The sequence below is a fragment of the Dermacentor andersoni genome, chromosome 7 (genome assembly GCF_023375885.2).
Source record: "Dermacentor andersoni chromosome 7, qqDerAnde1_hic_scaffold, whole genome shotgun sequence".
NCBI classification, from domain to species: Eukaryota; Metazoa; Arthropoda; class Arachnida; order Ixodida; family Ixodidae; genus Dermacentor; species Dermacentor andersoni.
This window is the reverse complement of record NC_092820.1, coordinates 167,125,150-167,269,328: the sequence shown is the minus strand read 5'-3', so window position 1 is coordinate 167,269,328 and position 144,179 is coordinate 167,125,150. Positions and strand designations below refer to the sequence as shown.

The 144,179-nt window shown below is 44.2% G+C and overlaps 1 protein-coding gene and 1 long non-coding RNA gene across 2 annotated transcripts; both read right to left on the bottom strand.

Annotated features, from left to right (window-relative positions):
• Positions 1 to 35,728: 35,728 nt before the first annotated feature.
• LOC126533295 (uncharacterized) lies at positions 35,729 to 124,365 on the bottom strand. Its single transcript, XM_072289552.1, has 32 exons — positions 124,326 to 124,365; positions 123,507 to 123,554; positions 122,222 to 122,275; positions 119,049 to 119,108; positions 118,464 to 118,520; positions 117,907 to 117,942; positions 116,700 to 116,762; positions 115,995 to 116,048; positions 113,137 to 113,196; positions 112,514 to 112,570; positions 111,594 to 111,638; positions 110,062 to 110,097; positions 108,590 to 108,652; positions 89,353 to 89,406; positions 83,707 to 83,769; positions 81,560 to 81,595; positions 80,018 to 80,065; positions 79,094 to 79,156; positions 77,262 to 77,324; positions 75,776 to 75,811; positions 74,205 to 74,252; positions 73,278 to 73,340; positions 59,703 to 59,765; positions 57,702 to 57,737; positions 56,149 to 56,202; positions 55,081 to 55,143; positions 51,516 to 51,578; positions 49,511 to 49,546; positions 47,955 to 48,008; positions 43,817 to 43,870; positions 41,333 to 41,395; positions 35,729 to 36,015 (listed from the first exon to the last, which is right to left on the bottom strand). Exons 1-32 carry the CDS (start codon positions 124,363 to 124,365, stop codon positions 35,771 to 35,773), a joined length of 1,878 nt encoding a protein of 625 aa, XP_072145653.1. The 3' UTR covers positions 35,729 to 35,770.
• A 343-nt stretch (positions 124,366 to 124,708) lies between these two features.
• On the bottom strand, positions 124,709 to 133,113 carry LOC140219365 (uncharacterized). Its single transcript, XR_011895576.1, has 3 exons — positions 133,057 to 133,113; positions 125,518 to 125,580; positions 124,709 to 124,776 (listed from the first exon to the last, which is right to left on the bottom strand). It is a non-coding gene; the product is annotated as an uncharacterized lncRNA (long non-coding RNA).
• Positions 133,114 to 144,179: the final 11,066 nt, after the last annotated feature.

Genomic DNA, 144,179 nt, shown 5'->3' with positions numbered 1-144,179 from the left:
AACGGCATTCCCCACCACATAACAGACATCACCGCCTTGTCTGCGTTCATGGATGAACTAACAAGTGTTGTTGGTATTATTATTATTATTATTATGGTTATTATTCAAAACACCCCTATGGCCCTATAAGAGTGTATTACATGAGGGGGGGGGGGTGATTAGTAAATTAACATGGGAACTAGAATAAACGAGAAGAAAGGGGGTTAACCGAGGGGCCTGTTTTTTTATTAGCCATATCGTAAGAAGCCAACAAACACTGACACGAAGGACAACATAGGGGAAATTACTTGTGCTGATTAAATGAAATAACGAAACGATAAATTACCGGAAATAAAAGTGTATAAAAAAATAATTTGCCCAAGGTGGGAAACGATCCCAGAAGCATTGCACGCAAAACGCGAAGGTTGTGGGATCGTTCCCCACCTACGGCAAGTTGTTTTTTCATCCACTTTAATTTTCATTAATTTATCGTTTCTTTATTTCATTTATTAAGCACAAGTAATTTACCCTATGCTGTCCTTGGTGTCCGTGTTTGATGGCTTCTTATGAGAGTTACACAATAATAGTATTATTGAAATACGAACAAAATACATAATTACAAACAGCGCGGGGTTACCAGCGGGGGGAAGGGGGTTAGGAAGAAAAAGTAGTAAACGCAAAACCATAACATATTCTGGACCCAATTACATACAATAATTATGACGCTAGTACCAATGCGGAAAATAATTTCGTGGACAACCTTCTGTAACATTTCTTTGTATACCCACCCCTTATGTAATACCCCGCAAGGGATCTCTAGGGTAATAAAATGAAATTAAATGAAACATAGTGGATTCATCTCAACAGCGAGTCATCTGATTGGAGCAATGGTAGAAGCTGATATGAGTTAGTAATTCATAACATAAAATGAGCGCACCAGAAAAAAGAAAGAAAAGAACAAGGACACGCGAAAGAAAAAGAAACATGGTATGCACTTCACACAGTGTTTATTCGTGACGTACATGTAAATTACATATACTTATACAGTCGTGTCAAAAATAAAAGAAAGGAAACAATCTAGCAATCGCTAATATTTCAGGAAAGGTCGATCTCCAAACAGAACACAATTAGTATGTGCAAAACTGTATAAGATGCAGCATGTCTAGCGTTATGATAGCGAGCAGAAGAGTACTAGCTAGCTGTTCCTAGTACTGTTGGTCTCGAAAAGAACGTTCAGGAGAACGCCATACTGCATGGCATGGCTCAAGGTTAACTGGAAGTTAATTGTCGCGAACGCGGCTCCATGCCTCCATCTGACCGTTGCGATGCGCTGGCTAAGCACAGAGTGTAGCTAGCCCGTAAAGTTATAGACGACAACCATATCTGAAAGCTACCTAGATTGTGCGTTAATGATCCGTCTATTGCGTTACCGTCAAGTTGGATGGCATACCTGAACCGGTTTTGGCCATATTCACTTTTGGGTGCATTTTACAAACAACCATCAAAAGGACGTAAGTTCGCTTGAAGGCCGAGGCTTGTAGTGAATAACAGTGAACGAAATCGGAGTAGTGTCGATGTAGCGAACGCTTAGAACAGGTGATTAAGCGACATGCCTTGTTCAACCGCTGTTATTCATATTGGAGTAACGAGCATGTGATATTTTCTGCTACTTAGACGATATGGTTGGTTTATTTTTGTTGCCTTTCTATTGCAGAAGCCTGCATATAGGTGATAACTTATCACCAACCAACGTTGTTGGAAGTCTGCATCCTGTTGTCCCCTTTTTTCGTGTCTTTGTCGTCCGCATTTGGCTCATTTTATGGAACTGAAGGAAATAAAAAGTCAATGCGATCCAACTGAATTTCTATAACATTGAACAGCTGTTTTGTATGTCTACTCGTGGCGACGTAGAGCTCCTATCTCCTGGCAACCTTAAATCAGCTGGACTCGAGACCACGTTCTGTATCAAAGGTACCCGGACTGCGGCGACGTCCATCTCTGGTTTGAAGAGCTATTCGCGCAATAGTTCATTCTTAAAGTGCACCGGTCTGATTCACAATTTACAGTCCTCCTGTTCATCTTCCCCCGTGAACGCAAAGTTCAAGCTTTCCCTCTTTCTTCTAGTTTTATACCGCTTTTCCCATACACCCTGTGACGGCTAAAAAACCTGACGCTGGTCTCGTGGACCGGTGCCTGTCTTCACTCACCTTGGTTTCTTTTTCTTTCTTTAATAACTTTTGTGGTTAGCAGTTTCAAGGAAGAAAAGATGACATTTGCTATGCATGGTGGATTAGCCGCTCGTGTATGGACATGAAGGCCTAATGCATTTGAGTGACAAGTTTTTTTGCTGGATTTGTGATACGTGGGATGCCTGGGACGCGGTCCTGTCGTATGTAACCTTCGCGTACAACACGGCGGTGCGAGAAACAACACAAATCACGCCGTACAAGTTGTTGCCGGCAGGAACCCGACGACGTCGCTCGACGCCGTGCTGCCGCACGTCACCGACGAAGAGAATGCTGACGTCGCTACCTATCTCCAGCGCACCGAAGAAGCCCGACAGCTCGCCCGCCTACGGATCAAGAACCAGCAGCGTACCGACAGCCGACACTACAATCTCTGACGACGCTACGTCTTGTACCAGCCAGGCGACCGTGTTTGGGTATAGACCCCGGTACGCCGACGAGGTCTGAGTGAGAAACTATTGCGACGCTATTTCGGACCCTAAAAGGCCATCCGACGTGTTGGCGCCCTCGACTATGAGGTCCTGCCAGACTGCATTTCGCATTGACAGCGGCGCCGCGCACGATCTGAAGTCGTCCATGTGGTGCGTCTTAAGCCCTTTCACGCACGCTGACGAACTTCCCTATTTTGTTGTTTCTTTACTACGGGTGACTTTGTTTATTACTTTCGTTTGTTCGCAGCATCGTTTCAATGCTTTTTAAGAGGGGAGTATTGACACGTGTATTTGTTTATATTTATCGGCGACCACATTTCACCGCCTAGCAATTGTTATCGCGCGGCGCGGGACGCGCCTGCATGTGTCGGATCGAGGTTTCAGGAATGTTATCGATGGTTCCATCCGATGTCTCTCACCGAACCTCGTGTAATCTGATTTCATGTATGCGCGACGCGAATAGTGTGAAACATTGTGGAAGACACGCGGGTCTGATTGATTACTCTAGAACATTCGACGACTTATGTATAAAAGCCGACGGGCTTGACCCGCTGATCAGATTTTCGACGATCGCCGTTTGTGTTCGCCGCTTTCCTTGAACGTTGAGTGTAGCCTGTTTTTTTCTGGGCACCGGTTCGCTCAGTAAAGTTAGTTTCGCCATTCACAGTTTTGTTGCTGTGTCCTCAACCGTCACTAGCACGTGACAAGATATACCATATTTACTCGTGGAAGTGTCGCATTTTTTTTCGGAATTTTTACCAGGTTTGGGCATTAAAAAAAGAGTCCGTATGGCTACTCACTGAAACCTCGAATATCGCGCAGAGTGCTGTGTAAATAAATGAAACCACTGGGGCACGACTATGAGCACATTTAGTGGCCGACCATTTGGTCGGACACGGACCTGTGTCATCTTTTGGCGGCTTGCGGGAATTACCGGGTACGTATGTGCGAGACCCTTAGCAAAACTTTTTTTTTTGCAAACTTTCGCACTCCCATGTAAGCCTGCGGCTTTTACAAGAGGGCAGACCTCACACGAGTAAATATGGTAGTCCACCCTATAGATGGCGGGAGCTTAGTGCACAGAAAGTAAGCACCTACTGAAACCCAGAGATCGACGCTGTGAAGAAAACACACACACTTTGCGGAGATGGTGATGTCATACAGCCTTTTATTCAGAATAAGGGATGAGGAGATCCCTGCCAGCCTACTCTGCTCGTCAGCTGCAGTAGCCTCTGCTAACACATTCGCCACGTTGATTCCGGCAGAAATATGCTCTGCACCAACACTGGGTTTTCACGGTCTTAAGGCACTTCGTAGGTTTCCCACTCCAGCCATGTTTTTTAAAGAGCCTGCAATTGCACTCGCCACAGTTCGTTGAGGCGCTCCAGTACCCCTCGCGGCGGGAAGAGCTGCACTTGTAGCTGCCTAAAGAAATGAGTGAAGTGTAAGTGGTCGGTTAGCAAAAATACGTCGGTTGACACCAACGCAAGGACACCGGTTTTAGCAATGGATATGACGCCATCTTCGCCCAGGCCATGACATTCATGTTGCAGAAAAGAACACCGATGTAGAAAAGAAAGCTTTCGCAACACATTGGCCTTCCTAAAGCTTGTGTTTGCGTATATAAATTTTGCTTTAGCTTTAGTGGAGAAGTATAGTGTTCTTCATCAGAGGAATACCACGGTCAACATGCATGTAGCCATATCCAGGAATGATTCAAGCTATTCAATTTTCTTTAAATAAATGCCCCTACGCTGCTGAGTTCTCCGACCCTGGCTTCACCCTAGATATGTTGCAATGGTGTTTTAACATAAATGTCTTTTTTGTAAGAGATAGATAGAGAGGACACGAGGAATAACTCTTTATAACGCCAGATTATGCAAACTGTCTCATTCAATTTCCACGTGTATTTAAAGAAAGTGTCCGGTGCCACGTTCTCTTAACGTGCCGGTATGCTACCATAAAAAGCGGAAGAAAGATATACGGTGACCTGTGTTTGTGAACAACTTATTTGGTTGCATCCATTTACACACGGTTACCTTCGGCGCTCTATTTTATTCCTTTCTTATCAGCCACGTTTCACTTCAAGCCGATCCCCCTGATAACGTAGACAGATAACTAAAGGATGTACAAAAAAGCAGGGAGGTTAACCAGAGGTAATCCAGCTTGGCTACCTTGCACAAAGGGGCGAGGTAATGGGATAAAAAGCGAAATGATAAGAGCAGAAAGAAAGCCCTTAGGGAGAACACCATGTCTGGGGCCTTTGGATAAACGCGAAAATAGCATTGGAATAAAATTGTTTCATTATCCCCGCCCTGTGTATAAAGGAACACATGTGTAATACACCAGCTTCTGTATCCTCCCGTCCTCACTCGATTCTCCAAAATTCCCTGAACACGGAGAGACGCAAGCAGTGTTACCAACTTCCGATAATATTCTGAAAATAACCGACACTGCCAATGGGGTTATTTCATTATTGGCGAAATGGTCAGTGTACAATTCACTAAAAATTAACGAAAATAAAACAAAGGCAACGATTTTTCACCCGAAACACAAGTACATATCAAATCCACCGCCTATAGTGTTAAATGGCAGTAATATTGAGCATGTTGATGAATTTACTTCTCTTGGTGTAGTTTATACTAACACTACTACTATGACATAAGACGCTCACATAAACAAAAATTGCATTACTCTTCCCAGATTTATAGGAATTTTTTTCACACCACAGGCGTAGTTTACCCGTCAAGAGTAAGCTAAACTTATACTGCGCTTTCTTTTACTCATACCTAATTTCCTGCTTTCTAGTCTGGGGTAACACCACTATTTCGAATGTTCAAAAATCATTTGTTTTTCAGAAAGAAATGCTCCGGATAATTGCTGATACCTCAATGATGTCCCCACACTTCCCCTACGCCTAAAATATAATATTGTTGGTGTAAATAAATTGTTTGAACACAGGTTTGCCTGTCTTTATAAAAAATGAGAGCAAAAATAATCAATCAATCAATCAATCAATCAATCAATCAATCAATCAATCAATCAATCAATCAATCAATCAATCAATCAATCAATCAATCAATCAATCAATCAATCAATCTTTATTTCCGACATAAATACAATGTTGTAGGTATGTCCACGAGGCGTGGCAAAATGAAACACGTATGTTTCCTGATCCATTCCTTAATCGCATAGTAAAACTCACCCCGCATATTAAGCTATATGAACCTAGAAAACGACATACATATACATTATCTGGATGTAGAACTAACTAGGGTTTCACAATGCTGATCTACACATTGCATAAATGTTTAAAGATTGAACTGAATGATAATTTATGCTATACGTTATTTTCTGCTATTCGAGACTCATTCACGACTTAGCTCTTGGTGACCTTATATTCTAGAGCATTTTACTTTTTTTATCATCATAGTTTTACAGTGTTTCGCGTTAGTCCAAATATTTTTCGTACTATGTATTTAATATGCGAGTATTCACTAGATGGTAAAATTGCATTTGAAGTTCCGTATATCATTGTATAAAGATCTACGCAACTCTTGTACTCACAATGTCCGAGGTACTTCATTGCATATACATATTATACTTTAATATTGCTGAACTTCATATTTTTTTCTCCTGTCGCAGCTATCAATATTGCTAAATGGGTTTGAGAGCCTTGTTAAGTGGTCGTATAGACTGATTTTTCTCTCTTACCCCCAGTTTGTACGGCTGCACACTGTGCTGCAAACGGAAATAAAGCTTTCATTGATTCATTGATTGAAACTTTCTTTCGAGGATGTCGCTAAACTGAAAGCGAGAGAGAATGACCAGTAAATTTTTGCAAATGCTTATTGATATTCACTACAATTGTCGCGGACACTCTGAACCTATTTATAAAGAATGTGTGCATTTTGGAACACTATAATGCAGGCCGACATAGCTTAACGTATCTACTTAGATTTTGCGTTCCCATCTGGTGTCCACTTCGTGAATTTGCCAGCAGGGTGCAGCGAGATTGTTTTACTTTACTAACCTGCTTACAAAACCATAGGGTTAATTGTATGTGAAGTTACGCGTGAAGTTATTACAAGTCCAACTTCGAAAGAACACGGGTAACATTCTTCTACTCGCACGAGAACACACATTGTGCAAATGTTCTTATATGCCACGCCTGTGAAATAAGAACCAAGTTCTCCTACAAGCGCTTTGCATGCTTTTACGAGGGTGGTGGCAATTAAGTGTCTTTCGTGCAAGCCAGATGCTGCCTTGCCGCCCCTGGATCTGTCTAAAAACTCCGTGTAGAACTAATTTGTCCCAAAGGCAGCGAGATACGGCAGCGGTGAGCGTTCGAATTCACCTGAGCCCCACGAGAAGGAGCGCAGCATCTCCCACGCATACGTACTCCCCTGAGCAAAAGCATACATGCGGACCAGGGAATTCAAGACAAAGCCTATTTTCACCTTCACCCATGAATGCAACTTGCAGTTGAAGACTGCAGACCAAACTTAGCATTGCGAACTTTCCACTGTACTTGTCAATTTCACTGTGTGTCGGTGAATTACTAATAAATCCAGCTTTTTTTTCCGCGAGGCTGTTGTCCGATTTCTTTTGCTCACTAATGTTCAAATTTCTTTCATTGGGTCTGCCTTGAATCATCTGCTCTCAATCTCACAATAAAATGGGATTAGGTAATTTCAATTCTTCATGCGCCTGGGTCTTGTGAAACATATTTAAGAAAACATTCATTTAAGTGAGCACAACGTGAGGTCTGTTCACCTCGCCGCAATTAACCGCAGTGTAGTGCCCCCGTGAGCGGAGAACACCGTTGCTTCATCGCGGTCACCGAGCTCATCCGCTGCGAAGCCCCTACGTTCTATCTTATCGATAATAAAGTGTGTTCTAAAGCAGAATAAAAGCAACGCATTTTAAAGCAACCTTCTGAAGTTGGAAATTGCTGAAGTGTCGCCAATTTTTCTGTCGTGTTGCTAAGAAACGTCGTCGTCGTCGTTCATCATCATCATCATCATCATCATCATCATCATCATCATCATCATCATCATCATCATCATCATCATCATCATCATCATCTTTCATGTCCACTGCAGGACGAAGGCCTCTTTCTGCGATCTCCAATTACCCGTGTCCTGCGCCAGCCGATTCCAAGCAGCGCCCGCAAATTTCCTGATTTTATCGCACCGCCTATTCTTCTGCCGTCCTCTACTGTGCTTCCATTCTCTTGGTACCCATTCTGTCACCGTAATGGTCCAACGGTTATCTAACCTGCGCATTACATAATCTGCCCAACACCATTTTTTCTCCTAATGTCAATTAGAATATCGTCTATACTCGTTTGCTGTCTGATACAAATCACTCTCTTTCTGTCTCTTAAAGTTACACCTAGCATTCTTCGTTCCATCGCTCTTCGTGCAGTCCTTAACTTTCTCTCAAGCTTCTTTGTCACTATCCAAGTCTCTGCCCATATGTCAGCACCGGTAAAATGCACTGATTGTATACCTACCTTTTCAATGATAATGGTAAGCTTCCATTCAGGAGCTCATGATGTCTGGCGTATGCGATCCAACTAAGTTTTATTCTGTGAATTTCCTTATCATGGTCAGGGTTCCCTGTGATTAGTTGACTTAGGTAAACGTACTCTTTCACTTGGCCGGTTATCATTATCTTTGTTCGTCTGCATGTTAATCTTCAGCCCCACTCTTAAACTCTCTCTGTTAAGGTCCTCAATCATTTGTTGTAATTTGTCTGCAGTGTTGCTGAATAGAACAATGTCAGCGGCAAACCGAAGGTTGCTGAGGTATTCGCCGTCGATCCTTACATCTAAAGCTTTCCAGTTTAATAGCTTGAATATTTCTTCCTCGCTCTAGCGGCAGCGGAGGGATATCGGTCTAAACGGTCTCTAACAATCCTTACAGACTCGCAAACAGCGTGCCGCAACTATCTACGCGGCAGAATAGGGCACGGAGCGCTCCGCATACTCCGCTCCGGAGACCACATAACACAACGACAAACAAAAGAAGAACCAATTAGGCCTACGATAGTATGGACGCCGGGACACACGGGAGTGGCAGGGAACCAAGAGGCGGACAGGATAGCTCGAGGGTACACTTATTACCGAGCATCCAACGTAGGCGACCTCGAGGAGACCGAACTTGTACCCCAAGACTATTCGGCGATACTAAATTACTACAAGGGCTGCAGAAAGCGGTATCCACCACCGCACAACTCCCTTAGCAGAGAGGACTCTGTCGCGTGGAGGCAGCTACAAACGGGCTCGTACCCGAACCTAAACGTACTCAGCAAAATTTATCCCGCACAATACAATGACAAATGCCCCTGGTGCCACGAAACACCCACGCTGTATCACAAACGTGGGCATGCCAGAAGATAGACGTGGTACCCGTTATACCAAACCCGAGTGCGGAGCAATGGGAGGGAGTGCTCTCCAGCGATCGCCAGGTCGACCAAGAAGGTCTGATTCGGCGAGCACAACTGGCAGCAGCATCCAGCGGAGCCCTGGACTAAGGGCAACCGACCGTTGTGCTAGAAGATGGACGATTCCATCTGAAGACCGCAGAAGACCAGCGAATCTAGAGCTGATAAAGTTTTTCACTCACTCACTCACTCACTCACTCACTCCAAGCACGCATTGAATTGCATTGGCGAGATTGTGTCTCCTGGTCTGACTCATTTCTTTATAGATATCTTCCTACTTTTCTTGTGTAGAATTAAGGTGGCTGTGGAATCTCTGTAGATATTTTCTACGGTATTTATGTAAGCGGTCTGTGCTCGTTGATGACGCAATACTACTATGACTGCTGGTAGCTCTACTGAATCAAATGCTTTTTCATAATTTATGAAAGCCATATAGAGGGGCTTATTGTACTTTACGGATTTCTCGATAACCTGATCAATGACATGGATGTGATCCACTGTAGAGAATCCCTTCCTGAGGCCCGCCTTTTCCGTTTGTTGACTGAAGTCCAGTGTTGCACTTATTCTAATGGAGATTATTTTGGTAAGTGTTTTATATAATACTGGGAGTAAGCTCATAGGCCTATAATTTTTCAGTTCTTTAACGTCTCCTTTTTTGTGGATTAGTATAATGTTTGCAATCTTCCAGTCTACTGGGACCCTTGCAGTCGATAGACCTTTCGTATAGAGAGCCGCCAGTTTTTCAAGCATTATGTCTCCTCCATCTTTGATTAAATCGACTGGTATTTCATGTTCTCATGCCGCATTTCCTCGTTTCATGTCTTGCAAGGCCCTTCTGACCTCATCTCTAGTTATAGGAGTTGTTTCTCAGTGCTGTTCATTACTGTTTCGAATGGAGTTCTCCTGAGTCTTCTGGGTACTGTGCGGGTCAGTATAGAATTCTTCCGCTGCTTTCATTATACCTTCGGTATTGATGATAATATTACCCTGCTTATCTTTCAGTGCATACATCTTGGTTTGTTCTATGCCAACTCTCCTTCTCAGTGATTGCAGGCTACGTTCATTTCTTGCGGCTTCTTCAGTGTTTCTCACGTTATAATTTCGAATATCACTTATTTTCGCCTTGTTGATTAGTTTTCACATTTCCGCGAATTCTATCTTATCTCTTGAGTTGGACAGTTTCATTCTTTGTCGTTTCTTTATTAGGTCCTTTGTTACTTGGGAGAGCTTGCCTACTGGTTGCCTTGGTGCCTCACCTCCCACTTCAAATGCTGCCCTTGAAGCCAGCCTTGTTAGGGTTTCATTCATTTCCTCTATGTCATCATCATCATCTCTCTGTTCTAAGGCTGCATATTGGTTTGCAAGTACCTGCCTAAATTTGTCTGCTTTTACCGTTACGGCCTCTAAGCTGATCTGTTTCTTTTTGAGCAATTTTACTCTTTCTCTGTTCAAATCGAGGTGAATCCTAGCCCTCACTAAACTATGATCACTGCATTTTACCTTACATAACACTTCTACATCCTGCACTATGCTGAGATCGGCAGAAAGTATGAAATCAATTTCATTTCTTGTTTCACTTTTAGGGCTTTTCCAGGTCCACTTTCTGTTCCTTATTTATTATTAGCTTATTCCTTTTTGCGAATTCTACCAGCACCTCTCCTCTAGCATTTCTAGTATTGGCGCCGTAGTTGCCAATTGCCTGTTCACCCGCCTGCTTTCCCCCCACTTTTGCATTAAAGTCACCCATTACTACTGTATATCGAGTGTGCACCTTTCTCATCGCTAATTCAACGTCTTCATAGAACTGATCTACGTCCTCATCGTCGTGACTGGACGTTGGAGCGTAGTCTTGTACTACCCTTTTAGTGTAGACCTCTTATTAAGTTCGATTACCACTACTGCTACTCTCTCCTCACTAATTCTGTAGAATTCGTCGCCATTGCCCGCTATGTCCTTACTGATTCGGAATCGTACTCCGTGTTGCTTCTTATCAGGGAGACCTCTATAGCAGAGGACATGGCCATTATTAGTAATGTATAAGCCTCGCCAGTTCTTCTAATCTCACTAAGGCTGATAATATCCCAAACAACACGTGATAGTTCCCCAGAGAGTCCTGCTAAGTTAGCCTTAGTCGACAGAGTTCTGCAATTAAAGGTTGACAGGTTCAGTTTTCATTGGCTGCCTGTCAGGACCCAGAGGTTCTTAGTACCCTCTGCTGCGTTACAGGTCTGACCGCCGCCTTTGTCAAGTGCTCTGTAGCTGCTGGGGACTGAGGGCCGTGAGTTAATTGCAGATATCATGAGGGAGGTTCTGGCCTAGTACTGCTCCAGGGAGGCCAATTCCTGTTCTGGTGAGGGAGTGTCTTTGTTCAAGCTTAATGGGCGATCCTGATTTGGTTGTACCTGGATTTGTATAGCCCCACTCGCTCTCGGCTTCTTTCACCGGTGTCAGGCGCCACTGCAGACGTAGCGCACTGGAGGATACACCATCGTAAAAAAAAAGGGGGAAGGGGAAATTAGAGCATCCGACTACCGCTACTGAGCATTCGACATAGCTCAGTAAGATAGTGCCGCAGGAAGCCAGTCTACATTGCCACCGAAAAGTACGGCCCATAGGGGCCTACATGGCTAAGAAGTCCGCCGATTTATCCGCCCTTTGCGGGTGCCGATTCTCCGTGGTCCTAGCTTCTTGTTTCCCGAATCTCACGCACGCACGCTGCCTTGAACGCGCCTATGTACACCATATATTTTCGCTGAATTTGAACATCACACAACACTTGTGTGTAAAAACAAAGGGAAAACTTTTCAGCGTTTACCGAGATGCCTCGAGCCGCGCATCATCCGCTAGCCGCATTTGCTTGTCTCGTTGAGTCCGAAATCTAGCGCTCCCGGGTATCCAGGATGGTGAGTATGGCTGCCGTGTCAATACCGCTCTGAGCCTAGCAATACGTAAGCGACCTTGACGGCTCTCAATAGCCACAGGTTGCTAAACAGCAATACTTGTCGCTAGCAAGAAAATAAGAGTAGCTAAATCCAGCGATAACAATTGCTGAAGGGGCTACATTGGGCGCAAGTGGTCAAATGGCAACAAATTAGAACGTCAAATGAATGTGCATAGAGGAGGCACGTTTGTGAAAACACCGACAGGCTCACTGCCGCCGTTGGCAGAGACTTGGTAAGGGAAAAAGCACGCAAAAAATGAAACACGTGTGGGAAGGCCACGTTGAACTTGGCGCACTAGGTGCCTTTGACGCCATGGAAGTTGAGAGCACCTCCTTTTGTCTAGTCAATCGTTTATCAATAAAGCCTAATTGCCTTACACAATTTATGAACTATTAGTCAATTGAACAAGATTCGGAAACCAAGTCCCGCGTGCTAAAACCACCCACATGCGCAAAATAATTCAACATTCGTGACGACATTCGTGACCCGCGTAATAACAAAGGCATTGACTTCATTTTTAAAAGCTTCTAAAATGATAGCAGGGCATTTAAGGCATTATTTCAGCTAACACTTTACAATCTTCTAACAAGCAAGATCAAGGTCTTGTTTTCACGCGTGAGCCCCTCTACCAGGCTTCACAGACCTGCAGTTCATAGATTTCAATATTTTTTTAGTTAATCTGATGGTCTGGCTGCTGATTGTAAGCCGCCTGCATTGGAGAAATTGTTGCCATATCATTTGCGCGCATTCCAATGTGGTCTGCACATATAGCCTGCCACAACAGGCAGCCTATATGTGCAGAGAACGTGTAATAAGTTGTAACATTCGGCACAGTAGCACGTAACTGCTACACGGAAGCCTCGCTTCACGTAAATTGAAAGATGTGTACCGAATCTGCATAATTTTTTGATACGATCACTGGAATCTATGTTTGCTGCCCTCTGTGCTCGCGGGTAGCATTTTCGTTTTGCATAACGTTTATATTATCATTGCGAACAATTTAGTATTTTACACGAGAGCTCTCACTACAAGTTGTGAATAGTTATGAACAGTATCTTTTCTTATGTTACACACAGAAAAGATAACTTGAAAACTGACAGTCTAGAAAATAGGCATCATTCATTCACCAAGTCAGCACCGAAGTTGTCTCGCAACAAATGCGGAGCACTGATAGACCCGACAACAATATAAAGTGTTTTCTGGCCAACCTTACAAACTATCCTTTGGAAGGCGCGTACCAATCTGTTTAGTACTTTCATGAAACTAAACAACATTCTTAAATTTTTTTCTTGCAAGCCTTCACTATTTCAGCAAAAAGCATTCTGCTGATTACTTCACTAAATGATGCAGTGTATTGCAGTGCATCAGTTGGCACACCGCTAGCCCTTTTTCACGTTCAGGCAACAATATTTTGCACACAAAAGGGAAGGTTGCTGTTTGGAACTTGCAAAATTAGATCTTACTGACTGCTGTGGCTTGCAATGCATACAACGACAATAGAATATCAGACATCCTGTCTACATTGAATTGCTTCCGAAATCGAGATATGCTTCGCCATGAGAAAGACTTGTGAGACGTCGTCACTGCAAAGGTAGTACGAGTACATACCTACCAATCGGCGAATACACTCTGCGACAAATACCCTCGTTAATCTGGCTCGTGTGTAGCGTTTGCCCATATTTGAGTCGGAACGCCACTGTGAAGATCAATTAGAAAAACCTGTCCGGCTAAAAGACATGTCTAATGCTTAATGGCTAAACGCCACTCTTCTCGTGCTGCTCACTGAAATATTAGCTCAGCTTGTTCAGGAACAGTGCAAATGTGATCAACCCACCGCCCTTCTTCTAAATAGTGACTGTGCAATGAATGCATCCTTGCTCTCAAGCTTTAACTGTCGCTTGTCAGCACGCACGATACCTCATCAAGCAGCAGGAGTATGTGTCATTTTGGCCGTTTTTCGTGGTTTATAGATTTCACCTGTTTTCTGCAAGGAAACTGGTGCTCACCTACTTTATTTATTTATTTATCCTCAGCTCGTTTGGGGCATTACAGAGGTGGAGGGTACAAGGTTGAAAAAGAAGAGAATCTAAAGTAGCGGATGAAGTCAAGGAAAAACAAAGAAAACCACAGCACACAAATGCGGAAAGCACACAGTGTAGGGCTTTAAAAAACATTGAAAGTACAAAGATAACCTAACGTGGTCAAGCTATACAGTAGACACACAAGATAGCGGAAATCAGCCTCCCTTTTGGCGTACAAAAATTGTTTCTTACTATCTGAGCACAGAATAAAAATATGTCTGACATGTAATGACCCAATAAGAGACTATTTCTCTTGATATTGTTCGAAGTTGTGGGTAAAGCCAGCCCGCACCGATCTCTTCTGTATAATGACGGTTGCTAAACTTACCTGGAGCTGCTTGACCACTCGGGATTTCTTTGCTGGGGATTGTGTTGGGACCTGAGGCAGACGGTAAAGAATAACATTGATACAGTACGGGTAGTCAGCCACCAAAATTTTGAAAGATTAATTGTGTCAGCCCCATGAGTAAATAATTTATAATAAAAGTTAGCAGATTTCCTTCACCTCCAGCTGCAGTAACTTCAAGAACAGAATTTGTATGCCCTAAAAGCCTTTACGAATAGCGTTCGTTTGTGCAATGAATAACACCCTTACCTTTCAGTCTATAAAAAATTATTTGTGCATGACAACGTGCTCGAACTGCACCCACAATGAGAGAGGCGGTAGTTCTGACCATCTGGGCCACTGTTATCATGCATGGGAACTGGAGAGCGATATAGCTACTATATTTTATTTCAATAATTTTTTGGCGTCAGTCGCTGCTAGAATCCTGTTTACATGCACAACCTCCCCACCTCCCACAAAAAAAGAACCCCCCCCCCCCTCATTTTCCTTTAACAAGCATTTCATCTTACACCTGAGGCGGTTAGACATGGGATGAACCAAGCACCTTTTCACTCATAGGTGTTTTGAAATGGTTAGAGGGTAGTAAATTATTATTTGTTGTTATGAAAGCTGGACTTCGAAACTGACAACATATGTATTTATATCTGTCGGACGTTGCCCAGCGAAATAACGTGCCACTGAAGCGAATGTATAGATTGACAAATTGTCGCTATTTAAATCGCTTTATACAGTAGACACACAAGATAACGGAAATCAGCATCCGTATCCGTTTTTAGCGTATAAAAAGGGTTTTTGACTATCTGAGCACAGAATAAAGATGCGTCTGGCATGTAATGACCCAATAAGAGACTACTTCTCTTGATATTGTTCCAAGTTATGAATAAAGCCAGCCCGCACCGATCTCTTCTGTATAATGACGGTTGTTACGCTTACCGGGAACTGTATGACCACTCGGGATTCCTTTGCTGGGGATTGTGTTGGGACCTGAGGCAGACGGTAAAGAATAACATTGATACCGTACGGGTGTTCAGCCACCAGAATTTTGAAAGAATAATTGTGTCAGCCCCATAAGTAAATTTATAATAAATGTTAGCAGATTTCCTTCACCTCCCGCTGCAGTAACTTCAAGAACAGAATTTGTATGATCTAAAAGCCTTTACGAATAGCGTTCGTTTGTGCATTGAATAACACCCTTACCTTCCAGTCTATTAAAAATTATTTGTGCATGACAACGTGCTCAAATTGCACCCACGATGAGAAAGGCGGTAGTTCTGGCCATCTGGGGCACTGTTATCATGCATGGGAACTGGAGAGCGACATAGCTACTATACTTTATTTCAATAATTTTTTGGTGTCAGTCGCTGCTAGAATCCTGTTTACATGCACAACCTCCCCCCCCCTCCCACAAAAAAGACCCCCCCCCTCATTTTCCTTTAACAAGCATTTCATCTTACACCTGAGGCTGTTAGACATGGGATAAACCAAGCACTTTTTCCCACATAGGTGTTTTGAAATGTTTAGAGGGTAGTAAATTATTATTTGTTGTTGTGAAAGCTTGACTTCGAAACTGACCACATATGTATATATATCTGTAGGCGCTGTCCAGCGAAATAACATGCCACTGAAGCGAATGTATAGATTGACAAACTGTCGCTATTTAAATCGCTTTATACAGTAGACACACAAGATATCGGAAATCAGCATCCGTTTTTGGCGTATAAAAAGGGTTTCTGACTATCTGAGCACAGAATAAAGATGTGGCTGGCATGTAATGACCCAATAAGAGACTACTTCTCTTGATATTGTTCTTGGTTGTGAATAAAGCCAGCCGGCATCCATCTCTTTTGTATAATGACGGTTGCTAAGCTTACCGGGAACTGTATGGCCACTCGGGTATCCTTTGCTGGGGATTCTGTTGAAACCTGATGCAGACGGTAAAGAATGAGATTGATACAGTACGGGTGCTCAGCCACCAGAATTTTGAAAGAATAATTGTGCCAGCCCCATGAGTCAGTAACTTGTAATAAAATTTAGCAGATTTCCTTCACCTCAAACGGCAGTAACTTCAAGAACAGAATTTGTATGCTCTAAAAGCCTTTACGAATAGCGTTCGTTTGTGCCATGAATAACACTCTTACCTTTCAGTCGATTAAAAATTAATTGTGCATGACAACGTGCTCGAACTGCACCCATAATGAGAGAGGCGGTAGTTTTGACCATCTGGGGCACTGGAGAGCGTCATAGCTGCTATATTTTATTTCAATATTTTTTTGGCGTCTGTCGCTGCTAGAATCCTGTTTACATGCAGAACCACCCCCCTCTCCCAAAGCAGAAAAAAACAACAACAAAAACCCCTCATTTTCCTTTAACAAGCATTTCATCTTGCCCCTGAGGCTGTGAGACATGGGATCGAACCAAGCCCCTTTTCACTCATAGGTGTTTTGAAATGTTTAGAAGGTAGTAAATAATTATTTGTTGTTGTTAAAGCTGGACATGTAAACTGCCAACATATGATTCTATATCTGTTGGACGTTGCGCAGTGAAATAATCTGCCAATGAAGCGAATGTATGGATTGACAAATCGGCGCCCTTTAAATCGCTTTATACAGTAGACACACAAGATAGCGGAAATCAGCATCCGTTTTGGCGTATAAAAAGGTCTTCTGACAATCTGAGCACCGAATAAAATTATGTTTGGCGTATAATGACCCAATAAGAGACTACTCCTGTTGATATTGTTTCAAGTTCTGGGCAAGGCCAGCCCTCAACCCTCTCTTTTTTACAAAGACGGTTGTTACACTTACCGGAATACCTATCGCCACTCGGGTATTCGCTGGGTATGCTGTTGTAACCTGAGCTGGACACTATAAAAGAGAAAAAAGAAACGGATCAAATACGAATAATCAACCACCCTAATTTTGAAAGAATAAATGTGTCGGCTGCATGAGTCAGCAGTTTATATTAAACATTCGCAGACTTCCTCGCCTAACTGTTAAACGATTAGAGAGCGCACTCTGTGCTGCAGCGTATGTTTCACCTATTCAGCGTTTGCTTGGTATGGAAGATATTTTTAGGCATCTGTTCTTTGGAGGTTTATCTGGTTTATTACCTGCGCGAGTGCATGTCACTATGCGGCGAGGCTTTGTGTTGACGCTCATGTATAGCAAGCTTTTTCTGCGCATATTTTAGCCGACCTTCCACCGCCCCTAAACCATGCCCTTAAAGGAAGCTATCCGTGCTATTTTCCTTCTTTTGGGCTTGTCTGATTTTAGCAGTGTGAACTAATACTACCCGGAAGTTTCCACCGATGAGTCGCATGTGCTGCTCAGTTTGATCTGAAAGGTCCTGCTTGAAATTACCAAGATAAAGCTATACGGATAACACACGTTGATGTGGAAATATTTAGAGTGACAGTTGGAAAAAGAGGTATTACTCGTCGGCCAAACCTTAACGAGGTTCGACTCGAAACCAAGTAAACGCATTGCTTGAAGTGAGTGCACTGCGCTTTTTATGCCATTTGCAGTGGGTCAAGCTTCTTTATCTTTGCTGCATAAAAGCGGAAGCTGTTAACTCTTCAGTTAGCTTAAAATTGAGTAGCCACACTCTGTGAAGCCCGATGGCCAGCCAAGCTGTAGCACGTCACACAGGGTTAGACAAAGGTACATTTATTAAATTTCATCGTTTGGAAATGGTAGTGACGATAGCTTTGGGATTACTGTGCTTTACACTGATTGGTTCGGTTACAACCTTAGACAGATTCTTGGCCAAAGTTAAATGTATACACGACCGAGGCTAAGTAGTTGAGTGACTTGGATTGGTGTCGCACTTCAAACCAAACTTTTCTAGCCCAAATTGAGTTAACCATTATTTGTCTACTTTTGAAATGTCCGCGTTGAAGTCTCCAATGATGATGACCGAGGTAGTGTCATCACGGTTACCCCCGCAACATGCGTGGTCATATTCTCAATGTCACACTTGCGTATGCCTGGAGTTATATACACAGTGGACATCACAGTTCAGTCTTTAATTTGCACGGCACAGACACATACACAGTCGGTGTCATTGCCCACGTCCCAATCAAGGGAGTTTGGTTGTACATGCATGTTGTCCTTTTCGTAAATGGCAATGCCTCTTGCTCGTGATTCCATGTGCTGCGCACAAACGATTCCTGTATACCAATCGACTTGAAACAATGTATCTTGATTTACTTATTTATTTCCTTTATTATTATTATTATTATTATTATTATTATTATTATTATTATTATTATTATTATTATTATTAATATTATTGGCTGAGTGCTTGATACCTGCTTCACCGTCGCCGCGGATCGACCGGATATGGCAGTATCTCCAGCACCAGCCCACGCTCACCTTTGTTATTTTTGACGCACAAACAGGAAACATACGTGGAACCCTAGCCATATACCGCTTCGCTGTAAATGTTGAGCAGCTGACAGTAACTCAGTATTGGTTTGTGCAACGCTTCTCAAGCAATATTATAGAGTCTGTTGGCCCTTCTTTCTCCAGAAATCTTAATTTGTAGTCTAGTGTTTCAGGGTACCAATGTATTTACTCTATGGTGCGCAAAGGACGACAGTGTTCAGAGGGTGGAGGCCCAGCCATTGAAGTAGACCAGCTATTCGGCTTCCGCTTGAATTACTGGATAATCCTTCCTGTTGTTGCAAGGAAATACTACGCATTACCATGAACACCTGGGTTGTCAAACAGCGTTCCTCAGACGGCTCATTCGCGGCAGGGCTTTCTTACCAAATAGAGCAAGCGCTGGAGCAGTCAGCCTATTATCTTTTGTAGCGTTAGGAGTTTAGGACAGGCATGTAGACACTGCGAAATATGACTAAAGAAATGTCAACATAGGGTCGCTAATGTGCACAATAAACACCGCGGTAAGACAAAAGATAACAATCTAGTGTTTGGGCCCCAGCGAGGCCATTTCTCGCAAATCCGTTTGTAGGCGTGACTTTTTTTCTCGCAACAGACGCCGGCATACGGGGTTAACGAACTTGATCAACATGACGTATGTCAATCAAGCTGTTCTCAAGAGTGGAAAGCTACTTTCAAATCTGCACGATGTCTCTTACGACTGGGTTTACAGGTCGTGAAAGGTGAAGGCTTGTTTTTTCCCATGTTTCTTCGATTATTGAAGCTTAGTATTCCACGTGAATAAAAAAAAATTGAGGTACAGTTTCGCGTTGTGCACATAATTATTAACGCAAATATTCATTATAACGCCAATCTCCAAACGCCTTTTCAAGAACACGGTAACTTATGTAAGTGCTGTCGTTAAAACAAGAAATGTCTGTGTAGTTTGCGTACTTCTGTCTGCGTCGAAACATATGTGCTCGATTTTTTTCTGTTATTTTTAGTAAAGGCGTTACTGAATGTGGCCATTTGCATTCCCACTTGGTTTCCGAAGAAAAATTACTGGCTGCTACATGTTGAGGCACATCGGTCCTTTCTAAATTGTGTATTTATCATGCGTAAAACCACAGGTGTGGTCAGATACTCCCTCCTGCCTTGTGTAGGGCAGTATTCGCAGTATTGATGCTGCAGGTCTGCCTGCTTACTGAATACTGGGTGATACTTAAAAAATCTCTGATGCATTTGAAGCACTGGCAGAGATAGGTTGGCCGAAAAGAAGCTTGTTTCCGAAATTAACTCAAAATAGTGCGACATCCATCCACCAATATATGATTATTTATATCCCAGACTGATGATGGGTTTATAAGTTATCGCATGGAAATTCAGCTTTTAGAAACACCAGGAATTTAGTATACAAACCCCTAAAAGGACTTTGGCATTATATTCTCTCGCATATAGATAATACTTGAAAGCTGCTTTGTTCTAAATGAGGTGCTCTAATTTCCGAACAGAAAATGGTTCACCAATTTTAATTTCTAGCATGCGCTTTTTGTGTTCATAAGCGTCTGGTGCGTATGTATTATTGCAGCAAATGCCTTGATAGCCTACCTAACGCATAAAAGACGGAGATCATTTGGGCGATAGCCTTAAAACAAATGCGCTGGGTGTTAGGGAGAGGCATGGTAGTCCGAGTTCCCCCTTTCACAAGCCACGTGATTTTTGGCCAGTCCGTAACTGTAGGTACGTGCTGAGTATCTGAGTTTGCCATAATCCTTTTTATCACTTGGTTCACAGGTGTGGGCTGCGAAGAAAGGGGTCGACTGCCGCCATTGTTATCATTGGGTCAAAGTTTCTTTTGCATTTTGCGTAGGTAGAGGTGATGAACGGTGCTTATACACACAAAATTTCCTGATAGCAGTACGTTCCAGGACCGCGTGTAGTCGCGACGACCTTGTCGTTGCCATGCCAACCGCTAATGGGAGGATTGGCCGGCGTTGGGGCATTCGCCATTGGCAGTCACTGAGGGAACGCTCTTGCGTAAAAGCGTTGCCTCATAGGCAGTAATTCAGTCACGCGCCATACGTGATAGCTAAAGGCGTGGTAATGACGGTCACGCTGACTGCCAATAGAGAATGCACTTATATGAAAGAAAGCTTTTGCACTGAGCCTGCAGTCAAGACGGTATTTCTTGAGAACATTTTGTATGGTGAGCATGGGGAAGTACCAGTAGTAAATGTGATATCAGAGAACTCAGCTGACCAATGCTACAGTTGGTCGACAATAGGTCGTGCCCGCGTGCCAAAAGTTGCGCGGGAGAAGTTTTGGGAATTTCAGATTCAAGGGAAGCCTGTGTAGATAGACAGTTTCGTGCCTCCCGAACCACACTAATTAGTGTCAAAGCAGTCATGACACCGAACTAAATCGAAGTTCCGCAGCAAAGAGCTTTAAGCTATGACCTATAGACAGAGCCGTTTGTCTCTAGCAAAATTATGCCTTTAGGTATGGATAAATTAGTGAAATTCGATAGCCATTACATAAAATATACTCACCTACTCTTCCGTGGCCAAGCTCCAGAAAAACCAGCAGGGCTATGGCGATGGTCCGCATTTTAACTAAATATAGCGGATTATGGAAATTGTCGCAGCACATTGCCCATATATATCCATAGGCAGCTGTGGCGACCGCATAATGCGAGAAATAGGCTAAGAAAAAATTTTGCCGGGCACTCAATAACACGAGTATCGTTCAGTATTCATAGAGTACATTGTATATATTAAAATTCAACTGAGAGAATTCGTGCGCGACAATATTACAAGGCACGGAGCGTCGGGACAATTGTGCTACGGTGTTATATGCGGATACAACGCATTTGTGTTTGCGTCTGTAAGCTGATTTTCGCTTTTGATACCATGAATTCACTCTAACTCTCCCAACTGCAAGCCTCGATTTTCTGAAAATTAAGGGATAGTGGCAGACAACTTAAGGAGTGTTATTTATACTAGTTGTTTTTCTTCACGTTCCTCTCATCGAATAAAGCATATCAGTCGTTTTGCTGCTTCATAATGGGGCACAATTCAGCACGTGCTCTCTCCCTGGGCTTTGAAATATGCGGATACACAGCTAGTGTGGCAGGACAGGATTGAAGGCCTCAATACGAAGGCATCAATGGTGTAATTTCTTTAAAGGTGACTGTAACTCAGTTATTGTGATTACGGTTGAGCAGAGACGCCAGGGGCCAAATATTTAGTAACTTTTAGGTTTTTAGCGCACAAAAAGGGACGAGAGACAGAGGTACGACGCGGACACACCTCCCATACGGCCTCTCCCATACTTCTCCAACTACCCCGGTCATGTACTAATTGTGGCCATGTTGTCCCTGCAAACGTCTTAATGTCATCCGTCCACCTAACTTTCTGCCGCGCCCTGCTACGCTTCCCTTCCCTTGGAATCCATTCCGTAACCCTTATTGGCCATCGGTTATCTTCCCTCCTCATTACATGTTCTGCCCATGCCCATTTATTTTTCTTGGTTTTAACTAAGATGTCATTAACTCGCGTTCGTTCCCTAACCCAATCTGTTCTTTTCTTATGCCTTAACGTTGCACCCATCATTCTTCTTTCCATAGCTCGTTCGTTCACACACACGCTCACGCTCAACACACACTCAACACACGCTCTTTCAAATATTTAGAGTGCAGCACTTAGGTGCCCGTTCCTGCGGCGAGCGTCTGCGTTTTTCCCCGTAACCGAGGGAACGAACACAGCGAATGATGAAAGCGAACGTGGAGGGCAGCGGCAGATGAAAGAAAGCGCTAGCGAAGAGAGCGTGAAGAGGAAAGCGGAGGATGAGGGTATGATGGAAGAGTGAGGAAAAAAAATTGTGCCGCCCAAGACGGGCTCTACGGCGACGATGGCTACGAGATGGCACCAGAGTAGGCCACGTCGTCTGTATTGAAACAAAGCGCTGCATGAGCGGAGGTATGTCTGCGGCGGCTACTGTGAATCGCGCCCGCGCGTCACCTACGCACGCCGGCTCTCGCGATATCCCGATTGGCGAGCCGGTCGCGCCACACATCGCTCGATTCGCAACGTGCCGCACGAGAAAGCTTCTCCGTGCCAGCTATATATCGCGAAATGAAAACGCGTAAACAGCTTGACTCAAATTTCGCATTAGGGAATATCATAATCGTCGGTGAAATGTTATTAATTAAATTTTTGAATAGTGAATTGCTGAGCACATCTAGAATGTTATTCAGCAATGCGAGCAAGTTTTACTTTAGCGGCATTTCAATTTCTTGTCGGTAAACTCAATTTAATAACGGTGACGCCAAAATTTTATTTCACGTCATTTTGATTGTTTCGATGAAAATTAAGGGTGTAAGAAGGGAACTAAACAGGTTTTGAGTTCGGGCAAAGTGATATCGTCGCGGCACAACGAGGTTCTTATACAGGGTGTCCCAGCTAACTTTAGCCAGAGTTTAAAGATATGTGAATGCCACGTATAATTTATTAATTATTATGTATATTATATGATATTATTATTATAGTATATATTATATATTATATGATAATATATATAGTATACAGTAATATTGTTTGTCGTCGCTTCGAGATACTCAGATTATTTTTTGCATTCCGCTTAATTGCATAATTACTCCTAATGAATTAATCAGCTTCTCAAATATCATAATTAGATGTAAAGTGTCAATAAGAAAATTGTAGAGCGACGCCATAAACTCCCAATACAGCTTTCTGTTCCTCAATTCGTAAGTGATCTTCCGAGCGTGAAAGAAGTCCGCGAATGCAGGCAAAATTGCCGCGCGACTGGCCGCTCGAGGCACTTTGCATGCATTCGCGTGCTTCTTTCACACTCGGAAGATCACTTTTATGTAGCACAAATTGAGGAACAGATAGCTGTATCGGTAGTTTATCGTGTTGCTCTACAATTTTTCTGATTTGCACTTTTAAGCTAATTATAATTATATTTAAGAAGTTGAATAATTAATAAAGACTATTTATCTGATTAGGCGGAATGAAAAAGAAATAATTTGAGTATCCACAAGTGACGGCAAAAATCCTTACCTTTGTTCTGTCCACCCACGTGGCATTTCCATATGTTTAAACGCTCGCTAATGTTAGCTGGGACACCCTGTATAATGCAACGTGATTTACGATGATCTTTCAGTCAATGTTACAAAACTTGTTGCTGAGCTAATCGGTTCATGACTTAAGAATAAAAGGTTACGGCGGTAAGCAGATGAATACGAAGTGAAACACAAACGATATATACGGGCGTATATGTCGTGTATCCCGTACATCCATGTATTCCCCGTACGTGTCGTCATTTCAACCTCGTCTACTTAGCGCCGCAACCATTGTTTTTACTTCGATCAATGGTCTGGAAGTTGCTTTCACTGTCCGTCTGGTATCCTGTAAAATTGACCCTGCTTCATCTTGGCCAGAGTAATATTGCAATTTTCACTGTTCGTCTGGTATCCTGTAAAATTGACCCTGCTTCATCTTGGCAAGAGTAATATTGCAATGTCTCAAAAAAAAAATAAGAAGAAAAAAACATCCTTGGATTGGGAGGTCAGGGCCGTGTGCCCGGACCGCGACTGATCTTTCCACGTCCAGCGCCACTCATGACTCATGGTGCCATGCTCACGAGATAACAGATGGCCGGGCTCATGCACAACTGTTGGAAAGTGTTTATTCGTCGGCCACCATATATGTGATGCGGGGAGGGGGGAGAGGGACTACTTCGAAGAAGTGCTGCTGTTTTGTGTGGACAAAAGCTGTACCAAACTGTCAGGACAGACTTCCTGCCCAGGCATAAAACCTATTGAAATGCCGGTAGCAACGACCGCTGTAAAATTCATGTTCCGCACAACTTCGATGCAGTACTTTGGTGTAGCATTGTTCCTAACAGCAGCTGCATGGCCTCACTTCTCATAACAAAATGATAGCAAAAAATATTTGCGAGTGCAGAGCCCTAGACATGGTTTTTATTTTTGCTGTAGTCAACACGTGGCATAGCATGAACAATTACGAGCTGGATAGTCTATTTATGCGCTATCGACACTGCAAGCATATCTTGTCGCAGTGTTTATGTGGCTCGCCATGGGAAAATTGACAAGCTAGGCATAATTACAACAGAAATGGTTACTGCCGCCGAAAATGCAATCAATGTGTTGCTGCTGCGCGCGGAAAAGTCAGAGAGACCCTGCCATGTCTGGCACCGGGCGCCAACTGCTCCGTTCTCTTCCTCATCCTCACCACTTTGCCAACCCGTCTTGTCGGTGCCTTCAGGCACACGCGACTCTCGCGACGCCCTTGTCAGTCTTCAACAGCTTCAACAGATTCAGTCTTCAACAAATTCAACAGTCTTCAACAGTCTTCAACAGTCTTCAACAGATTCCAAAGCTGTTAGCGCGCTTTCAATATCATTCACATTAGATGATTTTGTTCCTACACGAAGTTTGCCGTCCAAAGCACTTTTACTATCTGGATTTACTTATTTACGTGGCTTTTTGACACTTCACTATCAGCCTTCGTGGGTCTTCTCGTTTCGTCGTGATTAAATTGCCTGTTCTGCTTTTTTGCTCATTTCTGAAAATCGGCGCCCGGGAAACTGTAGCCTGCCTTGAAATGTACTATTGTTAAAGGTAACGCTGGCCTCCGTGCTGCTGTGTCCCTCTTTTCGCTGCCCGTAGCTATGTGTTAATGGTAGCTATACCAATTGGAGTGCGTGAAGATGCGTTAACCTGGCATGTTACCGAGAGAGCTGACGATGTAGCCATCGCAGCGCAAGTAGCAAAATGGGTGTCATTTGCTTCGAGAGGCTCAGGAGTCTACATACTGCCTTTACAAGCAAAAACAGTTATTGTTGGCAGAACCATTGTTTTTCGGGTCGCTGCAATGGTTACAGAACACCGCAAAGAAATTCAAGAAGAAGAAGCTGCCTCATCTATATGCGGTGAATTTTGAGGATTATTTTTCACCACAAACCCACGCTTGAACATGGGCCTAAAGGTAATGAAGCTTCTGAAGATTATTAAAAGGCTGATGTAACAGCCTACTGCAACTTGCCGCGATCCTCAGCGTTGACGGAATGTTCTCCACAAACGGCAGTGTTGATTATTTCCGCTGGCACTTGTGATCACTGTTGTCATGAAAGGTAGTATGAGTACATCAAATCTCTTATGGCACTGCCCTTAATAGGCATATTATGTAGACAGTGTAAGTGCTCAAGAGCTCTATTTCGCGAGCAGCAGTGTCGATACTGTATCAAATGGCCATAAAGTGAACGAACGTAGTGAAAATGTTGGTAATGTGGCCTAACCTATGATTGGTGGGACCACCTCTCACTGTATTCACGCAAGCTTACAGACAAGCTGCATGTTTCAAGATAGGTGTAGTGTAAACACAATGAACAGACGAAGACAATTTTTGGTACGTAACTTGGCCACTGTATCAAGGTTGCCTGTCGAGAAAATTCATGCGAGTAGAGGATACTAACATTTCTTTTACCCGTACGGATACCCTACCGCAGCGTTGTGGAATTCCTCATGCTGTGCGCTACATTATATATTTTTGACTAAAGCCAATGTCATCTAGAGCTCATAAACTGTGCTTTGTGCGCGATTCACGTCAAAGTAAAAATGGCATGATTTTTCAATGCAATGTGAATAATTTATTGTATACTATTGCAGAAGGTACACCTGAAAGTTGCCTAACTGAAGGAATACAAAGTGCGTATAAACACACATATCGAAATTGAAGATTGGAGACAGAATAAGTGACGTAATGGTCGTTTTTATTGCTCCTGAGCCAAACAACTTGCGCTCGATGTGTGACAGAAGCGTTGTGTCAGGCATAGAGAGTGGACTTGTCGCACCAGGAGGACTTTCAACAAAATAAGGCCAGAAGGCTTGCGGAGGCATCTTTTACATAATTCTCTCTCTTTACATAATATAAACGCTATCCTTTTAGGGATGTATTTGCATGCACATACCACAGAAAACAACGTAATTTAGCCCTGCTTACCAAGCCTCCTCGTTTTGTTACTCCTATTAATATCATAAAGATATTTCTAGCGACAATTGATTGAAAAAAAACGTGACAGAAAAGGAACTAGAGATCAATGATTATTACTATTTGGGAGAATCTGAGAAGCGGTAATCTCCCATGACTTGCTTGAAATTCAAAGGTGTAGCATTGTAGAGAGAAAGCGGCAAATGGTTTCAGGCACAGATATTTAACCCTGCGTTTGCCGCAATTTCTGGGCTCAAAAACGCAACTAACAGCGCAAGTTCTGTTATCGATAAGGGTTCCACATCTCAAAGGATTGGACATCATCCCCTAAGTGCTAACTTTTGCGTAAGGAAGTGGAACTTGCAATGATCTGAGTCATTTTTGGCGACAGCACCTGTTTTGCGGATATGGAACACAATTTTCATGCTCACGAGCGGTGGCAAAAAGAAGTGCCTTGCTCTTTGCGCTGCATTTATCAGTAGGCATAGCTATGACAAACGCTGTCGCATGAATTCTAAGGTTCTAAGAAGGCTTGTTGAGCGAGGTCCGCCTTTTGTATCGCCAAGCTTACGTTGCTGCTATCCTGGAATAATTTAACGCAGACGGTGAAGAAAATTTAAATAATGCTGAAGCATTGTGGCCTGGCGAGATAAAACGCTTTGTTTCGTGCATCTGCAACGAAGGAGTTAAGAAAACAATGGGTCTATCGATATTGCCAATCTGGTATGCCTTGGCTCAAGATCGAAGTATGCCGGGGGAAAATATTTTGAATATTATTTAGTATGCAACAGGAGACGTGCGTAAATGGTGCCTACAGTGGTCACGCTGAAACAAGTCTTTTGACCAAGTTAAAACCTGACCGCGGTGTTTCAAGCTAGGAGCAAGCGCTTTTTGTATGCATTCTACACAGTCTTACTATTTAGCTCACAGTTTCAGGAGGACTGTATTCACACTACGCGCCTATACGACAAGCGTTCAGCGAGCAGAGCGAGACCAATGCAGCTTTGCGCAGCATACGTGGCCCTCATTATTCTGTCTTTTACGAGATAAACCTCGCTCAGTGGGAAAAATGTAGCCGAAGTTTAAGTGTATACTTAAAAAAAAATATGTGGGAAGTGAGAAATTGCTTTTCTTTATTTAGGTAGTTGGCACGCAAGATAGCAACAAAAAAGTTTTTACTTGCTTGAAATATCCAGCTCGAACCCTTTTCTAATTCGCCCCCCCCCCCCCCCCCCCCCCCCCTTAGTTACGGATGGCCCGTTGTCGGGTTAGCTTGTGCCTATCAAAGCGGAAGGCTCAGCATGTAACTCATACCTCCGGGATTTCTGTTAGTATCAAGCACCCTTTTCGACCAAGGGGAGTGCTAAGCGAGGCTTGCGAGCAGGCTAGCTTGCGCTGGACGTCAGCTATTTTCTGTGCCTTTCCTCTCATTGTCTCTCCCCGTCGCCGCGGCGTCGTGGCTTTGACCTTGCGCTGCTAAGTCCGTGATGAATCCCGAGTGAAGCGGCCGCATTTCGACGGGGGAGAAATGCGAAAAACGCACATGTACCGTGAAGTTGGCGCACGTTAAAGAACCCCAGACGGTATGAATTGATTTGGAGTCCTCCACTACGGCGTGCCTCATGATTGTATCGTGGTTTTCGCGCGTAAGAACATCAGAATTTAATTAAACACCTTGTCCCCGCCTTACTTCAACGCTTGAAATCTGGTCCCTCTCATCCGTGATAGGTTGTTCTAATTTGTGTTCGCAGCGTGAGCTGTTCAGAAGTCATCCGCGCTTTGGCACAGCTATCATCTCTGCTAGTGCTTGTCATGCCTCGAGTCACATCTTTGTCACAACGTCAGCGCTTATAAACGCATATACGCTCGTTCGCGTCCTGAGTGCTCCTAGTTTGAATATCTCATGTCGGTGTTGGCGAAATTCAATGTTCCTCACGGGCAGTATAGAAAGCGAATTGAAGCTGTTCGAACTTTTACCACCCGGCTAGCTGTTTATCATCATTTTATCTGATCATCATATCTCATCAATTTGTCAGCATTTTATCTTCTCCTTGCTGTACGCTGAAGGACGGCGGCGGGACACTGTCTCATTAAAAAAAATCCAAGTACGGTGTTTCGTATACACTCGCTTTATGGACAGTAATTTTAGACAGTAAAAGCCTCATTATCAATTTGAAAGTTTACAATTAGCGATCGAACTAGGAGGCTGCAGGCGATATTGAAAGAATCATTGCGACGAGAAATAGAGATGAAAGACAGGAATGTCTTTGTTGGTCAAGTATTCCTTGGTAGGGCGGGTTCTACGAGGGACTTGTACGCTGTTTCGAGAAGTGCGTGATAAGCTTGGCAGACAGGTAACTGGCTTCGCTTTGAGACAACCACGCTTTTTTTTTTTGCAGAATTTCGGGGCGTGGTTAATTCCAGCCTTCGACCTACGTTTAGTAAATTGTTGGTGAGCGCTGCCCACTTCCGCTAACAAGATTTTGAGTTGGCAGTTGATGAATAGCTCAACGCCTTCACCAAACATTGGCAGATACTACTTGGGACGTGCACCTATAACAGTGTCGAAAAAAGCGAGAAGACCTGAAGATGTTAATGATGGCAGAAAGGGCACTAGAATGAACTGAGAAACTGGAGCATTTGCTGCGCGCACGCGTAAAGATGCGCATCGAGTCGAATCCTACAAACTTTGCATTGCAGTTCCGTTATATTCCACCAGGTGGCCCGACAAATAGCAGTTGCATATAGCACTTGCATGCTGCATGTAGCTGGACCTTGTTAATCCAAGCAGGCTAGATGACTATTTATCACCGCCCCGTTTCAAAGGGGATGCCAATAAACTATAATTAGCATCATCAACAACGACATACCCTGGCACTGGTCAAGCGATGTGACATGTGCACATCGCTGTCTGGATACCTTTGTTTACTTTTCGGCATACGTTATGGCTCCACCTCTAAAGGTATGAAATGCTGCTGAAGAAGCAAATCGTAGAGCTACGAGGGTGGCTGTAACCAGGCAACGTCGGGCGCAAGCCGCAGCTCGCCATCAACTCCACGCGGACAGTCTAGTTCTGGGGAAAACTACGCCGCGAAGAACCTATAGAACGTGCTGCCGAGAATGAGACTCCTATGCAGCCGCTCCTCCAGCTTTCGCTGTGCACGCGCCGCGTAGGCCAGTGACATTGGTGTAAAGAGCACAACTACAGCACTGAATAGCAAACTCTAATTATAGAGCACACCGCATTTCACCTTCAACTCAGGTACTGACCGAAATATTCAGCAAAAATAAGAAAAAATTAGAAAATGGTTGTGTCTACGGGACCGCGAAATCCCCCGACAAAGAAACCCCGCGGGTGGGTCACTCGCAAAATTATAATTTTGGAGAAAACCAAATTTTTTACATCGAATTTGTACGCGGTTAGCCGATTTGTCTGTCCATCCGTCCGTCTGTCGCCTGTATGCCGAAAAGTTCTCCGGCTCAACCCCCCCTCCCCCCCCCCCCCCAAAGAAAAGAAGAAGAGAAAGAGAAGCGGGCAATTGGCTGCGCTAATAGCGACGTCGCTGCTCTCCGTCGCAGCCGAGCGCGCACAGCAGTTTCTGTCCGGCTCCGACATGGGTAGCCCCGCGTGATACGTACTCCTGAGGAGCAGGCAGCTTTCAATCAGCAACACCGCGAGCAGAACCGGGAATGAGCATGTTTACACCGCGCATTTCCTTGGGTACCCACCCATTGATCCGGCAGCCTACCAAGCCGTCGTTTAATGAACCGTGGGGATTAACCCAGTGATAAATACCAGGGCCGCACATTTTGGCTTGGCTGGTTAACCATCTGTATAGAGTGCTTTGGCGGTTATTATTTGAATGAACATAACAACCGCATGAAGTGCACTGAGTTTTGCGAAATTAGAAACGTAGAACGCAGAACGATAGATATATGCGACGGGCGATCTTTAAAGCATAGGCCGTATAACGTAAAACTATTCCAATATGTTTTTATTACAATCTCCTGACGGGAAATGTGCTTAACCGCCGACGCAAGCATCGGGCGGTCACCCACAGGGTTGTCTGAACAAACCAATCAAATGCTCCCGTCGTTGATAGGAGGTAACATTTGTTTGCTTGAAAAACGAATAACATTGCCTGCACTGACCGGCTTGTCTTATCTAATTGACTCACAAGAGGCGAGGAGCATGCTCAAGTGCAGAAGGATTCGATGGGGCCGAGCCACTGCACTGAATATCGATAACCGCATGAAGAGGGTGGTGCCAGCGTCGGCGATTGGTCCGCTTTCTCTAACTTAACTTGCGGTGGCTCGTCGACAATCGCGGCGGCATGCAACGGAAGCTTAAGAATGACGCTAAAACGGATCCTCAGCAAAGAAGACTTGGCAGAACGACGTCGTAAACGTGTCGAAAGTTCTAGAAAACGTTACACGGCCACGCAAAAAGCTTTATTACACGCAAATAAACCCTTGGTCTCCGGCAGGGACGAGTAGCCAGTGCCGGAGCGATCGGCGGCAGCCATCTTTTATTCCTTTCGGAACGGAGCAGCCTGCGGCTATTCAGAGGAAAATTCATTTTTGTTCGGCATATTAATGCATCTTCAACGCGTACACGTCACTTTGACGCGGTAAGTTTTTGCGGTTTTGTGACGTCGCGTGAGAGGTAGGTGAAGTGGGTGCAGCCTGAAAACTTTTGACCAATAGCCGAGGGCTAATGGCGAAAAGGCGTCAAATTAGAAATAACTATTTTTGTTTCGTTCGGTCAAATTATGCATAATCAGTGTGTACACGTCATATCAGATGGGTGGCTATCACGGTTTTCGTGACGCCGCGTGACAAACAGGTGAAGTGGGGGTGGTCCAAAAAAGTTTTTGAACGATCGCGGTGGGCTGATTGCAGTATTGGAATTGAAAAGTTTTGAATAGTTTTACGTTATAGCACCCCATATCTATGCTAAATAGCTCGCACAAACACACTTTGCATGTTCGTCCAGAAAATGCGCGTTGAGCTGCAACTTCATCGGGGGGGGGGGGGGGGGGGGGCGTGAGGCCACTAGACAACGTTTTCCAGGCTATGCACTTTATCATTTTGAGATACAAGAGGCGTAGCATAAACTGATTAGGCGGGAAATGTGCCGACAAAAATCTTGGGTATTTTTACATGCTATTCAAAGTGCTTTCTATATATGTCCTTCTCAGATTCATTTACACAGGCGAGAATCCATTCACGGACGTACTAACCAGTGTAACATTGAAACGTAAGCACTAAATATTTGAAATTCCGCAGAAAGGCCAGAGAAAGACAGAGGAACACTCGATCGATGAACTGCAAGCAATTTATAGTCTCGGTTCTGAAGGGGTACTGTATTCACTCGTGCAAGTCTCGCACATTTTTTCGGAATTTTTACCTGGTGCGGCCTTTACGCGAGTTGGGCTTATGGCTACTCACTGAAGCCTCGAATAGCGCACAGACTGCCGTGGAAATAAATGCAACCACTTTTGCACGATGATGAACACATTTACAGTACACGGACCTGTGTCATCGTTTAGCGGCTTGCGGAAATTAACGTGCACGTGAATTTGAGCGTGACACTTAGTGCAACTTTTCTTTCAACACTTTCGCACTCCCAAGTAAGCGTGCGGTTTTTACAAGAGGGCAGACCTTACACCAGAAAATGTGGTAGTTCACCCTGTGGATGCCGGGAGCTTAGTGCACAGAAAGTAAGCACCTACTGAAACCCAGAGATCGACGCTGTGAAAAAAAAACACACACACACTTTGTGGAGATGATAATGCCATACAGCCTTTTATTCTGAATAAGGGATGAGGGGATCCCTGCCAGCCTACTCTGCTCGTGAGTTGCAGTGCTTTCTGAGAACACATTCGCCACGTTCATTGCGGCAGAAAAGCGCTCTGCACCAACACTTGTACTCCAAGTTCGCAACACAGCCCAGAGGTTTGCCCCTCCAGTTGTTTTGTTTAACGAGCGAGCAGTTGCACTCGCCGCAGTTGCTTGAGTGGCCCCAGTAAACCTCGCGGAGGGAGTTGCACTTTCGGCTACCTGAAAAAAAAGAATAAGTAAAGCGTACACTCTTTATTAGCAGAAATACGTAGGTTGACAGCCACGCACGATTACCGGTTTTAGCAGTGGAGATTATGCCACTTTCGCGCTGGCCACGCATCTATGTTGCATAAAAGAACACCGATGTAGAAAAGAACGTTTGCACAACAAGTTAGCCATCCTATAGTTTGGGTTTGCATATATAACCCGTGTTTCAGCTTTCGATAATAAGTATATTGTTCATCATCACAAGAACACCATCGACAGCATGCATGTAGCCATATTCAGGAATGATTCAAGCTATTCAACATTTTTAAATAAATGCTGTTACGCTGCTGAGCTCTTTGACCCTGACTTCCTATTAGATATGTGGCATTTGTGTGTTCAAATAAATGTCTTTTTGTGCAAGAGAGAGGCAGAGAGGACGAGAAGAAGATTCTTTAATGGCAGATTTTGCAAACTCTCTCATTCAATTTCTGCGTGCATCTAAAAAAGACTCTGGTGCCACCTTTTCTTAACGTGCCGGCATACTCCTCATTAAAGGCAGAAGAAAGAAATACAGTGACGCGCATTTGTGAAGCACGTATTTAAATTCATTTATGTGCATAACATGCCCATCGGCGCTCTAATCTACTCATTTGTTATCATAAACGTATACCTTCAAGCCGATTCCACTGATAACGTAGACCGATAGCTCAATCATGTATAGAAATGTAGGGAGGCTAACCAGAAGTAATCTTGCTTGGCTACCTTGTACAGAGGGGCGTGGTAATGGGATAAAAATTGAAATAATAGGAGCACAATGCAAGTAAGCACATAGGAAGAACACCGAGTTAGGGCCCACTGAATAAACGCAAAAATAGCATTGGAATAAAGTTGTTTCATTATCCGTGCCCTGTGTATAATACTGTGTCTTTAAAGGAACACATCTGCAATACACCAGCTTCCGTGTCTTGATGTCCTCACTTGATTCCCTAAATTTCACCGAAGAAGGACAGGCGCAAGGAATGTTATCAACTTTTTTCGAGAGTGTAGATGGACTGAGAGGGAGAAAGCCGTCGCTAAACTTTTGCAATATATTTCTTCATAGTCACTAAAATTGTCGCTTACACTGTGCGCCAAATTCATTTTGGAACACTGTAATACTGGCTAACATGCATTAACTTATCTACCTAAACTTCTCATTTTCATCTGGTGTTCGTGCAGTGATTTTGTCAGCGGGGTGCAGCCAGATTGCTTTTATTTTAGTAACCTACTGACAAAACAAGGGTTAATTGTACCTGAAGTTACGCATGTACCTACATAATGTCACATTATAACTCCAAAAAGATTCAATAGAATACGGGTAACCTTCTTTTACAAGCACGAAAACGCAGATTGTGCGAAAGTTCTCGCTTTCGGCGCCTGTGAAACAAGACGCAGATTCTTCTACACGCACGTGGTCATGCGTTTAACAGGGCGATGACAATTAAGTGTCTTTCGTGCAAGCCAAATGCTGCCTTGCCACCCCTGGGTCCGTCTAAAAGCTCCGTAGAGAACTAATTTGTGCCAAAGGCCGCAAGAGAAGGTAGCGGTGCGTTTGGATTCGCGTGAGCTCCAAGAGAAGAAGCCCAGCGACTCCCATGCATCCGCACTCCCCCGAGCAAAAGTATACATGTGGACCAGGGAATCCACGATAAAGCTTATTTTCATCTTCACCCACGAATGTAACTTCCAATTGAGGATTGCATACCAAACTTTTGCATTGCGAACTTACAGTACTGACATCCATTGTACTGACATACCATTGTCGTCATTCCGTCGCCGGCAGGCCACATTCGTCGATCCATCGACGCAATTGCTTGCTCGTCATTATATCATAATCATTGTGGCGTCCTTCAATCGTGATTATGCCACCATTTTTATGTAATCGTCGTGATTACATCGTCATCGCGCAGACGCTAGCATGCATCTTTTGTCGAAGCGTGTTGGTCGTGCTATCGTCATCATTCCAGCTTGTTCATCCGGTTGTCATATCGCGGCCTTCGCGCGATCGTCGTCAAGCTGTCGTCGTCGTCGAGAGGTTGTTGTCATTGTGCGATTGTCATAATTTAAGAATCGCCATTTCGTTGACGTCATGGCGTTGACGTTATAGGCCTTTGTCATTCGATCGATATCACTCCTTCTTCATCATTCCATCGTGACTGCATGGGCGTCATGCAGTCGTCGTCATGCCTCGGTGCTCTTGGGTGACGTTGGAAAGGAAGTGCCCTAGCTAAGCGGGACGATATCATAGTATTTGGCATGTATCTGAAGCAACGAAAGTCTCAGAATTACTACTGCACGGGTTAAAAAGAAAACGTGATTTCCGGAATACGGACTGTCGCAGCATTGCTCGATTGCTATTCGCATTACCGTTGGCAGTCATCATGAGATGACTTCTGCTGTAATTTCTCTCTCTCTGTACAAGCTGATGCCGGTCGTTGAAGGTTGCTTTACAAAACGTAGATATCTAATGAAGCGTGATAATCAGGGCGTGGTGTGGCAGTGCCGCCTGAAGAATAAATCAGGGAAGCAGCGTGTGTCGATGGAAATAAGGAGAATACGAAGGGCGCGCGGCATCATGCCATTGTGTTGACAGACAACTCCATTGCAGAACTGATGTCGGTCATTGCTATTGTGCAGTAGCTTCTGCAGAAGCATCGAGCTAAAAAAAAAACAAAACTAAAACGTTAGTTTACTGATGCTCGAGCACTGAGAAAAATCGTGAAATAACTGGTGCGAAAAATTCGCGCATTTTGTGGTGCACAGGCTGCTCAGCTGGCCTTTATTGACAGATTACTGACGAGGAATCTGATGCCCAGACGCCGCCTTGCACTCATTTCTGCGAACACATCTGCCGCTGTCATCTCGGCAGAAAAGCATCCTGCACCAGCACCGGGGTTGCTTCTCTTGAAGGCAGCTTGCGGGTATCCCACCGAAGCGTCCGGTTGCTAAGTAGATGCGACAGCTGCACTCGCCACAGTTGCGCGAGTTATTCCGGAATACCTCGTTCTTGCCGCACCTCTGGTAGACGCCAGATCCTAAAGAAATGCGAAGTGGATGTTATGCACAACGTGCGTTACAAAAAAAAAAAAAAGTCATTAGGCACGTTCATTGGGCAGACACCAGTGGGCTGTAGCAGAAGCCGCGAAATAAGCAAGAACGTTCTTTGAATATCTGTAAGGTAAGAGAACATTTAACGAAAAGGATACTTCTCACACACCTGGAGGCCACACGAAGCTATTAATGAAAGCCAAACAAATTTCTCTGATAGAATGCTTCATGCACTGTAGAATAAAAAGAGCAACGAACGAAGCTTTGTAAATTTCAGAGCTATAACATTTTGCTTGTGCAGTATGGATGACAGCTTTCCCTGTCAAGAAGCTGTTGAGCACCGCAAGAGCTGTTGAGGTGAAGGATAATTTTGGGAGTAGAGGAGGAACAGAGGGTAGTTTGACGACAAACTGCCGGTAGGTAAATGCGGCACCAGTGATGCTACTTTTGTCCCTCGCTCCCGATAGGTAAAAAAAAAAAGAATGAGAGCGCGCGAATGATAGTTGTCATCAAGATTAAACAGGCAGGAAAAAGATTTGTTCTTGCAACAATTCATAAAAATATTGTTCACCTTGCTCCTGGACGCTATCCAGGGGCTACCCTCGCAAGAACAACGTCACATGCAACGTAAATAACAAGGTAGTTCCATTCCACAAATCAGGTAACCGTAATTCTCCCTTAAATTGTCGTCCCATATCCTTAACTAGTGTCTGTCGCAAAATCATGGAACACGTCATGTACCTAAGAAATTTACTAGACAGTAATAACATTTCCCGTCGTCGCAACACGGCTTTGGTAAAGGTCTGTCGTGTGACACTCAATTAGCTACATTTCTTCATGACCTACACTCAAATCTGTAAACTAACACTCCAATCGATATCGTTTTTCTTGATTTTGCAAAAAGCGTTTGATAAGGTAGCTCATCAACGCTTATTAAAATATCTCACCTGAACTTCAACTCTAGCGTTCTAACATGGATAAAATAATTTCTTAGAAATCACTCACAGTCTGTCAGTATTACCAATATTACCTGAGAATTTCTTCCCGTCTCATCAGGCATTCCTCGAGGTTCTTTTGGTTCCTTCCTGTTGCTAATGCACACGAAGAATCTACCATTGCATGTTTACACTCAGATTCGTATGTTTGCTGAAGATTGCGTTATCTATCGAACTATCACCCAGTCGAGCCGCCCAGAGCGGCTTCTAGCCCTGAAGGCCATCCAGATTTTCTGCATAAATAAAGATTAATTGATTGACTGAGTAATGACCACACTTCCCTGCAGAATGACTGAACAACATTACAAGTAGAACTCTTGCTTGGGCTAGTTGGTTCATGTTTGAAGTAGGTAAAGGCAAGGCGCAGAAGACCAGGACTTAGGAAGAAGAACACAAACGACAAGGCGCCCGTCTTGTCGTTTGTGTTCTTCTTCCTAAGTCCTGGTCTTCTGCGCCTTGCCTTTACCTACTTCAACATTACAGACCGGTGTGATCACTGGTTAATAATCTGAAACACTAATATGTAAATTTTTGTCAATTTTCCGCAGCCGTAATTAGTATCACTTTCTCTACACAGTAAATGACATCTCCATTGACACTCTGTACTCAGTTAAGTACTTAGGCATTATGATCGCGCATGACCTAAACTGGTGTTCTCATGTTACTGACGTCACATTATCCGCTAACAAAACCTAGGCATTTCTGAAACGGAACCACCGCAATGCTCCTCAACGGGTAAATTTCCAGCATATGAAACATTGTTTAGGCCGAAACTCGAATACGCATCACGGGTATAATGTCCTCGCCAGATTTACCTCAGCAACGCATTAGAATCTATACAGAATCACGTCGTAGGATACATTAATTCGTCATACTCATGCGACATCAGCGTTTCGCCATGAAAAGTAGATTCTGGTTTGAACACGTTAGTGTACCGTCGCCGTACCACGAGCTTGTCATTGTTCCTTAAGTTCTACACCAATTAGCTTCGCCACGCATCTCGCATTCTACCACCTTCGCGCAATTTTCTGCGCATAAGCCATCCACTAAATGTCGCTCGCCCTTGTGCACGCATTGCCGCCTGCTCGTCATCATTTTTTAATCGCACAGCTAAGGAATGGAACGGCCTTCCCCAACCACATGACAGCCATCACCACCTTCTCTGCGTTCATGCATGAAGGAGCAACTGTTATTATTATTATTATTATTATTACTCAGAATACCCCTAAAGATCCTCAAGGAGTGTATTAGATGGGGGGAGTGATTAGTAAAATAACATGGGAACCAGAATAGTTACAGAATAATAGTATTACTGAAATACGAACAAGAAGCCTAATTACAAACAGCGCGGGGTTAACGGCGAGAGAAGGGGGTTAGGAAAAAAAGTGATAAGAGCAAGACCATAACATATTCTGGAGCGGAATACATACAACACTTATGACGCTACTACTAATGCGGAAAATAACGTCGTGGACAACCTTCTGTGACATTTCTTTGTATACCCACCCCTTAGGTAATACCCCGCAAGAGGTCTTTAAGGTGATAAAATGAAATGAAGTGAAACATGTTGAATTCATCGCAACAGTGAGTCATCTGATTGGAGCAATGGTAGAAGCTGATATGAGTTAGTAATTCATAACATAAAATGAGCGCACCAGAAAAAAGAAAGAAAAGAACAAAGGACACGCGAAAGAAAAAGAAACATGGTGTGCACTTCACACAGTGTTTATTAGTGACGTACATGTAAATTACATATACTTATACAGTCGTGTCAAAAATAAAAGAAAGGAAACAATCTAGCAATCGCTAATATTTCAGGAAAGGTCGATCTCCAAACAGAACACAATTAGTATGTGCAAAAATGTCCAAGATGCAGCATGTCTAGCGTTATGATAGCGTGCTGAAGAGTACTAGCTAGGTGTTCCTAGTACTGTTGGTCTCGAAAAGAACGTTCAGGAGAACGCCATACTAGCGTGCATGGCTCAAGGTCAACTGGAAATCCATTGTCGCGAACGCGGCTCCGTGCCTCTATCTGACCGTTGCGATGTGTTGGCTAAGCATAGAGTGTAGCTAGCCCGTAAAGTTATAGGCGTCAACCATATCTGAAAGCTACCTAGATTGTGCGTTAATGATCCGTCTATTGCATTACCGTCAAGTTGGATGGCATACCTGAACCGGTTTTGGCCATATTCACTTTTGGGTGCATTTTACAAACAACCATCAAAAGGACGTAAGTTCACTTGAAGGCCGAGGCTTGGTAGTGAATAACAGTGAACAAGCCCGGAGTAGTGTCGATGTAGCGAACGGTTAGAACAGATGATTAAGACCGAGTGCCGTTGTCGAAGCGTTGGCTACAGCCACGTGCCTTGTTCGACCGCTGTTATTTATATGGAAGTAGCGAGCACGTGCGGTTTTCTGCTACTTAGACATTATAGCTGGTTTGTTTTTCTTCCCTCTCTATTGCACAAGCCTGTATATACGTGATAACTTATCGCCAACAAACATTGCTGGAAGTCTGCATCGTGTTGTCCCCCTTTTTCGTGTCTTTGTCTTCCGCATTTGGCTCGTTTTATGGAACTGAAGGAAATAAAAAGTCAATACGATCCAACTGAATTTCTACAACAACATTGAACAACTGTTCTGTATGTCTACTCGTTACGCCGCAGAGCACCCAGTTCTCTCTGCGGGCAACCTTAAATCAGCCGAACTCGAGACCACGTTCTGTACCAAAGGTACCCGGACTGCGGCGACGTTCATTCCTGGTTTAAGGAGCTATTCGCGGAATAGTTCACTTTTGAAGTGCACTGGTCTGATTCACAGTTTACAGCCCTTCTGTTCATCTTCCCCCGTGAACGCAAAGTTCAAGCTCTCCCTCTTGCTTCTAGTTTTATACCCCTTTTCGTATACACCCTGTGTAAGTTGGAAAACCTGACGCTGGTCTCGTGGACCTGCCTGTCTTTACTCGCCTTGGTTTCTCTTTCTTTTTTTAACAACTGTTGTGGTTAGCGGTTCCAAAGAAGAAAAGATGACATTTGCTATGCATGGATGATTAGGCGGTCATATACGGGCATGAAGGCCTAGTGCATTTGAATGACAAGTTTTCGGTTGGGTTTGTGATACGTTACAAGCGTTAAATCAAAGTGAAGACGCACGGACATCAAGCGCTGCAACAACCCTAGGTTTTGTGGTGTCGGTGTTTCCTTTATTCGTCCAATTTGGTTTTGCGCTGGTAACTTGTTTCAAGAATACTGATGCATGCCAAGCAGTGAAAATGAATTCACTTCACTGTTAACGATATAGCTCGCAGCCTACATAGCTGAACCTCGTACGTGCAAGCATACGTTTGACGGAGTGATTGAGTGAAACTACTTTATTCTACCTTTGAGAGAACAAAAATATAACCTGCCTCGCTTATCGATGAAAAGAGCACCCGTATGGGTGCATAAGTACGACCAAGTGAAGAGAAAAGAGAAAAAAAAAAAAAACCTTGTGTGTTGCAGTTTGAAACGAGAGAGCCCAGTGATGAAAAACGAGTGGTCTTGAGAACTGGAATTTGCCTCATCACTAAAAGTTGGCCGGTCATTTGGAACTCCACGTATGTCGACATTTCAGCGGTGCTTTGAACAAAGTTCCCTAAAAATTCTAACGCGACTGCATCCTTTCTGCGTTTGTTCACCCAAACATTGGAGGTTGACCATACGAGTCTATAGAACACCTCTTCTTGCTTCAGTAACCGATAATACGACCGACGCTTTCTATATCACCCGCGTTAGATCACCTACGGACTCAAGTACACTCCCGTTGATAAAGTCGGCCGCATGCGCCATAAACTCAGAAAGCGACACATACATGGCTGAAGTTCTGTGGTCTCTTGTGCATCGTGGGATGAACAACTCCTCAGTGTTGTGTGTCATTTTCTTTTTCTTTCATACCTTTAGTCAACTTCCTCTTGCATAGCATAGGAGTCTGTATGTGCGTCTGACTGCCCTCTGTACATTTCTTTCCGTCTTTTTCCTTCTTCCACTCTTGCAAATAAACACATTTCAGTGCTTTCGTATCCTCTGAGAATCAGCAAAAATTCGCATAAAAAAAAAGAGACCTCCTGTGCCTGCTAGAAGTACAACACTGAGCCGAAAAATATTGTACACTGCCAACATGTCACGGGATATCCGCTAAATGACTGCATAGTGCCCAGGGTGCGCATTCCAAAGTAACCTACACTTAGGGGCGATTTGTAGTCAGGTCATCGTGGAAGCCAACAGTTATTGCGGTGATGTTCGCTTTTGAAAGAAATGGCTGTGGTACGCACCCAAACTTCCATAAATGCCCGGTCGTGTGATGCTCCAGCCAGCCCCGTTAACACCTCCGAGACCTAGAAAATAACAATGAGCAAATAATAATAAAAAACTACAGGACTTACAAGAAATCTTTTGTCGTTTGCGTTTAGATGAGCGAAAGCAAATTTTTATCTTTAAAGACGTGTGGGTAGACTGATGGGTAAAAAAATTTAGCAATGTAAGGACATGGACTCCATTATAGCTTTTATTCCTTTAAATCAGTGACAGCAAGTCGGCGTTTTGAGTTCCCATTTGTTTAGCGACGCCTACGTGACCGATGTTTTGGATGTCAACCAAAGAATTGTCGTGGTCACGTCGCGGTCGTCGTCGAGCCACCGCCGTCATATACCACCGTCGTCGTGATTGGCGTCGACATCGTTCCCCTACAGTTATCATTACGCCGCCCGCCGTCATCACTGCTGTAAAATAGTCTTAGTCATCCTAGTGCTTGAATTCCACACTTTAGCTGTCTGCCTTGTGTTACGCGCCTTAACAAGCGACAGTGACCCGCTTCTGATAGCTCATAGCTGCTGTTCGCAGCAGAAAGGTGTTATAGCGGTTTATTCGAACGCTCCCTTGAGCGTATTATTCGTGCGATAAGTTTTGCCGAGACGGGCAGTTCGCAGAGCCTCGAAGCCCAGCGTCTACAGTGTCGAACGGGCAGAACGAATGCTTTAAATAGCGCGAGGTAAGCGAGCACATCAAGCCTCCGCTTCCGTCGTGTCTCTTTCCAAAGCCCTGATCTCACGCTCTTTAGCGCCCAAACCTTTGTTCAGCTGACTTAATGCGTACTAGTAGGCGCTTAACAGGGAAGAGTCCTTAGGTTTCGGATCTGCTTGAACGTGAGACAGAGAAATCGAGAGGCGCGAGCTTCCCAAGGCACACATTCGGGAAGGTGGCAGTGACTGTCTGGCGCGCGTCACTACAAGCTCGTTGAGTCTTTTGCTTTGGCGTTTGTTCGAAACAAGTGAATTGTGCAGCCGGGCCTTTATTTTCCACCATTTTGTTGGCGCGATGCGTGTGAGCGCTGATATGTTTTCTTGTCTTGCAGGAGCCAGAGTTAGATCGTCCGTGGTAGCCGGGATAAAGTTTTGTTTTTAATCGCCATATGTTGAGTACGGAGCATGAGATGAAGTGGCCTGACGACGACGTAAAGACGACGGTGCAACACAGGAGACGCACAGAAAAAGCCAAGCCGCTTTAAAGCTTTTAAACGCTCGCGCAGTAAAATAAACGCAGAGAAAAAGCGAGATCAGCCAAATCTTGCGAGCCAAAAATAAAAAAAAAGCAATAAAAAAATTTTTTTTACGTAATGCACACTGATCCTTCTACACTACGCTATGTGCTTGGCTGGGCGTATCTAGATAGAATGACGGATATATCATGACCTCTCGACACCGAGACTTCCTCGTGGCTAGAGAGGTGAACGTAGCACGCTTTGGGATTGGCGCTGCGTGTGCAATGAATGAATGAATGAATGAATGAATGAATGAATGAATGAATGAATAAATAAATAAATAAATAAATCTTTGTTTTCCGCCATAATGGGCAGAATGCTAGAGGAGGAAAAAAAAAACACAGCTTGGCAAGCTACTGAGCCCCGTACAGTTCTACAGGGGTCTAATGTTTAAGGCAGTAACTGCACGCGCACTGGATGCAATAAAGGTAATAAGGGAATTCGCATAACAATAGCAATTATAGAATAGACAACTTGTATTCGACAAAAGAAAAAAAGTACAGACAAGGAAACACAACGTGAAAAAAAGAGAAAAATAAAGCATAACGTTCTAATTAACATGACATTAACAAAGCTTAAACATAAGGTATTCAAAGTATATAACACAGTAGTAAGTGTGCAGAGCAACAAAGTAAGCCTACACGTTTGCATTGGCGAAGGAGGAGTAAAATATTGCCAAATAAAAGTCATTGTGGGAAATAGCAGCGTATTTCAGCATCACTACTCTATCACTGTGGTAGCTTGACACTTGCAAGCGCGCGACTACATTGTGCATGAGCGATCAAACTATGCGAGAGGAGAGTGGGTAGCGTTGAAGTTTCCGAAGAGAGAGAAGGAAATACAATTCGTTTATAGAGGAGTGCCCGGAGGGGAAGTGCGCCTACAGGGTTCATTGATTCTCCTTGTCAAGCAACTAGGCGTGCGGAACGCAAAAAGAAAATAGAAAAGCAGAAAAAAGAAGCACATAAACAGCAACCTTTTTTCGCAGAGATTTCATGATTGATAATGTTTAAGTTCACATGGCCGTCCCCTAGGCGGGACCTTTCGCCCGTCCCACAAACTCGCAGGACCTTTCAATAAAATTCTTGGACTTATCGACTGACATTTCGACAGCAGCTTTCATGTGCACTGCTGATACAAACGCAGAAATGTTTTATGAATGAGCCTCCTAACGAACGAGTATTCTCCAAATGCGTAAATAGGCAGAATATGCATTCACCTGTGCCACCTCCGATGACTGCGCCGCCAGGTACGATTACGCTACCAGCAGATCCTGAAACAGAGAAAGCAAACCTTTGTGGTTGATCAAATGATTCGGTTGGAGAAGTGCACACATGTAGCAATAAAAAAAAGCTAGGCAATGCCATCAAAGTGAAACAGATTGGTCCGCGGGCGCTAAAGGTGAGCGACAGGTTCGTGTTGGCGTGGTGGTCGGCTGTCGTAGCAGTTGCTATCGTGCTCATTGCAATGGTCATGCCACATGTAGTGCGAGCATTGAAACTGCCTGTGACGTTCCTCGATGTACTCGACAAGCAAGGCGGGCTGACGTGACGGTTTCGACGAAAGAGAAGCAAAGAGACTGTTTCCGCTTCATGCTGGAAGCTGCGGGGGTGAGAGAGGAAGGAGCGCGGAGGAGAAATGTAGGTTGGCGGTGCTGAACCTGGTCCGCGAAACGTGTGTGAAGGGCTTTACTAATGCCATTAGCCTTTATTGCACTCCCTGTTTTTCTTGCGTTTCATTCCATGATCAAAGGCTGACAATCAAACGCGCGAGACGGGCCCGTTTATTAAAACTCACAAGTACTGTTCGCAAAAACCAGTGATAGTGTTTTATCCGCGCGATGCCGTGCGCGTATTGTGCATGCGCCAATTTTTGCAGCGAAGCTGTGTATACAGGGTGTTTCACGTATTTTGTGCCAATGATTAAGGAAAAAAACATTAGCCGCAGCTGAATAAAGCAACGGCATATGGTTTGCCGTCATGGGACAATCCTTAGAGTACGTTTTTATATTCCACTTGATTGGTTGATTAACTAAGATGAATTGTGCAAAATGTCTAACATTTTGCCAAGTGCCAAGTGCCTTTCGTTGCGTTCTAGCGGGAGTTCAGAAACGGCCGATCCAATTTTTTTTTGTGGCAACGTACATCCTGCGTGGGGAGATTTTTTTTCGGCGTTTAAAGAAAGCCCGCGAGATATGCAATAAAGCCATGTGACTGCGCTCATGCACAGAGTCCTGGGTATGATCGTAGAGACTAAAGACGTCAATACCTCTACGGTTCAGAAGCTCATCACGAAGACCAACAACGCTATCGGGCTCATCCGAAGAATTGCAAGTACACACAGGGGCCTCAAGGAACATAACCTCATCAAACTCGTACACACGTTCGTCACCTGTCGCATACGTTGCATACGTATGCAACGTATGCAACGTCGCATACGTTGCGGCAATGATCAATTGAACACGATCCGAAAGAGACAGACTTAATGCCCTAATCACAAAGGTCACCAAGCAAGTCCTCAGCATACCGATCAGCACCAGCAACGAGAAGCTGGGGCTCCTGGGCATGCACAACACCCTGGAAGAAATTGCCGAAGCCCAGCAGCGCGCCCAGCTTGCTAGGATTTCGACGACGCCTCTGGGCCGCACGATCCTAGGGAAGCTAGGCTTTGCTCAAGGAAACATAGTAAAAGACTTTGTGGACCTCCCACGTGACATTCGTGCCAAGATCATGGTCCGACCTATACCCACAAACGTACACCCCGAATACAACAAGGGCAGACGACAAGCGAGAGCCTCCTTAAGCAAGCCTTGGCGAACCGCGAACGCTCATCTTTTGTGGACGTGGCTGCATACGCGAGAAACAAAGCTTTCGCAGTGGCGGTTGTGGTCGGGCGCGGATCTACAAGACATGCAGCCACGTTAGTTGCAAGGAAGCCTGAACAGGCGGAACAGGTTGCGATCACTGTTGCGCTCACCGACGACAATCTTTCCCATATCTACATCGACTCCATAGCCGCTATCAGAGCTTTCCAAAAGGGCACGGTCTGCGCACAGGCTCTCAGAATTTTTACAAAGAAAGAGATTAAGAAACACGTCATATAATGGTTCCCAGAACACTTAGGACCAAAGATCGGCGACGTCCCCAACCTTAACGAGGCGGCGCACGAGGCAGCGCGCGCGCTTACAGACCGCGAGGCTTCGCCCGACCACTGGGAGAACAAGGATGCCCCCACTACATACAATGAAATCACTAAACACTACTACCTACAACGTAGACAGTATAGCACGCCACACCGCACGCTCAAGCGGTTACACTCAGAATGTTACAAACAGACACATACCCCACGCAAAACAGACTACACCATTACATGCCTGAGCTTTGCGACAAGTCTTATTGCACGAATTGAAATACATCCCTTAACGTCTATCATTTACTCTGGCCATGCTCGCAAGCTCGCATAAACTGCGAACAGGACAAGCACAAGCTTGAAAAAGCAATCCGGAGCGAAGAACTCGCTCCCCAACTCTTGGCCGTCTAGCAGGTCTACGACGTCACCAGGAAACTCAACCTTCCGGTTGCGTCGTAGGAGACGCCCACTCCATGAGAGCCCAAAGCTCTCGTGGCCTGCAGGACCTCAAATAAAGTTGATTTCCTTCCTTCCTTGTAGCGCTCTCGATCGCGGTTCATGCGAAAGAACCATGCGCACGGACCGTGGCGAAGTCAGCGGCCACGGCTGTAAGCATCGCGGTTTCATAGTGCGTCAGCATCTTTCGCGGTGGCACACGGAAAGGAAGCGCCGTCGTCCCTGGTAAGCGATGCGCTCGACGCACGGTTGAGAGCGCTGCAATTCTATAGCGCAAGAGCGCAGTCACGTGGTTTTATTGTATATTTGGCGGGCTTTCATTAAACGGCAAAAAAGAAAAAAAAAAAATCACCACGCAGCATGTACGTTAGCACACAAAAAAAAAAATTGGATTGGTTGTTCCTGAAACCTCTCTACAACACAACGAAACGCACTTCACCCTAAAGTGAGTATTACAAATTTTGCATAATTCGTCTTAGTTAATTAACTAACGAAGCGGTATATAAAAAGTACTCTAAGGAGTGCCCCATGATGGCAAACCATACGCAGTTGGTTTCGTTCAACTGCGGCTAACCACTTTTTAAAATCCTTGGCACAAGTTCGTGAAACGCCCTGCATAGCTACCCTCCGGTGGTGGTCGATGTTCGGCTGCCTACGCGTCCCGTCAACACAAAAAAATTTTCGTCTCCAGTAACTGGTGAATGCTCCGTAGCTCTCTATATAATGTAAGCATCTTGGAAAAAATTATACTGAAATTGGCCGCTATGAAGACTCTACCGTTACGCCGAGTTTCATTTACTCGTCATAATTAGTTAGTTCACAATGAAGTTGCAAACGTTGCAGAATTTCCATCTGGTGTGAATACATGGCCATCTACGGAGGGAGTATGGTTACAGAAAACGGCTGTTGCAAAAGAAAACAAAAAACTTACAGAGAGGGAAACAGATAAACAACGTCAACAAAAGAGAAAAGTAATGCAGTACATTTTCTAATTAACATGAGATTAAGAAAGCCTAAACATAAAGTATTCGAAGTATACAATAATACAGTAGTAAGTGTGCAGAGCAACAAAGTAAGCCTACACTTTTGCGTTGGCGAAGAAGCAGTAAAATATTGCAAAATAAAAGTCAATATGTGAAATGGCTGCGTATTTCAGCATCACTACTCTATCAGTGTGGTAGCTTGGCGCTTGCAAGCGCGCAACTACATTCTGCATGAGCGATCAAACTATGCGAGAGGAGAGTGGGAAGCGTTGAAGTTTCCGAAGAGAGAGAAGGAAAAACAATACGTTTATAGAGCAGTGCCCAGAGGGGAAGTGTGCATACAGGGTTCAGTTATTCTCCCTGTCAAGAATCTAGATGTGCGGCATGGAACAAGGAAAAAGAAATAGAAAAAAAAAAGAAGCACACAAACAGCAGCATTTTTTTCGCAGCGCTTTCATGATCGATAAAGTTTCAGTTCACGTGGTCATCGCCTAGGCGGGGCCTTTCGCGCGTCCCACAAACTCACAGGCCCTTTCAATAAAGTTCTTTGACTGTTAAAGGTCCCCAGGTGGTCGAAATTTGCGGAGTCCTCCAATACGGCGTGCCTCATCACCAGAAAGTGGTTTTGGCACGTAAAATCCCATAATATAATAACGTTCTTTGACTGATTGACATTTCAACAGCAGCTTTCACGTGCATTGCTAATACAAACGCAAAAATGTTTTGTGAATGAGCCTCCTAACAAACGAGTATTCTATAATTGCGTAAATAGGTAGAATATGCATTCACCGGTGCCACCTCCGATGGCTACACCGCCAGGTCCAACTACTCCACCAGCAGGTCCTGAAAAAGAGAAAGGAAACCTTTGTGGTTGATAAAATGATTCGGTTGAAGAAGTAGACGCATTCAACAATAAAAGAAGCGAGACAATGCCATCAAAGTGAAACAGACCGGTCCGCGAGCACTAAAGGTGTGACACAGGTTCATCTTGGCATGGCGATTGGCTATCGTAGCAGTTGCGATCTTGCTCATTGTAATGGTCGTGCCACATGTAGTGGGAGCATTAAAACTGCCTGTGGCGTTCCTCGATGTATTCGACAAGTATGGCGGACATACGTGAAGGTTTTGACGAAAGACACGCACAGAGACTGTTTAAATAGAAATGTAATGAGGTTCATTGAAAGAGCTTCCGAATCAGGAGCTCAAACGAGAAGCTAAAGGAGCCTACAGTCGAGTATGAACAAGGTGCACTTTTATAGAAATCTATCCAGTGCAACGTATGGAAACAGAAAAAAAAAAAGAACGGACTAGCTTACCGCTACCAACCTCTACGTTTTGATCACGTTTAATCTGACCGGTGCACGCATATTGCAATCTGATCTCAATTACATTTCTCGTCGGTTTGACACTTGGCTAATGAAATTGAATAATATAACAAATGTAAGTCAATGAGAATAACATGGTCGGCTATCAATTCTAATTCCATTTATCGTATAATTATTGATTCACATTTGCCATCGGTGACTTTGTACAAATACCTAGGCGTTCACATAACTAATGATTTTTCTCAGAATTCCGAAATCGAGCACATTATTGCCACGCCAATCTCAAGCTTGTACTCCTTCACCCCAGCTTTCCCCAAGCCGCAGCATCCAGGAGACTGCTTACATCTCTGATGACGTTCCAGGAACCACATTTCGCATGACGTTCCTTGAATCGCTTCCGAATAATTATACACGCTTCACTGTTCTAGTTATGCGCGTCAATGCAGCGTTTCAGAAATGAAAAAAAAGAAACTTTAGATATTCCTGACCTGTCTTAACGATGCCCACTATGTGAATTTCACAAAATTTATTGCTTCAATGAAAACTTGAAAACAATATCTTTTCTCCGTCCCTAATTACGTATCATCCTGCGCTGGCCATCATATCAAAGTTGGCCTGCCCAATGGCCATACTAGAGGTTATTACGAATACCTTGTCGCAATAAAGACCGGCATTGACTGGAATCTCTCGCCTACCTCAATCGTCAACCTGACCGTCGCATCTGAACTCTTTAAGTCTGCAATTGAATAACTTTTTGATATGAAGTGTATCTGCTCCATGCTTGTCTACTGATTTTCGCACTCCCACTTTCCCCTAGAACGTCTCCCGGCCTTGAGAACACATGAATGAATAAATAAATCTCGTTTACATACCATCCAGTTTCGTTGTTTCACTAGTTCCATTGCGCATTTTACAAATAGTGCTTATGGCTACGGTCAACGGAAGTCCATTTTTTTAATCTAATCGCTCTTGTATAGTAGCTATATAGATTATCACTTGAGAATGGAAATTTAGACTCACCTACACCACCGGCTCCTAAGCCACCCCCTGCAGTTCCTAAAAGAGGAAATAGAAAAAAACTTTTAAAATAAAAAAAAAACTCCGTCAAGAAATATACACAAGCATTGGGACAAGAAATACTGTCCCTCTATACTAACGAGAAAAAGGAAGGGAACCGAGAGGCGCAATTTTTGTTGGTTATGACTGTGTGAAGCCATCAGATGATGAAGACAAAGAAGGGAAAGACATTGCACGCATAGGTAAAATGCCCAGGAATGAAGGCATGGGAAGAGACGCCACCTTTAAAACAATTTGTTGTCGAATGCATGCGCAATGCGGAGGTTGTGGGTTTACCCTCCACTCTATTTCTCTTCCTACTTAATTTCCCTTTATTTTATCCTATCTACACTTCAACTAAAGTTACAAATAATTTCTCCTGTGCTTTCCTTGGCTTCATTATCTGTTGGCTAAATATGTCAAAGCGGGTGCATGTTTATTGACCGAGTAGTGAAATCGGCTTGTGCGTAGACGCTAAACGTGCAAAGTGTGTCCGTGCTAACGTTGTGATGGGCTGTCATGACAGTTACAGTTGTGGTCATTACTGTGGTCCTGCTAAACGTATTCCGGGCAAGGCCATTGGCTACAGCAGGTACACTGGCAGAACGATGACTATATAAAAAGAATCTTGAAAATGAGAGATTTGTATTGAAAAAGGGATGTGTGTTTCACGATTCGAAAGCAAAATTTGCAAATTTGCAGGTGTTAGCTTGTGTCACCTGGCACAACTGAACTAGTAACTTAGCGCAATAAAAACCTCCGACATACGGAAGGTGGACAAAGGCAAGCATGCGTTTGTCCACCGTTCTTGTGTCTATGGTTTTTATTGCGCTAGGTTACTAGTTCAGTTATGGAAAATCAACGGGCTCAACAATCAACTATCTAGTTCGCCTGGCACAAGACCGGGATAATTGCAGATGGCTGGGAGAAGAGACGTTCGTCCCGCAGTTGACATAAATAGGCTCTCGATGTTGTATCATCAGCCTATTTGCTTACATTCACGAAGCTTACACCCATCCTAATGTTTCACTGGAATAGGGAAAGTAAGGCTGCATTATAATTATAGCGTAACAAGATCTTCCTGCATTTACTTGACATATCTCCCACAACATTCCGCCCACTATCTTTGAAGATCAACTCCGGGGCCATGCGGGGCCAACCTAACGCCGCCGAAGATCACAGCTCACTCGAACATTAGCTTGCATCGACACTACACCAACGGTTTGAATAAAGTGCGGTTATAATGTTAACGCAACCGCGTCCTTCCTGTGACTCTTCACCCGCACGCTAGAGGCTATCGATGCGTTGACTACTTGAGGCTATAGGACATTTCTTCTGAATCGGTGATCGCTGAGGTGACCAGTGCCTTTTACTCTTGACAACTTTAGATCGCCCGGACACAAGAACACTCTCGGTGATGAATTTGGCCAGATACATTCCAAGCATAGAAGGTGGCACGTAGATGGCTGAAGTTCTTGAAGTCATGAGATCTCCGTGACCGACTGTAGTCTTTTGTGCATATGGGGGTGAGCGCCCTCTCAGTGTTTTGTGTACGTGTCTTTTCCTTTCATCCCTTTATTATCTTGCTCTTGCGTTGCGTAGGAGACAAAATGTACGCCTCGTGGAGCTCTCTGTCTCTCCTTCCGTTTTGATTCTTTCAATCTTTGTAATAAACTGATTTCGATGCTGTAGTATCCTCGAAAAATAATTCGACATTTACATAAATAAAAGAAAGAATAAAATAAAATAAACATACGTCCACTACGTTCTGGGAGTTCTACAACACTGAGCTGAGCGAGATTGTGCATCACAAATACGTCTCAAAAAGTAAGCTAAATAACCGTATGTTGCTCTAGCATGCATATTGCAGTAAAGAACACTTCAGGAACAGTTTGCAGCCAAGTCGTCGTTACAGCCATCAGTCATGGAGGTGGTGTTCGCTGTTGAAAGGGACGGAAACTGTACTCACCCCAAGTCCCATTCATTCCCGGTCGTATGATGTACCAATTTCCCACTTGACCAGCTCCGAGCGCTGAAAAAGAATTACAGAGTCGATTTGTTGTCTGGTGTTTACGCATAGAAAAAAAGTTCTTAGGTTGTAAGACGTGCCGGTACACTGAATAGGCAAAGTACAATATTGGAAAATCAAATGACAGGCTCTCTTACATATATTATTTTTCTAGCTCAGTGATTGCGCACAGCAGTTTTGAGTCCACAACTCGATCTTCATATTCTAGTCGTCGTAACTAGTCGTCCTATTCTTCCACAGCTGGCTCTGATGCCGCTCATCATGCCTCATAACTATTACACTCAGCGCGCACTAAAAACACGGACGAAGAATACACAAATACTGCGCTTGTGTTTGTCTACGTCCTTGTTCTGTAGTGCGCGCTGTGTGTAATAGTTATGAAGATGTACTGACTCGCCTAGGTAGCTACCGTGCTCATCATGCTGGCGTTCCCATACAGCCCCTCCTTCTGCGAAGGCGCTCAGGACACCGGTCTAGTGCTAGTCGGTGCGTTGATTTCGGTCTCGTGTTGTTTGCTTCAGTATATCGCGAACTGAAAGCACGTATCGAGCTGCTCTCAAACTTCGCATTAGGGAGCATCGTAATCTTCGGATACCTTATTTAGAGGCATTAGTTGAGAGTGGGGCTGACAATCAGGAGGTAGCCTGACGATTACGACACGATGACCACTGCATAAAGACGATGATTACGTAACAAAAGAATGTATGGACAAAGCTAAGCCAATCTTGACCGTTTTAATGCTCTCCAATAAAAATAAACATGGAGGGGGGGCGGGGGAGATTGGTAGTCTGTAGATTGAAGCTGTTCAACACGTCTTCCATTTTGAGAGGACACGCTGACACCGAGCTGCGCGGCTTTTGTTCGATACGAGCACCCAGCTTCTTGGGCGCATTTACAATTCTTCATTATGTTTCTCTTGCGGACTATAACTGTATTAGTACAACGTGAACGAATTTACACATAAGCCGGCACTCTTGTTTAGGTTGAGTGGAGTTCTCGACCAAGAGCACCACCGCGAGAGATCAGTAAGTGCAGGTGATCAAGGCAGAAGACGTCAACTGACTTGTTTCCTAAAATTTTCTTCAAGTTTTTCTACCGGTAATGGCACCCCTCAACCCCTCCCTTTTTCCGCGCGCCGCAATCTGCCCTCTCATCCTAATATTGATGTAGCCTCCTCCGAAGTACATAACCTCATATTAATACTTGATGTAGCGATAAGCCCAGGCCCAGACGGCATTCCAGATATATTCCTAAAGAGGTACTCAGAATGGTGCGCAAGCTATCTAACTATAATATCAAAAAATCAATAAGCTCTACAACACTTTCCCGGCTGTTGAAATTGGCTAACGTCGTGCCCGTATTTAAGTCCGGAAACAAACGAATAACACCATATTATAGGTCAAATCTTCACTTTCCACCAGCTCTAAACTCTTGGAGCACATTATTCACAAGCACATTGTGGAATACGTAAATGCATACAACATTCTTTCCCGATCGCTGCATGGTTTTCGGGCTGGCTATTCCACTGTTACACCGTTGCTTGAATTTAGGCATGACATTGCTTCTTCCCTTAACAGCCGAGGACAGCTTGATCCCGTATTTACAGACTATTCTGAGGCCTTCGATTTGGTTTGCCATGCCAATCTTTTAGTTAAACTTCGTAGATTTCTTGGTGACAGCAAGCTTGTCGATTAGATAGCTGATTACTTACGGTCGCGCTCTCAGTTAGTTACGTTTAACCGAGCGAAGTCATCAGAGGTACAGATTCCATCTGGGGTGCCTCAAGGCTCGGTGCTGGGGCCACTTTTGTTCATTATTTTCATAAATGACGTAGCAGAAATCATCGGCGATACTCAAGTTAAATTTAGAATGCATGCAGACGACTGCGTTATATACAACACCATCTCCGATGCTCATGCTCAGGTTGCGCTAAATAACGCTTTTTCATTGTTTTGTAACTGAGTGAAACCTGCCAAATGTCTATTAACTTAAAAAAGACTGTAGCTATAACCTTTTCAAACAAGAAACAGCGCCTTTCTTTTGCTTATGCTAATGACGGGGTCAGTCTAATACATGCTACGGAGTTTAAGTACCTCGATGTAACTGTAACATCAAATTTGACATGGCGCAAGCACGTTGAAATAATATGCAATAAGGCTCGTCGAAAACTTTGGTATCTCCAATGCACGTTAAGCAGCTCGACAAGAGAATGCAAATTGACGGCGTACAAAAATTTGGTCAGGCCCATACTATAATATGCATCGGTTGTTTGGTCACCTCACCCCAAGCAAGACATAGCTATGTTAGAATCTGTCAAAAAAGAAAGAAAAAGCAATCAGGTTCATTTTCCGTCGCTATGAACGGCAATTTTCGCCTACATCGCATGCGCACGTTTTAACGTTGCAATCTTTAGAACATCGGCCTACTTGTGATCGTGTTATCCTTCTGCATAAGATAGTTCACACCGGCTTGAGTGTTCTGGCGCCAATTTCTTTTGTTGCAGCTTCTGCATGCTGTACTCGACGATCTGATCCCCTGAACATTGTGCCCTACAGGTCGAATCTTGATTGTTTTAAGTTTTCCTTCTTTCCGCGGACGGTGGATTTATGGAATAAACTTGATGGGTCTCTGCGCAGACTCGGCACTGAGCATATTGAAAAAGAATTGCGTAATTATGTATTCTGTTAAGGTTTTCCTATATTCTGTTGAGTTTTGTTGAATGTACTTGTAATTGTATTTTTTTATTATTCTGTACTCACTGCTGCTATGTCTCAGAAACTTAGACAGCAGTATCTGTAGAAAAAGTAAGAAAATATCACACATAAAATTAGAAGACAACCACTATGAGGCGATGCACACTGATTTTCGTCTAGTACGCTATGCGCAAGGCTGGCCGTATTTAGATAGTGTCACGTCTATGTCGTGACTCCATGATGCCCAGCACTTCTCGCTGCTTAGACAGGCGAATTGACCAGGCGTCGTCAAAGACTGTGCCATTTTGTTGCTAGCTTGGCACCTGTAAGCGAGATAGTCCTTGCCGCATCAGCGTTAAGAGTGCACAAGGGCAAAATGATTGGAAGCAATATTTATTTACGCAGTGAGAATAGAAGTAGCCGTCACCATACTAGGGGGACTGCATCTCTTTCTTTTATTTTCATTTTCAAGTATGGTGAATATTGATATTGAAAGAACCTCTAGGTGGTAAAAAACCGAAAACCGAAATAAACCTACAGAGTTCGTTTTAACTAGATTCAGTTTGACAGCAAACCAACCGATGCACAGTATGAAAATAAACAGCACTAGCGCATCGCTTCCAGCCTCTACGCTTTGAACCCGTTGAACGACACTTAATGGCATCCAGTTTGCTTGCTCCGATAAGTGTAGCTTATATTTTACTTGTAGAGGCTGTGTACGCACATGGCTAATGGATGGGCGAAAAATTTATCAATGCAATCGTTTTAGTGAAACACTATATTATAATATAAGCATGGAAGTTGGTATTCACCTGTACCACCAGCTCCTAAGCCACCGCCTGCAGCCCCACCTCCTAGCTGACCACCTGAAACTCCTAGAGCAGGGAAAGGAAGAAAAAAAGAACGTCTGCTGCTGCCAAAAACACTTTGTTGAAGACGCATACACGCACAATTGTAACAGGAAGGATGTTATGGTAGTAGGTGTCGTTAAATAGAAAAGTCAAATTCTCTGGTGCGTGGAATTCTGTGATTTCGAGAACTACTGCGGAAAAAGGCCGAAAAGAAATTGTCACTGATGGTTTTTACGTTTCATACTCCGAGACAAAACGACCTTTTAATGTGGTTTAGAATTCACGTTGTCTCTGTATTACGAATTATTCGGTAAACCTATTCCGTATCCGTTAGGGCCTATACCAACAGACAAACTGAGTAGCGCTTAAAGGAGAAACAGACACAAGGCACAACACACTGCACTAACTTCCGACTCAATCAATCAATCAATCAATCAATCAATCAATCAATCAATCAATCAATCAATCAATCAATCAATCAATCAATCAATCAATCAATCAATCAATCAATCAATCAATCAATCAATCAATCACCTTTTATTACATAAAAATAATATACAGATAGTGGTATACAGAAGCACGTTAAAATTTTGCAATGGGTTTCAATGCACATGGAAACCACGGCATACCATTCTGGCAAATACGACGCCTTTTCCTGACTATACGAGAAGAGGAGTGCCCGGAGGGGAAGGGTGCCTACAGGGTTCATTTATTCTCCTTATCAAGAAACTAGACGTGCGGCACGCAAAAAAAGAAGCAGAAAAAAAGAAGGACATAAATAGCAACCTTTTTTTTTTTTCAGCGCTTTCATGATCGATAAAGTTTCAGTTCACATGACCGTCACCAAGCCGGGACCTCTTGCCCGTCTTACAACCTCGCCGGATGTTTAAATAGAGTTGTTTGACTGACTGAAATTTCAACAGCAGCTTTCACGTGCATTGCTAATAGAAACGCAAAAATGTTTTGTGAATGAGCCTCCTAACAAACGAGTATTCTATAATTGCGTAAATAGGTAGAATATGCATTCACCGGTGCCACCTCCGATGGCTACACCGCCAGGTCCAACTACTCCACCAGCAGGTCCTGAAAAAGAGAAAGGAAACCTTTGTGGTTGATAAAATGATTCGGTTGAAGAAGTAGACGCATTCAACAATAAAAGAAGCGAGACAATGCCATCAAAGTGAAACAGACCGGTCCGCGAGCACTAAAGGTGTGACACAGGTTCATCTTGGCATGGCGATTGGCTATCGTAGCAGTTGCGATCTTGCTCATTGTAATGGTCGTACCACATGTAGTGGGAGCATTAAAACTGCCTGTGGCGTTCCTCGATGTATTCGACAAGTATGGCGGGCATACGTGAAGGTTTTGACGAAAGACACGCACAGAGACTGTTTAAATAGAAATGTAATGAGGTTCATTGAAAGAGCTTCCGAATCAGGAGCTCAAACGAGAAGCGGAAGTAGCCTACAGTCAAGTATGAGCAAAGTGCCGTTTTACACAAACCTATTCAGAGCAGAGTATGGAAACAAAAAAAGAAAGAAGAACGGACTAGGTCACTGCTACCAACCTCTACGTTTTAGTCCCATTTATTCTGACCGGTACACGCATATCGCAATCTGACCTCAATAACATTTGTCGTTGGTTTCGCACTTGGCTAATGAAATTGAATAAAGCAAATGTAAGTCAATGAGAATACCATGGTCGGCTATTAATTCTAATTCCATTAATTGTATTATTAACAACTCCCTTTTACCTTCTGTGGCTTCGTAGAAACACCTAGGCGCTCACGTGACTAATGATCTTTCTTGGAATGCCCAAATCGAACACATTATTGCCACGCGAATCTCAAGCTTGTATTCCTACACCGCAATTTTCCCCAAGCCGCAGCTTCCCGGAAACTGATTACATCTCTGATGACGTCCCAGGAACTCCATCTCTGATGACGTTTCTTGAATTGCTTCAGAATAGTTATACACACTTCATACTTCTAATTATGCGCACCAATCCAGCGTTTCAGAAATGCAAAAAAAAAAAAAAAAAACTTTAGATATTCCTGACCTGTCTTCACGATGCCCACTATGTGAATTTCACAAAACTTATTGCTTCAATGAAAACTTGAAACATCTTTTCTCCATCCCTCATTACGTATCATCGTGCGCTGGCCATCATCTCAAAGTTGGCCTGCCGAATGACCATACAATACATTATTACGAATCCTTTGTCCAAATAAAGACCAGCGTTGAGTGGAATTCCTTGCCTACCTCCGTCGTCTCACTCACCGCATCTGCACCGTCTAAGTCTGTAAGTGAATAACTGTTCTAATGAAGTGTATCTGCTCAATGCTTTTTTATTGATTTTGACACTCTCACTTTCCCATAGAACATCTCAGAGCCTTGGCAACACCTGAATAAATAAATAAACCACACCTAAATACCATCCAATTTTTTTGCTTCAATAGTTCCATTACGTATTTTACAAATAGTGTTTATGTCTATGGTAAACAGAAATGCATTTCTTTTACCAAACCGCTCTTGTATAATAGCTACATAGATCATAACCTAAGAATGGAAATTTAGACTCACCTACACCACCGGCTCCTAAGCTACCCCCTGCAGTTCCTAAAGGAGGAAACGTAAAAAACTTAGAAAAAAAAACACTCCGTCGAAAAATATACACAAGCTTTGGGACAAGAAACACTATGCCGCTATACTAACGTGAAGAAGAGGGGGAACCGAGAGGCGCAATTTTTGTTGGTTATAACTGTGTGAAGCCAGCAGATGTTGAAGACAAAGAAAGGAAAGACATTGCACGCATTGGTAAAATGCCCAAGAATGAAGGCATGGTAAGAGACGCCATTTTTAGAACAACTTGTAGTCCAATGCATGCGTAATGCGGACGTTGTGGGTTTAGCCTCCACTCTATTTCTCCTCCTACTTAAGTTCCATTTATTTTATCCTATCTACACTTCAATTAAAGTTACAAATAATTTCTCCTGTGCTTTACTTGGCTTCATTATTTGTTGGCTAAACATGGTAAAGCGGGTGGATGTTTATTGACCGAGTAGTGAAATCGGCTTGTGCGTAGGCGCTAAACGTGTATAGAAGTTTCGTGTTAACATTGTGATGGGCTTTCATGACAGTTACAGTTGTGATCATTACTGTGGTCCTGCTAAACGTATTGCGGGCGAGGCCGTTGGCTACAACAGGGATGGTGGTTGAGCGATAACTATCTAAAACGAATGTTGAAAATGAGAAATTTGTATTGAAAGAAGGCTTTGCGTTTCACGATTCGAAAGCAAAATTTGTATATTTGCAGGCGTTAGCTTCTGTCACCTGGCATAACTTAACTAGTAAATTAGCGTAATAAAACCACAGACACACGGAACGTGGACAAAGGCAACATTGCCTTTCTCCACCGTTGTTGAGTCTGTGGTTTTTATTGCGCCAGGTTACTAGTTCAGTTATAGAAAATAACGGGCCCAACAATCAACTATTCTAGAACACCTGGCACAAGACCGGGATAATTGCAGATGGCTGGGAGAGACGTTCGTCCCGCAGTGGACATAGATAGGCTCTCGATGTTGTATCATCAGCCTATTTGTTTACATTCGCGATGCTTACACCCATCCTAATGTTTCACTAGAATAAGGAAAGTGGGGCTGCATTACAATTATAGCGCAACGAGATCTTCCTGCAGTTCCTCGACATATCTCCCATAACATTCCGCCCACTATCTTTCAAGACCAACTCCTTGGGGCACGCTGGTGCTTCCTCAGGCTGCCTAAGCTCACTGCTCACTGCTCACTGGAACATTAGCTTGCATCGACACTACACCAACGGTTTGAATAAAGTGCGGTTATAATGTTAACGCAACCGCGTCCTTCCTATGACTCTTCACCCGAATGCTAGAGGCTATCTATGCGTTGACTACATGAGTCTATAGGACATTTCTTCTGAATCGGTCATCGCTGAGATGACCAGTGCCTTTTACTCTTCACAACTTTATATCGCCCGGCGACAAGGACACTCTCGGTGACGAATTTGGCCAGATATATCTCAAGCATAGAAGGTGGCACGTAGATGGCTGAAGTTCCTGAAGTCGTGAGATCTCCGTGACCGACTGTAGTCTTTTGTGCATATGGGGGTGAGCGACACTTTCAGTGTTTTGTGTACGTGTCTTTTTCTTTCATCCCTCTATTATCTTGCTTTTGCGTAGCGTAGGTGACAATATGTGCGCCTGGTGGCGCTCTACCTCTTCTTCCATTTGTGCTTCTCTTAGTCTTTGGAATAAAGTCATTTAATTGCTGCCATATCCTCTAAAAGTTATTCGACGCTTGCATCAATAAAAGAAAGAATAAAATAAACATACGGCCACTACGTTCTGGGAGTTACAACACGGAGCGGAAAGAGATTGTGCATCACCAGTACGTCTCAAAAAGTGAGCTGAATAACCGTACGTTGCTCCTGCATGCATTTTGTAGTAAAGAGCACTTCAGGAGCATGCAGTTTGCAGTCAAGTCGTCGTTGCAGCCATCATGTATAAAGCCAGTGTTCGCTTTCGGAAGAAACGGAAACTATACTCACCCCAAGTCCCATTCATTCCCGGTCGTATGATGTACCAACGACCCACTTGACCAGCTCCGGACCCTGAAAAGGAATCATAGGGTCGATTTGTCTGGTTTTCGCGCGCAGAAAAAAAAAAGTTATTTGGTTGTAAGACTTGCCGGTGTACTGAATAGGCTAAGCAGTTTATAATGCAGTCATGACTATTATGTTATTGCCTCACATATAGGTATTTATCTACTAGTTTTTGATCATGTGCCAAGTTGATGTTGCCATGCAAGGTCTTTTGGGCCCCGTCAAGCTTTTAGTCCAAAATAACCATGCAGTTCTGTTTCTCTTACAGGAAAATAAACATTTATTTGATTTGATTTGAAAATTTTGGAAAATCTAGAGACAGACTGTCTTAGATATTTTATTCTTCTAGCTCCGTGACTGCGCACAGCAGTTTTGAGTGCACAATTGGTTGATATGTCCACTTGAGAAATCACGCGATAATGGTTATCGACGTCACTGAACACGGTGTTGTCGTCACACAGTTGTAGTGTCAGGATGTCGTCAAGCCGCCACCGTTATGCCACCATCGTTGTCACTGGCATCGTCATCGTCGCGCCGCGGCTATCAGCACATCGCCATAGCCTCATTGCTCGTAGCTGTTGGACTTTCGTTGGGCCTAAAGACCCATCCATCCACGCGCCACCGCCCTTTTTACTATGTAGCGCCAACCTTTGATGTGCGCCACTGTTCGCTGATTCATCGCTCACGTCAATTCCGCTTCCGCAGTTTCCGCTTCCGCAGTTTCCGCTTCCGCAGTTTCCGCTTCCGGGGTTCCCATTTCCTTTAATTTTTGCGTTTTGTACGCAAGGAGGGTATAAGAAAGGTAAGGCGGCGAACCGTTTAACCAATAAAATGGCGGTTAAATACTGCTAAATGTATACGTATAGGTCACACGATATTTAGCAAAAAAAAAAAAAAGAAAAATATCACCGTCCGTGCACTCCGTACAGATAGTTAACCAGCAAAGCTGAAACGTACGGCACCGGTGTTTATCCCGACGGTTAATTAAATGACGGCTTGGTAGGCGGCCGGATCCTCGGTACGCAGTTGCTGCTTGTGCTAGCCTGCACGAGCCTCTTCTTGTTCTCGGGCTGCAGCATCGGCACGGCGTAGACGAGCTAGTTCCCGGTTCTGCTCGCGGCGTTGCTCATCAAAAGCTGCCTGTCCCTGAGGAGTACGCATGATGCGTGGCCTTCCTCTTTTGCAGCCGGAGAGAAACTGCTGCGCGCGCTCTCGGCTGCGGCGGAGCGCAACGACGTCACTACTGGCGCAGCCAATCGTGTGCCTCTCTTTCTTTCTTTTCCCGCATCTGCATGAGGTTGCTCCGAAAGAGTACTTGGCGTACAGGTGACAGACGAACGGACGGACGAATCGGCTAGCCATATACTGCTTCGCTGTAAAAAGCCTTCGTGGTTGGACGCTCGCCTCTCCATGCATCAGTGACGACACTTCTGTTTGAAACCAGATGCTGGGGCTATGTAAGTTCCATTTCACGCTGGAAGCTGAGGGGATGGGCGAGGAAGGAAAGCAGAGGAGAAATGTTGGTTGGCGGTAGTTTACCTGGTCGGCGAAACATGTGTGAAGCGCTTCAGTAGTGCCATTAGCAGCCTTTATAACACTCCGTGTCTGTCTTGCATTTCATGCCCTAATCAAAGGCTGACAATCAAACGCGGGAGATGGATGGATGGATGGATGGATGGATGGATGGATGGATGGATACAACTTTCCTGTACGTCCGGCAAGGTTTAACGCGACCCGGGCTCAGGTCTCCCACGGGGGAACGTCAAGGCCCTGCCTCAACGCCGCCTCACGGGCTTGCTGGACTGCACACGTCTGGATTCCGAGACCTGAGCTGCGCAGAGCGGCGGCCCACCTCGACGACAGGGTCTCCGGAGTAACTGTCTTCCCTCCTATAACTACATTGCACTCCACGCCCGTTTATTAAAACTCGCAAATGCTGTTCGCAAAAAGCAGTGATAGTGCTTTATCCGCGCGTTGACGTGCGCGTATTGTACACGCGCCGATTTTTACAGCGAAGCTGTATACGGGGTGTTTCACGTAACTTGTGGCAATGATTAAAACAAAGACATCGTTAGCCGCAGCTGAATTAAACCAACAGCATATGGTTTGCCGCCATGTGGCGCTTCCTAGACTATTTTTTAAATTACCCTTATTAGGTAATTAACAAAGATGAATTGTGCAAAATTGCTAACATTCACTTTAGGGCCAAGTGCGTTTCGTTCCACTCTAGAGGGGGTTCAGAAACGGCCGATCTAATTTTATTGTGGCAACGTACGATGGTTTTTTTCGGCGTTTAAGCAAAGCCTACGAAATATGGTTGTTCTATTCATATAGGAGGTTGTGCCCAAGTGCTGCAGCAGGGTGGCCAATCCTGCTCGGGTGAGGGACTGCATTACCGGTTCTGGTCACCGGGATCAGGCCGCACTCCAGGCCTATCGATGCAAGTGCGTCCTGTCCCGCCTGTCCCACCATTCCCGTCTCGCTTGCTATGTGTTGTCTTTTTCGGCGCTACAACCCTCTTCTGGAAACATGCACCAACTACCCCCCAACAAGTATTACTCTGTTGATGCAATTTTATCAATACGCGGATTTTTTTTTATTCCTGTGGAAAATTGCGCGGCACCGGGATTCGAAGCACCGGTGCAGGGATTTCAAATGACGAGACTAGAAATGAAATAAACTTTATACTCTGCGCTAACCCTGGCATCATACAAAATGTGGACGTGCTCGGCAAGGTGCGCTGCAGTGACCACAGGGTGGTAAGAACTCGAATTAGCCTAGACCTGAAGAGGGAACGGAAGAAACTGGTACATATAAGAAGCCGATCAATGAGTTAGCGGTAAGAGAGAAAATAGAGGAATTCCGGATGAAGCTACGGAAGAGATATTCGGCTTTAACTCAGGAAGAGGACCTTAGTGTTGAAGCAATCAATGACAATCTTATGGGCATCCTTAAGGAGTGTGCAATAGAAGCCGGTGGTAACTTCGTTAAACAGGATACCAGTAAGCTATCGTAGGAGACGGAAGATGTGACCAAGAAAAATCAATGTATGCAATCCTCTAACCCTAGAGCTAGAATATAACTGGCAGAACTTTCCAAGTTAATCAACAAGAGTAAGACAGCTGACATAAGGAAGTATAATATGGATAGAATTGAACATGCTCTCAGGAATGGAGGAAGCCTAAAAGCAGTGAAGAAACTAGGAATAGGGAAGAATCAGATGTATGCGTTAAGAGACAAAGCCGGCAATATCATTACTAATATTAATGAGATATTCCAAGTGGCTGAGGAGTTCTATAGAAATTTATACAATACCAGTGGCACCCACGACGATAATGGAAGAGAGAATAGTCTAGAGAAGTTTGACATCCCACAAGTAACGCCGGAAGAAGTAAAGAAAGCCTTGGGGGTTATGCAAAGGGGGAAGGCAGCTGCGGAGGATGAGGTAACAGCAGATTTGTTGAAGGATGGTGGGCAGATTGTTCTAGGAAAACTGGCCACCCTGTATACGCAATGCCTCATGACCGCGAGCGTACCGGAATCTTGGAAGAACGCTAACATAATCCTAATCCATAAGAAAGGGGACGCCAAAGACTTGAAAAATTATAGACCGATCAGCTTACTTCAGTTGCCTACAAACTATTTACTAAGGTAATCGCAAATAGAATCAGGAACACCTTAGACTTCTGTCAAGCAAAGGACCAGGCAGGATTCCGCAAAGGCTACTCAACAATAGACCATATTCACAGTATCAATCAGGTGACAGAGAAATGTGCGGAATATAACCAACCCTTATATGTAGCTTTCATTGATTACGAGAAAGCATTTGATTCAGTCGAAACCTCAGCAGTCATGGAGGCATTACGGAATCAGGGGGTAGACGAGCCGTAGGTAAAAATACTGAAAGATATCTATAGCGGCTCCACAGCCACCGTAGTCCTCCATAAGGAAAGCAACAAAATCCCAATAAAGAAAGGGGTCAGGCAGGGAGATTCGATCTCTCCAATGCTATTCACAGCGTGTTTACAGGAGGTATTGAGAAACCTGGATTGGGAAGAATTGGGGATAAGAGTTAATGGAGAATACCTTAGTAACTTGCGATTCGCTGATGATATTGTCTTGCTTAGTAACTCAGGGGACCAATTGCAATGCATGCTCACGGACCTGCAGAGGCAAAGCAGAAGGGTGGGTCTAAAAATTAATCTGCAGAAAACTAAAGTATTGCTTAACGCTCTCGGCAGAGAACAGCAGTTTACGATAGATAGCGAGGCACTGGAAGTGGTAAGGGAATCCATCTACTTAGGGCAGGTAGTGACCGCGGATCCGGATCATGAGACTGAAATAATCAGAAGAATAAGAATGGGCTAGGGTGCGTTTGGCCGGCATTCTCAGATCATAAACAGCAGGTTGACATTATCCGTCAAGAGAAAAGTGTATAACAGCACTGTGTTACCAGTACTCACGTACAGGGCAGAAACCTAGAGACTTACAAAAAGGGCTCTACTTAAATTAAGGACGACGCAACGAGCTATGGAAAGAAGAATGATGGGTGTAACGTTAAGGATAAGGAAAGAGCATATTGGGTGAGGGAACAAACGCGAAATAATGAGATCTTAGTTGAAATTAAGAAAAGGAAATGGGCATGGGCAGGACATGTAATGAGGAGGTAAGATAATACCTAATAATAATAATAATAATAATAATAATAATAATAATAATAATAATAATAATAATAATAATAATAATAATAATAATAATAATAATAATAATAATAACACACAACAACAACAATGATGCCTATATATGCATAGATGCGTCGATTGAGTTAAAGCACACCAATGGTTCGCTGCTCGTCCTTCTTCACAGAGTGGCAGGGTGGATGAAGTCTTGGTGAGAGACGAAGCTCACAGAGCTTCGGAGCCGCTCTAACGTATGCAGTGTCGACTAGACAGAGCGAACGCCCTCAGCAGTGCGCAGTCATTCCTTTCGTGTCCGCGAGCATATGAAGCCTCTGTTCCCTTCCTATCCCCTGTTGGATACGGACCCTTTTCCTGGTATCACTCAGGTTCCCCGACCACATATAATCGCCATCGCATTCCAATTATGGTACGCCGGTGCGCTTCTACCACGTTACCGGACCCGTCAGACAGGTTGGCGACCGCCACCTCATGCGCCGCACGTCGAGCTATTGTCTTCCTCCCCCCCCCCTTCTTGACTCTTCCCGAAAGTGCAACGGGAGGCTGGCACGGTTCCACGTAGTTAATTCTTGGTCCCGAGCAAAGCTGTTTTGCGGCTCTGGAAGGTCGTTCGAGAACAACCCGTCTCCTCAGCTGAGCGCTTCCAGGCTAGGAGACGACGCCAGAGGGATGTCAACCCTCGAAGAATGGAGCCCTTGGAGCATCCCCATTGGCCGAAGGTGACGCCACTTGCACGGACGCCTACCATTGGAGCGAAATGACGGCTCGACGGTTGGACGAAAATGACGTGACCCCGAGAGACCGAAGGGGTTAAAAGGGAAAGACAGGGAGAATAGTTTTTTCCGTTCTTGCCACGGACCGGAGCGTGCGATTTGCAGCCGGCCGTTGATGACTTTATGACTGTTCATTACTTTGTGTTATTACTGCAAATAATGTAAATAAACCTTCAGTTCTCAAAATCCACCTCAACGTCGGCCAACTCCCGCACTCAAAGGCATGATCTAATACCCCTTTTCAAACTCGCATCTCATGTCCTTTGTTGCCCCTGTGTTCCTTCTTAATAAAATGTATGATTAATACGTTTGAAGCACGCATAGCAGCAGGCGCATTAATTCAAAAGAACTATTTCGTTTTGTATTTGTTTGTACATGAGATCGAGAAGTTGAGTGAGTTTCGCAAGCCGCACTGGTTCGCGCTAGCGACCAATGGCGACTGGGAATGCAATGGCATCTGCCTGGCTAACTTCAACAAAAAACACGTGCGGCAGCGGCGGTGGTTGACAGACGCCAGCTTTGTCTTCTGATTTGCTTCTTTCCAGGATTCTACAAGAACAAACTGTCTACACTTTTAAGCAAATGTACGCCCCTTGGGGTGTACGTCTGTCTTGCCACACAACGATAATCGTCATCTGTCTTGCTTGCGTTTCCTTCATAGAGAACGCTGCGCTCGCTACTTTCCTGTCGAGAATGCTCTTTCATGCTGATAACGGGCATGCCGTTCGGGACTTGGAAGCACCGGGCTCGCCGCGTTAAAGAAAGGAAATGCGGACACGACAGACGACGATTATCGTTGTGTGGCAAAAGGGGGTAATTTTGTTTAAGAGTGTACAGCTTCAGCCTGCTTTGTCCGCTCAACGTGGCGGATATTACATATTCTGCTGATAGCCCTGTGCTTTTACGCTCCTCGGATTGAGACAGAGCACAGACGGCGGGTCACACGTGCGGCAGCGGCGGTGGTTGACGGACGCCAGGCTTATCTTCTGATCTGCGCCTTCCAGGTTGGTGAAGTCGTTTTTTTTTTCTTTTTTCTTGCTGTTAACTACGGAATCCTTTTCCTTCCGCCGCTGCAACCACGTTATGTGCTCTGTTTCGCCATTTCGAAATCCACCTGCCTCTTTTCATGTTGTCTGTCAGCCCGTATTTCTAGAAATGCCGCTGTGACAGAGACGTGCGGGATTCTTTTGCAGACGATGGACGTGCTGTGAAGTGCTCGGAATAAGAAAACGCCTGTGACTTGCGCGAATTTTCGGGCTCTTCAGTGACCGCCAGATTTAAAGCAAAAGGCGACAAAGGCCGCCGGCCAAGGCGTTGCACGGCGTGCCGCACACCGAAGCCGGAGAGCTGCGAAAAGGTGAGCTTGACTGCTGATCTCACCTCGTTTTTGGCAGACATAAGGCGCAAGTTTGGCACGCTTGCTGATTTACCGTCGCAGGTCGATCAGGTTGAAGCGTGAATTGATCTTATGTCGGTAAAGTATGACGAAATTCTTAGCCGACAAGGGACACAAGAAAATTAAATCCGAAACTTAAAAAAACATTCGTGTAACTCAGCTCGAGGAAAGCCGTAAGAAGGAAACTCTTGAGGATCTAAAAATAACTGTTCATGGTGTTGAGCGGCGCAGCAGAAAGCTCAACTTGGAGGTTCACGGAATTAACACAGAATGAAAACCTACTTTTTAAGTTGAACGACGCGGCCAGTTTCGTAAGTGTTCGACATTTGACACTGAATGACGTTAACACCTTATGGCGGCTACCATTTAGGATTGGGAAAACACCTCGAATTATCGTACGCTTTGTGAGGCTGTCTACTCGCGATATGTGGCTAAGCAGGCGCAAAGACCTGCGGGCCTTTGAATATAATGTCCAAATTGTTCGAGCCAGACCAAAAAAATTAATCAGCCCTTTCACTCTGTGAAGAAGATCGAGCAGCGAAGCTGGGGTGTGTTTTACCTCTATTGACGCTTCTATGTATATTATTATTATTATTATTATTATTATTATTATTATTATTATTATTATTATTGAAGGACACAAACAATGAATACATTTTCTGACTGTGGAGTGATTTATTCTTCTTTTATGGAGTAGTGACGTGTACAAATACTGCCGCATGGCAGACGGGAATTCTACAATATTTACAACTTCACCGTGAACTATTTATGGCAAGTAAATGAAACTCGGATACAGTTGTTATAGCGGCCTATTTGAGTATGATATTTCTCCAAGACACGTACATTAGATTGAGGGCTACAGAGCATTCGAGAGAAACTGGAGACGGAATTTTTTTCGTCTCGACGCGACGCATAGACGGACGAACATCGACCACCGTCGGAGGGTAGCTGTAGACACAGCTTCGCTGCAAAAAGTCGCGATCTTTTGCGCCACGTCAGGGGGCTGGACAGTTAGCAACGGTTTTCGCTTCGAGTGGCACGGAAACGGAAAAAAATTTGTTCGTCGTACTGAGCATGACCACGTGAAAGCCATCCCGAGCTTTACGGACATTGATTCCTTGTGCGATAACTGCAACGCGTAAAGTAACCGCGTATATCTTGCTTTTATTCTTCATTTCGCAGAACAGAACCGATAAGCTTATCGGACTTGAGCAGCTTCCTTGCGAAAGATGGTACGTAGAAGTAGTATTACGTTAAAGTACTACGTACAAGTCGTATTAAATGAATAATTCTGGAAAACGCGGACGTGGTGTGTCTCTGCTAGTTTCAAATGCCTTAGTCTCTGAACTACTTTCAGACTTTTGTGACTCCCAATCATGAACTGCTCAAAGCGAAGTATCATGCCCCAATTTTCGCCGTATGCTGTCATGCTCCCAGTTGCGAATGTCCTGAATTTTTCCTCATGTTTAGAATCGTGTTGTTTGTAGTTTGTGAACGCGAACCAGTGCAAATTGATTTTAAGTGGTGACTAACATAAACATGGTAGATGAGAATAGTACAACACGGCAATTTAGCTCTCTTCTGTATATCCTGTAACAATGTTACAGTCACACCAACAAGGTTAACTAATACATGGACGACTCACAAATATGTTATACCCATTCAGAAGTTATAAAGTCGGCACAATTATTCGTTCCATCATGGATCACTTGCCCATATTTATTTCTACAAGTGGTGCTGCTGGAACACCGCCCCATCGCCCGTCGGCCCATAAAGCGGTGAAGGCGCTTTTGTGTTTCTTAAGGACGACGGGTTTGTGCGACCATCTGTGACTATCAATGCAATTTCTGTAAAACCACACGCGTCAGCGAACTTGCCGCAATTTCCTTCTTTCCTTCCCTCCTCTCTCTCCCTGTGATCTTTGTTTTCCCCTTTCCCATTCCCCCGGTGTAGGGTAGCCAACCGGACGTTATTCTGGTTAACCTCCCTGCCTTCTACTTTTCTCTTTCCTCCCCTCCTCCACACATTGAACCTGTGTAAGTGCCCCGAAACACCGCTTTTTATGAACCTGTTAATGCTCTAACGCTGATGTTTTTCAGGGAACACTTACTACGCTTTAACCTGGCTATTCTGTTAGAATAATAATACTGACAGAACATATGGGATATTTCTCATATGTTTCTTGATGTACTATCAGCGTCAAATGAAAGTTGAACAGCGGAGCGCGTGGCCCAAGCATAAGTGAAGATATAGTGCGCGCCGTCCAGTCATCACAATTGACAGGCGCGAACATCCGGTTTGGCCGCACTGCGCGATCCCCCTCTAGTGAGATAATTTCGCTTCTGTTCTGGTTCTTACGTTTGAAAGGGAGAAAAATGATAAATAAAAATGAAGCTAAAATATTGCAGTTTACGACGAGTCCTGTCGCACAGATCGCCGAAACAACAAGTGCTGTCCGCGCGAACAGCGGTGCGCGTGGTGCAGTTTGCACCGTCATCGCAAGGTAGATTCGCCCGCGCGGGACCGTGCGATGACAGTGCAAACTGCACCACGCGCACCGCTGTGGGCGCGGACAGCACTTGTTTCGGTGATCTGTGCGACAAGACTCGTCGTACACTGCAATATTTTAGCTACATTTTTCTTTATCATTTTTCTCCATTTCAAACGTAAGAACCAGAACAGAAGCGAAATTATGTCACTAGAGGGGGATCGCGCAGTGCGGCCAAACCGGATGTGCGCGCTTGTCAATTGTGATGACTGGACGGCGCGCACTATATTTTCACGTATGCTTGGGCCACGCGCTCCACTGTTCAACTTTCATTTGACGCTGATAGTACTCCTGGGAGCCTATCACACTTCATTACCCTCAATGACAGTTAAACGCGCAAAAAAAAAAGAAAGGCATCGATGACAAGGGAATCGCTAGACCAAATTAAAAAACGGGACCAATTGTATAAAGCCCTCATAAAAACTGAAATGCCTGTAGGCCTTAATGTGTTCAAGGAATTCAGAAACTCTGTTATAAAGCGGTTACGTAGGGCTAAGAACGAATATCTATTCAACCAATTTAATACGACTGCAGGACGTTCTGCTAACGTTTGGAAGACTCTTAATTCGATGCTAGGAAATTTCCCAGATCAAACAATTACGCTTTTGCAAATTGGGGTATAATTAACAGGTTGCGAATTGGCAAAAGATTCAATGATTTTTGTCTTTATTTTGGTGAGTCTTGAAATGTTAATCCACATTTCAACTATAGGAATTCTTGCAGGGAACACACGTTATTTCTTACGCCGGTTTCCGTCATTGAAGTTATCCCGTCTTTTATGGAATTAAGCAAAATCAAGGTGACTGATGTGTCGGGAATCAAAATAAAACCAGTGAAACATGTAATTGACGTTGTGGCGCCATATATATCTTGTATATTTAATCAAAGTTCCCGTTAAAAACTTTGGCACGTGACATACAGACCGCCATAATGACTGCAGTATTTAAAAAAAAGGGGACAAAAATGAAATGAACTAGAGCCCGATATCCGTAATACCAGCATTTTCTAAAGCTTTGAAAAAATAATTTTACAGCGCTTCTCATCTTTCGTAGGTCGCCATAATCATACAGATGCTGCGAAATGCGGCTTCCGCAAAAATAAATCCACTTAGATTGCCCTTACTGCTCAAAAGGAGTTCATACTGGGGAAATTCGGATGTCAGGAAATGGTACATGGCTTACTTTTAGTCTTCTCCAAGGCGCGTGACCTTGTTAATCATAGCATCTTGTCAAGAAAGTTGCAATTTTATGATATTACATCCGTAACAAACTCTTTAGTTTCATCCTATTTACAAACTAGTATTGAGTCTGTAATGATTGCAGGAGAAGAGATGAGAAACCGGTCAAGTGTGGTGTTCACCAGGGAAGTTCTATAGGACCATTTTTATTTTCATTGTATATGAATGAGATCCCAACCATTTATAATACAGCTAAATTTATAATATATGCTGATGATAACAGCTAATTCTTGCGGATAATTCAGACACATACTTACTAAATGGAGGTAATGAAACGCCATTTTATATATATATATATATATATATATATATATATATATATATATGTGGCTGGGCTACTCAATATCACTTAAAAATTAACAATAATAAAACTCAGGCGGTCTTATTTCGAACACAGTACAAGCCTGTTCAGCTGGGTCCAATTAAGCTAAATGACACCTATATAGAGCTAGTACCACCAATACAAAATCCTGGGAGTCTACTTCGGGGAGCACATGACATGGAATGACAACGTAAACTATATATATGATTAGTAAGCTGTCTAGAACGATTAGTGCGATACGCCGCGTTTCTTTCGAGTGTTGTGCACCTGTCAGTAAGCTTATTTACAATGCTATTTTTTTACCAATAAATACGTATGACTTGCTTGTTTGGGTACAAGCACAAATTCAAATATCAACAAGCTTGCAGGGTTGCAAAAGCATGTGGTTGGATAAATATGTAAGGCTCCATATCCTTTCCCACTGGGGACTTTTTATAAAACATAGTATTACTAGGCCATTTCCATGTACACTTACATTTTGAAGGGATTTACATTTGTGTCACCAATACAAATTTGGTTTAGTTAACAACAGCAACGACGTAGCAACACTAGCTGGACTAGAAGCCCACATAAAAAGTATAATACATGCTTACCTGAAGAGTAGCAAATGAAAAAAAAATGCCGCACAAATTACGGCAAGCACATGCTAAAGTTCTTGCTACCCAGATTACTAAGTGCAATTAGCAGAGAATAGGTCTTTGACATCTCACAAATTCCATTCAAAGAACTGCAGAGAGTGTTGCTGGGAAAAACATTTTTACCATAAACTCATTCATGTTTGTGCGAAATTTTGCTTCCTTATTTCATTTCCTTATTTTTCCTCAGATTCCTTATTTCATTTGCTGTTTATCGGAAATGTTGCGTGTATGAGTTTCCGACTCATGGCATACGCAAGCATGTTTTGTCTCTACCTGAGCCATGTACAATGCAATGTATATTTTTTTTCTTTTATTTTTTTTACAACTGCCTTTATGTCGGCATGCGCTCGTCGTCGTATTCTTCCAGAGCTGGCTCTGATGCCGCTAATCATGCCTCATAACTATTACACTCAGCGCGAATTAAAAAAAAAAAACACTGACAAAAAATACACAACCACAGCGCATGTGTCTGTCTATAATTCATCCGTGTTTTGTAGGGCGCGCAGTGTGTAATAGTTATGAAGGTGTACCGACTCGCCTAGCTAGCTACCGTGCTCGTCATGCCGGCGTTCCCATACTGCCCCTCCTTCTGCGAAGGCGCTGAGGACACCGGTCTAGTGCCAGTCGGTGCGTTGATTTCGGTCTCGCGTCGTTTGCCTCTGTATATCGCGAAATGAAAGCACGCATCGAGCTGCTCGCAAACTTCGCATTAGGGAGCATGGTAATCTTCGGATACCTTATTTAGAGGCATTAGATGAGAGTGGGGCTGACAATCAGGAGGTAGCCTGACGATTACGACACGATGACCACTACATAAAGACGATGATTACATAACAAAAGAATGTATGGACAAAGTTAAGCCAATCTTGACCGTTTTAATGCTCTCAAATAAAAATAAACATGGAGGGGGGCGGGGAGATTGGCAGTCTGTAGATTCAAGCTGTTCAACACGTCTTCCATTTTGAGAGGACACGCGGACACCGAGCTGCGCGGCTTTTGTTCGATACGAGCACCCAGCTTCTTGGGCGCATTTACAATTCTTCATTATGTTTCACTTGCAGACTATAATTGTATTCGTACAGCGTGAACGAATTTACACATAAGCCGGCACTCTTGTTTTGGTTGAGTCGAGTTCTCGACCAAGAGGACCACCGCGAGAGATCAGTAAGTACAGGTGGTCAAGGCAGAAGTCGTGAACTGACTCGTCTCCTAAATATCACACATAAAATCAGAAGACAACCACTCTGAGGCGATGCACACTGATTCTCGTCTAGTACGCTATGCGCAAGGCTGGGTGTATTTAGATAGTGTCACATCTATGTGCTGACTCCGTGATGCCCAACACTTCTCGCTGCTTAGACAGGTGAATTGACAAGGTGTCGGCAACGGAGTGTCCATTTCGTAATTAGCTACGCAGCTACAAGTGCAATAGTTCGTGCTGTGTCGGCGATAAGAGTGTGCAAGGGGAAAATGAAAAGAAAGGATCTTTATTTCTGCTGTGAGAATAGCAGTAGCCGTCACCATAATAGGGGGACTGCATCTCTTTCTTGTGTTTTCATTTACAAGTATGGTGAATAGTGAAATAAAAACAACCTGTATATGATAAAATATGGAAAACCGAAATAAACCTTCGGAGTTCGCTATTAGCTAGATTCAGTTTGACAGGAAACCAATTGATACACAGTGCGCAAATGAACAGAATAAGCTAGCGCATCGATTCCACTTCTACGCTTTGAACCCGTTGAACGATACTTAATGGCATCCAGTTTGCTTGCTCCGATAACTGGAGCTCATATTTTACGTGTAGAGGCTGTGTACGCACATGGCTCATGGTCGGGCGAAAAAAGTGTAAGTGTAATTGATTTAGTGAAATAATATATTATAATATAAGCATGGAAGTTTGTATTCACCTGCACCACCAGCTCCTAAGCCACCGCCTGCACCAACACCTCCTATCTGACCACCTGAAGCTCCTAAAGCAGGGAAAGGAAAGAAAAAAAGAAAGCGTCTCGTGCTGCCAAAAACACTCTGTTGAAAAAGCCTACACGCATAATGGGAACAGGAAAGATACTACGGTAGTAGGTGTCGTTAAATAGAAAAGTCAAATTCGATGGCGCGTGAAATTCTGCGATATGGAGAACTATGCGGAAAAATGACGAAAAGAAATTATCGCTGATATGTTTTTTTTACGTTTCATACTTCGAGAGAAAACGACCTTTTAAGGCGGTATAGAATTCACACTGTCTCTGTATTACGAATTATTCGGTAAAGCTATTCTGTATCCGTTAGGGCCTATACCAACAGACAAACTGAGTAGCGCGTAAAGGAGAAACATGGACAGAAGGCACAACACGCTGCACTAACTTACAACTGATTAAATTCAGAAACGTTAAAATTTTGCAAAGGGTTTCAATGCACGTGGAAACCACGGCATAGCATTCTGGCAAATACGACGTCTTTTCATGACTATACGAGAAGACGAGTGCCCGGAGGGGAAGGGTGCCTACAGGGTTCATTTATTCTCCTTGTCAAGAAACTAGACGTGCGGCACGCAAAAAAAAAAAAAAAACTGAAAAAAGAAGCACATAAACAGCAACCTTTTTTCGCAGCGATTTCATGATCAATGTTTCAGTTCACATGGCCGTCACCAAGGCGGGACATTTGGCCCGTCCCACAAGCTCGCCAGATGCTTCAATAAAGTTATTTGACTGATTGACTGACACTTTAACGGCAGCTTTCACGTGCATTGCTAATACAAACGCAAAAATGTTTTGTGAATGAGCCTCCTAACAAACGAGTATTCTATGATTGCGTAAATAGGTAGAATATGCATTCACCTGCGCCGATGGTTACGCCGCCAGGTCCAGTTACTCCACCAGCAGGTCCTGAAACAGAGAAAGGAAGCCTTTGTGGTTGATAAATTGATTCGGTTGAAGGAGTACACACACACAGCAATAAAAGAAGCAAGACAATGCCAGAAAAGTGAAACAGACCGGTCCGCGAGCACTAAAGGTGCGAGAGAGGTTCATCTTGGCATGGCGATTGGCTATCGTAGCAGTTGCGATCATGCTCATTGCAATGGTCGCGCCACATGTAGTGCGAGCATTGAAACTGCCTGTGGCGTTCCTCGATGTACTCGACAAGTATGGCGGACAGACGTGAAGGTTTTGACGAAAGAGAAGCACAGAGACTGTTTAAAGAGAAATGTAATGCGGTTCATTGAAAGACCTTCCAAATCAGGAGCTCAAACGAGAAGGTAAATGAACCTACAGTCAAGTATGAAGAAGATGCACTTTTACAGAAATTTATTCAGTGCAACATGTGGAAATAGAAAAGAAAAGAAAGGACTAGCTAATTGCTATCAACCTCTACGTTTTGATCCCGTTTAATCTGACCGGTACAATCATATTGCACTCTGATATCAATAACATTTCTCGTTGGTTTGACACTTGGCTAATAAAATTGAATCATAACAAGTATAATTCGTTGAGAATAACGTGGTCGACTATCAATTCTAATTCCATTTATTATACTAATATTGATTCCCTTTTACGTTCTGTAAATTCGTACAAATAGCTGGGCGTTCACATCACTAATGATCTTTCTTGGAATTTCCAAATCGAACACATTATTGCCACGCCAATCTCAAGCTTGTATTCCTTCACCGCAACTTTCCCCAACCGGCAGAATTCAGGAAACTGCTTATATACAGGAACCTAGTGCTATGCAAAACAGAATATGTTTCGTATGTCTCGGATCTCCAAACTGCATCTCTGAAGACGTTCCTTGAATCGCTTCAGAATAATTATACACACGTCATTCTTCTAATGATCAGCGCCAATCCAGCGTTTCACAAACGAAAAAAGAAATAAATTTTAGATATTCATGACCTTTCTTCACGATGTGCATTTCACAAAATCTTTTTATTTAATGAAAACTTGAAAGAGCATTTTTTCTCCATCCCTCATTACTCATCATTGTGAGCTGGTCATCATCCCAAAGCGTGCAGAATGGCCAAACTAGAGGTTACTACGAATCCTTTGTCCCAATAAAGAGCAGCGTTGACTGGAATACCGTGCCTACCTCCCTCGTCACCCTCACAGCATCTGCACCGTTGAAGTCTGCAAGTGAGAAACTTTTCTAATGCAGTGTATCAGCCCTATGCTTTTCTATTTATTTTGACACTCTCACTTTTCTATAAAGCGTCTCACGGCCTTGGGAACGCCTGAATAAATAAATAAACCACACCTACGTATCATCCAGTTTCTTTGCTTGAATAGTTCCATTACGTATTTTACAAATAGGACCCATGTGTATGGTTAATGGAAATGAAATTTTTTTTTTCATCTAGGCGCTCTAGTATAATAGCTACATAGATCATAACCTGAGAATGGAAATTTAGACTCACCTGCAACACCGGCTCCTACGTTACCCCCTGCCGATCCTAAATGAAGAAAAGGAAGAAACTTTTCACACTGCCAAGAAATACTCCGTTGAAAAAAGTGTACACAAGCATTGGGGCAAGAAATATAATGCCGCTATATGAACCCGAAGAAGGGTAGCCGAAAGGCGTAAGTTAACATTGTGATGGGCTGTCATGACAGTTACAGTTGGCACCATTTTTGTGATCTTGCTAAATGTATTACGGGCAAGGCTGTTGGCTATAGCAGGGATACTGGCGGAGCGATAACTACCTAACAAATGTTGAAAAGAGGCGACTTGAATTGAAAAAAGGGCTGTACGTTTCATGATTGCAAAAACAAATATGGGAATTTGCAGGCGTTAGCTCGTGTCACCTGGCACACGACAGGACTAATTGTAGATGGCTGTGAGAGACGTTCGGGCCGCAGTGGATATAAATAGGCTCGTGATGTATCATGAGCCTATTTGCTTACATTCGGGAAGACTACACCCATCCTACTGTTTCACTGCAATAGGAAAAGGGGGCTGCATTACAATTATAGCGTTACGAGATCTTCCCGCAGTGCCTCGACATATCTCCCATAACATTCCGCCCACTATCTTTCAAGACCAACTCCTTGGGGCACGCTGGTGATTCCTCAGGCTGCCCAAGCTCACTGCTCACTGGAACATTAGCTTGCATCGACACTACACCGACGGTTTGAATAAAGTGCCGTTATAATTCTAACGCAACCGCGTCGTTCCCGTGACCCTTCACCCGAACGCTAGAAGCTACCGATGCGTTGACTACTTGAGGCTATAGGACATTTCTTCTGACTCGGTCATCGCTGAGGTGACCAGTGCCTTTTACTTCTCAGAACTTTATATCTCCCGGACACAAGGACACTCTCGGTGACGAATTTGGCCAGATACTTGCCAAGCATAGAAGGTGGCATGTACATGGCTGAATTTTTTGAAGTCGTCAGATCTCCGTGACCAACTGTAGTCTTTTGAGCATGTCGGGATGAGCACCGTTTCAGTGTTTTGTGTACGTGTCTTTTCCTTTCATCCATTTATTACCTTGCTTTTGCGTAGCGTAGGAGACAAAATCTACGCCTGGTGGTGCTTTCGGTCTCTCCTTCCGTTTTTGATAATCTCAATCTTTGGAATAAACTCATTTCGATGCTGTCGTATCCTCGAAAAATTATTTGACGTTTACATAAATAAAAGAAAGAATAAAATAAAATAAAATAAAATAAAATAAGATTAAAGAATCATACGTACACTACGTTCTGGGAGTTCTACAACACTGAGCTGAGTGAGATTGTGCATCACGAATACGTCTCAAAAAGTAAGCTAAATAACCGTATGTTGCTCTTGCATGCATGTTGCAGTAAAGAACACTTCAGGAACAGTTTGCCGTCAAGTCGTCGTTATAGCCATCAGTCATGGAGGTGGTGTGCGCTTTTGAAAGAGATGGAAACTGTACTCACCCCAAGTCCCACTCATTCCCGGTCGTATGATGTACATATTTCCCACTTGACCAGCTCCGAGCGCTGAAAAAAAATCAGAGTCGATTTGTTGTCTGGTGTTTACGCATAGAAAAAAACGTTCTTAGGTTGTGAGACGTGCCGGTACACTGAACAGGCAATGTACAATTTTGGAAAATGAAAAGACAGACTGTCTTATATTATTTTTCAAGCTCAGTGACTGCGCACAGCAATTTTGAGTCCACAACTCGATCTTGATATTCTATTCTTCGTAACTTGTCGTATTCTTCCACAGCTGGCTCTGATTCCGCTCATCATGCCTCATAACTATTACACACAGCGCGCACTAAAAAACACGGATGAAGAGTACACAAACGCAGCGCTCGTATCTGTCTATTCTTCGTCCGTGTTTTGTAGTGCGCGCTGTGTGTATTAGTTACGAAGATATACCGACTCGCCCTGCCAGCTACCGTGCTCATCATGCCAGCGTTCCCATACTGTCCCTCACTCTGCGAAGGCGCTGAGGACACCGGTCTAGTGCCAGTCGGTGCGGTGATTTCGGTCTCGCGTTGTTTGCCTCAGTATATCACGAAATGAAAACACGTATCGAGCTGCGCTCAAATTTCGCATTAGGGAGCATCGTGATCGTCGGATATTTTTTTTGAAGGCATTAGATGAGGGTGGGGCTGAAAGTCGGGAGGTAGCCTGACAATTACGACACAATAACCACTGCATAAAGCCGATGATTACGTAAAAAAAAATGTATGAACGAAGCTAAACCAATCTTGAGCTTTTAAATGCGCTCGAACTAAAAATAAACATGGAGGGGCGGGGGTGATCGGTGGTCAGTAGATTGAAGCTGTTCAGCACTTCTATTTTGAGAGGACACGAATACACCGAGCTGCGCGGCTGTTGTTCGATACGAGCACCCAGCTTCTTGGGCGCATTTACAATTCTTCATTATGTTTCACTTGCGGACTATAATTGTATTCGTACAGCGTGAACGAATTTACACATAAGCCGGCACTCTTGTTTAGGTTGAGTCGAGTTCTCGACCAAGAGGACCACCGCGAGAGATCAGTAAGCACAGGTGGTCAAGGCAGAAGTCGTGAACTGACTCGTCTCCCTAATATCACACGTAAAATCAGGAGACAACCACTCTGAGGAGACAACCAACCGCGCACTGATTCTCGTCTAGTACGCTATGCGCAAGGCTGGGTGTATTTAGATAGTGTCACATCTATGTGCTGACTCCGTGATGCCCAACAGTTCTCGCTGCTTAGAAAGGTGAATTGACAAGGTGTCGGCAACGGAGTGTCCATTTCGTAATTAGCTACGCAGCTACCAGCGCAATAGTTCGTGCAGTATCGGCGATAAAAGTGCGCAAGAGGAAAATGAAAAGAAAGGATATTTATTTCTGCTGTGAGAATAGCAGTAGCCGTCACCATAATAGGGGGACTGTATCTCTTTATTTTATTTTCATTTTCAAGTATGGTGAATATCCAAATTGAAAGAACCACTAGATGATAAAATAGCGAAAACCGAAATACGCCTACAGAGTTCTTTATTAACCATATTCAGTTTGACAGGAAACCAATCGAAGCACAGTATGCAAATCACCAGAATAAACTAGCGCATCGCTTCCAGCTTCTACGCTTTGAACCCGTTAAACGATACTTAATGGCATCCAGTTTGCTTGCTCCGATAACTGGAGCTCATAATTTACGTGTAGAGGCTGTGTACTTAATGGCTAATGTATGGGCGAAAAATTAATCACTGTAATCGTTTAAGTGAAACAATTTAGTTATAATCTAAGGATGGAAGTTGGTATTCACCTGTACCACCAGCTCCTAAGCCACCGCCTGCAGCACCACCTCCTAGCTGACCACCTGAAGCTCCTAGAGCAGGGAAAGGAAGAAAAAAAACGTCTGCTGCTGTCAAAAACACTTTGTTGAAATAGCATACACGCACAATGGAAACAGGAAGGATGCTATGGTAGTAGCTGTCGTTAAATAGCAAAGTCAAATTGTCAGGTGCGTTAAATAATGCGATATGGAGAACTACTGCGGAAAAATGCCGAAAAGAAATTGTCATTGGTATGTTTTTTTACGTTTCATACTTCGAGACAAAACGACCTGTTAATGGGATTTAAAATTCACGCTGTCTATGCATTACGAATTATTCGGTGAACTTATTCGGCATCCGTTAGGGCCTATACCAACAGGCTCACTGAGTAGCGCTTAAAGGAGAAACACTGACACAAGGCACAATACACTGTGCTAACTTCCAACTGATTAAATTTAGAAACGTTAAAATTTTGTAATGGGTTTCAATGCACGTGGAAACCACGGCATACCATTCTGGCAAATACGACGCCTTTTCCTTACTATACGAGAAGAGGAGTGCCCGGAGGGGAAGGGTGCCTACAAGGTTCATTTATTCTCCTTGTCAAGAAACTAGATGTGCGGCACGCAAAAAAGAAAAATACAAACAGAAAAAAGAAGCACATGAACAGCAACCTTTTTTCGCAGCGGTTTCATGATCAATGTTTCAGTGCACAGGACCGTCACCTAGGCGGGACCTTTTGCGCGTCCCACAAGCTCGCCAGATGTTTCAATAAATTTATTTGACTGATTGACTGACACTTTAATGGCAGCTTTCACGTGCATTGCTAATAGAAACGCAAAAATGTTTTGTGAATGAGCCTCCTAACAAACGAGTATTCTATAATTGCGCAAATAGGTAGAATATGCATTCACCTGCGCCGATGGTTACGCCGCCAGGTCCAGTTACTCCACCAACAGATCCTGAAAGAGAAAGGAAACCTTTGTGGTTGATAAATTGATTCGGTTGAAGAAGTACACACACACAGCAATAAAAGAAGCAAGACAATGCCACAAAAGTGAAACAGACCAGTCCGCGAGCACTAAAGGTGTGAGACAGGTTCATCTTGGCATGGCGATTGGCTGTCGTAGCAGTTGCGATCATGCTCATTGCAATGGTCGCGCCACATGTAGTGCGAGCATTGAAACTGCCTGTGACGTTCCTAGATGTACTCGACAAGTATGGCGGGCAGACGTGAAGGTTTTGACGAAAGAGAAGCAAAGAGTCTGCTTAAGGATAAATGTAATGCGGTTAATTGAAAGAGCTTCCGAATCAGGAGCTCAAACGAGAAGCTAAAGGAGCCTACGGTCAAGCAAGAGCAAACTACAGTTTTACAGAAATCTATTCAGTGAAGCGTATGGAAACAGAAAAAAGAAGAACGGACTAGCTTACCGCTACCAACCTCTGCGTTTTGATTCCATTCAATCAGACCGGTACACGGATATTGCAGTCTGATCTCAATAACATTACTCGTTGGTTTCACACTTGGCTAATGAAATTGAATAATAACAAATGTAAGTCAATGAAAATAACATGGTCGGCTATCAATTCCAATTCCATTTATCGTATTATTACCGACTCCATTTTACTTTCTGTTAATTCGTACAAATACCTAGGCGTTCACGTCACTAATGATCTGTCTTGGAATTCCCAAATCGAACGCATTATTGCGACGCCAATCTCAAGTTTGTATTCCTACACCCAACTTTCCACAAGCCGCAGCATCCACGAAACTGCTTACATCTCTGATGACGTTCCAGGAAGTCCATCTCCTATGACGTTTCGTGAATCGCTTCCGAGTAATTATACACACTTCATTCTTCTAATTATGCGCACCAATCAAGCGTCTCAGAAATGAAAAAAAAAAAAAGAAATGTTAGATATTCCTGATCTTTATTCACGATTCCCAGTCTATGCATTTCACAAAATTAATTACTTCAATGATGACTTGAAATAATATATTTTCTCCGTCCCTCATTACGTATCATCGTGTGCTGGCAATCATCCCAAAGTTGGCCTGCCGAATGGCCATACTAGACGTTATTACAAATCCTTTGTCCCAATAAAGTCCTGCGTTGACTGGAATATCTTGCCTACCTCCGTCGTCAACCTCACTGCCGCATTTGCAGCCTTTAAGTCTGCAATTGAACTTCTTGCAATAAAGTGTATCTACTCTATGCTTGTCTATTGATTTTGATACTCCCGCTTTCCCATAGAACGGCTCCCGGTCTTGAGAACACATGAATGAATAAATAAACCTCTCCTACATTCCATCCAGTTTCGTTTGCTTCAATAGTTCCATTACGTATTTTGCATATAGTGTTTACGTCTATTGTTAACGAAAGTCATTTTTTATATAACCGCTCTTGTATAATAGCTATATAGATCATAACCTCAGAATGGAAATTTTGGCTCACCTACACCACCGGCTCCTAAGGTACCCCCTGCAGTTCCTAAAGGCGGAAATGAAAAACAAAACAAAACATTTCATATAAAAAAATAAAACGCTCCGTCGAAAAATATACACAAGCATTTGGACAAGAAATACTGTGCCGCGACACTAACGAGAAGAAGGGGAACCGATAGGCGCAATTTTCTTGGTTATAACTGTGGGAAGCCACCAGATAAAGACAAAGACAGGAAAGGCATTGTACACATAGGTAAAATGCCTAAGAATGTGGGCATGAGAAGAGACGCCACTTATAGCACAATTTGTAGTCGAACGCACGCATAATGCGGACTGTGAGTTTGGCAACCACTCTAGTTCTCGTCCTATTTAATTTCCCTTTATCTTATCCTATCTACACTTCAATTAAAGTTACAATAATTTCTCTTGTGCATTTCTTGGCTTCATTACCTGTTGGCTTAATATGGTAAAGCGGGGGCATGTTTATTGACCGAGTAGTGAAATACGCTTCTGCGTAGGCGCCAAACGTGTATAGAAGGTTCGTGTTGACATTGTGATGGGCTGTCATGACAGTTGCAGTTGTGACCATTACTTTGGTCCTGCTAAACGTATTGCAGGCAAGGCTGTTGGCTACAGCAGGGATACCGGCAGAACGATATCTATCTAAAGATAATGTTGAAAATGAGAGATTTGTATTGAAGAAGGGCTGTGCGTTTCACGACTCGAAAGCAAAATTTGGAAATTCGCAGGCGTTAGCTGGTGTCACCTGGCACAACGTAACTAGTAACTTAGCGCAATAAAACCACAGACCCACGGAACGTGGACAAAGGCAACATTGCCTTTGTCCACCGCTGTTGAGTCCGCGGTTTTTATTGCGCTAGGTTACTAGTTCAGTTACAGAAAATTAACTGGCCCAACAATAAACTAATCTAGAACACCTGGCACAAGACCGAGATAATTGCAGATGGCTGGGAGAGACGTTCGTCCCGCAGTGGATATAAATAGGCTCACGATGTTGTATCATCAACCTATTTGCTTACATTCGCGATGCTTACATCCATCCTACTGTTTAACTAGAATAAGGAAAGTGGGGCGCTGCATTACAATTCTAGCGTAACGAGATCTCCCTGCATTTTCTAGATATATCTCCCATTACATTTCCATTTCACCCACTATCTTTCGAGAACAACTGCTGGGCCACGCTGTTGCTCGCTCACGCTGCCGAAGCTCACTGATCAGTGGAACATTGGCTTGCATCGAAACTAGACCGACGGTTTGAATAAAGTGCCGTTTTACTTCTAGGGCAACCGCGTCCTTCCTATGACTCTTCACCCGAATGCTAGAGGCTATCGATGCGTTCACTACATGAGCCTATAGGGCATTTCTTCTGAATTGGGCATCGCTGAGATGACCAGTGCCTTTTACTGCTCACAACCTCAGATCGCCCGGAAACAAGGACACTCTCGGTGACGAATTTGGCCAGATACATCCAAAGCATAGAAGTTGGCACGTAGATGGCTGAAGTTCCTGAAGTCGTGAGATCTCCGTGACCGTCTGTAGCCTTTTGTGCACATCGGGATGAGCGCCCTTTGAGCGTTTTGTGTAACTGTCTTTTCCTTTCATGACTTTATCATCTTGCTCTTGCGTAGCGTAGGTGACAAAATGTGCGCCTGGTGGAGCTCTCTGCCTCTATTTCCGTTTTTGCTTCTCTGAATTTTTGGAATAAACTCATTTCAATGCTGTCGTATGCTCTGAAAATTATTCGACGTTTACGTAAATAAAAAAAAAGACTCAGATAACATAAAAGAAACATACGTCCACTACGATCTGGGAGCCCTACAACACTGAGTCGAATGAATGAATGAATAGAATTTATTCATAGGAACGACAGAGAGGTCGACCTGAGCTAGTGCGTTCTAGTCTGCTACTCTGTACTGGGGAAGAGGGAAGGGGAGTGAAAGTATTGGGATGGATGATAATGAAACTATTTGTGCATCATATATACGTCTCAGAAAGTAAGCTAATTAACCGTATGTTGCTGTTGCATGCATTTTGCAGTAAAGAACACTTCAGGGGCAGTTTGTAGTCGAGTCGTCGTTGCAGCCATCAGTTATAGAGGCAGTGTTTTCTTTTGGAAGAAACTGAAAGTGTACTCACCCGAAGCCGCATTCATTCCCTGTCGTATGATGTACCAATGACCCACTTGACCAGGTCCGAGCCCTGGAAAAGAATCATAGAGTCGAATGGTTGTCTAGTGCTTACGCACAAAAAAAAAAAAAAGAAAGAAAGAAGGTTCTTAGGCTGTAAGACGTTCCGGTATAATAAATAGGGAAAGTACAATTTTTATAAGTCAAGAGACAGACTCTATTACATATTTTATTACACCTCAGTAACAGCGCATAGCAGTTTTGAGTACACAACTGCTGGATACGTCCACTTGAGAAATTACGCGATAGCGGTTTTCGTCATCACTGAACGCGGTATTGTCGTCGCGCAGTTGTGTTGTCACAGACTTTATAAAACCGCCACCATTATAACACCATCGTTGTCAATGGCATCGTCATCGTCGCGCCACGGTTATCAGCACATCGCCGTAGTCATACTGCTTGCAGCTGTCGGACCATCGTTGTGGCTAAGGACCCACCACTCACTCGCCATCACCCTTTTCGCTAAGTAGCGCCAACCTTTGATGTGCGCCACTGTTCGCTGATTCGTCGCTCGCGCCAATTCCCCTTCCCCGGTTTCCGCTTTCGGGGTTCTCAGTTCCTGAATTTTTGCGTGTTGTACGCAAGGAGGGTATAAGAGAGATAAGGCGGTGAATCGTTTTACCCATAAAATCGCGGTTAATTACTGCTATATGTACACGTATAGGTCACACGATTTATAGCACAAAAAAATATCACCGTCCATGAACTCCGTACAGATAGTTAACCAGCAAAGCTGCAACGTGCGGCACCGGTGTTTATCCCGACGGTTAATTAAATGGCGGCTTGGTAGGCGGCCGTATCCTCGGTACGCAGTATGTGCTTGGACTCGCCTACACGAGCCTGTTCTTGTGCCGGCGCTGCAGCATCGGCACGGCGCAGACGAGCTCGTTCCCGTTTCTGCTCGCGGCGTTGCTCATCGAAAGCTGCCTGTCCCTCAGGAGTACGTATGACGCGTGGCCTACCCATTTTGTAGCCGGAGAGAAACTCCTGCACGTGCTCTCAGCCGCGGCGGAGCGCAATGACGTCACTATTGGTGCCGCCAATCACGCGCCTCCTTTTTTTTTTCTTGCACATGTGCATGAGTTTGCACCGGATGAGTTTTCGGCGTACAGAGCCCGCCGGGGTTGCTCAGTGACTATGGTGTTGGGCTGCTGAGCACGAGGTCGCGCAATCAAATCCCGACCGCGGCCGCCGCATATCGATGGAGGCGTAATGTGAAAAAGCCCTTGTACTTAGATTTAGGTGCACGTTAAAGAACCCCAGGTTGTCAGAATTTCCGGAGTCCCCCACTACGGCGTGCCTCATAATCAGAAAGTTGTTTTGGCACGTAAAACCCCATAATTTAATTTTTACATTTTTTAAAAATTCGGCGTACAGGTGACAGACGAACGGACGGACGAATCGGCCAGCCATATACTGCTTCGCTGTAAAAAGCCTTCTTGGTTGCACACTGGCCCATCTACGCAGCAGTGACGCCACTTCCGCTTGAAACAAGAAGCTGGGATACGTAAGTTCCGCTTCACGCTTGAAGCTAAGGGGGTGAGCGAGGAACGAGTACGGAGGAGAAGTGTAGGTTGGCGGTACTTTACCTGGTCGGCGAAACATGTGTGAAGGGCTTCAGTAGTGCCATTAGACCCCTTTATTGCGCTCCGTGTCTTTCTTGTGTTTCATGTCCTAATCAAAGGCTGACAATCAAACGCGCGAGATGTGCCCGTTTATTAAAACTGACAAGTGCTCTACGCAAAAAGCAGTGATAGTGTTTTATCCGCGTGAAGCCGTGAGCGTATTGTGCATGCGCCACTTTTCTACAGCGAATCTGTATACAGGCTGTTTGACGTAACTTGTGCCAGTGATTACAATAAATTCGTTCGCCGTAGCTGAATGAAACCAACAGCGTATAGAAGCGCCATGTGGCGCTTCTTAGAACATTTATTATATTCCCCTTAATTCGTTAATTAAGCAAGGTGAATTGTGCAAAATTTCTAATATTCCCTTTAGGACCAAGTGCGTTTCGTTGCGCCCTAGAGGGGGTTCAGAAACGGCTGATTCATTTTTCTTGTGGCAACGTACTATCGGCCGAAAAAGTAAACGGACCACGGCTTAGGTGGCCGGAGCGGCTGCGGGGCCACACCGGGGCGCTACTATCTCGCTCGGCGCGCTGACGGCGAGAGTGCCCTGGGTGACGCCAGACTTCGCCGTCACTCTCGCGCGGTGCCTTGTCACGCTTGATAAATTTCTAGTGCGCCGTTCGGTTGCTCTACTGCTGGCAGTCGCGACGAAGGAAACCGTGCATCGCCGGTAGTCCAGCACATGGCGCTGTCGCACAGGGGCGGACGGCAGCCGACAACAAACCGCGGCACTGAGAAGGAACGGAGACCGGTTGTGATTGTTGTTTTGTTTATATTCACCGTATCTTTTATACTAGTGCATGTCGCCGGCGTCCGCCGCTGCTCGATTTTAGGCAACGTCGCGCAAATAGCCGCAACGGCGGCTACGGTGACGCGCGCTCTTTTACGCCGGCGCGATAGTCGCAAGCGGCAAGGTTTACTGCGGGCACGGCTTATATGTCGAGATCATTTTTCCGTCATTGTCTCCAGTAGTACGTTTAATATTAACATCGGCGACGCCTCTGAAAACTGCTTTAATTAGATACTACAATGCGTAGGCCGTAATGAAACTTTACAAAAGCACGGCCAGGAAGAGATAATTGGGAAGACGAATAGGAATAACTATAGTCAGTCATTAAAGTTTATTCATGGAAACATTCCGTGGCTTGAAGGGGTCCTCAGGGCGACGAAAAGTTGCCGTCGACCACGATGACTTGGCTTACTCGCCTTGGTATCGAGAGCGCCGCCGCTATAGCTTCGGACGTCCACGCGGCGCTCCCAACTCTCTAAGCTAACGCGCCGGCGTAAAAGAGCGCGCGTCACCGTAGCCGCCGTTGCGGCTACTTGCGCGACGTTGCCTAAAATCGACCAGCGGTGGACGCCGGCGACATGCACTAGTATAAAAGATACGGTGAATATAAACAAAACAACAATCAGAACCGGTCTCCGTTCCTTCTCAGTGCCGCGGTTTCTTGTCCGCTGCCGTCCGCCCCTGTGCGACAGCGCCATGTGCTGGACTACCGGCGATGCACGGTTTCCTTCGTCGCGACTGCCAGCAGTAGAGCAACCGAACGGCGCACTAGAAATTTATCAAGCGTGACAAGGCACCGCGCGAGAGTGACGGCGAAGCCTGGCGTCACCCGGGGCACTCTCGCCGTCAGCGCGCGGAGCTAGCTTACGCGGAGCGAGACAGCAGCGCCCCGGTGTGGCCCCGCAGCCGCTCCGGCCAGCTAAGCCGTGGTCCGTTTACTTTTTTGGCCGATAGTACATGCTGCTTGGTGGTTTTTTTCGGCGTTTAAACAACGCCAGGGAAAGGCAAAATAATACCACGTGACTGCGCTCATGCGGTGTAGTATTGCAACAGCAAAACAGAAATGGGAGAAAGACAAACATAACAAAATATAATACGTGCTTACCTGAAGAGCAGCGAATTAAAAAAAACAATGCCGCACAAATTAGAATAAGCACATGCTACAGTTCTTGCTACCCACATTACCAAATACAATTAGCGGAGAATCGCTCTTTGATATCTCACAAATTCCATTCAAAGAACTAAGGAGTGTGTTACTGGGAATAACATCTTTGCCATAAACTCATTCATGTTTCTGCGAAGTCTTGCTGAGTCTTTATTTCATTTGCTGTTTATCGGAAATGCTGTGTGTACGAGTTTCCGACACACGGCATCCGCAAGCATGTTTTGTCTCTACCTGCGCCATGTACAATGCGTTGTATATTCTTTTGCATTTATTTTTTTTAGAACTGCCGTTACACCGACGTGCGTTCGTCGTCGTATTCTTCCAGAGCTGGCTCCGATTTCGCTCATCCTGGCAGCGTTCCCATACTGCCCCTCACTCTGCGAAGGCGCTGACGACGCTGGTCTAGTGCCAGTCGGTGCGGTGATTTCGGTCTCGAGTTGTTTGCCTCTGTATATCGCGAAATGAAAACACGCATCGAGCTGCGCTCAAACTTCGCGTTAGGGAGCATCGTAATCGTCGGACACTTTCTTTAAGAGGGGTAAGCTGAGAGTGGGGCTGAAAATCGGGAGGTAGCCTGACGATAACGACACGATAATCACTGCATAAATACGACGATTACGTAACAAAGGAATGTATGGACAAAGCTAAGGCAATCTTGAGCTTTTACATGCTCTCAAACTAAATATAAACATGGAGGGGGGGATCGGTAGCCTGTAGATTGAAGCTGTTCAGCACTCATTCCATTTTGAGAGGACACGAAGACACCAAGCTGCGCGCCTATTGTTCGATACGAGCGCCTAGCTTCTTGGGCGCCTTTAATATTCTTCGTTATGTTTCCCTTGCGGACTATAATTGTATTCGTACAGCGTGACCGAATTTACACATAAGCCGGCACTCTTGTTTTGGTTGAGTCGAGTTCTCGACCAAGAGCGCCACCGCGAAGATCAGTAAGTTCAAATGGTCATGGCAGAAGTGAACTTACTCGTCTCCTAAACATCACACATAAAATCAGAAGACAACCACTCTCAGGCGATGCACACTGATTCTCGTCTAGTACGGTAGGCGCAAGGCTGGGCGTATTTAGATAATGTCACAGCTATGTGGTGACTCCATGATGCCCAACAGTTCTCGCTGCTCAGACAGGCGAATTGACAAGGTGTCGGCAAGGGAGTGTCCATTTCGTTATTCGCTTGGCACCTACAAGTGCAATAGTTCGTGCAGCTGGAGCGATAAGAGTGCACGAGAGGAGAGCAGGTAAAGGCGGAGGTTTTGAAGAGAGAGTAGAAAATAGAATGTATGGAGATGAAGGGTGGGGACGTTTACTGAAATAGCATCCGGATGTAAAGAGAGACTACAGTGTTAAGTTATTCCATTGGACAAGCATTAGGTTAGCAATGGAAAAAAATCTGGCCATACAAGAGCTCCTTTTTTAAATGGAGTTCTAGTTCACATTTCGACACTACCATTAGAACACCAAGTCTAAGGTGTTCATGATTCTATTTGGGGTTACCTTATTAAATACTTTGTAGACAATGGACAGTACGCTGATCGGTTTATAATTTTTCAAGTCTTTGGCGTACCCTTTTTTATGGATTAATATTATGTTGGCGTTCTTCCAAGATTCCGGTATGCTCGAGGTCATTAGGCATTACGTATATAGGGTGGCCAGTATTTCTAGAAAAATCTGCCCACCATCCTTCAACAAATCTGTTGTAACCTGATCCTCCCCAGCTGCCTTCTCGCTTTGCATAGCTCCCAAGGCTTTCTTTACTTCTTCCGGCTTTACTTGTAGGACGTAAAATTCCTCTTCACTATTCGCTCTTCTATTATCTTCGTGGATGCCACTGGTACTGCATAAATCTCTATAGGGCTCCTCAGCCGCTTTAACTATCTTACTACCTCTCTTGTACTATCTGGAACTGCTATTCATAGTCACCGCTAACACAAGTGCAGGAATGTTATCCCAGCAACACCCGTACCAGTATTGCCCAAGGAGGTACAATGTGCGCTCACCTGCACCACCTCCAATTGATCCGCTGCCAGCTCCAAGGCCACCACCAACAGATGCTGAAGCAGAGAAAGCAAACGGTTGATAGAATGATTCGGTCGATAAAATTATGCACACGCAATGAGGAGGGAAAGGAGATAATGATAGCACAAGTCTTTAGATAGCCAAGTGAAACACACCAGTCGGTTTGCGCTAAATATGCGCGTCAGGCTAGTGTGGGCGTAGTCAGTAGCTACAATAGGAGTGGCGGTGGTGCTCGTTGCTGTGGTCATGCCACATTTAGTGCGAGCATTGCAACAGGCTGTGACGTCACCTTAAGTCCACGCACCACCACTTGGTCCACCGCCTCTTCCGTCGTATGCGCCACCTAACGCATACGGAACAAATAAATATATATATATAGAGGCGCGTAGTTTTCTCACACGCTAAATTCGCAAAACCTGTGCAGATCAAGAGTGCTGCGGAAATCAATGTTATGAGAAGCATATCCAGCGCTGAGGTACAATGCTTGGTTCATTCATTTCCATGGACAAGCAGATGGATGCGTAGTGTGAAAAAGAAATCAAGCCGTGCAACAGGCTGATTTTATCAGTGTTACCATACAGGATTAAATTTCTGCCTCTCATGTAACACCGGCCTTGATGTGCATCGCTCATACAGAATGCCAAATTGCTATCCGAGTAACTGTCCCATCATAGCGAAATTTATAAAAAGAAAGTGCCTGCACCGCCAGCTCCGAGGCCACCGCCAGCAGATGCTGAACGCGGAGAAAGGAAAGATTCAGCGTTGAATAAATATTTATATCGGAGAAGTAAGTCCTCTCAGTGGGACGAAAAGAGGTACACTGCTAGCGTAAGTACTAAGGCAGCAAAGTGAGATAGACAGGTGCTCGAGCTTAAAGTGCGCGACGTGTTCGTTTTAACACGACCACTCGTCTTCGTCGCACTCATGGTCATGCTCGTTAACATGGTCATACCAGATGGAACTCGAATATGGCAGTTGGCTGTGCAGTTTCCATGAAAAATGAAAGAAAAGCTTAGACGCGCTGTAACTCTCCAGTCTATTATTTCCATTTTATTTATGTGAGCCTACGGTGTGGTGTTCGTACAGGAACCGACGTGTTTGTATGGGATTACTGGAAACGGGGTTTGTGGAGCATATTCGTTAACTCGCTCCGGCGGAACCGTCGAGCCAGAGCGAAAGCTAGCACAAGGAGCTGAAAGAATAAAAAGGCATTTAGAAATTGTATTACGTCCATCTTTCCTATCCTGTATATTTTAGAGCGGTTTTCTTTTTTTGCTGGTTGCGCTTCTAATACTGACCGAAATTTCCGCTGCTACTTTCGCCATTCAATTTACAACATTTTAAACATTGTATTTCTTCTTGTTGTCGTTAATGCAACTCGTGAAGTTTTGTAATCATCTGAAGCCCCCGTGCTGTAATTTTTTAATCTTGTCTTGTAAACCCAGCTGCATGGCTTGTGACTTGACCGTAGCATATAATAAATCAATAATAAGTAAATAACACTATGGATGACATTGACGGCTACTGGGAAAACTACTTTTTGAGGCGTGAAAGAATCCTGCACCAGCTGTTGACATTGGAAAGCGACAGGCTTTTCAAGTAAATAGGATCCTATAGCGTTCTATGTAGTCGAATTTCTTAATGGGGACTTTGCTCACCTGCACCACCTGGCAGAGATGCACCGCCAACTCCAAGGTGAGCGCCTGCGGACCAAGAAAAAAAAGAAAGATAGGATGACGACTCGATGATGATTGTGTCTGAAACATATTACCCCAATGCACGCAGCGAAATCTCCTCAAAATCGAAACAAAAGCTCGAGCGCCCTGCTTCTTGGAACAACTGCTTCGTCCCTCCAGGAGGCGGATGAAACAGGCGTGGTGATTTCGAGCGGGAGGCGTAGCGCTGGCAGTTCACGAAGTTTCACTACCAGCGTGAGAAATTCGGCAACTCCTCGAAAATGCACAGCGGGCAAACCTGCTTCTCGAAATGTGTCGCTCAGCAAGAAGAAGCAAAAAATTGGGAGTGGCTTAGCTCGGCTATGCTAGGATATACGTACCGAAAGCCAAGGCATAGCATGGTTAGCCTTGGTTAATCTTGATTGCAAGTCCAGGTTAGTCTGGTTGTCTAGCTACGTTGCGGTGTTTAGCCAATCGCTGTTCGTCTGTTTCCTGGGCGATTAGTTTCCTGTTCACCTCGTTCCGATGTCGATTCCAGGCCTCCTCCTGCTTATCAGAATTGTCGCCGTCCATACTGCCGTCTCAACTGTGGTTGCGGCGCACGCGAGCTTTCCTTTTCGATCCTCCGACATGTTATCAGGCATGCGACGCAGCTGGCGAAGTGAGCGGAGGCGAGCGCAACGACGAGGAACGCGGTGTGACGTCATACCAAACGGCGGCAGCGAAAAGGCGCGGCGCTGCGCAGCGGCGGAACACCTGTGGCTCGGTGCTACTAGTCGCGCATACGCAGTAGTGAATAGGAAGCGAGAGAGAGAGAAATATCCGCGGCGAGGCGCACGTTGTGACGTCATGTGCTTCCTCGGAGCACCGCAACGGCGAAATCGCGAGTTCGCGGCCAGTAAAGATTTCACTTTAAAAATGAAACGTGGGGGGGGGGGGGGGGGGTCATTATTTAAATAGAACGTGGGCTTCAAGGTCATATTCAAAGACAAATCTTCCGCATCACCGTCTGGCGAACACGGAACCAGGGAATAAATGCACTCGCTCATACTCGAACGAATCTGATGCCCTAACAGCTCCGTCATTCATGAGGCATCCGTTAGGGGCGCCGCGGTAACGCTCGAAGGCATTTCTGTTGTGGTTTTCACATTGAGGTGCGTCGTAATTCTTTACTACGCAGGAATTAGCAGCATCAATCCTTTCCAAAGCTTCGAGGTGGACAGGAAGTCTGCTTTTGATCTGGCATTATAGGATGTATCGCCTCACCCTTTTGGTCGGAAAGTGAGTCCAATCATGTTTGCTTGTCTAATAACAACTTCGACTGATTTAAAGATCTGTGCCATGAAAGGTGGAATAAAATGTCCCGAGAAGCTTGCGTAATTACATCCCCCTCTGTAAGGTTGACGAACTTCTAGCCCATTTCCTTACACCATCGTGCACCAGTAGCGTATGCTTTCGTTAAAAACGTAAGAGGAGTAGTTACCTTGACCACCCGTCAGCACCATCCCTGGTTGTATTACTCCCCCATAGCCACCACCGCCTGAAAGTAATTAGTGCGAAGAATTGAGAAACATGGAACCTAAAGGTGCGCTACGTTCGCTAAAACTTTCGTTTGAAGGCTGATGGCCATAATTTAGTTGCCTATCTCGCTCCATGCACACTTAGTAAAACAGAAAAAAAAACAGACATTCTCGAAAAAGACTAGCAATAGAGTGAATACGTGATGGGAGACAACAACCAACTTTTCCACAGAGCCTGTGAAGGAGGCGAAGTGAAAGGAACCGCTCTATGAGAGATTAATTTGCGCCAGAACTCTGTGCGGCTGCGTCCTTCCTTTCCAGATGGATATAAACATGGCGAGCACCACTGTTAGGCATAATATTGATTCAGAGAAAGCGATGAATGCCAATGACGACATCTTAAACAATTCCGATTGAATAAACTGTGTTTTTCGTTAACTTGACAAAAACGGCTAGTTTACTCCAAGATAACGGTGTTTATTTGCATCAACAGTAAAACGTTAAAGTATTGCAATTCCGTTCACGCGAATGGTGCTCGTTTTCGTAAAGACGTAGGATAACACGCGAACTTACCTGAAGTGACTGTGACGCCACCTAATCCGGTGCTTCCTGCTAAGCCGCCACCTGTAGCACCTATAAGAGGAAAAAATAATTAAACCGTAATTGTTAGCCTTACCTTCAAAAAACAAAAGAAAACATTTAGTTTGATAACTTGTAAACGCTGTGTAGATCAAACGAAGTGAAAGTTAATGCAGAATAATTTTCGTATTGCAGAATAATTTTAATGCAGAATAATTTCGGCGTGAGCGACAATAACTGAGAAGATGGTGGAGTTGCGTTTCTCTTAGCAACACGTTTTTGAAGTGCGTGTTCTTCCACAGCGATACGAAAGAGGTGGACAAGATAGAACACTGAGCGAAGAAACGCCTTTGCTTTTACTTATAAAAATAGCCCTTGTATAGTCCGTGCATCAGCTTTCCTTTGCACTACGAGATTAACCTCTTAAATTTTCATGAATGGTCCCCTCAGTTAAACTACTAGTGATCGCTTTCATATAAAATTTAAAGAGGTACGCTTACTCGAACCACGCAACGTAGCTTCTCCTAATCCGCCACTGTCGGCGTAATCATTGCCGCGAAGTTTCAGTTTCACTCATAATGCGAATCAGCAACGCCATAGCCGACGTACTATTGTTGGCAGTAATTGTTGCACTGCTTCGTTTCACATCGATTCGCACATATAAATTCAAATAAAGTAACTTTATCCTAAATCACAATAAAAAAATGCGAATTTTGAGGGCCATGCACGAAAACTACAAAACTGCTTCACAAGGCTCATTGTTTCTTTAGCGTGGCACAGGTTTAAAGAAAAGATACGTCACCAATCTGCTTTAAAGGATAATTTTTTTCTTTTCATTTTCGATTTCTTTGCAATCCATATCGCCTTCATTTGTGGAAGTGTCCTTCCCCGGTGGTAGATTACTTACGAGTGACTGCTTCTTATTTTTTTTCTTTCCTATCGTAGTTTTCACTTCATGCCACTAATCTTGTGTAAAGAATTTCACCGTGATGCTGGCTTTTAGATTAGCTGTATAGGGTGGCGTAAGCCAATCATAGCAGCCGGCGGCACGACAGCGCTCTCCAGGAGCAGTATACTTCTCTGTTGTAGCTTCGGTGGGATGGCCGATAGGTACAACATGTTCCTGCCACTCTGTGGGGCCGGAGTTCGTATGAATGCGGGGCATTGTGATATTTTATTATCAGCTCATCTATAAGCGCTTCATAAGTGTGCTTTTTGCATTACCGCTGTAATCGGTGCTGATTGAAAGCGTCGTGGCATCATTCAAGCATCAATACCGACCAATTTCCAGGAGGTGGAGGAGGTTCTGAGCCATTCAAGCCACCCTGGCCTAATGCGACTGTCAGTAGTCACCACCGCCAGCAGTAGCACCAGGAAAAAGAGAAGCGTGGAACTTAGACCCGCATGCGATGCTCTCAATATATTTGATTCAAAGGTATGTAGTCATCACGTAAATAAAGTATTCTACGCAAATTGAGCATACATTCTTGCATAGGGACTTACTTAGCCTACGCCCACTCCCTGTTAGGGAAGCAGTCAAAGCAACTAGTCAGTGAGAGATAAGATAGCTGATACTTCCTTATATCCGCGTCAGTCTTTATGACGCGGATATGAGTGGAGTGTGTGGTGGTTTGAAATCAGAAGCAATTTGCGGCAGTGACTTACAGCAGGTGGAGAACAAAAATATTGAGGGAAGAAAAGTGTAGGCCTTTACTCCTACAATGATGTTTTAGTTCATTTCATAGCATCAGCCTTCCTCTGCACTATTAAATTGATCTGTCGAGCTTTAAAGCATTGCCATATTCAACCTATATCAGTAGTGATACCTCTCCGTAAGAGACAAGATTTACTCATGCCATAGGCACCACACGCATCGGACCCTTAGCCAAATACCTTACCCATTGGCGCAGGCGCTTTAGTAGCCACCGGCTGAAATTTGTAACATGCTGTTCTAGCAAAACTCGCCATTCGGTTGATGGCGTATACATTATATTGACCTGTTAAACTGCTGTTCCGAAAACACTCCAGCGCCGCTGGTAGGTCTGTAACCTTGGTTATACGAGACCTAGTTAGGTACGATATCCACTGGGTTGAAGCCTGAATTATCTCTTAAGTGACCTAGAAGCATTTCCGAAGCACTCTGGAACGAGCGGTTGAAAGTATGACAGTCGGACAGAGTGTTTGCAGAATACATCAAATAACAAAGTGAAACGAGCCGGTCGGTGAGCTCCCGACATGCAGCTTGAGGGAATGATATCATTGCTTTCGGAACAAAGGAAGGACGTGTACTTGTGCTATATTCCAAATAAGGAGGATAAGGAAGATTAAGAGAGGTAACTTCCTTTTTTTTTCGTTCTAAGGAGAGTTGTGACCTTGTCATATACTTCCGGTTTGATGTCGTACTGCCAGTGTAAGTATTTTTTTGACAGTAAACTGATCGGTCTATAATTTTTCAAGTCTTTGGCATCCCCTTTCTTATGGATTAGCATTATGTTAGCGTTCTTCCAAGATTCCGGTACGCTCGAGGTCATGAGGCATTGTGTAGACAGGGTGGTCAGTTTCTCTAGAACAATCTGCCCACCATCCTTCAACAAATCTGCTGTTACCTTTTCCTCCCCAGCTGCCTTCCCCCTTTGCATAGCTACGAAGGCTTTCTTTACTTCTTCCGGCGTTACCTGTGGGATTTCGAATTCCTCTAGACCATTCTTTCTTCCATTATCGTCGTGGGTGCCACTGGTACTGTATAAATCTCTATAGAACTCCTCAGCCACTTGAACTATCTCATCCATATTAGTAATGATATTGCCGGCTTTGTCTCTTAACGCATGCATCTGATTCTTGCCAATTCCTAGTTTCTTCTTCACTGCTTTTAGGCTTCCTGCGTTCCTGAGAGCATGTTCAATTCTATCCATATTATACTTTCTTATGTCAGCTGTCTTACGCTTGTTGATTAACTTCGAAAGTTCTGCCAGTTATATTCTGGCTGTAGGGTTAGAGGCTTTCATACATTGGCGTTTCTTAATCAGACCTTTCGTCTCCTGCGATAGATTACTGGTATCCTGTCTAACGGAGTTACCACCGAATTCTATTCCACACTTCTTAATAATGCCCATAAGATTGTCGTTCATTGCTTCAACACTAAGGTCCTCTTCCTGAGTTAAAACCGAATGCCTGTTCTGTAGCTTGATCTGGAATTCCTCTATTTTCCCTCTTACCGCTAACTCATTGATCGGCTTCTTATGTACCAGTTTCTTCCGTTCCCTCCTCAAGTCTAGGCTAATTCGAGTTCTTACCATCCTATTGTCACTGCAGCACACTTTGCCGAGCACGTCCACATCTTGCATGATGCCAGGGTTAGCGCAGAGTATAAGGTCTATTTCATTTCTAGTCTCGCCGTTCGGGCTTCTCCACGTTCACTTTCGGCTATCCCGCTTGCGGAAGAAGGTATTCATTATCCGCATATTATTCTGTTCCGCAAACTCTACTAATAACTCTCCCCTGCTATTCCTAGTGCCTATGCCATATTCCCCCACTGCCTTGTCTCCAGCCTGCTTCTTGCCTACCTTGGCATTGAAGTCGCCCATCAGTATACCGTATTTTGTTTTGACTTTACCCATCGCCGATTCCACGTCTTCATAGAAGCTTTCGACTTCCTGGTCATCATGACTGGATGTAGGGGCGTAGACCTGTACAACCGTCATTTTGTACCTCTTATTCAGTTTCACAACAAGACCTGCCACCCTCTCGTTACTGCTATAGAATTCCTGTATATTACCAGCTATATTCTTATTAATCAGGAATCCGACTCCTAGTTCTCTCTCAGGAATGGCGCAGACAAATTTGGTCGAATGAATGAAAATGTCTTGCTGGCGAAGTCGGCTGCCGATGTCAAAGGAACTGGTGCATGAAACGCCATGGGTATCAGATAGGTTCGCGCAGTGGCGCCACTCTTTCCGATACTTCATACCGACTCCAGTGCAGTCATATATACAGGGTGTTCAGGTCCAAAAATATTGATTTAAGAAACAGGCTCCTTCTAAACGCTCGGAAAGATCGCTTCGAAGAATTTCTTTCTAGTCACATAACGTCAGCACTCAGTTCCTAAAGCAGTGTTGTATTAATCACCACCTCAGCGCCTGTTCTTGTGAGGCAGTTGGAGTGGGACTTACTTGAACCACCCGTCACAGTAATCCCTGATCCGCCTAATCCGCCTCCGACACCACCTGAAACATTGAAAAAAAAAATGCAACAGGGAAGTCAAAATAAAAGGAAGGGGTTGCTTGTCGTGCAGTGCTGGTAAAGCCCTGCTGAAGAAAGGGTTCGCAGCTGTCGGTGGTCACCTGTTTTTCGTTGGTGAAGTATGTGACATGTTTGTATTTTAGAAGGTAAATACCGATAGATGAACACAATTCTCTGATGAGTACATTTTTCTGTATATTTATTCGAAGTAATTTTAAATAGTGAATTATTGAGCTCACAAACAAAGAAAAATAAATAAAATGGTTTTGTTTGTTTGCGAAGTTGATAGTTGCTGTGTTACGTGTGCTTGTTCCGACGTAAGACACGCCTATCGCAACTTGCATGCGGGGATTGCTTGACGTGCAATACTTGTTTGCTGTGCCTACAATCTGTTTATTCGAACTTGTGGTGACTAGCGCACGAGCGCGATATTAAGGTATTGCAGTAAAACACGTTGTGCGGCTAGTTGATGCATAGTTTTTAAAAGACCACTTGACACTTTCGCCATGGGTATATAATCAGCCGCATTTGACTTAAATAAACAGAGCAAGTAGCACCTTGTCCCGTCTTTGTTCCTTCTTAGTGTGCTGTGCCTGTTGACGCTTCATCTTTTGAAAGAACGCGATTTTAAATTTATTTACATTTTAATCATTATTTCATGCTCCTTATCTGGTTTCTGTCTTTGATTAATTGATTTTTTGTTGCACTTTGTACCACTGTTGTTTGAGATATTCTGTCTTGTTTTCTGTTTTCTGTTCTTTGTGTAACACAAATGCACTATTACTAAAGGAGTAATGCTGTTCTTGGGCACTTTCAGAAAATAAATAAATGAAATGAGATGGTTGTTTGGGCCGGTTGAAATTTTATGTGTGTTGTTTCATGAAGCCGGAGAAGGAGTAGCCGGGATTACGTGTGAAGCCAAACTCTCCTACACGCACGATCATAAAAGAAAACAGGAATAGAAAAGGGAGCTTGCGAAAGCGAAAAGCCATAACATGGGATGTCACTGGCACGGGAGTTATGCAGCTATCAAGCAGTCTTTTTATGGCTTGAGCCTAACTGTCTGTCGATTCAACGCCAGTGATTGCTGCTACACGGGTAGCGTACACGGTCGTCTAGTGAGTAGTCGTTTAGTTGACGGAGTGGCGTGTAATTGCTCTACAGCACTGGCGAACAGCAACAACTGCATAGAGAAGATTGGACTCAAGGTAGACTATGCTGGCGGAGACTCGGCGAGAAGTGCCAGCATATGCAGAGTCACACAGAGCGTTGCGTGACAAGTGTTGCACAACCGAAAATGAAAGCTCAGGCCGTAGCACGGTATGCGTAGGACGAGGCAGGACGAGTGGTGGTTGAACCATTCAGACAAAAAGAGGTGGGCGGTGATAGCAGCAGCCACAAAACGCCAGTCTTGTGTCATAGCAAAGACACCGTAGCCAATAGCCGCAATGTATCCGTAGTGTCGGAACAAACTTGTCCGTACAAAATACGCGAACGAGACATTGGCGTAGTTAAATGTAGTAAATGTTTTAAATGTAATATTAAGGAAAGTTGAAAGAAGCAATATGAGGTGTTTTATGCATCTATAAAGATGCTCACTTTTTAGAATACTCAGCTGTCGATCGCGACAATCGCGTTCGTTGTCAAGCATAACTGAAACATTTCTACGACGGCTGATTTCGCCAAGTGGCATCGATACAATTATTTTGATTCGTTAACAGCTTGAGAATATTGTACGCGGTGTGCTTGATTTCATTTTCATGAAAAGGTTCCCCGTAAGTTTGGTCTGATGACCTGTGTCTGGTCACTGCTTTTGCCACGGCTCTCATTTAGCTCTCCAAGCATGAGTGGAGCATTACAGTGCAACCGTTTTTAACCAGCCGCACGCGAATGGCAGCATTTGCATGCACAAACGCGCGGTGAGTTGGTCTAGCATTATGTTCAGCAGTCCATCCACGACACAAGCTTTAGTACTCTAATTAAAATTTACCGAATCTAGAAAAAACGCTCCGACGTGCTGCACTTCCTTCTACATCCAAGCTGTTAAGCTCTAGTTTGTCACTGTTTTTTATGTGCGCATGCGTTAGAAATAAATGCGGCTAGATTCAGACGGAAGTCAAGGGCCAGCACAAGTGGCTCGTAGCCCCATGAGGCAAAAGCTTCAAGCACGCAACCAAGTAAATTGAACAGTGCATACATTCTTTGGAATCATGCATACAACATTCAGAACAGCATACGTTTCAGTGAAGAACAAGCACGAAACAATCATCCTAACTACCTAATTGATGATAAGGTGCTCCTGATAACAAGGCGATGCAAGTAGCACTCAGCGCATACGTTTCCCGGTAAAGATTACCATTGCGCAAGCGGCCGTCGTCACGGCACGGTGAATTCCAAGTACACATACAATTTGAGTCGCCCGTCGAAATTTGGTTTCATTAACAATAACGCGCTAGCAATAGTAGCTTGATTAGGCGCCACCATAGCAAAATATGGTACAGGCAAGTCAGAAGACTGACGAATTAAAAAATAATGCCGCACAATACACATGCTACCGTCCTTGCTACCCACATTACTAAATGCAATCAGAGTACAGAACAGCTCCCTGACATCTCACAAATTTCCTTCAAAGAACTACAAAGAGCGTTACTGGGAACACTTCTAGCGTAGATTCATTTATGTTTGTGCGAAATCTAGCTGATATTTAATTTCATTTGCTACTTATCGTAAATGTTGTTTGCGCAAGTTTCTAACACGCGGCATACGCAAGCCTGCTTCGTCTGTACGTGTGTCATGTACAATGCATTTCATAAACTTTGTTTTTGACAACACTGCTGCTCTGCCGACGTGTGTACAGGTTGGCCAGGTCCTCTCAAGCTGTTCGATGCCTTTTTATTTCCTGGCGACCCGCAACGTTGTTGCAAATAAACTCGATTCAATTCAATTGAAGATATGTGTCAATGTTGCGCACTGAGTTACGCTAGACGAATGGTGCAATTAGGCGTCCTTTTCTTTTTCTGGCAGGAACAAAGAAGTATAAGTGACGAAATTTTTTCTAGTCCCGAGGAGTTTGATCCCCCGCGCCGGTCGCGGTGAAAGCGCAGTTCTTTTTCTAGGCGTTGGTTGAGAGTGAGGCTGAATATCGAGAGGTAGCCTGACGACTACGACACGATAACCACTCCATAAAAACGATGGGGTAACAAAAAAATCCATGGACAAACTTAGGCGAATATTCAGGTTTGAAATGTTCTCGAATTAAAGAAATTATAAAGGGGAGGGAGAAGCGGTAGTTTGTAGATTTAAGCTGTTCAGGAAATCTTCGATTTTGAGAGAACACAAACAAACCGAACGGCGCTTTTCCTGCTCGATACGAGCGCCCAGCTTCTTGAGCGCATTTGCAATGTTTCGTTATGTTTCACTTACGGATTGTAATTGCCTTCCTGCAGCGCGACCGAATCTACAGATAAGCCGGCGCTCTTCTTTTGGTTGAGTCGAGTTCTCGACAAAGAGGACCGCCGCGAGAGATAAGGAAGTGTAGGTGCTCAAGGGAGAAGTCGTCAACTGGCTCGTCTTATAAACATCCCACATAAAAAAGAAGAAGACAACTACTTTGATGCGATGCACACTAATTATCATCCAGTACGCTACGCCCATGGCTGGGCATATTTATATAGTGTCGCAGATATGTCATAAACGCATATGCCAGGCGGTCCTTGCTGCTTAGACGAGCGATTAACCAGGCGTCGGCAAAGGCGCTGCCAGTCAGTTACTAGCTTATCACCTGCAAGCGCAAGAATCCTTGGCGCCTCAGCGATAAGAATGCACAAGAAGAAAATGAAAAGAAAGGATTGTTATTTCTGCTGTGCGAATAGCAGTAGCGGTCACCTTAATAGGGTGACCACATCTCTTTCTTTTATTTTCATTTTCAAGCATAGCGAATGTTGAAATTGAAAGAACCGCTAGGTGATAAGATAGCGAAAACCGAAATAAACCTACAGTGTTCGCTATTAGCGAGATCCAGATTTACAGGAAACCAATCGTTGCACAGTACGCAAATAAACAGAATAATCTAGCGCATCGCTTGCAGCTTCTACGCTTTGAACACGTCGAACGATACTTAATGGCATCCAATTTGCTTGCTCCGATAACTATACGTCATATTTTAAGCATAGAGCCTATGTACGTACATGGCTAAAGGATGGGCGAAAAATTTATCACTGTAATCGTTTTAGTGAAACAATCTAATTATAATCTAAGGATGGAAGTTAGTATTCACCTGTACCACCAGCTCCTAAGGCACCGCCTGCAGCACCACCTCCTAAGCTACCACCTGCATTTCCTAAAGCAGGGAAAGGGAGAAAAAACGCCTCGTACGGCCAATAACACTGTGTTGAAAAAGCATACACGCACAATGGAAGCAGGAAAGATACTGTGGAAGTAGGTGTCAAATAGCAAAATCAAATTGTCTGGTGCGTGATATTATGGAGAACTACTTCGTAAAAATGCCGAAAAAAATTATCATTGATATCTTTTTACGTTTTATACTTCGAGACATAACTACGTGTTAATTCGGTTCAGAATTCACGCAATCTGTACATTACGTATTATTCGTTAAACATTTATCGCGGTATCCGTTATGGCTTATACCAACAAGCAAACTGAGTAGCGCTAAAAGGAGAAACATAGGCACGAGGCACAGCACACGCCACGAACTTTTAACTGATTAAATTGACAAATGATATAGTTCTATTATGTATTTCAATACAGATGGAAACCATGGCTTAGCATCCTGGCAAATACGACGTCTTTTCATGACTATACGCGAAGGCCAGCTCCTTTACAGATAGCGAGAAAGCAGTGCAGACATTTGTGAGTGAAATTATGAATATTTGCTGCTTAAGTAGAACGTGTTAACTGCTCATTGGCTTTGCTAAGAAACAGGCTTCATTGAATAGTAATGTGTATGAGCTATTTTTGACTATATGTCCGGCCTTGGTTGTTGCGCAGAATAAAAATATAAATGTACGTACGCCTCTGGAAACAAACGTGTCGAAATTTACCCCAGGTGTTATCGTTTTCATGGGCGCATGCGTTCCTTTAGCGCTACCAACATTCCCGGTGTGACGGACGAACTAGCGTGATTTATTGCTTTAGTACATCTATACGCTTCGTATTGACAGCCGTGCTCAGCTGAGACACCTGGTCGCTCTCCTCCGCAGCTAGGGAGGCGAGTGTAATCAGCATTCCTTCCACCCGTCCTAAAAAAAATCACAACCAGTGAACAAAGATGCACGAGTTCGAGGGGGATCGTCATGGAGGCGTTCTGGAGTTGCAAGATATCGAATTTCAGAATTAGAGACTCGCTGGCTAAAAGAAACCAATTTTCGTGAAAGAAACAGAGTTCAGAACGAGTACTAGTAAACGGCAGCGTGACCCTCCTGCTCTACGTGCCTTTAATTTGGCGACCGGTGAAGTCGTGCAGGTTGCCTGACATACCTGATATGCCACCGCCGGTGGTGCTACTGCCGATACCTGAAAGAGGAAAACAAAAAGAAACGTGTAAATGGCTTCTATTTCAGCTTTCGCAAGATCTGTCGCGTGATATAAATATATATATAGCGAGTGTTTTCATGGATCGGGCAGTTCGACAGGAACATCTGGGATGAAGGCGCACGTATGAAAAACGATGCATTCATTTTTGACACTTGCGCCGCGCTCGGTTCTTGCTCAGGGAATTCTTGGTCACTCTTAGTCAGTTTCCCTGCTGAATGCCCGACCCCCGCTGACACGTTGCAAATAAAGACATCGTTTCTATCGCGATGGCAGTTACATGAAGAGACCAAGATAATTTTCGCCGTCATCGTCACCGTCAGCGTCGCCGTGAGGTTCCCTATATATTTAGATACGTGTATACTATAACCCGCGCCAGGATATCTGACATATGGTATATGAGTGTTACCATATTTCTATGCCATTCTATCACTAAAGTTGCTGATAGCGGGTCTTACATTCCTGACAAAATTATTCCCCAGAAGTTTGGGAATGGCAGCCCACAAACAAACGACATGGAAAAAAAATACACCGACAGCGCTTCCTCTTTCTTAATCTTAGATATTCTCAAATTGAAGTACTAAAAGTGCGAGGCAATGACAGAACTCACACCTGAAGATGTTGTAACTTTATTGGCGCGGCTGTGCACTACATTCGAGACCGGTCCTCGGAAGAGGTTTTAAGCACACACGATACGGAAATGTGGTTCTATTACAATAGGCAATGTTTTGAGTAGGTCATGGTTGGGAAATGGTCGCCAAAGCGAGCGCATCGTTCTCCCTAGCTCCACATTTGTCGTGCTATTCCCGTCTCTGCTGGGTACAAATGAGACAAGCTGGCGGTGTGAAAGCTCCTAATCTTTATTACCACAACCATGCAATGATGAGTTGTCGTAGGATATTGAACGGAAGTGGTTGGGGAAGGCCCCACGTAGCCTTAGTCGACGAAGCCGCTTGAACGTTGCTCGGCGTGCTGTCCTAGAGGCGGTCAAATTAGGCTAATTTGTCATTTTTTAGGCAATCGGAGAAGGCGCAGCTGGTCTTCTCGACAATGTGCCTAATTGGCAGACGGCTAATTGGACAATGCGGTGGAATTTAACGTTGTCTAGAAAGTCACCGTCGGCCAGCTAATGTAAAGTCCAAATTTTAGTTCATGGTTCATCCTTGTCGCTACTTATAGAGCCTTGATGAGTAAGACAATCTCATTCTTTGAGTAGAACTTGTTGCTGGTCGAGTTAGTTGAGATGTACTGAATGCTTTGTTGCGCTAACAGGAAATCAAGATTTAGGAGAGAAACTAAGAAACGATTGGTCAACATGTCGTATCTTACTTTCTCTCCTAAGTGTTTTTTTTCATGTTAGCGCAGCAGTGCATTCAATAAATCTCATTCCTTGATGACGAGAATACGCCACTGGTTCGTAAACAGAGGTCACTCGCTTGAAGGCGTAGGGATGACTTTTTCAGGTAGCATATCATATTTTCACATTATCGGCGCACACCGTATGGATAGGGAAATTAAACTTCACCGGCTGATCTTCCCTTTAACTCATTCTAAAAAAAAAAAAACGCAGCGTTATCGTTATCCTCAAAATATAGATTGTTGCTTGCATTGCCCATAAATTATATGAAAACTTCAATAATGGTCTATTTCATGATTTGCAGCAATGACAGTTTCCGCAAAGATATGCTCGTTGTCGTTATCTGAACTCCACGAACCACCACTGGTTTCCAGATTGATGTTCGTCGAAATATTTTACTACGCAGGAATTAGCTGCGTCATTCCTTTTGAAAGCTTCGAGGTGGTCAGGAAGTCTACTTTTGATCTCGCATTATAGGATCTATCGCCTCACCCTTTTGGTCAGAAAGTGAGTCCCATCATTGTGTTTGATTGTCTGATAACTACATATACTGATTTAAACATGTATGCCCATGAAAGGTGACATAAAATATCCCGAGAACCTTGATTAATTATACCGTCCTCTATAGCTTTGAGGAACTTCTAGCGCATTTGCTTATACTATCGTGCAGCAGTAGCGTACGCTTTCGTTAAAAAGGTAAGAGGAGTATTTTCCTGGGCCACCCGTCAGAACAATCCCTGGTTTTATTACTGCACCATAGCCACCGGCGCCTGAAAGTAATTAGTGGGAAGACTTGAGAAACAACGAACTTAAAGTGCACTAGGTTCGGAAAAACTCATTTCAATGCTGATAGCCATCATTTAGTTACCTATCTCGTTCCATGCGCACTTAGTAAAACTGAAAAAAGAAAACAAAAATTCTCGAAAAAGAGTTGCGATAGAATGAATACGTGATGGTAGAGGACAACAACCAACTAATCCACAGGGCCTGTGATGGAGGTGAAGTGAAAGGAACCGTTCTGTCAGCCATTAATTCACGCCGGGATTCTGGGCGGCTGCGTCCTTCTTTTCCAGATGGATATAAAGATGGCGAGCACCACTGTCAGACATAATATGGATTCCGACACAGTGATGAATGCCCGCGACGACATGTTAAACAATTCTGATTGGTTAAAGTGTGTTTCGTGTCTACTTGTCAAAAGATGGCGTCTAGATTATTCGAAAACCGCAGTTTTTATTTGCATCCACAGTAAAACGTTAAACTATTGGTATTCGGTTCATGCGAATGGTGCTCGCTTTCGTAAAGATGGAGGCTAACACGCGAACTTACCTGAAATGACAGAGACGCCAGGTAATCCGGTGCTTCCTGCAACGCCGCCACCTGCAGCGCCTATAACAGGAAAACATAAATAAACCGTAACTGTTCTGCCTGCCGTAAAGAAAATATTTCGTTTGAAAACTTGTGCGCAATTCGTAGATCAAGCAAACTGAAAGTTAATGCTGAATGCTTTAATTTGCTTTCGGTATCGAAAGCAAAGAAAGTGTTGCGGTAACGACATTAGCCGAAACATTCAGGAGACAAGATTTAGTCACGCCATAAGCACCACACACAAAGGACCCCTACCCTAATATCACCTTACCCGTTGGCACGGCCGCTTTAGTAGCCGTCTTCAGAATTTTCTTATAAGCGGCTCTAAAAAATTCGGACTGTCGGTTGGTCGCGTATACACATTATTGACATCTGCCGTTGCTGTTCTGAAAGCACTTGAGCAGTGCTGGTGGGTCAGTAAGTTTGCTTCTACCAGACCGAGCCCGGTGCAATAACCGTTGAACCCCGATTTATCCCCTTTAGGAAGAGATCACTTGCAAACATCCTGAACTATCTCTTCAGTGCATAGAAGCGATGCTGGAGCACTTTGCGTCCCCTATTCTCTTTTCCCAGAGTAGGGTAGCCCACCTGGCTCAGTTCTGGTTAATCTCCCTACCTTTCGTTTATCATATGCTCTCTCTCTGCCTCTCTTGAACAAGCGGCTGAAAGTATGACAGTCGGCCAGAGTGTTCGGAGAGTGCATCAAATAACAAAGTGACATGCGCCGGTCGTTGAGCTCCCGACATGCAGATTGAAGGAATGATATTGGCACGTGGACTTGTTTACCTTTTTCAAATGAGCGCTTTTCACCGCCTAACAAATGTTATCGCTCAGCGCAGGACGCGCTTGCATGTATCAGGAGTTTCTGGAATGTAATCGATGGTTCTATCCGCTGTCTGTTGGCGGCGAACGCTGCGTAATCTGATTGCATGTATGCAGTACGTGAATATATTACGTGACATCATGATTGCTTTTGGAGGGAAGAAAGGACGTGTACTTGTGCTATATGCGGGTAAGGAAGATAACGAAGATTAAGAGAAATGACTACCTATCTTTTTCGTCATGAGGAGAGTTGTGAGCTTGTTACATAATAGACTACCAGCTTTGGGTCGCATTACCATTGTAAGAATTTGAATATTAGAGCGTCGGGCCACAATTTAATATTGTTAGCGTTGGCTATCCTAGCAACGCAGCAGGTGGACTTCCCTGAACGGCCTGACACACGACTTCCGCCAGAGGAACCGCCATACGAACCTCAATTGGAAGAACGAAATCCCAAATTTGTGATCTTTGCTCCATGAAGAAGGAAAGAAAGAAAGAAAGAGAGCGAGCGAGCGAGAGATAGATAGAGATCTAGAGAGAGAGAGAGAGAGAGAGAGAGAGGAAACATCGCCTCTTAGGAATGGCGAACACAGATTTGGTCGAAGGAATGAAAATATCTTTCTGCCGAAGTTGGCTGCCGAAGTCAAAGGAACTGGTGCATGAAATGCCATGGGTAACTGATAGATTCATGCAGTGGGGCCACTCTTTCCGGTACATCATACCGACTCCTACAGCGCAGCCATATATACGGGGTGTACGGTTCGAAAAATATTCATTTAAGAAACAGGCTCTGTCGAAACATTCGGAATGATCGTTTCGGAGCATTTCTTTCCAGTTACGTAACGTCTGCATTCAGTTCCTAACAGTTCCTAAAGCAGTGTTCTGTTAATCGCCGCCTCAGCGCCTGCTCTTGTGAGGTAGTTGGAGTGTCACTTACTTGATCCACCCGTCACGGTAAGCTTTGATCCGGCTAATCCGCCACCGACACCACCTGAAACATTGAAACATTGAAAGAGGACATAGAAAAGGAACAATTGTTATTTCTGCTATGATGAAAGGAGTAGCCGTGACAATAATAGGATAACTGCATCGCTTTCTTTTATTTTCATTTCAGTAAAAGAAAAATTGCACAAGAGGAAAGCCGGAAGCGGTGGAGGTTTTGGAGAGATGGGAGAAAACAGAATGTACGAACGTGATGGTGGGAACGTTTATTGCAATAACGTCCGTTTGAAAAGAGAGACTCCATTGTTAATTTATTCTACTGGGCAAGCATTAGGCTCGCAATAGGAAAATAAAATCTGGTCATAGAACAGGTCCTTTTTACGTGCAGTTCCAATTTACATTTCAACACCATCTTTCATTGGCATCACTAACACAAGCATAGAAATGTTATCTCAGCAACCCCCGTACCAGTATTGCCTAAGGAGGTGGGATATAGGCACTCACCTGCACCACCTCCCATTGCCCCGCCGCCAGCTCCAAGGCCGCCAGCAAGAGATCCTGAAGCAGAGAAAGCAAACGGTTGATAAAATGATTCGGTTGATGAAGTGTGCGCACACAATGTGGAGGGAAGGGATACAATGGTAGCACAGGTCTTTAGATAGCCAAGTGAAGCGCACCAGTCGGTTAGCGCTAAATATGCACGTCAGGTCTGTGTTGGTGTTGTGAGTAGTTGCAATAGCAGCGGCGGTCATACTTGTTGCTGTAGTCATGCCAGATACAGTGCGAGCCTTGCAACAGGCTGTGACGTTCCTCACTATGCTTGTTAGCATGACGGGCAGCTGTGAAAGCTTTGACGAGAGGAAAGCATGGTCAATATTGAAATTGAAAGAGCTTATAGAGTGCGTTATTAGCTTGATTCAAGTTTGCAAGAAAGCAATCAATGCACGGTGCGAAAATAAAAAGGACAAACTAGGACACGGCTTTCAAAGTCTACGCTTTTACCGCTTTGAATTACACTCGCATAGCATCCAGCTCCTTTGCTTCAATAATTCGAGTTCATATTTTAAATATAGAGCCTACGCACGTAGATGGCCAATGGAGGAATTTATCCCTGTAATCGTTTTAGTAAAACAGTTATAATCTAAGATTGGATGGTGACAATCACCTGCACCGCCAGCTCCTAAGTTACCGCCTGCACCACCAGTCACTAAGTTACCGCCTGCACCTCCTGAAAGAGAAAAAGGAAAAAATAAAACCTTTGATGCTGTCAGAAACATTGGGTTGAAAAAGCATACAAGGACGGTGGGACAAGAAGAAATACAATGTTAGTAGGCCAGCGAAGTCGATTTGTCTGGTACGTTGTCCCTTAGCGTGGGCAATTGCTTCGTGTTCACATACCGACTGCCTGTCACGAAAGTTGCGTTGATGGTCATTACTACCATTCTGCTAAAATTAATTCAGGCCACGCAGCTCTACACTTGACGCCCAGTTCCCGTCTACGCTATGCATAAATATGATACGTGAACAGTTCATGTGAAATATTCTCATCTGTTTTACCACAAGCCCGTAATGATGATTCATCGTACGGTAGTTTATGCAAGGGGTCTTGAATAGGTCTCCCCCATGCGTAGTCGGCGAAACTTCTTCAACGTTTCTCGGCATGCTACTATGGAAGCGGTCAAAACAGGCTGTCTTGGCATTCTTTTAGCTAATCAGAGAAGGCGCAACTGATTTTTCCGCCAGTCGGAACTGAAAAGATGGCTCATTCGACAGTGTGGCGGAATTTGACATTGTCCAGAAATTCACCGTCGTTCAGCTGGCATAAAGTCGGTATTTTAGTTCACGGGCCGTATTTTCTCTTTGCTTGAAGAAAGCTTGATTAATGTGTTCGGTAGCAAAGTCAAACAATCATTCTTTTTGGATGATAAAGATATGCCGCAGGTTCGTTAACTTATGTCATTCGCTTCAAGACATAGGAATTAATTACAGAGCTATCAGATTTCCACATCACTGGCGCACACCGGGAGAAGAGGTGGAACGACCTTCTGCGATATAGCTTCCCTTTGATTCATTCTAAATAGCCCGGCATTTCGTTAATCTGAATATGCATGTAAATGTTCGCTTTGCCAATGAAAGCTGTGAAAATTTCAATTATTTCCTATTTTCAAATTCCAGCATTGATAGGTTTCTCTAAGATATACTGATTACCGTTACCTGAACTCAACGCACTACCACTTGATCCACTAACTCTTCCGCCGTATGCGCCACCGGACAAACATAAAGCGGGAGGAAATAGCAAATGAAAAGGCACATGGTTTTTAAAATGTTGCAGTAACAAAACGGCACGTGCTGTGTGTAAATTGGTGTTATGCCCACCATTTTCAGCGCTGAGGAACAAGGGATGCCTCATTAATTCTCATGGACAAGCAAATAGATGCCCAGTATTAAAAAAAAGCAGTCTGGCTGTGCAACAGCTTCTTTATACTGTGTTGCCGTTAAGGATAAGATTTACGTCCCTCCTGTAACAATGACCTCCACGGGCATTCCTAATACGTAATGCGAAAGTTTTGTTGCAGTAGCCCTCCTATATATCATACAGATGGAAAAGCTTATTAGGAAAGTGGGATCTGCCCTCACCTGGACTACCAGCTCCAAGGCCACCAGCGGTGGATACTAAATAAGTGTGAAAGAGAACATTCAGCGGTGAATAAACAATTCAGTCGGAGAAGTAAGCCGTCTCAGTGTGAGAAGAGGTCAGAAGTTTATTGACTGGAAAAAGGCAGAGATGTCGGCAGGAAATTAGAGTATCTGGCATGCTACTCTGAGAAAGGGAAAGGGAAGAAGAGAAGAAAGAGGGTCAGAATGGCGGGTGATGATGGTGGAAACGAGACGAAAGGACACATCACAAAAGTTCTACCATCACAAGTGCGAGTCCAGGCCCGTGTCGCATAAGAAGCGTGAAAAAGCAGGCATTGCCTCTATCGTCTGCCAGCTCTCCGTCCTTGCGCCCCCCCCCCCCCCCCCCTTCCCTTTAGCAGGGGGTCCTAAAGTGGTCTGCGGTCTACATACTTCAAGGCAGCTACCAGTTCTAGTCTTTTGCGTGCGCACACGGGGCACACCACGATTTGCAAGTACTTGCGCGGAAGATCGACGCCTAAACGTAATCTGTGTATTAGGTGTGTATGAGGGCGTGGAATTCCACGTGAGGGAGAAAATTGCATAGCCGGATCCAGCCTTTTAAGGCGGAGGTTGCAGGTGTCTGGCTGGACCTGGTATCTTCTCGTCGCACTGCTCATTCTGTCAGGAGGCACGCGATATCCGGTCTAGAGAACGACAAGAAGAGGTAGATTGCTAGCCTAATTACTAAGGCAGCAAAGTAAGATAGACAGGCGCTCGAGCGTAAAGTGCGCGACGAGTTCGTTTTAACACGATGACTCGCTCTCGTGGCCGTTGTGGTTATGCTCGGTAACGTTGTCATACCAGATGCAACTCGAATATGGCAATCGGCTGTAACGCTGCCATAAAAAAGGAAGAAAAGCTTAGATACGGTATAACTTCCCAATCTATCATTTCCATTTTATTCATGAGATACTACGGTGGGGTGTTTGTACAGGAACAGGCAAGTTTGTATGGGATAATTGGAAATGGGGTTTGTGAGGCACATTGGTTATCTCGCATCGGAGGAACCATCGATCCAGAGCGAAAGCCAGCATGGCAACGAGCTGAAAAAATAATAACGCACTGAGAAAGTGCATTACGTTTCGTGTTTTTTAGCCTGTATAATTTAGCGCGGTTTTCTTTTGGTGCTGGTTACGCTTCTAATCCTGATCAAAATTTTCGCTGCAGCTTCGGCCATCTAACGTAGAGCATTTAAACTATTCTATTTCTTCTTCTCATCGTTAATGCAAATCATGACGTTTTGTAATCATTTGAAACCCCCGTGCTGTTACCTTTTTCATCTTCAACTGTAAACCCGCCTGCTGTATGTACTAAATACATGATAACTAAATACCAATATGAATGCCTTTCGACAGCTGCTAAGAAAACTAATTTCTGCGGCGTGAAAGAATCCGGCCTTGGACATTGCAAAGGGGATAGGCTCGGTGAGTAGATAGAATGCTAGCATACCATGCAGTCGAATTTCTTAAGAAAGTGGGAGCTGCGCTCACCTGCACCACCTGACAGGGTTGCACCGCCACCTCCAAGGCTACCACCTGCAGAACAAAAAAAAAAAGAACGGGTGGGAAGATAGGGTGACGACTTGCTGATGATTGTGTCTTGAAAATATCGCGCCGATGCACGGAACGAAAACAGCCGGAAATTGAAAGAAAATTTCGAGCACCCCACTTCTTGGAAGAACTGATTAATCGTCCCTCTAGGAGGCAGATGAAACAGGCGTGGTACTTTCGCTCAAGAAGCGTAACGCCGGCAGCGCGCTAAGTTTCTGCGCCAGTGCGAGAAATTCGGCAACCCCTCGAAAATTCCGAGCACAGAAACGCGCCTCTCGGCATATGTCGCTTAGCAAGAAGGGGAAAAATGACACAGGGGCCGTGACGTTAATGACACGGAGGCACCAAGCTCATTGTCAAGCACAAAAGATCCGCGTCAGTGACTGGCGACCATGGAGCAAAGGAATAAATCCGCTCGCTTATGCTCGCCCGACGGTGACGTCGTAACAGCCCCATCATTCACGGGTGTTCGCTAGGGGCGTGACAGTAGCGCTCATCGGCATTTCTGTCGAGGTTTTCGGATTGAGGTTCATTGGAATTCTTTACTACGGAGGAATTAGCAGCGTCGTTCCTTTTGAAAGCTTCGAGGTGGTCATGAAGTGCGCTTTTGATCTGGCATTATAGGATCTATCGCCTCACTCTTTTTTGTCGGAAGGGAAGTCCAATCGTTATGTTTGCTTGTCTAATAACTAGTTCGAGTGATTTAAACATGTATGTCCTGCAAAGGTGGCTAAAAAGTCCCGAGAAGCTTGCGTAACTATATCCCCCTCTATAAGGTTGAGGAGCCTCTAGCGCATTTGCTCATACCATCGTGCACCAGTAGCGTACGCTTTCTTTAAAAACGCAAGATGAGTATTTACCTGGACCACTCGTCACAACAATCCTAGGAGTTATTACTGCACCATAGCCACCGCCGCCTGAAAGGAATTAGGGGAAGAGTTGAGAAATATGGAACCTAAAGGTGCGCTACGTTCGCAAAAACTTTCGTTTGAAGGCTGATGGCCATCATTTAGTTACCTATCTCGCTTCATGCACACTTAGTAAAACAGAAAAAAAAAAAAACCCCGGACATTCTCGAAAAAGTGTTGTGATAGAGCGAATACGTGATGGGAGACGACAACAACCAACTAATCCACAGAGACTGTGAAGGATGAGAAGTGAAAGGAACCGCTCTGTGAGCCATTAATTTACGCCGGGAGTCTGGGCGGCTGCGTCCTTCTTTTCCAGATGGATATAAACATGGCGAGCACCACTGTTTGGCGTAATATGGGTTCCGACACATTGATGAATGCCCGCGACGACATGTTAAACAATTCCGATTGAATAAACTGTGTTTTGAGTCTACTTGACAAAAAATGGCTGCTAGTTTATTCGAAAATACCCGTTTTGATTTGCATCGACAGCAAGACGTTAAAGTATTGAATTTCAGTTCGTGCGAATAGTGCTCGCTTTCGTAAAGATGTAGGGTAACACGCGAATTTACCTGAACTGACTGTGACGCCACCTAATCCGGTGCTTCCTGCTAAGCCGCCACCTGTAGTACCTATAATAGCAAGAAAGGAAGCAACCGGTAATTGTTGACCCTACCTTCAAAAAATAAAAACATTTTGTTGGAAAACTTGTGCACACTGTGTAGATCAAACGAAGTGAAAATTAACGCAGAATGATTTCAGCATCGAATGCAGGGAAAGTTGAGTGAGCGACAATAACTGATAAAATCATGGAGTTGCGTTACTCTTTGAAAGACGTTCTTGAAGGGCGTGTACTTCCACAGCGATATGGAAGAGGTGGACAAGATAGAATACTGAGTGAAGAAACGCCTTTGCTTTTACTTATAAAAATAGCCCTTGTATATTCCGTGCATCAGCTTTCCTTTGCACTACAAGGTTAACGTCTTAAATTTTAATGAATTGTCGCTTCAGTTAAACTATCACTAGTATACTAGTGATCGCTTTCACATAACCTTTAAAGAGGTACGCTTACTCGAACCACCGAACGTAGCTTCTCCTAATCCACCACTGCCGCCGTAATCACCACCGCGAAGTCATAGTTTCACTCATAATGCGAACCAGCAACCCATAGCCGATGTACTGTTGTTGGCAGTAATTGTTGCACTGCTTCGTTTGGAATCGATCCGCACATATAAATTCAAATAAAATAAGTTTGCCCTAACATCACAATAAAGGAAATACAAATTTTGAAGGCGGTGCACTAAAAGCCACAAAACCGCTTCACAAAGTTCACGGTCTCTTTAGCGGGGCAGAGATTAAAAAAAAAAAAAAATAAAGCATCACCAATCTGCTTTCAAGAAGAAAATTTTCTTCATTGTCGAATTTTGTACAATCCATATCGCCTTGATTGGTGGAAATGCCCTTCTCCGGTGGGTGAGTAGTGACGAACCACTGCATCTTCTTTATTGTATGTCCTATCGTACTTTTGGTGTCTTCCCACTAGTTTAGTGCAAATATTTTCAGCTTGGTACTGGCCTGTAGATTTGCTGCAGAGCGTGGCGTCAGCCATTCATAGCAGCTAGCGGCACTACAGCGCTATCCAGCAGCAGTATATTTCTCTTTTTTACTTTCGGCGGAATGGCATGAACGTAGAACACCTCACTGCCACTCTGTGGGGCCGGAGCTCGTATGAATGCGGGGCAGTTGTGACATAATTTGTCATCAACTCATCTAAAAGCACTTGATAACTGCCCTGGGCACCAATCGTAGCGCGCGTATCAAAGCGACTGGGCAGGGAGCCATAACATCTTTCACTGGAAAAAAAAGAAAAAAAATGAGAAGAAAAGCCACACATTTTTAAAACTCCAGAAAGAGTATCTGTGAGTCGGTTTAAGGTGTATGTACAGAATGACGTTTTCAACTGGTAGTCGCAGAACGCTCCGTTAGCGCTTCCTAGCAGAAATTACGTAGCAAAGATTAAGCTTTATTACGAACACAAGCAAAGTGGAATGTTGATATGGAATTATGGCTCTACATGAAGCCTGAATTCTTGTCTTACATGACCTGGAAGCGACTATGGAGCTCTCTGAAACGATCGGTTGAAATAGACTCAAGTACACCGAGAAGACACAGCGGACTTGCATGTTTCACATAGTGGTTTGCGACGAATGCGCCTGATATTCTGGTGCATGGACACATCTTTCGACAAATAAGATGGGTTTGAATGCTAGCTAGACGTCATCTTGGTTCCAACTCAGTGACATGCAGAAGGTACATCTGTCAGTGCGGGTTGAACACATTTAAGAGAGCTATTAAGCGCTACTGTTAAGGCCAGCTGTGTTCTCGTCCACTCGAAAGCGCTGGCTAACATTTGCATTACCACTCTATTTGGCACTGATTGAAATTGTCGTCTTATCATTCAAACACCGATACTGTTAAGTTCCCAGAAGGTGTACAAGGTTCCGAGCCATTCGAGCCATCCTGGCCTATTCCGGCTCTCAGTACCCACCACCGGTAGCACTCACCAGAGGAAGAGAAGCGCGGAGCTTGACCCCGCATGCGATGCTGTAGAAACATTTGATTCAAAAGGATCTAGTCATCACGTAAATATACTATTCCACGCAAATTAAGGAGACATTTATGCATAGGGACTTACCAAGCCCACGCCCACTCCCTGTTAGGGAAGCAGTCAATGTAACCGGTCATTGAGAGATAAGATGGGGGATACTTCCTCCTAGCCTCGTCACTCTTTATGACCCGGATATGAACGGAGCTTTACTTTAGTGCAACTGAGTTCGAGTGTGAAGGAAAAGCAACGGTGACGAATGAGGCTACCAACCCGCCCACTCAGCAATACTGATGAACGGAGTGCATGGCGGTTTGGCACCTATCTATTTACCTATCTTCTCGAGAAAAGTATCTTCTCGAGATACATCTATCTCGTGACGCTGTGGTGCCGAGGGCTTCACGCTGCTTAGGACGGCGAATTAACCAGGCGTCGGCGACGGAGCTGACATTTTGTTACTGGTTTGGGACCTGCAAGCAAGATGGTTTTTGTGCCGCACGAGCGATAAGCGCGAACAAGAGTAGAGCCGGAAGCAGTGGAGGTTTTGAAGAGAGAGGAGAAAACAATGTACGAACGTGATGGTGGGGACGTTTATTGCAATATCGTCTGTTTGAAAAGAGAGACTCCAGTGTTAATTTATTCTATTGGGCAAGCATTAGGCTCGCAATGGGAAAAAAAATCTGGCCATACAAGATGTCTTTTTCACGTGGAGTTGTAGTTCACATTTCATAAGCACATCTCGTCGTCATATCTAACACACATACAGAAATGCTATCGCAGCGACCCCCGTACCAGTATTGCCTAAGGAGGTGAATGCGCACTCACCTGCAGTACCTCCAACTGATGCGCCGCCAGCTCCAAGGCCACCAGCAAGAGATCCTGAAACAGAGAAAGCAAACGGTGAATAAAATTATTCGGTTGATGAAGTATGCGCACACAATGTGGAGGGAAGGGATGCAATGTTAGCACATGTCTTGAGATAGCCAAGTGATGCACAGCAGTCGGTTAGCGCTAAATATCCACGTCAGGTCTGTGTTTGCGCGGTGTGAAGTTGCAATAGCAGTGGCGGTCGAGCTCCTTGCTGAGATCAAGCCAGATGTAGGGCGAGCATTGCAACAGACTGCGACGTTCCTCACTATGCTTGTTAGCATGATGGGCAGCTGTGAAAGTTTCGATGAGAGGAAAGCATGGTGACTATTGAAATTCAAGGAGCTTCTAAATAAAAAGGTAGCGAAAAGCGAAATAAACCTACAGAGTTTGTTATCAGCTTGATTCAAGTTTGCAGGAAACCAATCAATGCACGGTGCGAAAATAAAAAGGACAAACTAGCGCACAGCTTCCAAAGTCTATGCTTTTACCGGAACGAATTACACTCACATAGCATCCAGCTCGTTTGCTTCAATAATTCGAGTTCATATTTTAAATACAGAGCCTACGTACGTAGATGGCCAATGGATGACCGAAAAAAATTTATCTTTGTAATCGTTTTAGTAAAATAGTTATAATCTAAGATTGGAAGGTTACTATCACCTGCACCACCAGCTCCTAAGTTACCGCCTGCACCACCAGTCACCAAGTTACCACCTGCACCTCCTGATAGAGAAAAAGGAAAAATGAATCATTTGATGCTGTCAGAAACATTGGCTTGAAAAAGCATACAAGGACAGTGGGACAAGAAGAAATACAATGTTAGTAGGCCAGCGAAATAAATTTGGTACGTTGTCTCTTAACGTGGGCAGTTGTTCCGTGTTCACATACTGACTGTCTGTCACGGAAGTTGCGTTCATGGTCATTACTATCATTCTGCTTAAATTATTGCAGGCTAGGCAGTTGGCCACGACGCGGAATCCGCCCAAGTTAGAGCTATCGCGGAAAAAGGCTGCATAAAGAAAATTAGCATTGAAATATTCTGTGCATTTTATGCTTCGAAAACTAATAGCGTTTTAAGCTTAGTATTCACGCTGTCTTTATATTACGAATTTGTTTGTTTGTGTACTAAACCATTACGAGAGAATAATATTACTTCATATCATTATGTCGTATTAACAGTGGAGGACGTATTGTTACTCAAGTGCTCGGTTTGAAAAAGGAAATTGCTCACAGCGCGCAGTGCCCTAAGTGCAATATTTTGAGCAGGGCATCAGGTCAGGTCAGGTCAGGTCAGTTTATTTCCCGAAAGGCCTCTTTATCAGGGTTGTTACCTAAGGGTTGGGGTACATCATGCAATGGACAATCCCACGTTATAATCAATGGGACATTTGAAAGTGGTACATGAACTGCGTAAAGAATACATATATGCGATGATTTGGGAAATTTATAGAAACATTAATAATTTTAGCAAAACAGACGAGACATCCGCAATGTACAATTCAATGTAATAACTACTGGAACATTTTAAGAAAGGTAGATACATTGCATACATTCCAAAACACACGTTACATGATGAATTTGTGCAAGAAAGGGTGATTAACTTGGCAAAACATAAGCAACATCAGCAATGAACATATGGTGATTATGTGCAGATACAACATGCTGGGGAAGGGCATTACCATCTGTTGCGGTTCGAGGGAAAAATGAAGCAGAGAATGTAGTTCTGTGTGAGCGTTGTTTTACAACTTGGAGCGGATGACCAGTGCGTTGTGATATTGTGCATTGCTAATACAAAATGCGAAATTTGGTTCTAGTAACTCTCCTATCATACAAGTAGCGAAATTAAGAAAGTGTAATCTGCCCTCACCTGCACCGCCAGCTGCAAGGCTACCGCCGGTAGATGCTAAGAAAAAAAAAAATGAGATGGAAAACATTCAGCGTTGAATAAACGACTGGGTCGGAGAAGTAAGCTCTCACAGTGGCACAAGAAGAGGTAGATGTTTAGCCTAAGTACTAAGGCACAAAGTGAAATAAAGAGAAGCGGGGGCACCTGTGTAATTCAAGTGGGTGATTCAATATTTTTAATGAAGAAACATAGCATGACTGACTCTACGATATATCAATATTTAATTACTATGTAATTATAGTAGTCATTCTAATTCCATCTTGACTTTCTTTATGGGGAGTATCCAGTACATTGGCATAAAGTTATGTAAATTTCGCGCATTTATCGACAGTTGATCGTAATCCGTGTCTGATGGGGTTAGACATGCACGTATGCCGTGTAGTGTGATATCAAAAGTTAGGAGAAGCTTGCGTATTTATCACCTCCTCTTTATGGTTGAGAAACCTTTAGCGCATTTTCTTATAGCATCACGCATCAGCAGCATACGCTTTCGTTAAAAAGGTAAGAAAAGTATTTACCTGAACCACCCGTCAGAACAATCCCTGGTTTTACTCCTACACCAAGGCCGCCGCCGCCTGAAGGTAATTAGTAGGAAGAACTGAGAAACATGGAACCCGAAGGCGCGCTACCTCCGCAAGAAACTTTCGAGGCATATGAACATCATTTAGGCATCTCGTTCTGCGCACACTTAATAAAACAGAAAAAAAAAGAAAGACGTTGTCGCAATAGAGTTGCGATGGAGCGGATCCACGCAGCCTATATGAAAGTAGCGAAGTGAACGGAACCGTTCTCTCAGCGATTAATATGCGCCAAGAGTCTCTGCTGCTGCGTCCTTCTTTTCGGGACGGATGTAAAGACGGCGAGCGTGACTGTTCGGCATAATATGGGTTCCGACACAACGATGAATGCTCGCGAGGACAGGTTAAACAATTCCGATTGAAGAAACTGTGTCTTGCGTTTACATGACAAAAAAAACTGGCTGCTAGTTTATTCCAGATTGCCAGTTTTTATTACTATCGACCGTAAAACGTTGAAGCGTTGGAATTTCGTTGGTGCGAATGGTGCTCGCTTTCGCAAAGATGTAGGCTAACACGCGAACTTACCCAAACTGCCAGAGACACCACCTAATCCGCTGCTTCCTCCTAAGCCGACACCTGCAGCACCTATGAGAGGAAGAAATAAATAAAATCATAATTGTTCTCCATATCTTAAAAAGAATATTAAAAAAAAAAGGAATAACAGAAAAGAAAGTTCGTGGAGTTGCGTCACTTTGTGCAAGACGTTTTTGAAGGGCGCGTTCTTCCACAGCCAATACGGAAGAGGTGGACAAGACAGAACACTGAGTGAAGAAATGCCTTTGCTTTTACTTGTGAAAATAGCTCTGGTCTATGTCGTTTCCTGCCAGCAGCTTTCCTATGCACTACTGGATTAATGTCTCAAATTCTGACCAATTGTCCCTTCAGTTAAAGCAGTAGTGATCGCTTTAGCATAAAATACGTATAAAGTATAAAGAGGTAGGTTTACTCGAACCACCCAACAGAACTTCTAATACACCACTGCCGCAGTAATCACCGCCGTGCAGTTGCTGTTTCACTCATACTGCGAATAAGTAACGCCATAGCCGACGTAATATTGTTCGCTGTAATTGTTGCCCTGGTTCGTTTGGCATCGATTCGCACATTTAAATTGAAATCAAATAAATTTATCCGAACGTCACGAGAAGAAATACAAAATTTGAGGGCCGTGCACTAAGAGACGCAAAATGGCTTCACAGTGCTCACGGTGTCCTTAGCTTGGCACAGATTTAAAAGAAAGAAAGATTTGTCACCGGTGTGTTTTCAAGTAGAAAATTTTATTCATTGTCCATTTTTTTAACAATCCATGTCGCCTTTATTTGTGGAAATGGCCCTCCTCGGTAGTAGAGAAGTGACGAGACTCTTCCTTCTTCCTTTTTTCACTTCCCTATCATACTTCTCGCTTCTTACCACTAGATTCGCACTAATAATTTCAGCTTGGTTCTGGCTTGTAGATTAGCTGCAGAGGGTGGCGTCAGTCAATCAATTTCCCGGTCTTATTTTCGGTGGAATGGCCGGAAGGTAAAACATCTCACTGCCTCGACGTTGGGCCAGAGTTAGTATGAACGTGGTGCACTGTTATATTATTTTTATCAGCCGACCTAAAAGCGTTTCATAACTGTGTTCTTGTTCATTCCAAAGTGCAGGCTAACATTTACATTGCCACTGTAATCGGTGCTAATTGAAAGCCTGGTGTCATCATTCAAGCAACAACGGAGTTCAGTTTCCAGAAGGTGCACTAGGTTCTGAGCCATTCGAGGGCTCCTGGCCTGTGGAGATCACCGGCTCTCAGCAGCCACCATCGGCAGCACTCGGAACAGGAAAAGGAGGACCGCGGAACTTGACTCCGCATGCGACGCTCTCAACATATTTTATTTGAAGGCATCTAGTCACCACGTAAAATACTACTCTACGCGGACTAAGCATACATTCTTGCATAGGGACTTACCTAGCCCACGCCCACTCCCTGTTAGGGAGGCAGTCAAAGTAACCGATCCGTGAGAGATAAAATAGGGGATACTTCCTTCTAGTCTCGTCACTCTTTATGATGCGGATATGAAAGGAGTCTTACTTTAGAGCAAGTGAGTTCGAGTGTGAAGGAAAAGGAACGGTGGCAGAATGAGGCCACCAACTTGCCCATTCAGCAATACTGATGAACGGAGCGCATGGCGGTTTGACACCATAATGAATTTGCCACAGTGACTTACAACAGGTGGTGAACAATATGGCAGGTGAATCAAAGTGTTGGACTTTACTCGGGATTTACGTAGGGACTTAGGTAGCCCACATACGCTCTCTGTTAAGGAACCAATCAAAGTAACCGGTCAGTGAGCGACAACATGGGTAATATTTCCTTATAGGCGCATAACTCTTTATGACGCGGGGGATTTGACTTGCAAAAGGTGGGGAAGAAAATTCTAAGTGAATAAAACTGTTTGCCTTTACTCTTAGAACGATATTTTAGTTCATTTCAGAGTACCAGCCTTCGTCTGAACTGCCGAATTAAGGTGTTAAGCTTTAAAGCATTGCCGTATTCAACCTATAACCAGTGATAATACCCTTCTTTAAGAGACGGCTTACCCATACCCTAAGTACCACACAAACAAGACCCGTTCCCTAATGACAGCTTATCCGTTGGCACGGGCGCTTTAGTAGCCACCGGCAGAATCCTTTCCCATGCTGTTGTAACAATATTGGCCAATTCGTTCATGGCGTATGCGTTATATTGACATATTCAACTGCTGTTGTGAAAATACCCCAGCACCGCTGGTAGGTCTGTAAGCTTGGTTATACGAGACAGAGTCACGTACTGTATCCACTGCTTTGAAGCCTGTATTATCCGCGTTAGAAACATTACTTGCAAACGGCCTGAACTATCTCTTAAATGACCTAGAAGCGTTGATGAAGCACTCTGGAACGGCCGGTTGAATGTATCCCAATCGGACAGAGGGTTTGAAGAATGCATCGAGTAACAAAGTTAAACGGTCCAGTGGGTGAGCTTCCGACATGCAGCGAGTAGGAACGATATCATTTCTTTCGGAGCAAAGGGAGGACGTGTACTTGTGCTATATTCCGAGTAAGCAGGATAAGGAAGATTGTGAGAAGTGATTACCTTGTCACATAACCGACGGCCGCTTTCCTTTGCATTCCCCGTATAAGCATCTGAATATTACAGCATCGGGCCAAAGTTTAATATTCGTAGCGTTGGCTTTCGTAGCAAATTAGTACATGCCTTTACCCGAAGTGCCTGACACACGACCCCCGCCTAAGGAATCGCCATACGAGCCTAAACCAGGTGAAGGAAACCTCAAATCATTTGCGGTTCGCTCCCCAAGAAAATATCTTGTCTGAGGAATAGCGCACAGAAATTCGGCCAAAGGAATTAAAATGTCTTGCTGACGAAGTTGGTCACAGTCAAAGGAAACAGTGCATGAACGCCGTGGGTAATGGATAGGTTCGTGCCGTGGCGTCACTCTTTCTGATACGTCACACCGACTCCAGCGCAGCCATTTATAGAGATATTTATATAACAATATTGAGCTTAGAAACGTGCATTGAGTTTACTGGTTATAACGCTTGGAATGTTAGCTTCGGAGCATTTCTTTCCACTTAGCTAACGTCAGCACTCAATTCCTAAAGCAGTGTTGTGTTAATAAGCGCCTCAGCGCCTGTTCCTGTATGGTAGTTGGAGTGGCACTCACTTGAACCACCCGTCAGGGTAACCCCTGATCCGCCAACTCCGGCTGCGGCACCACCTGAAACATTAAAAATGGAATAGTGAGGTCAAAATAAAAACAAGGGCTTGTTTCTCGTGCAGTGCTGGGAAAGTCTCACTGATAAAAAATGGTTCGCACCTTTCGCAACGGCCCGTACTGTGTAACAGTACGGGCCGTTAGATATTTATGTCATTCTCATGAGGTGCGTAAAGCCAAGTATATGCAAGTCATGTCCAGTTTAAGCAATTGCAGCAATTAAGTCTTGATTGGTTTGACAAAGCAGAGCATTGAAGTAGCTCATCTCGAAGATTACGGAGGACGTTCTTGAAGTCCAGTGAAACAAATGGTTGCCTTTGGAATGGAATACGATGGAGAGACAGAGAGAGAGAAACGAATAGGTAGAGGTAGGGAGGTTAACCAACGGTGTGCCCGATTGGCTAGTCTACACTTGGGGCAGTGGAAAGTGGATGAATAGACAAAAAGGAGAGAGAAGGAAAATAGAGAGTCAGTCATTCGCAGTGCAGTCGCAGAGGAATCTCCACGGTCACAAGCGCTCGCACAGTACAGCAACCTTCAGGAAGTGCAGACACACTTTTGTGGCCTTTCGTATGCGAGATTGCACAAACCATGATCCCAGGATATATTCCTCCGATGACAGCAGGAACCAGTATAATAATAAAGTTGAGGCAACGTCTCGGGTTATGCGTTTGTGTCAGAACATGCTACCCAGTTCTGATTTAAATACTTCGTCAGAAATTTATCTACTTGTCTGAAAAACCTCGAAGAACACTGCTAATATAGATGGTTTTGGTAACAATAGTAACTGTTGCTCTCATTACGCACAGAGGCGTAAAAATGGCGCTAACTGCCCTCTCATATATGTCGATCAGCAAATACGAACATGTGGTTGTGTCGCAATTGGCTTTCGCCTAGGAGCCTCATAAATGTAGCTTCAAGTGGATCATTAGGCGTTTTTTCATCAACTTTGGAGGAGGTCGGAGCCTTAGAAGGTATTTCGAAATGGCAAGGCAGAACATATGAATCAGGGCGAGGAGATTGATGTTGCTGGGATATGAGATGCATCTCAGGTTCTTCTAAACTTTTAAGGAGTTTAGCTTACAGCGGATGCTTATACTGTTGATCTTCAAGTCTTATGTAATGACAACTTATTTAGAATGAAGAACTTAAAGGCGTCGTGTCCTTAACTACAAAAAGGCTGTCTTGTTTTGCTACGAAATATTACAGATCAAGAGGCAAAAACTGAACTCACCCAAACCACCCGATGTTATTGTGGTACCATAGGTACCACCACCAGAAACTGTAAAAATAAAGCGGGGGTGGGGGACGGGCGTGTATGCCAGCTTAATTAGAGAGTTAACTATTTTGTTTTTGCCGTCCGTGTAAATGCCAGCGTAAGTGGCATTGGTAAAACTTAAACCAGGAAGTAGACGAAAAAAAGGCAGAATTTTCGCACATGATTGGCTAAAAAATGCTCAATTTGTTGCAGGTGCATGGAAAGGTATGTCAACTTCTGTTGTTCATTTTACAGTGATCAGGCGCACCGTTCAGTACCGGCATTAAATTGCATCACTAGTGTAAGCGATCAAATTTTAAAGCTTTGTCTATGTGTTCATATATAGGGTGCTTTAGAAAATGCACCCTAAAATTATTGGGATAAGGAAGACGATATAATTAACTACTTTATCATGACTCGCGGTTACATAATTTTTAAATGACTCCTGCTAATAACCACACAAGTATTTATGAAATTAGACTAACCAGATTCGTAGTCAAAATAGTAAGACTACCGAACCTGTAACTGCGGTTCTGTAAGAGCCTCGCGCTCTAACCCAGAGTGCTAGGAGGCCCTCTGAACTGTGCCCTGGGAGCACGACCGACGGTGCTATTCTGGAAATTGTCAAACCCCACCATGTTGTCAAATAGTGCAGTGGCGGCGTTTTTAGCCTATTAAAGAGGCCGTATAGCTGCCTTGTGGGCCAATCAGAGACGACTTAACGGTGAATATCACGGAATCGGACAGCGTGGAATAGTATCCCGAGCAACCGAGACCTGGCATAGTTTCTGTCACGTGGCTCCTGCAGCTTCAGCCGTTGGCGTGGAGGCAACATGGCCGCATGCGCAGCTGTGCGTCAGTGCCTCCGTGGCTTGTTTGTTTAGAACATTTAAAACAAAAGATGCGCCGACGGGTTTTGCTGTTCCTACCTCCAAATGCTCTGCCGAGCGGCTGCACATTTCGAGTTGTCACGCATTCTCTGGCTCCGATTAAGAATGGACTTTGCTTCGTTGTAATCTGCGCGAGAGCGCAATATGAACCAGCCCAATGAACCATTAGTCTAGCACTTGTCCTACATGTGGCGCGACTTATATAATCTGGAAGGCCACCTTCGTAAAAGTACTAACCGCAAATGTACCAGTTGCACTTATTTTCATAATAAGATGGGAGATGTACTTACCCAATCCACCCGACAGAGCCCCTCCTGTTGCGCCTCCAACGCCATAGCCGCTGCCGCCGCTAGCAACTAAAATGAAAGAATAGAAGAAAAAGAAAGCGTAGAACGTCACATCTACCCATCTAAGCATCTAGCCATCATTTAGATTATTTATTCCGTGCACACCGAGTAAGTATGGGATGGTACATGTTCTAAAACAAACCAATACCCACCGCAGTGGCGTAATGGTTTTGGCGTTGCGCTGCTAAGCATGATGTCCGAAATTACATCCCGACCCCGGCGGCCGCGTTTCTATGGGGGTAAAATGTAAAGACGCGCGTGTGCCGTGAATTGGGGGCACATTCAAGATCTCCAGGTGGTAAACATTATTCCGGAGTCCTCCACTACGGCGTGCCTCGTAATCAAATCGGGGTTCTGTGCGTAAAACCCCAGGATTCAATTCAGTTAACGATCCCATGTAGCCCAAATCCACCCACCGTTAAGAGAGCAAAGTAAAAGGCACGGGTAGGTCCAGTGATAAGTGCACGTCTTTGGTTCTTACAGAGACTTCGCTCTTTTTGAGTGCGATAAGAATGGCGAGTAACGATTGTTGGACCTAGTGTGGGTTGCTCTAAAGCTTTAAACCCCCAGGTGGAGAGTTTATAGAATGCTGATCACGTAAAATGCGTTTTGCGTTTGGTTAGTTCAACAATGGCTTTCTAATTTATTCGAAAATACCAGTTTTCATTTGCACCAGCACTAAAACGTTAACTGGCACTTCGTGCATGCGACTGGCACTCACTTTCGTAATGCTGTAGTAGGCGCACTTACCTGAACCACCAGATGCGCCACCTACTAATCCGCCACTTCCCCCAACGCCACCACCAGCAGCAGCTAAAACAGGAAGAGTGTAACACATGTAATTGTTTCCCGCAGCTCAAGTGTGAGATATTTCGTTTGAGAACTTCTGCATACTGAGTAGGTCAAAAGATAAAGTTCTTGCAGAAGGAATTGGGTATCCAAGCAAAAGAAATGAGTGGTTGAGCTACAAAAGTCTTCGATGGGTTTGCGCAGCTGCGTGTCCTTTGCGGAGACATTTTTCAGTGACATGTACGCCGGTAAGACATATGCACTGGGATAGAGAAAATTTCCACCAGATAATAGGGAGCGAAGAAATGTGCGTTCACATTATTAGCAAAGACAGTTAGTTTACTTCATGCTACGAGTTTCATTTTGCATCAATGGATTAATCTGCCAAGCTTGAGAGCAATGCTTCACCAATGGTGCCAGGAGTTTTCACTGTTGTAAAAAAGGTTAAAGGGGCTAGAAGACAACGGTTAGGCCGCAAGTCTCCTCATATTCCAGCAAAGTGCCGCCCACTACTACTACCCCCGTGATGATAATGAGTGCGCACACATGAACAACATAAAGTGCACACATAGCGCTCACAGTGCCCTTGCTTCAGCAATCCCATGTGGCACTAGCCATTCCACCACTGAAGTCATTTCGGTGGAGGAACTTAGTCTCTGGAGGCTTCGCGATGCGGCGGCCCTGACACCTACTATCGCCTGCGCCTGGGGATCCGCAAGTGGCAGCCCTGAAACGGGTCCTATGTGCCCGGTTCCTGTTTCTATGGCGAACATCCATCACCATTTATGGATGTGCCTTGGCATATACAGAATATTCTGGGAAAGATGCTCAAGGAGACCGAGCTAAAGCATATTGTTCTGGAGGGCTATACTTGTTGGATAACATATAATGATTGCGCGAAACCATCGCTGCATTACTTGCATAACTCAGGGCTGTATGCGAGTAATTCAGGCTTTGTTACCTATTTTTTGCTACACATACCTCGTGACAAATTCTCCGAATAAACGAAAAGAATATCAAGCACGTTTTTAGGCTTGGCGAGGATCAACGAAGGGAGTCAGTCTTCAGATCCACTTGACGAGGCGACGTATACACGTGGCCTGCCATCGCTACATGCATTACCCATTCTTGGAGAAAACAAGGGAGGCATGGAGTCCCCTGATCAGAGAACAAGAAAGTCACGCTAACTCCCTGCTTTACCACAACTGCACTCTTTCGTTTTAGAGCCTTTTCTGGCCCACTAACACTCTGCCGAGGGTAAGACTGGCGTTTATGATTTTCCAACAGGGCAGTTTACTATGCAAATTACCTTGAAAGGACAGAAAAACAGTATTACATTGAAGTGTATCAGTGAATTACGGTTCTCCAGCAGCTAAACGAGCACTCGGAATTGTGAACAGAGGATTGATAAAAAAGGAAAGACGTCTGAACAAAACGCGGGTAGAGACGTTGCCATACAGTTGTTGGTGCACAGGCTGTAAAAGTAACGGCTGTAAGCAGGCAGATAATACACTAGTTATTCGTATGAAACTCTCGTTACTCTAGCGATATAGAACGAGGAATTTTTTGGGCGATCAAATAAGAGCTTGTGAGTTCGGATTCAGCTCGGATAGTGGCGCGGATTTTACGTCAGTGGAAACTGCGACATGTTAAACGTGAACAAGAATAAGTGCAGAAATGTAACTTTGCACTGTTATGATAACATGAAACTGGATCAATTGAAATTGCACTCGATGGCCGGACGACAGAGCAGTGGTCATGCCGCTGGAGTAGGACATGTGCGAACAGGAATCAGTGTTAAAAAAAGCGAACTTATGTATCTGGTTTCACTCCATCAATAGGTGAATCAGGTTGGACTAAACCCTAGAAACAAGGCATCTAGAATTCTGAAGAATTCCGAACCATACCCCGAATCAGGTGACACCCTGTGTGAAAAACTGTATTATTACTTTTATGTCGTGCCTGCGTAGGAGAAGACGTAGAAATATAATCTGTTACATATAGATAAATAAATAGTAGCGCGTAGGTATCTTGTCGTATTTTAGGAAGTTTCAGCTTTTAGTGGATGCACGCGAAATATATAGCAAAGCCTAGAATGCTTTGGGTCACAAATGGCAGGAAGAACCGGCAAGAACAAAACGTTTGGGCTAGCAGCGTGGTGAAATAATATACCGACGACAGCTGAGTGTGGCTAAGAGATGTCCAGATCACTGAAGGGTCGTGCTTGCAGCTGACGATTGTCCTGTCGCTTTATTTAACCTGATGAAACGGCGAAATGTTTTTGAATGCGAAGCGTTTTAATAGGTGGCTCTACGGAATCAACTATAACAAAGCTGATTGCTGATCTCGGCAAACCGAGGTACCACGAGGCGGAATCCACACTCACCCGAACCTGAAGTCGATGATACGCCGCTACTGCCGCCACCACTGACTCCGATGCCAGCTGGTAAATGTGGGAGAAAAATAAGAGTGCAGAGTGTGTAAATGCTTCATATCGTAAGTAAACGAAGTCTATGCGAGCTGGTTGTGCACGAAGCTCGCAAGTCGGGCACAGAATCACGATTGTTGTTGCCGGGAACCGAACATGTGAACTTGATCGCAGCAGTGCAACGCCACGGCAAGTTAGCCACCACGTCGAAATTTCATCTCATCTGGACGTTCTCCAATTACAACCTAATTCACGTCGGTGTAACATGGCAAATCAAGTTGTTGCACATGCTATTTGAGTCATCCAAATGCACCTCCCCGAATATGTATCAGTTACGTACAAGGACACTAGCCGCAAAAATAAGTTAAGGTCATTGCTTATCCGTTTGTTACACTCGAGCCAACGTATTAGTAGTAACTGGTTGGTCGTGGGAATGAATAAATATATAAAAATAAATAAATTAGTAACGAATAAATAAATAAATAAATAAATAAATTGTTGAATAAAAAATAGAGCACCTAATTGCTGCTGATTACGTTGCAACTGTAGAGCAGTCTGCTAGCACTTGAATGGCGGTAGGGGAGTAAAAGGACAGGCAGAGAGAAGAGCAGAGTGGCTAGAGTAATGAATACAACTATTTGTACGTATACAATACAATGACTACGTAAAAGAAATCAAGAATTGCACCCGACGTGCAGCTATAGCAGTCACACTCATTGCTGCCGCGAAATGTTGTTTGTGGTGACCGCGGACCGCCAACACGCGCGAATAAATTTGTCTCAGAGCTATCGAATACTGGAAAAATCTGCCCGGTGCTACCGAATAATTACCATATTCACTCACTGAAACCACCAACGGCAATTCCACCTTCGTGGACACTGCCGCCAGAAACTGCAGAAAGGAAGTTGGGGAGGGGCAAAGCTTGTACGCAATCACATGTCCAGTAATACAACATTTGTGCAGCGGGTTATGGTTAACAATGTTCGCAATTATACGCGCAAAGCTTGACAGCTTTTGTACAAGACACTGCCCTCAAATCCGTGAGAATGGAGTTCTACAAGCAAGCCCTGAAAAAATGTGTCGGATGAAGTGCTAATCGAGACAAATATAAGCGCTCGTAAAAGTCCTCCCTTAGTAGTATCAAAAGAACCATGTAGCGAGCGATCAAAGTATGAGCAAAGTATGCTGAGCCATATAACTGAAGGAATATGTAGTTGACTGATCGATCGACGTGGTTGAACGCCCATAAACGACGCAAGGTCTATGGGAGACGGGCGGGTCTGGTCTTGCTGAAGATGCACCTGCGTTCTTTGCACTGCAGTGGTTCTGCCTAAGGTCAGATAGTGGACACGTGGCAGCCAACTGTTGCCGTAGTTGACATCTCCACGTCAAATTTGGCGAACCCGAGGTGCGCCGATTGCTTCATGTTTGCAAACGATTTTGCATCCTGCCGGGAGTCAAACACAGGACCTTTTCCCAGCAGCAGCAGCCACCGTGGATGTTAAAAATACAGGGAGCAGGGGGGTGCTGATTTGATATCTCACTTGAATCGTGCATGAGTGAGCATCCCGCCGGATAGAAAATACTAGTACAATTGCCTTGCATTAATGACTCCTAAAAAACGAGGCTGTTCAAGTTGATTTATGAGTGGTACATTTCCTTCACTGTTTTTATTTATCGTCTACCACTGTTCCTGGCGGCTGCGCAGGATTACCCTGCTGGATTTTTGTTTGCGTGTTAGGTCTGAGTTGAACGCTCCCATTTCTCGGCCATGACACTTCATCGTTATACCAGTGTTCGCGGTTTAAAGGATAGTTTTCTTGTAGGGTTCCCAGTTTTCCGCATCTATTTTTCTTCAAATTCATGGATTATTTATGTGTTCATTCTTTCCACTACAACCGGTGTCTTTCGGTGTCTAATTTCAATGCCGGAGAGTTGTCGGTGTTTATCGAGACTTGTATTGAAAAAACGGCTGCATAATTACTGGAGAAAATGAAGCGCCTCTAACATTACACAACTTTATTGAACTCATACCAGACACTCTACAGGATTAGAAATTGTACAAACGAGTTCAATAACAACGGAAACGCGACAATTTCAGGAGCATGAAATTATTGCTTAAGCTTATTAAAGAAAACGAACATCTAAATTGTGAGAGATCTGTCAGCCCCGGAACATGCTCCTTGCGGCTCAAGAAACGCCGTCCAGAAAACGCACGTTCTATGGTTGCGCTTGACACGAGGATGGCAAAACAATTAAGGGAAGCCTCTCCTCCGTTGACTATGCTCGAGTGGAAAGAGTAGAGTGCTCTGCGGGAGGGAGCTTGTCCTGGGTACTCTCGTGTCCTCTTTTCTGTCTTGTTCCCGGAAACTTATGGCTGGCCTAAATACTTGGAAGCCACCATACTGATAAGTATAAGAGAAGAGAATGGGGCAACGAATGTGATGTATATAGAAAGGAACTACCCCAAGGACAGCTCAGTGCGACTTGCTGCGTTACGGGTCAAGGAGAGAGAAAGTAAGGGTAGAATATTTCTTCCCGTGAAGGTGGAGTTCTTCCTTTTTTTTCAACGAACGCTCAAAGTTTTTTTTTCTTGTTTTGGACCACTCAGAGAAGGCCACCTCGAGGGCAAATTTTTGATGTTTTCCATTTTCATTTCATTTTTTGAAGCCTTAAAGGCCCGGAGGCACAACATAAGGCGGGGGCAAACAAAGTGTGAGGAAATCTTCATCACGCAAAGGAGGGAAAAGAGGACGAAAGGATAGACGAAGAATAGAAAAGAAAACAACGCTCAGGAGAGAACCGAGCAAGTGGCACTATCATCAAAATCACTGTAAAAAAACTACAAAATACAACAAAATAGATGCTAAATAAATGCTACTAAATACATACTATGCATGTGAACGAATCACTATCAATTAATTACTTAAAAGGGGTCAATTAGCAAATGCATTTTTAACAAACCATTCTAGGTGCGGTGAATTGTTAGTTTCTCACGGAAAGTCGTGTGGTCGGCGGAAGAGACAATACAGTTGGGAAGAGTGTTCCACAGCGCTATTGCATTTGGAAAAAAAAGGAATCCTTCATCGAAGATGTGCGGCACTGAATGTGTGCGATTGGACAGCTGTGCTTGAGGCGGGGAGAGATTCTAGGCGCGGGTTGTGGTCGGGGGTTGTTATTGGTATATGCCGAAAACTCGGAACCCTAGTTATTTGAACTCACCTGACCTGCCACGCATTGATACATAACCGTAGCCAGCACCATGAGAAACGAAGACAATACGGAAATGTTGAAGTTGTTCATATAAATTGTTCTAAAACAACGTGGATTGAAGAGTTTGCCTCTAATCAGAGAAAAAATGGGGCATATGGGGCAGAAACTTGGAGACTGACAATGACGCTCGAGAACAACCTAAGGACCGCGCAAAGAGCGATGGAACAAAGAATTTTCGGCATAACTTAAGAGACAGGAAGAGAGCGGTGTGGATCAAAGAGCAAACTGGCCTAGCCGATATTCTAATTGACATTAAGAGAAAGAAATGGAGCTGGGCAGGTTACGTAATGCGTAGGTTAGGTAACCGGTGGACCATTAGGGTTACGCAATGGGTGCCAAGAGAAGGGAACGCAGTCGAGGACGGCAAAAGACTAGGTGGGGTGATGAAATGAGGAAATTCGCAGGCACAATTGGAATCTGTTGGCGCAGGACAGGGGTGATTGGAGATTACAGGGAGTGGTTTTTGTCCTACAGTGGACATAAAATAGACTGCTGATGATGATAGTGATGATGATGACATGAATAAAATTGTGAACCGGAACTTTTAGATCTCAACCAAGTTTATAAACGGGCTGAGCGTTGTTTCCATAGGTCATTCTGAAGAAGTCACGTACAGGGGGCATTATATTCAGTTAGATTTGTTATGGTTTGACCTTATGTTGATGATAGATTGGTTACGCCATAAATGACGAATGCGCTCGAACAACCATGTGGATACTGAGCACGGGACTTCAACCATCGCTCGATGAACAAAATAACTATAGGGAATAGCAGAGTTAGATGAAATTGTCCGTGAACTAACGAGGATATCTTTTTAGTTTGTCAGATCATCTTTCTAGCGATAACATTGGAATGCTTGACTGAGGCGATAGGTTGCAAGTAAAGTAGATGGAATATAAATAATATTGCTCTGGAGACTGCTAAATGACAGTAGCAACGTGAACATTTTGTTTAGCAAACATTAAGCAGTGGATAATGGTACCTTGAGTGTAAGGATATTGATAGATCAAAATCCACCAAAACACTTGAAAGAGCGAGCATTGCGACATGGGGGGTGCAACTGCCCCGTTATACAGGATGCGCTCACATCATTATCTCAATAAACTTCAATAAAGCTTGGTGCTGGGCTAGTTTGTGATGCATTCTTTAAAACTGATGGTAGCACTAAAAGGGACGAACACACGGTGAAAAGACGACATAACGACCAGGGAACGCCAGCCTTCTTTTACAAATAATGATACCGCAATATCGCAAGCAATCACGGGAAGTGAAATGATAAAAAACCAAGCAACAAGAAGTGAAACAAATGACCAATAAAAGACAGAAACGCACGAAAAGCCATATGTTACGGTTTTACGCATCTCTCCAGAAGTGTGCGCTCAGCCGTGTACTAATTTATCGAAACATCGCTGATACACAGACCCGCCTTTTTTGTATGTGGAATGCTTTCAGCAAAAGTCTAGCTTTAGCGCTTGCACTGCTGCCCAGAATCTTTGCTTCCTTGAAACGTGGCACGCACTCGCAAACCATCACATGCGAAAATAAATTCGCAAGCTTGTCTTGGTTTGTTAAGTTTTGAGAATGTTCCCTGAAGCGGTCATTGAGGCAACGCCCCGTCTGCCAGACAACATGCTTGCAGAAGATTTTCGATAGCGATGGTGAAACGGGCCTGCAGTTGATCGTTAAAAACTGGGCGGCAGGTTAGGTATTGCTGAGATTAGTGCAGGAATTTTATCCCAATAACCATCCTAGCAGCATAGTACTGTGCACTTGCTTAAAGGGGTGGGATCTGCACTCACCTCCGCCAACTCCAAGAGATCCGCTGCCCGTTCCAATGCCACCCCCAACAGATCCTGAAGTAGAAAAAGCGAGAGTTCAGTAATGAAAATACGATCTTGTAGAAGGATGATTTGTCATACAGAAGACATTGAACATGAAGTGCTTGCAGAAGTCTTTCAATAGCAACAGTGGAACGAATCTGCACGTGAGCGTAGGTGTGCACGACAGGTTCGATATAGCTGAGACAAGGGCAAGCATTTTATCCCAGTAACCGACCCCGCAATACTGTATTGCACAGTTGCCTAAGGAGGTAGGATTGGCACTCACCGCCGCCAATTCCAAGCGATCCGCCGCCAACTCCCTGGCCACCAGCACTAGATCCTACAGGATGAAGGAGGAACGTTCAGCATCAGCAATATTATTCTGTAGAAAAGTGATTTGTCATACAACGGAAATTTAGGATAAAATGCTCGCCGAAGCCTTCAGGTAGCAATGGTGAAACGAGCGTGCACCTGAGCCTTTAAAGTACGCGAGAGGCTGGTGTTGGCATGGTGAGTAGCTGTTGTAAGCATCGCGGTTATTATTATTACAGTGTGACGTGACACAGGCCGTGCTGTTCTGGATATTGTGATATTCTGTCATGTTGTCGAATTCCGCCATGTTGAAGTTTTAAGCCGAGCAAAAGGCCGGAGCACACGGTGACCCAATCAGAAGTGAGAAGCTGACGAATTTGATGATATGACCGAATTCTATAGTCCCGACACGAATAGCGCCCTGAGTATGAAAGTTAAGCTTTACACGTAGCTCACCAGAGTGAGACCCAACAAGCTGAAGAAGGAAATCAGCTATAGAGAAGTGCTTTGCATATGAGCCATTGAAAAGTTGCTGTTTTCTATTTGAACTTGTGCTTCATGATGTCGTTTCAGCGTTTAATCAATACTAAATTTTTATTGCTGTGTTCCACTAAAGAGCCCTTCGCCCGGCCAGGATATTGCAAAACAGACATCTGTGGTGCGCAGATAATGTCTTTTGAATTGTGTTTACAAAGTGTCACAGCAATGCAATGTGCGAAAGAGCTGACGATTCATGTAAACGCTTGCGTGTCGTACTTCCCGGAGGAGATGCTTGCACCTACCGCCGAGTGACGCCACACGTGCAACGATTTCGCGTGGGAGGTACAGCGCCCGTCGTGCGCAAATAGCGAGCGCCAGGGCGAACGCATCGGAGACTCCCGTGAAGTGCAGCGCTCGCAAGACCACCTCTACAGCGAGCAGCAAGAAAGGAGAGATGCGGAGAAAGAAAGCGTTGGTTTTGACGTAATGGTTACGCGGTAACAATGTCGCTTCCTGTGTTTCGTGAAAGTTCTCAAATCGGGCTCAAAGAGAGCGACATCGCTGAAGATGGGGCAATTAGAGAGCGATTATGAATGGTTGGTTCAAATACTGCTAGAGTAAATCACGTTTTTTATTGTTAATATAAAATAAAGTTATAACTAAACGTTTAGATGGTCCTAATGTCAATGTGTGCAAATAAAAAAATAAAGTATGTTTAACTGCGATCACTATGCAACTCTTTTACGCCATTTCTGAGTCTTAGCACATCTTGACATGTTCTTCTCATTGTTGGCCTCAATGTTTTTTCCAAAAAGTTTTATAGAATGCGGCGCGACTATGTTGATAGCTCTACGCGCCATGCGCATGCTGCGGTGGACGTACGACATGGCCACCGCTTTCGCGCTTTCTAGTTCCTGTTTTTGTCCGTGCTCTGTTTCGTCTGCGTTTTTGTGGCTGTAATTGGGCCTTCAACTCTTTCGCTCGAGTGGTTTCTTCCTTCAGCACGCAGCATGCCTATTGTCCCTTCCGCTTGTCTTTCTACTCTTCACGGCTGATGCTTTGGGTCATACCAAGAGGCACGGTTCTACAGCAGGTTGCCGAAGCGTTAACAACGTTGGCGTCGCACTTCGTCATTTGTCAGAGGACTCTCTAAGGTGTCACGTGGTCTGCTACACGCGTATAGATGCGCGCTTCGTATACACACGCCTGCGCAATTGCAACAGCAGTTTTATGACCACCGTAATGATGTCGGTATCTTCATCAGTTGATATTCTATACCAGTTTTCTTTACCTGCTCTCTCCAATAATTTGTGCTTTCGATTCAGCACCGCCCGCTTGTTACCTTAAAGTGCGAAGACTATGAGACCAGAAGGGAATTGAAACTATATTCCTCAACGGTGTCTCTTGGAACATCCACCCTCTCCTCTCCAATTGTTTTCATTCATCCGCAAAGAAATATAAAAAAAATCCGCCACGAGAATGTGAATTTGCAGAATCGTGCGCATTTGGGTTGGTTGGTAAATTTTCCGTCATGGTGACGTTGCGTTGAAGAAAGTGGTTCAAGGCTGTGAGTGAGTGAGTGAAAGAAAGAATGTTATTTCGATCCAGAGAAGATGCAGAGGAAACACCGCGCCACCCGGCTACTCCCACGTGGGGATCGGGAAGGGTCAGGCAAAAGTTTCGTGACCACCACCGTGCTAATAGTTGGCGCTGGTTCTGCTACAGAATGCGCCATTATCGGGAAGTATGGGTTAATATGGAAGCTTAGCTTTATCAGTATACTCTGAGTGTTGTATGGTATCGCCAGGCATACATAACTCTTCCTCGTTAGCCACTGATTCTTTCGCGCTGAAATTTTATTCACTGGTAACATTTGTCAATCATGTTAGTATAATGCTACGTTTGCGGACCTCACTTGCCCCCCCCCCCCCCCCTTCATTCATTACTAATATGAAACGACAGCGTTTTCAAAACTTCTGAAAAATTTTAAGAACTTTGGGAGCTGTTAACTATTATGTCCTATGCCCTTACTTTAGGCGAAATTTGGCGCAATGTCGAGCATTGCAATATAAGCTTTTAGAGTGGCAATATAGTTGAGTGTGGCAGCACATTTTAATAATTTGCGAATTTTTGATGCTTCCTGCAAAAACAAAAAAAAAGAAAACAAAAGCCTGAGGTTAAATCCTGCTTGCTACACAGCGTAGAGCGTCCACTTTCTATCTTAAATACAAATAATTTATCTCGAATTGGCTGCGGTTTCCCCCTAAACAAATGTTTATGCGTTTCACATGTCTTACATGCAAAATATGAAAATTCAGGTGCGTTCGAGTTCATAATCATCGTGATATGATGCAGCATAAGAAATAACAGCAACATTTTTACATTGTGCAAATTGTTATAAATTTATACTGCGATGCTAAACAGAGAGAGACGCCGGCACGCTTCGAGAACGCAACGCAGATTTTTTATTGCTGCGTCTCTTAGTGGCGTTGATCTCAAGAATTAGTGCGCTATTTGAGGATGATATTGTATCAGAGAATTCTCCCCTACTCGTCGTTTATGTTTATTTTTGTGGCTATGCCCTATTATTCATCTACTAATTGTATTAATTTCTAGTCTTCGGCTGAAGAGGATATGAGCGAATAGTGTATTGGTCTTACTGCTTTTATGTCTGCACGGTTAGGTCAGTTCCCCTTATTACACTTTCTCGAATATGGAACTGCCTGAGCATGGTGATCAATCAAAAACCGTGGATAACTCATTCGCGAGAGGAAAGTACTTTTTCCACCAAAAATAACGTAAGTTCGTCTGTGAATCTTGCTTTGCCCGATTTATGGCTGATCCGCCAGAGTTGGTTACGCCAAGTCATTGAGGAACAACAACATGATGAGGGCTTTGAAAATATTCGAGGCGCTGGTATGGTACTGAATGCGATATTCACCCAAGTAACAGCTACAAAATCACATGTGTGTAGAAGAGGAGATGAAAAACTTCGTATATATCGCTAATTCCTAGTTATTTTCCCCCAAGGGTTTCTTTAATGCAGCTAGGAAAAATATACACTCTTAAAATGCTACGCACTGCCTCTTATTTTATTCATGCAACAAGTGCTCGCTCCCAAAGGAGTGCGAGCTGCAAATTATTCTAGAACAGAAGCACTGGGCAGTGTTACGGTACTGCTGGTACTTTCCGGAAGCAGAAACTCAAGCCAAAAAAAAAAAAAATGCAGACCCATTCGAGATGCACTGAAAACAATCGCTAGAATAAGGCTACACGAATACTCGATAAGTGGATGAAATCCAAAGTACTCAACGAAACAGTTCAATAGCGAAGTCAGAATAGGGAACAACTAAATTATCGTGCCGATGTCCTCTAGCAGGCAAGGGGTTGGCGCGGGCAAAAGGCCAACGTTAGGAAATGAAAATTCAAAGGTGCTGTTTGTGGGGGTGCGCGCAGGTCAACAGCACGTTAGAAATTAAAAGTGCGGGTGCAGTGGCTGGAGAGAGAGAAGCGAGTTTGTACAATGTCAGATGATGAAGACCTTAACCATTAACCGTGCTCCTCCATAAGGAGACTACAGACAACTGTTTCACGCGAGCCACCGAAGCCAGCTGCGCCCGGCAGCACGTAGGAGGCTGGGTTCTGGGAAACTATGATGGCTGTGCAGCAGGTGAACAGAAGTTGTTCCATGCCGTGGTAGAGGCAAGGGCAGTTGGGGAGGGTGGTTCAGTGAGGAAACGGTATAGGAAGATGTGACGCTTTTGTGATAGATGTATTATGCTATGATACTCTGAGATTGTGTGTTTGTGAGGTAGTAAGCTGAAGGTGTGGTGTAGATACTGTCTTAATTGTGTGCCGAAGGTTTGCGCAGTATCGCTGTTTTGATATGTTTAAATGCGTGGCCCTATCGAGGTGGGCGAGGAAGACGAAGAAATCACCTACTACAGGACAGCAATTTTCCTGGCGAGATCATCACGCAGTTTATCAACAACAATCGTTGCGTGGCCTGGCTTCTGAAAAATTGTGGTCGAGACAGGGTGTGTCACGTCCCAGGAAAAGTTGAGTGCATCTTTTAGAAAGCGGCATGCGGTAAATTGCCCGAATTGCTTCAACTGAATCCGTGCAAATACTATAGCCGAATAAGAGAGGGAACGAAGGCATGCTCGCATGCACTGAGGCAGAAATCTCAAGAGCGAGTGAATGTGACGTTTGGTTAGAGCAGGTTAGGCACGACGCAGCGGTGGAGTTGGTAGTGCTGGAAGGAAAAAGGTGTGTCACATTTATCACGAATACGAGTACTCTTCCTGTTTGACAGTCGAGCGAACACGTCGAAGAAAGTTCATTGATAAGAGTGCTTTGGCTTGGTTTCGGTATCAGATCAAGGTTATTGAGTTTACGATCTCTCTATTTCATAGCTCTGCTTGTCGTTTGCATGATTAATGAAGCGATAAAATTTTGTTGCGCTATAGGTAATGAGAATGTTGGCTTTCGTACTGGGCAGCACAGGGACTTACCCGTGATCCCCGGCTTAACCGAAAGTCCTCCGCTCATGCCCGGAAGACTGCCCGGAATGCCTGAAAAAGAAAAGAAGGGTAAAAAATAAAAAGAAAGACTAGCTGTACATGCTGCGCTGAGAAACGGCTGTAGGATATCGGAATAAAAAGTGTCAAAGCAGTCAATGTCTTCGCAAAGCTCGTGTAGAATGTCTGAAATGACCACGAGTTGGTGCGTAAGTATAGGAGGCGTGAGCCAGGTCATAGATTTTTATAACTGCTCTCAAGAGGCAAAATGGAGCACGGTATTGCTGTGTCATATTACATGCTTATTTCATTTAATTTCATTTTATTACTTGAAGACCCTATTCTGCGTATTACGTAAGGGCGGGTTAACATGGAATACACAAGAAAAGGCAGGTGTTACGGTGAAATACAACTTTGAACAGTTTCCAGAAATTCTGAATGACATGTGATGGCAGCGACATTGAAGGGAAGGTCGTTCTAGTCTTTGGTAGCACGAGGAAAAATGAAACGTGCAATAAGTACCACAAGCACACGTTCAGCTGGAATCCGCGAAAAACAGCTTGCGTTTCTTATGCTTGAAACATGTTTTTTTTTTTGTCGATGTGTTAGTGTACTAAGTGCGTCACCCCTATAAAACATGCCAGTCGGGGAGCAGCGCTCCCTCTAAAAAGCTAGGATGGCTCACCGTTATAACAAATTAGGTGCAGCTGTACTTACTCCATCCACTTATGGAACCCGGGCGTATTATTATAGTTCCACCCTGAACACCACTGGCAGCACCTTAAAGGAAAGGATATAGAGAGATCATTTTAAAACTGCTGGAAATGCTCGGGTTAAAGAACCCAACTGAATTAGCGTTTAGTCAGATTTATTAGGCAAAGAACAAAGGGCTACTCTTCGCTATGGAAGCTAAGCGCACCGGCGAGTAAGGCGTGAACGTGAAGCATGAACTCTTTGTGAAGCGTGCTGACTGTACTTTTGTTCAGAAGGAAATGACTAAAAGCTGGTTATTTCACAGGTTAAACCGAAGCGGCAACAAACGGGCACCCACATCGAACTATTTTATCGAAATAAGGCGCTCCTAATACTCTTTGCTCCACGAAAGGACAGTTTTGTCTGGTTACGGGCAGCAGGGCTTTAATGCTATATTAGCATTCCTTGGGAACATCACCCAGATTGTGGTCTGCCCCGCATGGGCCGACGGTTGGAATTAGTGGAAGCTTTAACGTGTGTGCGGTCGAGATAAGCAAAAAAATGTTCAGGGTATCGGTGAAAAAGAAAAGTTGGGGTTCGTCACAGGCATGGGTGACAGAAATACAAGAACAAAGGTTCAAGTTAGGAAAAATACTATAAACTTAGACAAACTCCCAGTCTGCGCATTCGATGTAGCAAAACCTCATTAGACAGGCTTAGTGACCATCACCTCGCCCTTTCAAAGGCGAGACCATTTGAAATTATAAGAGGATACAATCCCCGTAAGTGCGTTTTCATAGTTGACCGGTTTCTACTATCACTGCTGTAGTCACTATCAGAACAAAGTAAACAAAGGACTAAGTGAACGCTCTCGACACGCTTAGTAGCTGTTTGTTTTTGGTTTGACGTGGAGGTCGACTAGTAAGCTCGAGAGGAGTCAGTCATCGAAGAAGCTTTTCTGTAACAATGATAATTGAACGCAGAGGAGCGCGATTTTAAATGAAATAAAGGTACGCTACAAGCTATGCGGCATGTGTAGCGAGGACATATTTTGCCGTCGCCTGAATAACCTTTAAAGTTGGACTACTTGCGGCAGCGTCTGCTTCGGCACCGTCGCGTGCTTCGTTTTTCGTCCTACTGCCGCGGAATTTCACATGATTGTAGTAGTTTTACTGCGAAGCCGTGAAGAGCTGCTTTCCTCAGCATCGTATTTGTGTGTTGACAGAAAGCTACCACCAACACCAGGATGCGCTGCAGCGTCGTCGTCTTCCACAGTTGGATCGTTGGCATCCCTGGGCGCTACCGCGCGAACGCACGGGTGCCACTTCACTCGCGTTTGTCGTCGTCGCCAATTAATTTACTGATAATCAATAAATTATTAAGAAGCAAGGAAGTAATCAATTTTACATCGAAGCTGTTAAGGGCCAGTTCTCCCAGGAACCTGTCGGTGTGCAGACATAAAACTCCCCATACGTGGTTGATACCGAAGATAGTGCAATACCGTGTCCAGCTGCGGCTGAGGTGCAGTTCGCCATTAAGGGGCCCACATACACTGCTTCGCTAGTCATCTTTCACAGAGTGGAATGGCACAGAGCTTTTTAAGCATGAAATGCTTTTAGCTCACGTTGGTGGCGACTTTCGAGTGACCTTGAGGCAAAAGACAGAGCCATTATCCGTGCACTCGAACAAGAACATCTGGGCAATGTTTGAGAACAAAACGAGATCATCCGTGGCAACCACTCAAAACTTAAGCAAGTGTGGCTTCAGGCCCCCAAACCTATGTACAGGAACACATTATATACGCTGGTTACTGCCTAAGCAAGTTACAAAAGATGTCGCTTCCGAGTTGTGAACATTGTTTGTTTACAATATAGCTTAAGCAGAATTTCTAGTACGCTGAATTTTCATTTGCCATTTCCAATAGCGACGTTCAAAAAGTAGATACAGGGCACCCTACGATTCATTGTCATCTTTTGGCGCAGTGACACGATTGTCTGTGCTTTTTTGAACGCCAACGATCCGTCAGTTCCGCAGCGCGGGTTTTGCTACGCCTCGAGAGATGGCGCCACGCTCGACGGCGGCTCCTGCAGGCGCTTCTCTTCTAGCTGGGCAGTGCTCTCTGTTCTGCCTGGCCTCTTTCGTTGCCTGTCGTGCCGCCTTCAGCCGGTTTTCTTCTTCTAGCTGGGCAGCGACAAGATGGACCAGTGCACAATATTGCGTGGTGCGGTGTGCTGTGGTGGCGTGTACCATTGCGAACATGCACTACACCCATTTTAAGATAATGGGTAGTATCATCTCCGAACAATGTGCTTTGCCGGTTGCGATTTCATGCTTGCTTCTACTCTCGATTACGGGAGGGCCAGCAATTGCTTAGCAGCAATGCTTGTTCAATGTATTGATTTTACGTTGTTTATTTTGTGTGAAAGTAGCCGGCATTTCTCCGTGTAAATTTGGGCAAGATTTTGCGCTATACGCACTGTCTATGAAGTAAAAAGAATACATTCTACAGAAGCTGCGTGATCGTTAAATCCCGATGGCAGATATTAAACAATCGCACATATATGCGCGAAATAACAAGTTCTGCTCTGAAGCATTAAGAAATACATTCGATGAAGCAATATATTCCTCACAAATGCAGTCAGATATGAAAGCGGCAGGGGAGCGTACCTAGTAAATCTATGGTCTTTCGTAGGATTGAAGATATGAAGGGGCGGTATTCGTACATGTTCGCGATTGGTTGGAACGGTTTAATACAAATTTTTTATCGCGGGAAATCTGCATACACGCCTGCATCGCATCACTAAAAAAATAAGCTGAACTTCCCTACACCAGAGAAAGGACAAAGTCAAAGTAATGTATATAAACAGTACTTTTCGTTCCCTAATGTGACATTTATTATAATCACGTGAGAACCATAGTAGGCAGGTCTTTTTAAGCCAGATTTTTATTTTAATTCATCTACGTACAATTTAGTAGCTTATGTGGAATATCCCGAGCAACATTGCTTGTGTTTAATACGGCAGCCAGTGATATTCAACGGCATGGGAGACGTTTATATACAATCAAACCAAGATAAGATTTATAAATCGCGGGATAGAATCGCGGCGGTAAAGCGATACCATATGATCCAGCTTATCACGCGAGAAAAATTATAGCATCCGGAACTTCAAGTTGAGGGCCTCAGTTCCAATAAGAAGAATTATTGAGAAAACCACAGCTCCAAGTAGAAGCTTTTTTTTTTTTTTGCTATACAAGCGGCGAGACTTTAAATCATCGCCGCTTGAATTTGTAGCGGCCATAGTCCCTTAAGTATGTAAACGTGGATCTCGCCTTCACCACCCGGCCGACTAGCAAATATGCGTCCTCCGCTGCTGGCTATGGCACCGCCCACGGCATTGCCCACGGCACCGCCCACGGCAATGCCTAAGCCAGTGCCCAAGCCTGTGCCCAATCCAGTGCCCAAGCCTGTGCTCAAGCCTGTGCCCAATCTTGTGACTATGCCAGTGCTCAAGCTACTGCTCAAGGCGTCGCCCAAGGCGCTATGCGAGGCACCACCTAAGCCACCGCCGTGAGAACCTATCCACTAAAGAAGATTAAAAAAAACGAGAGCATTTTGCTTTACAATCAACATCGGCATTATTGGTTGCAGGTGGTGGCAGAAAAGTTAGGCAGCAAATAGTCGAACATTTTGCAGAAATACTTGCGGAATGGGGGATGGCTGGCATGTGATAAACGTTATAACGTAGTTCGAGCGTGTTGACAGTACTAATAATGGTCGGTAACAACTTCATAAATCGCGGTAAGCTGTTCAAGCCCGTAAACTCCAAGCCACGGGACTCCAATGTAACGGGCTCAAGAACAATACCAAACGAAGCAATCGAGCAGAATTAATTGAAGTTTAGACTTCCATATTTTAATTTGAATAATTTGAAGTGTTCTGTATCCTGTTAATACTGATTGTTATTATCTGTCTTTTGTTTCTTGGCCAAATGTCCCTTTCCTATGAAAATGCACCACTCTGCTATGGTCTAATCTATACCGCACTATGTATAATAATAATAATAATAATAATAATAATAATAATAATAATAATAATAATAATAATAATAATAATAGTAATAATAATAATAATAATAACAACAACAGCCTAATTTTCCTAACGTTCGGAGAGTCACAAGTGGTCTTTCGAAGGAATTCTTCGCATTCGAGCGTGAGGGGGAAGTTGGGCAGACGGATATTGTCAAAAGATTTCACAGAGACCGGGGGGAGGGAGCGTTATGCGCGTTCAGTCGTCGGCGATTTCGTATTTACGAAACCATCAGCAAGGTAATGAAGCTGTTGGGCAAGATAATTCCAATAACATAAAATGGAGTTGAACCGCCTCCGCATTTGAAACATTTTTCTCTTCTATGACAGATACTCCACTTGATAGCCATAGAGTCCTGTCCACCTGCATGTTCATATAGCGTTGTAAGCATAGCTGCAGCAAGAAAGTGATCGGTCCGTGCAACTCTCCATCTTGAGCCACTAATCGTTGCCAGCCACGATTTGTATTCATGGAAGTGTACGATGCGCACTATGCAACGCGTCATATGCTGGAGGCCAAAAATACAGCTGAATGCAAAAGACGCGAAACAATGTGGAGAAGCGACCCTACAGGAAGAAGTGCTCAAAATATTTTTTTGTTATTGTTTGTGCAATTGAGAGGAAGCGTTACCTCTGGATCACCTATGCAAATACATGGAATCACAGAAATCACCTTTGCTCAACGGCCACTGTACGAGATATGCTAAAATTCTTGCATTGAAAAGAAAGTTTCAACCCATTGGCTATAAAAAGTAGAATTTTAATTTAGGCCGTCATATTTTTCACGAAAAATTCATGATAACTGAGAAGTTAAAAATTTCTGTATCAAGTTCGCAACTCAGTAACGGCAATAATAACAGATATCCCATTTCTGTAAAACGCCTGTATGAGACATCGAAAGCAGATCAACTTTATTAAATGGTCACGACTTTGTAACACCTTCCTAATTTGTCATTACGTCAACATTGTAAAACCTTCACGTAAGTACAACACTTGCACGTCACATTTGTG

Coding starts and splice junctions, on each gene's coding strand:
- LOC126533295 (XM_072289552.1), bottom strand. CDS start 124,365: ATGTTGCCTCCACGCCAACGGCTGAAGCTGCAGGAGCCAC. Junction 80,066..81,559: donor CTTAGGAGCCGGTGGTGTAG/GTGAGCCAAAAT, acceptor TTTCTCTTTCAG/GATCTGTTGGTGGAGTAACT. Junction 57,738..59,702: donor GGGAATGAATGGGACTTGGG/GTGAGTATAGTT, acceptor TTCCTCCTTTAG/GAACTGCAGGGGGTAGCTTA.